The sequence below is a fragment of the Sciurus vulgaris genome, assembly GCF_902686455.1.
Source record: "Sciurus vulgaris genome assembly, chromosome: 1".
Classification (NCBI taxonomy): Eukaryota; Metazoa; Chordata; class Mammalia; order Rodentia; family Sciuridae; genus Sciurus; species Sciurus vulgaris.
In genome coordinates, this window is record NC_136461.1 from 73,988,610 (window position 1) to 74,132,788 (window position 144,179).

Genomic DNA, 144,179 nt, shown 5'->3' on the forward strand with positions numbered 1-144,179 from the left:
TGAAATTTAACCCCTGTCTCTCACCCCATGCAAACTTAACTCTAAGTGAATCAAATACATAGAAATTAGATCAGAAACCCTGCACATACTAGAATAAAATATAGACCCAACACTCTAACATATTGGTTCAGGAAGTGACCTCCTTAACAAGATTCCTAAAGTGCAAGAAGTAAAATCAAGAATCAATAAATGGGATTGTATCAAACAAAAAATCTTTTTCACAGCGAAGAAAACAATCAAGAGTGTAAAGAAAGAGACTATATAATGGGAGAAAATCTTTGCCACCTGCACTGCAGATAGTGTGTTAATTGCCAGGATATATAAAGAACTCAAAAAAATTAGCACCAAAAAAAAAAAAAAAAAAAAAAAAAAGCTACAAACAAATAACCCAATCAATATATGGCCAAAGGAACTGAACAGACAATTCTTAGAGGAAAAAATACGAATGGTCAACAAATATATGAAAAAAATGTTCAAAATCTCTAGCAATTAGAGAAATGCAAATTAAATCTACACTGAGATTCCATCTCACTCCAGTCAGAATGGCAATGAATGGAATTGCATCAAACTAAAAAACTTCTTCACAGCAAAGGAAACAATCAAGAACATGAAAAGAGAGCCTATAGAATGGGAAAAAATCTTTGCCACCTGCACTTCAGACAGAGCATTAATTTTCAGGATATATAAAGAACTCAAAAAACTTAGCACCAAGAAAACAAATAACCCAATCAATAAATGGGCAAAGGAACTGAATAGACAATTCTCAAAAGAAGAAATAAGAATAGTCAACAATATATGAAAAAATGTTCAAAATCTCTAGTAATTAGAGAAATGCAAATTAAAACTACACTGAGATTCCATCTCACTCCAGCTAGAAAGGCAATTATCAAGAATACAAGTAACAATAAATGTTGGCAAGGATGTGGGGAAAAAGGTACATTCATACCTTGCTGGTGGGACTGCAATTTGGTGCAACCACTCTGGAAAGCAGTATGAAGAAAACTAGGAAAGAAACCACCATTTGGTCCAACTATCCCATTCCCTGGTTTATATCCAAAAGGTGTAAAATCAGCATACTATAGTGACATTGCCAAATCATATTTATAGCAGTATAGCAGTTCAATTCACAATAGCTAAGCTATGGAACCAACCTAGATGCCCATCGACAGATGAATGCATAAAGAAATTGTGATATATATACACAATGGAATATTACTCAGTCACAAAGAAAATAGACTTTATGATATTTGCAAGTAAATGAATGGATCTGGAGACTATCGTGCTAAGTGAAATAAGCCAGTTCCCAAAAACCAAAGGTCAAATGTTTTCACTAACATGTGGATTCTAACCCACAATAAGGGGAAGATATCCAGTATCCAGTACATTAGGCAAAGGGGAATGAAAGGAAGGGAGGGGACATAGGAAAAGGAAAGATAGTGGAATGAATCCAAAATAATTTTCCTATGTACTGAAATTAATACATTATAGAGAATCCCATCATCATGTACATTCAAAAGAATGGAGTTCTAACTAGAGTAAGATATATTGTATGCTTGTACAATTATAGTAAAATGAATTGTAATGTCATGTATAACTAAAAAGAGCCAATAAAGAAAGAGGTCAGTGAGCAAGGAAATAAGCAATTTGAGACACATCTGAATTATTACAGATTTCTATCAGTACCTTTCACAGTGAAATTTATTCAGTCCTTTTATAATTCTGTCTTCACCTAGAGTTGGCAATTTGTTCTTAGGTGCCCCTCAATATCTTCTTCGGGTATGGAAATACTTCCACAACTATGTTGACTTTTCTTTCCCTTTTCACAAAATCATCTACACAACATTATAACTTATCTAGATTTTGTTTGACTTATTAGCATTTTACCAGATGAATATTTAGCTAATTGGGAAATAGTGAATTTGAGATGCCTTTACTCAAGAATGTATTAGTGATTAACAATGGCTTATAGTAGGTATTCTCAAATTTGAGCATGCAAGGGAATTATCTGGAGAGTTTGTCAAAATACAGAATGCTGAGGCATTTCTCAATGTAGTATGAGAGATTTACATTTCAAAAGATCTCTAGATTTTTGGAGATATAGGTACTGCTGGTCCAAGGACCTCATTTTAAGATCCTCTGAACTAGAATGTTAAATTCCTTTGAAAATGTTTTGCAATTTCATGAGTAATTCCAAGAGTTTTTAAGAAGCTCTTTATAAACATAATCACCTCTCCTTGATGGGCTTGAGTGTGCAAGTTTGGGAGGAACATTCAAGAGTTGAAGTATGATTTTGTAGAATAGATAGAAGGTATTTAGAGTTCCAGGAATTTAGCAATCCAAGATGGAAGAAGAGAACTAAGGAAAGAGTGGATAGAGACTAAGAAAACTGAAGGGCCAACAAGGAATCCTTAATGGTGGCATGTCCTAAGAATATATAAAAGTATGTGATGTCTTATTATTCCCTATGTTATTGTATTGGGGTTTTAAACTGGCAAGAACAAAAACATGGCCATTTTCTTTCAGAGTTTGGAACTAATTTGGAAGTTAGACATAGAAGTTAGGCAGATGATGAAAACATTAGTTGTATACACGATGAAATTAAACTACCAAGTGTGGTGTGATCTAAAGCCACAGTTGGGATTTCTAATGCTTCTCCTCATGTCTGGAAATCAGAAATACACTCCCTTTATCACCCCAAAGGCATTGTCTGACAGGAAGACACTTATCTGACTAGGTACAAAGGGAATCATACCTTACATTAATTAGACACTAGTAGGACAAAGAGAAACTGGTTTTCAGATCTGCCTCTCAAAGACAGGAAAGGACCCTGACCATGTGTGCTCAACCCAAGGAATTCAGAGCAGAATGCACACACTGAAGATGGACAGATCCAAAGAGAAGAAGGAAGAAACTAAGCTTAGATTAATTCCAGCCCATTTATGTCTCAGGTTCTGTGGTAATGGTGAATAACATAATAACTGAAATTCAGTATCACCTTCAGAAAACATGTAAAGATGAGTAACTCAGCTTTGCAAAAAGGAACTCTTCCCATTTTTTTAAACTAAAAATCTTATAAGTATGATTCCTTCCAGGAAATGAAAAATGAAATCATAAATCACATGCCTACTTCAATAATAATATAAATCTTCCTGTCGTAATGAAAGTTGCTATTACTCTGCTAGCTGATGACTGACCCATGGTTTTAAAGTTCCATGAGAGAAAATCCCACTGAAACCATGGTAATCAGAAGTTCTGACGCTCTCTGGAGACTTCAAGTTGTTCATCTGAAGCCCCAGAGAAGACTGGTATAGGATGTTAAAAAGAAAAAAAAAAAAAAAGAAGAACAAAAAAAATGTAGCACCTCATTTTCTGTACCTGGTATAATCACTCTCCCTGTGAGGAATATATAAGGAAATTCTTTCAAGGTGAATTTATCATGGAAAATACAAATACGTTTATTTTATGGCTCTTGAAAAAAACTGTTATTGCATCAATAAAATGTCTGTTTGAGCTATAAAAAAGAGTAGAAAAGAGAATTATTAACATAGTAAAGGGAAGTTCTCCTAAGATCTTAAGTGTTCAACCAATCAGTTACTAATATAGCATTGACTCTGTTACCCACTAAAATCAGTTTTCCTTTCTTTTTAAATTAAAACATATCAATTATACCTATTAATGGGATTCACTATAATATTTCCATACATGCATACAGACTGCATTGATCATATTGAAATCAATTATTAATTTAACTTTACAAACGGATTTCCTTTTGGAGTTACAATAATAACTAAATCTAATAAAAACTGTATCTTGAAGTTGAATAAATGGGTTATACATAATAAAGGTTTTTATAGAAATAGTGCAATGTAATTGTGTTTGAAAAAATAAGCATTTGCCAATTTTGTAATATTGTATTATAAACCTAAAGATACTATTAAGGGTGAAATAAAAATGAGGACAATCAAACTTGAATTTGTGTATGATATTCAAGGTGACTGGGAGGATTTTAGCAAAACAGCCTCCACACTAAATGCACCAAATACCCCAAACCTAGGGTAGAATTAGAGAGGAAATCAAAATTGAATTCACCTTATAAACTATGTGGAAACAAATGCTAAGTATATCAGTGAATAAAAGAGATTGTCAACCCTGGAATATGTTATAGTAAAACTCGTGGGCAACACTGTGGCCAAAATAGTACTCAATACATTTGTTTTAACTTTATTTCTAAACAACAATAAAATAAACAAAAATAAATTAGTTAAGTAATTAACTTGGGAAAGCAGTTAGAGGATTATATTAGAAATCAAAAAGTAACAAAAGCAATGACTAATAATATAAGAAGATAAATTAATGAAATGTGAGTACCACCAATAACCACTAAAAGCTGCAAAAATGATTTTAAATTTATAATTCTGGGACTGGTAAAGGCATGAGGGAAAGATTTTCCCAACATTTTATAATCTTCTGAACTGGATACATGAACACAGAGAAAGCTAATCAATAATGGAATCCCTATATTATAGTTAAACGTTATTACAAAATTGTATTTGATGTTTAAAAAGAAGGAAATGATTGTGGATGTACCACCATAGACTACATCATGCATACACATGACAAGCTCAGGCACACGTACATACCCACTGTAGAATTTCCCAAATATTTTCTTTAAATGTATTCAAAGGAAAAAAAAAATGATGTCATTTTACCAGTAGTATCTGGGGAACACCAGTTTGATAGGTTGCATACTTTTTTCTGTCACACACAAAAATGGATCCACAACAAATGACGTTTTCAAAGCTCTTCCTTGACCCAGTCAGAGCAAGGAAACCCGAACCTTTCAAGTGATGCAAGTGAGCCTGTTTACCTAAGTTGGATCTGGTTTAGATCCACTAAGCACAGTAGTTTTCAACTTGTGCAGAGTGGCCTCTGCCTGAAAGCCTTCCTGAGGTAGGTCTGATGGAGACAGTGGGCTTGTAGCTATACCAGTCACTCAGGAATACGTGAGAAGTAGACTAGTCAAGAGCAGGGATGCCTCTGAGTGCTCTGGAGCAGCTCCCCCTTCCCTCTCTACCAGGAGAGTAGAACTCAGCCAGAGAGATGAATAGAAAATAAGTCAAGTCCAATTCCAAGTTTCCTGTGATACAAGGAACTAGCAGAAGGGAACTATTATAAATATTCACCAGGTTTCATATGCTCAGGGTCAGTGCTCAGAGGGAGATTTTTCCGTTGGCTTTGGCAAAGAGAAAGTCTCTCACTTTCAACCTTATTACAAAGACCTTCCCAAATTTATTGACGAGATAATACTACCTCCTCAAATAAACTAGATAATCCACCAGACTTTGGAGAGGATTCAAGTCCTCCTGGTGTCTCCAGTGTTTCAAAGACCTTGGACAAGCTTCCGTTTAGGCATTGTGATATGTTGTTACTTTTGTCTTAAATGATAGTCATTTAGTAATTCAGTCAAAACAATTTCCTATGCACCAACTCCATAGTTTGGTTTGCTATGAACATGCCTGGTTTGCTTGAAGTAAGTTGAGAGAGAGGTGGTGGGTAATAGGAAGGCAGCTCAGAGAGGGACCAGGGCAAGACTGCATAGGATGTATTTGTTAATACTCCATCCTCTACCTACTTCAGAGTTTCCCTGGGGTTGCCACTACAACAGCTCTGACCACAGTCTTCTACAACACAGTAATTCCGTGAATGTAAAGTTATCCTGCAGGATTCCCAGGGATGGAAGGAAGGCACAGGAGCCACGTAAGAAGGCAACATCTGGGCACACATGCCAAAGCCTCTATCTTGGGAATGTAGCCAAGAATTCAACATTGTATCCTTATATCTGAACTACTGAAAGTAGTCTATTTTCAGTCCTCTGTTGGGTACTGATATGTTTGGCTCCTTCTACTTTAGGACAAGACTTCTGAATTTTGTCATCATAACTCCTAACCTGACCTCTTTTCTCCTTTAAAAAATAATTACTGTATTATTTGCCTTATAAAACCACATTGCCTCATTATGGAGTGATTAAATCCCTGGCACCTCGTGTAAGAATGCCAGGTTTAGATCCTGATTCTGAAATTCACTGCCTGTGAGATCCTGGCAAGTTTTAAACACTACGTGCCTCAGATTCTCCATACATAAGATAATATGTGTATTTACCTTAGACAGTTGCCATGAGGACTAAGGGAATGAATCTATGCCGTGGTAAACTATGAATAAATGTTAACTATTAATATTATTTATCTGCAAAATAGTAACCAGCAAAGTACTGGGTCTTTTTAATATGTTTGGATCAAAACAAAACAAATTCCATTCTTTAAAGGATTTTTTTAGTTCTTGCTAATAACTTGACTTTATCAAATCTTTAGTTTACAAAAGTCTTTAAGATCTTTAATTTGGGTTTCAAATCTATTTTACCTAATTTGAGCTTATTTACATTTAACTATCTTATATTTTCTTCCATTTTTTACACCACTATTCCTAAGTGATAAATAACCCAGATAATTCACTCTGTAGCACTGAAGAACCGCATTAGCATTCCAGTGTCTGCTCATTTTATTATGAGTTTTTGTGAATTTTCACACTCCACAGAAAATATTTTCTATGTCTATATTTAGGAAATTAACTAACATAAGGAAGAATAAAAGTGTGTCTAAAGAGGACACTGTGCAGTGCACTTTATAGAAATATTTGATTTCTATTATGATTATTGATCACTTTTACAGTAACATACAATAAAACTGTTACATAAATTGATGTCAAATAGTTTCCCACATATATAATATTGACCTTTAAACAGTCAACATCCCATAAAGCCAACACTGATAACTTGTAGAGGTATATATAGGGGTAGAGAGACAGGGTGAAAAAAGCCTTTTGAAGAACCAGAAAAGAACAATGGGATCAGCAATGCGAAGAAAGAGCCTAGAGAGTGGGAGAATATCTTTGCCAATCATACTTCAGATAGAGCACTAATCTCCAGAATCTATAAAGAACTCAAAAAACTCTACTCCAAGAAGTCAAATAATCCAGTCGACAAATGGGCTAAGGAAATGAATAGACACTTCACAGAAGAAGATCTACAAGCAATCAACAAACATATGGAAAAATGTTCAACATCTCTAGTAATAAGAGAAATGCAAATCAAAACCACCCTAAGATTCCATCTCACCCCAATTAGAATGGCGATTATCAAGAATCCAAGCAACAACAGGTGTTGGCGAGGATGTGGGGAGAAAGGTACACTCATACATTGCTGGTGGGGCTGCAAATTAGTGCAGCCACTCTGGAAAGCAGTGTGGAGATTCCTTAGAAAACTTGGAATGGACCCTCCATTTGACCCAGCTATCCCACTCCTTGGCCTATACCCAAAGGACTTAAAATCAGCATACTACAGAGATACAGCCACATCAATGTTCATAGCTGCTCAATTCACAATAGCCAGACTGTGGAACCAACCTAGATGCCCTTCAGTTGATGAGTGGATAAAGAAACTGTGGTATATATATACAATGGAATATTACTCAGCCATAAAGAATGATAAAATTATGGCATTTGCAGGCAAATGGATGAAATTGGAGAATATCATGCTAAGTGAGATAAGCCAATCTCAAAAAGCCAAAGGACGAATGATATCGCTAATAAGTGGAGGATGACACATAATGGGGGGGAGGGAAGGGTTAGTGTTAGGGTTAGAGTTAGGGTTAGGGAGGGGGGCAAGTATGGAGGAAGGAAGTACTGTATAGAGGGTAAGGAGGGGTGGGAGTGGTGGGGGGAAGGGAAAAAATAACAGAATGAATCAAACAACATTACTCTATGTAAATTTATGATTACACAAATGGTATGCCTTTACGCCATGAACAAACAGAGAAACAACATGTATCCCATTTGTTTACAATTAAAAAATAAAAATAAAAAAAAAAAAAAGAACAATGGGGTTATTCAGAGGTTTCGTCTCCCTCTTAGTTCTGTTCCTGATAGAGAGGTCAAACATGTCCCTTGTGAGGCTGAATGACAATGGTTATGAAGACCTTGTCATTGCTATAGATCCTGGCGTGCCAGAAGATGGACAATTAATTGAGCAAATAAAGGTAAGATAGATTGAACTTCTTTTTGAATTATGGAAAAGAAAAAAATGTTAACAGTGAATAATTGTTACAGAAACTTGGAATGCTCCATGAAGTTTAAAAGCATCATGGTTCTGTGAGACAATGTTGGAATGAACAGAGAAAGGTAGAGGTTCTAGATGGGGATCTTCCCAATCTTACCATAGCACCAGCAATAAGGCACAGGACCTTCCTGATCCTTGGTTTCCTCTTCCGTAAATTAGTAGTTGGACTTACCTGTTCTTGAATAAGTATTATTGAATGCTTATGGTACACTAGAGGAAAGAGCAATAAATAAAAGAAAAAAAAAGCCTCTGTACTCATGGATGGAGTGTATGTTATTTTCAGAGATCTAATTAATAAAAATGAGTAAATAAGCAGGTCAGGTCTTAGCAGGTGGCTGTGGAATACCCCAAATCAGGAAAGGGAGTACAGAGTGTGGGTAGGACTGGAATAAGGAGAGAATGTTAGTTTCAAGTAGGATAGTCAGGGTAGACCTCACCGAGGAAGTGACATCTCAGCAGAGACCAAGGTGAGTAAGGGAAGAGCCTGCTGACAACCTGTGGAATGGGCACAGCATGGGGGTGACACCATGCTTGCTGTGACCAAGGAAAAGATGTGGATGAACATGAGTCAGGGTGGGGCTAGCTGAAACTGAAGAGGAAGCAGAGCCCAGAACACTAGGAAAGACTTTGGTAACTACTCTGAGATGCGAATCCACAGGGAAGTCTGTGCAGAGGAGTTGTGCACTCTTCTAAATGTTCTGGGATGACTGTGACTGTGTTGTGGAGGAAATTGTAGAGGGTTGGCACTTGTCACTCATCCTGTGTAAATTCTGTTGTATCATAGAGGTATAGAATGACACAGGTAGGAAACTGTGGCAGGTGAGCAGTGATGGTGACAAGGACAGAGATATTATGGTAGAGATATTTAATCTGTGTGATTCTGAACATATTCTGAGGGTATCATGGACAATATTTCCTGATGGTTTACATGGGTGTGGGATAGGGGAATTTAGGAAGGAAAGTAAGAATCAAGGAAGTTTCTAGACTTTTGTCTAAACACTTGGAAGGATGAAACTTTCGTCAATTAGGAAGGGATAGCTGTTAGTGGAGAATGGTTAGCAATGGGAAGATCTGGAGTTAGTTTAGGGTATTTTGAATTAAGAGCTTATTAGATATCCAAGTAGAGGATGCAGGAAACTGAATTTATGGCTAAAATGTGTGTGTAGGTAAAATTTTGAGAGTCCTTAATGTGTAAAGGATATGAGTTCACTAGCTGAGTGCAAACAGAAGAGAAAGACCATGATCTTAAATGAAAGACACTTATTTTCTAAACTTTCTCTCAACCATAAAATCCCACATAATACAGAGTTTGGGTTTATAGTGATGTGAGTTGTTTCTATCTACCTGACTTCTGCATGTACTCATTCTTTGTATGAATTTCCTGGACTGTGTCCTGATGCTCACTTTTGAAGCCTTCTTTGGCGATTCCATGCCACTATTTATTGTTCATTCCCTATAAATTTTGTTGTAGCATAGAGGTGTTTGCTTATTGGTACTTCTGAATTCCAGAAAAGATGAATATTTCTTTTACTTGAAAATATGGTTTGTAAGAGCCGATTGCACAACTAAATCTTAATGGTAAGTTCTTAGTGCACAGAGCTAATCATTCAATTTTAAACATTTCTGAACTAAGAAATCAGTAAGAAGTTTGATGAGGTAAGAAGTTTCTTAATATGATCTTCTTTTGAAAACTAAAAGGTAACTTAAATTTCTTGCAGACATGCCTAGATTTCATAATGTTTCTTGACATTTTCTTAGCTCTCTACAAAGTTCTTACTTTTATATCATCTGGTAACTTAGTTGAATACCATCATCCACATTACACAGAAAAACAAAACTGGGGTTCAGAAAAGATAGATGATTTTTCCCAGGTCACACTAAATACAATCAAAACTGAAATCCTGCTCATGAACTTTGAAGACTTATAAACCTGGGTTTGAGATCTGGCTTCAATAAGATGACAAAAACCCAAACCAAAATATTCTTTTTTTTTAAATTTTATTTTAATTAAAAATCATAAATTTACATAGGGCAATGTTGTTTGATTCATTCTGTTATTTTTTTCCATTCCCCCCACCCCTCCCACCCCTCTTTTCCCTCTATACAGTCCTTCCTTCCTCCATTCTTACCACCCTCCTTATCCCTAACCCCAAACCTAACCCTAACCCTAACGCTAACCCCTCCTACCCCCCTTATATGTCCTCATCCGCTTATCAGCGAGATCATTCGTCCTTTAGTTTTTTGAGATTAGCTTATCTCACTTAGCATGATAACCTTCAGTTTCATCCATTTGCCTGCAAATGCCATAATTTTATCATTCTTCATGGCAAGTAATATTCCATTGTATATATATGCCACAGTTTCTTTATCCATTCATCAACTGAAGGGCATCTAGGTTAGAGCGCTAATATCCCAAATCTATAAAGAACTCAAAAAACTCTACACCAAGAATACAAATAACCCAATCAACAAATGGGCTAAGGAAATGAACAGACACTTCACAGAAGAAGATGTACAAGCAATCAACAGATATATGAAAAATGTTCAACATCTCTAGTAATAATAGAAATGCAAATCAAAACTACCCTAAGATTTCATCTCACCCCAATTAGAATGGCTATTATCAAGAACATAAGCAACAATAGGTGTTGGAGAGAATGTGGGGAAAAAGGTACACTCATACATTGCTGGTGGGGTTGCAAACTAGTGCAGCCACTCTGGAAAGCAGTATGGAGATTCCTCAGAAAGCTTGGAATGGAACCACCATTTGACCCAGCTATCCCACTCCTTGGCCTATACCCAAAGGACTTAAAATCAGCATACTACAGAGATACAACCACATCAATGTTCATAGCTGCTTAATTCACTATAGCCAGATTGTGGAACCAAAATATTCTTTCCTAAAAAACCAATGTGGTCTTAAACCTTTTCTTAGGGATACCTGAGATGTTCAATTTTCAAGTTTCCTTTCTCTATGTTTTAATATTTTTTCTTGGTTTGAGAGTAATTGCTTCAGCAAACCCTGAAACTGTCATCTTCCTCATCCAACTAGGTTATTATAGGAACTGAGATAGAATTTATAAGGAATATTATGGGGATTCTGCTTCCAAATCTTAGGGAACAATGACTAGCTATTCCAGGATACCTCAGGGGGTGGCAATCATCTAATAGGGTCTCTGACACCTCCATGACCTCAGAGCATACCACTATCCAAGACAGTCCACTTGGGCCATTGAGATTCCAAAATAAATGCAATCCCTTGGAGCTATACAACGCCTGACCCACACAATGGTACAGAGCAACCATATTCAGTCCATAACTCAATTTGAACCAACAAATATGCTTCCCATATGAAAAGAGAACCATCAGGGGCTGGAGTTATGGCTCAGTGATAGAGTGCTTGCCTAGCATGCATGAGGCACTGGGTTTGATTCTCAGTACCGCATATAAATAAATAAAATAAGGGCCCATTGACAACAAAATATATATATATATATATATATATATATATATATATATATTCCCCCAATGGAAAAATAAAGAAAGATTAAAAAAAAAAAAAAAGAGAGAGAGAACCATCAGTTGAACAGAAGTTGACAATCTGCTGAGACCTAAATATCACACCCCATCCCCACAAAAGTAAAGGGTGGAAAAAAGGAGAGAAGCATCCTTAGGAAATAGAGAATTCTTTCATCTGAGTTAGATCAGCAAATCAACTCTGCAGCTCTCCAAAACCTGTTTTCCTAAATCTCAGTCAATCCACTGGGCTTCTCTGAACTCTGGCCTTCTGACTGATCACATGGTTCTGAACAAATCAGGTTGCTGATCTTAGGATACATGTGAATCAGCACATTGGACTCTCTTTCCTAAAGAACAATTCTTTTGTAGGCTTTTGTTAAAGCGGGAAGAATCGCAGAGGAGACTGTCTTGAGAAAAGGACACTGAGGATGGGGATGCTTTGAGCTGATGAAGAAGCTGACATCACCACTCATTACCCAGCATTTTGCAGTTATTCAGGGGCTCAGACATGTAAAATAAATCACCTTAAATGAGTTTTACCCATTGATTTCCCCCACTACGGAGTAAGTTCTGTGGAGAGGCAATTTCTCTTATTAATCATTGTAAATTTGGGCTCATGTAAATATTAGGTGATATTATTTTCAAGTTAATGGCAGAGCCACAGCTCCACAATCAAAATTTTACTTCTACTATGGATTTTCCCATAACCCCACCCATTGGCACCCAAACCTCTTGCCTCCCCGCCAGGGACGACTTGGAGAAAGAAAACCCTTCCTAATACCAATGAATGTCCTCAGCTTGCATCAGTTAAAGCTGTTCTTGACTCAGATTTTTAGTAATGATATCAAGTGGTTTTAGGACTGCTTATGGGCAGAGTACTTTCTAATTCATCCCATCTTTATGACAACCATAAAGATAGATGTGCAGCAATGATCCATTAAACAGGTGAGGAAACTGAACTTCCGAGCATTATATAAATCACCAAGATCTGTGAACCAGAAAGTACTAACACCAGTATGGAGACCAATAAAATTACCCCAAAGTCCATATGCATATTCATATTCCTATTAATGAGTTCCTCTAAACACCAAGAATAAGCAGTTACCTTTTGGGGTAAGAAAACAGAAGACTGAGAAGCCTTTCAATGTGCAAGATGAAGCAATAATTTAAATTTGACAATTTGCAGAAACAGAATGATGGGTGGAGATTGTTCATCAGGCAGTTGCTTTTGTGTTGACAGGTATAGGGGAAGATGTCAGAGATGAGCCCTACTCTGTCAGTCCATTCTCACTAAGCCATTCCCTCATATTGTTTTCCTTTGATAAAAGGACATGGTCACTACAGCATCCACCTACTTGTTTGAAGCCACAGAGAAAAGATTTTTTTTCAAAAATGTATCTATATTAATTCCTAAGAATTGGAAGGAAAATCTTAATTACAAAAGGCCAAAACATGAGAGCTACGAATATGTAAGTCAAAATCTTCTCTGACAAAAAAGCAGTATTTTCTGTTGTTTCCCAGTTTTGCCACAAATTGATTGTTTCAGAGTAGTTCTAACTAAATATTATCATTTCTGTTCTTCATGATTTAATGATCTTTTTAAACATCCTCAGGCTGATGTTAGAATTGCAGCACCAGCCCTCCCAGGCAGAGATGAACCATACACCAGGCAGTTCACAGACTGTGGAGAGAAAGCAGAATACATTCATTTTACTCCTGACTATGTACGTGGGAAAAAACAAAATGAATATGGACCATCAGGTAGGAAATTTGGCTAAAACATTTTATTTTAAACAAACATTTCTGTTCCCAGCTTTAGTGAACAGGCCTTGGGGCAGAAGTCTCTAGGTTCAAATCTTAGCTCCCATTTTATTTTTTCTAGGGTGGCCTTAAACAAGTGACCTACCCTCTTTGAGCTTATTCCTGGCAAAATGGTGAAGAGTATAGTTTCTACCTTGTGGAATTTTTGTAAATATCAAACTTGATAATCTATGTAAATGTATACAATACAATGTCAATAATATTTTCAGACATTTGGACAGATAGCAGAATTAATATATGTTTTCTTAAGGTTTACTTTTTAAATTTCAACTTCCCAGTTCTCCACAGTTGGATATAATCAATCACATATACTTTCCATGGAAAACCAGATGCGTAGCAAGCTGGAGAGAGCCATGATGCCAGTTACTGATCAAGAGAAAAATTCATAGGCTATTAGTTGCTGATATTTTTTTTTTTTTTTTTTTTTTTTTGCTTGTACCAGAGGAAATTGTCTATAGTGGATAATTTGGACCCATTGAAATGGAAATTTTATCTAATTCAATGTAAATGTTAAGATCATTTGTTCAGATGAACTAAAGCATGTAAATCACTATTAAAGGCGAGGTTAATTCACATGTCACTATCCAATGAAACCTTCCATGAAATCCCACACCCCAGAATTGCCTCTCCCTCTCTTATTGCCTGTGCAGTGAACATTCATTCATTAATTTTCTGTCTCTGCCAACACAGTCAGCCCTAGTCATCAATACCCACTCCAGCCTTGAAAGTTCCATCATTCCCTCCATCCTGATCTTACCTCTCTCACATGTTATCCTGACCAGAATTGCTCTCCTTGGTTCCTCTAATCCTTTGCACCCTCTTAGCTGTACTCTCTTTCCTGTCATGTTCAGCAAACTCAGTCAGTTCAACCATAAGTACAAATAGTTTGATTCCCTCACTACTCTTATCCTTAGCTTTGATTCAACTTACTAAATCTCCTGTACTGAGTGATTCAGTCTCTCTTTTGGCCTGTTTCTCAGATTTTTCAAGAAAATTACAGAACCAATTGGCATCATTACAAGTGCACATTTTCCAAACTCAGTGATGCCCTCAAAGCTACTCAAAAAAAATTTTTTTTACTTGACATTTCTCAGCTCCTTTTGTCTTTTCCCACAGTAGTTCTTTTAAAGATGCTGTTTTATTTTTGGTCAAGATTTAGCCACTTTTCTCACTCCCATCAATTGACAAATGCCTTGATGGAACAAACGGCAGCCCCTACCTTTTTCCAAATTCAGTTTATCAGCACCTCCTCTGCCTCCGACTATCATAGAAGAGGAAAACTTATAATTTTTAAATCCAATCCCCAAGTCCCATCTCAGCTCTTGCTCCTTCCTCAGACTCCATAACTTAGATCTATTCTATGACACTTTCATCTTTCCTCTTAGGTCTTCATTTATAAAGATACGTGACTTTGTGAAGAAAAAAAAAATCCTCTCATTCTGCAAACTATGCCTTAAAATCAATAAGGAAAAATAAGATGAGAAAGAAAGCCCTCAAATTCTATGTGATTTCATAATAACAATAACAACAACTTGCTTAGAAAGATCATTTGGACCATCTAAGCAGCAACTCAGTGTGCTGAGGTTGCCAACAGATATTAAAAATGCATATGCGCACGCATGCGCATGTACACACACACACACACACACACACAGGCACATACACAGTAGAATGCTATTAGAAATGAGAACAAGGAACCTCTCTGACTTAGGATTCCATTCCCACCTACACTGTCTCATTTCAGACCTCAGGGAGGCTGCTTTTAAGGTGGGGATGGGAGGTAGGGCAACCTGAGGAGGGCACAAGTCTGAGAGTGAACCTAAGAAGACAGTCACAGGTGCAGGCAGTTTTAAATTTTCTTAAAATTCACCAAATTCTTGGTATGATGGCACATACCTGTAATTCTGGGAACTCCAGAGGCCAAGGCAGAAGGATTGCAAGTTCAAGGCCAGTCTCAGCAACTTATAAAGGCCCTAAGCAACTTAGACCCTATCTCAAAATGAAATCTAAAAAGTGCTTGGGATATAGCTCAGGGATTAAGTGATCTTGGGTTCAATCCCTGGTACCAAAAAACAAAAAATCACCTAATTCCTGTAGTAGTACTTGATATGAGAGCTTTTCCCTCCCACACTGCATGTTATAATTCCACTCCCACCAACCAGCTCCCATTTGCCCCAAAAAAATCTTAAACTGACAATTTTAAAGTTTAGTGCATAAACAATAAGTTGGGGATATTGTTAAAATCCAAGCTTTGATTTAGTACATTAATAGGATTAGAGTGAGATTCTGTATTTCCAACAAGTTCCCCAGTGATGTTGATGCTACTGGTTCAGGACCACTTTTTGAGATCTTATACATCTTTATGTTTCTTAATATCTAGTATCACATAAATTATATATATATTATTAAAAATAATAATTGTTCCACAAATTAATGCTCATAAGTATCATAAATGTATCACTTCATCTTGACACCCTCCCCCAAATTCTATATGGTCTATAATACTGTTTCTCAATCTTCTTTTCTTCATCACCCCATCAAGAGCATTTTTGACCATTTTTCCTAATTATGTCTCATGATATCTTAATGCAACAAAACTTCTGTATGTCTGATTATATTGTTGTTAGGGTTTAAGTTTAGAGAGCTAAAACCTTTTGCTTCCAAACTTCCAAATCCTGAATCTTTATCTACTTTGAGCACAGCATATACTCCAAAAATATTTCATTGATTTAATATGTAGTGGAATAAAAAGATGATACACTATTTAACAGTATAGTCATTTAACTTCATAGACTTTTTATAAACAAAGGCAAATGAAATAGGGAAATCCTCAATCTAAATATATTTTGTAATGGGAAGATCTTAAAATTTTTGAGATACAAAATCTGTCACTTGAATTATAATCGTGCATTTGAAATATTTTCCTACAGGTAGATTGTTTGTCCATGAGTGGGCTCATCTCCGCTGGGGAGTGTTTGATGAGTACAATGAAGATCAGCCTTTCTACAGTGCTAAGTCAAAGAAAATTGAAGCAACAAGGCATGGCTATTTACATTCTCTTAGATGACCTCAGGCTTTAACTGGCTTATTTTGCTTACTTCCACTTTCAAATAATAATTATTCACTTTTTTCTCAATGAAAGTAATAGATGCTATGTTACAAAACAGCCTCTGTTTTAGGGAAATTAAAGCAGTTCATTTTCTATTTAAAATACACATAACTTCAACGGCAACCATTTGGTTGGCATTTTAATGTATTTTAGACCTGTCCACCATATCTGTCAGAACTCAGACTGAGATTGAGCACAACATATATGGACTTAACATACATTGGGAGAAAGTCAAAATTATTCCTTATATAAGAATGAACAAAAATATTTAAGTACTGCTAAATGTGGGCTGAGTAATAAACCAAATGTTCCAAGAAGCCAACAAGTAACTACTTGGAGAACAATAGAAGTCATTTTGGAATTCAATCTAGATTCACAGTTAATATAGAGTATCTTCTTGATTCTAAGATCAAGAGCAAAAAGTGGGTAGGGGAAGCCACTTTAAATTGGGTGCCAAAGCAATGGTACATGTCCTTCTAGGACAGGGACTTGTCACACAAATATAAACTATTAATAACCATTAATAAAATGCCTCAAAATTAACTGTCACATTTTTTCAGGTGTTCCACAGGTATATCTGGCATAAATAGAGTTTATAAGTGTCAAGCAGACAGTTGTGTAATTAGATCATGCAGAACTAATTCTACAACAAAATTGTATGAAAAGGATTGTCAATTCTTCCCTGATAAAGTTCAAGCAGAAAAAGCATCCATAATGTTCATGCAAAGCATTGATTCTGTAAGTATGCCAATCACTAGTTCCAGAATTTATAAAGGACATTTCTGATTTTATTCATTTTTATTCTTATTTTTATATTTTTGTGGTGCTGGGAGTCAAATCCCAAGTCCTTAGAAATTCTAGAGGAGCACTCTATCCATTGAACTACATCCTGAGCCCCACAGATCCTATTTTAAAATATCTGTCCAGGTGATGTAAGGATTAAATATATTAACATAGAGTCCTTTCAACATTAGCTGACACCTGGTAAAAACTCAAATAGTGTTAATTATTATTACTATCACTACTGTGGTCAAGATACTTATTCTCATTATATTTTATTCAAAAAAAGCATATTTGCAGGACATATTTTAAATTCTCAGTTTTAAAGTTAGGCTTTTTTAGTGCAGGGTATAGTAAATTTTTTTTTTATTTTATTAATCTTTTAGGTGTTTGAATTCTGTAATGCAGAAAACCATAACCATGAAGCTCCAAGTTTACAAAACATTAAGTGCAATTATAGAAGTACATTCAGAAGGATTCTGAATCCTCGGAATCAGCAGTTCCGAGGATTTTACAAACACCACACCCATGGCAGCACCACCTCCTCCACCTGTCTTCTCATTGTTGAGGATCAGTGAAAGAATTCTGTGCTTAGTTCTTGATAAGTCTGGAAGCATGTCTGTAAGTTCATGGGTCAATTTTTTCTGAATGTGGCAATGGGAATAATTGAATGCTAAGAACAAACTGAATTCTACCTGTACCTGGATTATTCTAAATGACATGATGACATAAAATATTATCATTTTTTATGATAATGACCCCAAAATGTTGCAACAAAATATTATGGCAAAAGAAAGATGTCAGTAAAGAAGACCTAACTTAAAGGTCTCATCTTTTTTTCCAAGAAAATAGATGGCTACTAGGGAAAACTCTGAGTCCTTTAATCAAGATTTAGTTGGAAGAGTAAAAATAGATGTTGAAATACGAAGTTGTTTTTATCCATGGCCCTTGTACTGAAAATGCTTGAGAGACATGAAGATAGAGTAGATTAGTGGATGCAAAACCCTATTCCAGTTCAAGGAACAGAAACAATCAGCAGAATTCCTAACATGGCTTCATCTTATTTGTACCAACTGTGCAAGTGAACCCTCTGTGCTCAAAGACACAAACGAAAAAGCATCATAAGAAAGAATGCAGCCATTCAGTCGTTATATTTGGGTGAATGGAAATCATTGTGTTAGGCTTTGAGAATGTATGCCAATGTACTTGATAAGTTCAGAGTTCAATAGAGAATTTTTTTCTGCCTTTCCTGTTACCTGGATGAATTATATTTATTCTACAAAATTTGAGATAGGTACTCTCTCAGGAGATGGGCTGGGTTTATCAGCTACTGTAGACTCTTCTATTGATTCCCAACACTGCCCTGTGCATACATCCATTACTATATATTATATTGAAACTACACGTGTCTTTCCCAACCAGCTTGGGAGCTCATGTAGAACGTGGAAACTTGTCTGAAGCACCTTTCCCCATGGCCTAGAGTTCATCACATAAGGCGATGAATAATAATTATTGAAGCGAATGGACTACTAACAAGCAGATACAATGGGACAAAACACCCAGAGGATGGCTCATTTGAAGCAGAACAGAGCATGCTGAAGTCCAGGAATAAAAACTTTAGCAAATGGGAGATGGGAGATTATTGAAAAGGGCCAAAAATGATACCAATTAAGAAATGAACCACAATAACACCAAGTTTCAGAGAGGGCAGCAAAGTGCTAAAGGGCAACTCATAAAATGGTCAGGAAATGTCCCTGAAGAGAGAAGAGGCTCCTGATTGCAGATGAGGAGTTTCCCCTGGACAGGGTGCTGGCAAATCCAGGGTTAAAGGTAAAGCGAAGAAGAAAAGTGGTGGAGAGTACTCAAATGTGGGGGTATAGAAGTTTTTCTCTATAATTTGGTCAGGAATTTCAGAGGGAAACTTGGGTATGGTTGTGGGGAGGAACCCCCCAAGTGTGGTGAGGGGGGATAGAAAGGACAAATGTATAAAGAGATTTACATCTTTGGAAATCCAGTACCAGGAAAGAGGGATGTGAGTCCTGAAGGGTTACCAAAGAACCAATTCCAATTAATCCATTGGTGGAGAAGTGGTGGGCAGGTTAGGAGAAGAGGAAAGGAGGGAGGTAGGAATGGGCTCCTCAGCATTTACTGTAGCTCAAGTAAGCTTCACATTTTGGGTAGACTAGTTCCCAGTGAAGGACCATTCAGTTCTGGGTGGAGGTCAAGATAATCTGGTTGGATTTGTGAACTCTGGGGTATGAATTCATCCTAGGAAAACAGGCACAGAGGCTCCCAAGAGTGATTAGAGAGGCTCTAAACTGTGTATCATCACCTGCAACTCAATCTCCATCCTAACTTCCACCTCTAACTTGGGTGTACAGCTTTAGGAATCAGCTCTAGTTGAAAAGTATAAGCTCCTTACTATACTGTATGTGTTCCATAATACGCATAGCCATAGTTTTCATTTTACCAATTGAATAATTTATTTACTCAATAATACCAATTAATGGTCGTAGAAATTTCCCACCAATAAAGTTTATCCACTCATTTTATGTGATTTGCCATTATCTTCCAGCAAACTATACGATTATTGTTTTGTTTTTTTTTTTTAGTCTTTTAATCGACTCAATCGAATGAATCAAGCAGCACAATATTTCCTACTACAGACTGTTGAAAATGGATCCTGGGTAGGGATGGTCCACTTTGACAGTGTAGCCACTATTAAAAGTGAGTTAATACAAATAAAAAGTGACAGTGAACGAAACAAGCTCTTGGAGAGCTTACCTACACAAGCTTATGGAGGAACTTCCATCTGCTCTGGAATTGAAGCTGCATTTCAGGTGAAAAACATACTGCAAATATATATATGTATTTTGTTTTGTTTTGTTTTCAGGATATTTTAATATGAAGTGCTGCTGCACATACTTGCTGCCTAATTTCAACATAATTAATCCTAAAAGGCACAGGACATAGAAAAATTCCTTTTTTTTTTTAAGAATCAGTGAATCGATGAATAAAATGTAGGGGAATAAGTATAAAAATGCAACTACATTATATGTTCAATAAGGTAAATGACTTTGCTTTTATTACAATAGAAGAGTTGGTGCTACTAAATGGCAGTTAAGTAAATAATAGTGTGTGGGCACAAAAGCCTTCAACTTTGGGGCAATGAAGCAACTTACTTGGTATGATTCCACTTTGGGCCAATTCTCTTTTTAGTTTATGTGACATTCAGACAGGGCAAACTGATGCATATCTATTAAAGCAGACATGGGAGGTACTATTGGTTATATTTAGTGTAAGTCATGTGAGTTAGGGCATGAACTTTCACATCAGAGTACTGGTTCTCTTGCTTACTAGACTTGGCAAACTTTTTGGTCTCTATGGATTCTATATGCCTTATCTGTAAAATAGAGGACATTGGAATGCCTACCTCATAGGATTATCATAAGGATGAAGTGAAGTTATACAGTTATACGTGTAGAGTGATCTTTGCTGTATTATAGAGTAAATTCTATCCAAGTGGTCATCTTGAACACATCACTAATATCAATTGTGTCATTTTCCTGCTTAGCAACCCTCTTGATCCCCTCACTGTCTATAAAATTATTCCTCAGTCTGAAGCTACACCAAAGACTCCTAACTCTAATATTGCCCTCCTCTATCTCCAAGTCTCTCAGTTTTACCCTCCTGATACTTTATGCCCTGAGAACTTACTGCGCATATTGTTCTCCAAGCCATTGTTCTCCAACACTGGGGACAGTGTTCTAGCTGTCCCCATACCTATTCACATGCAATTCATCTAAACTAAAATGCTTCATTCTTTCTCATTTTAAAATTCATCCAGTTCTTTAAAATCCTCTCTCCTTCTTTTAACTTTTTCTTTCCCCCATAACCCTATGGAATGTCTCTTTTATGAATTACATGGCATTTTAGTATAGGTTTATAAAATGAAGGACTCCATTCAAATCACAATTGTCACTTATTAGCTTTTGACACTAGGCATGATTCTTGATCTTTCTAGTCCTTGATTTCCTCATCAGTAAAATGGGATAATGAAAATTAGCACCCAGGGTTGTTCATTTATTTTCTGCCTTTTATAGGCCAATCAAAGCTACTTCTCTCTGTGGTGTGTGATGTATGGGGTGGTGTACGGGTATTACCATACAGGTGAATACAAACAGTAACTCACACTATGGAAACAGTGTTGTGAAAGAACTCAACAGGGTGATATGATTCTGAGTAACTGGGAATAAAGGGAATTACCTCACATAAAGTGGTCACAGAGGCCTTCCCTAAAAAGTAACAACTAAACTAAGAATTAAAGGATGAGAAGGAGCCAATGGTTTATGTAGAAAGGAGAGCACAATGTGGAGAAAAAAATGGATTATTCCAAGAAATGATAGTTGCTATTGACACTAGCAATTGGCCAATGAGGGTGTATGAAATGTGGTCATAAAATTAGATACTGATTGAATCGTTCAAATCTTCAAAAAATACAAGAGATTTGTAATTTGTTTTAAGCACAACAGAAAGTTACTGAATGACTTAAAGCATTAGAATTTGATAATCATTTTATGTTTTGGCATGGTGATTCTGGTTACCCCATGTAAAACCAAGTGTAGGGAGCAAGAGTGGTAATAGAAAGATAGTTTGGGATCTTGGGCTTGGATTAAATTACATAATATATAAAACATAGTTAAAACATAGCAAATTTTCAGAAAATGTCATTTTCTTGAACTTTAGAGCATCCTGGGTATGTTTCGTTGTGTTTTGTTGCTCATCTCTATATCTCCTCAGTCTCACACAAAGCTCAGTAAATATTATTGAATTTAATTGAATTCTTTCCATGAATGCTGAAACCATATAGTTTCTACTGAATCCCAGTACAGAGGCTGACCCATTGCAAGTGCACAGGGAATAAACTAATACAAAAAAGGGAGAGATGAAGGAGAGAGAATGCTACTTCATATTTGGATGTTCATTTTGCTTTTATGTGTGGGAGGACTTTGTTGGGAATGCTGTATAAATGTCATAAGTGCATAAAAGTTTTGCTCTATTCTTCAGTTTGATTTCAATCATGTCAGTGCATATTTTTCATGTATTACAATATATCAATATACATGTCACTTTGCTACAAAACATTCAAAAACTTATAATGAGGGTGGTGATAATTTTCCCCTGATAACAGCTTTATTTTGGATTTCTACATTCAAAACTGAAATCTATACATACTGAAAATCTATACATACCTCCACTCCATAAGCAATAAACCATTGATTATCTGCTTTTTTCCCCTTATGGTCTGAACTCAATTTCCCAAAATGGTACTCAAAGGAGCCACTACTAATTAAGGCTATAGGAGAAGATGAAATATAATTGCCATCCTGGGCTAAGTTCTCTTTATCCTAAATTCAGAACTCAGAGGTTCAAACTGTTGGGCTTTGAGGAGAACAATTCAAGCTGCAAATAGAATTCAATAAATATTATTCACGTAGTCTTTGAACATCACTAATATGATTAGTTCTATGCTAGTTGCTATCAAAAGTTATCCAAAAGTTATATAAATCCCTAACCTCAAGATGCTTAGCATTTAACTTACCTGCTTTAGAAGCATTCTGAGGGTTTTCTAATTTGGAATCAATGATTTCTTTATGTGGAGGTAGATTTTTAATGTACTATCTGAATGTACAACAGACATTATACTACAGGTTTGTCACAGGATAGTCCAGTCAAAGAAACCAGAAACATATTTAATGCCATATTCCACAGTTACCTTTTAGGTATCTAGTTGACCTGAGTTTCCCAGGCTGAGATATCACTCTAGTATAGTCTAGGCAGGACTTTCTAAAGTTCTGCTCCCATCCACCTACATTAGAATAAACATTCCCTGTAGGGGAGGGGAAGGAGGAAGGTTACATTTAAATTTCCCCAGAGATTGTTGATTTTGGATTCTATGATTTTAAACATAGACTATCATGTTCTGCACACAATTGCTTATTTTCTCTATATTTTTTTTCTGATTTCACATTGGTCTTTTGGATCTAGGATGGTAATTGTTTTCTGAATTATGCTTGCAGGTGATTGGAAAGTTAACCTCACAAATGGATGGATCTGAAATAGTGCTGCTGACTGATGGGGAGGATGTCACCACAGGGAGGTGTATTGATACTGTGAAACAAAGTGGGGTCATCATTCATTTTATTGCTTTGGGACCATCTGCAGATGAAGGAGTAATACAGATGAGCAATATAAAAGGTGAAACATTATCTATATATTCCAGATATTTAATAGTAATGTAAATACAGAGGTTGACAACTCAACAACTTGAGCTTCTAGCTTGCAGGTACTGTACCAGGAGTTGGAAACCATAGTCACCTTAGACCCAATCTCTGGTCTCATGGCACTGGAAATCCAGTTATTTGAGAGGCAAATAAAACTGCACATCAAATCATATAATCAGATAACATTCCTTTCTAACAGAAGTCATATTGAAGAATAAAATTCTGTGTGAGCAGAGGGAGCCAATAATTCCCTCAAGGTTGTAGGGAGTAGGGAAAAGAAGGTCCAACAGACTAGGTGACTTCTGAGCTGGGCTTTGAACAAGGTGTTAAATTTCCCTGAGAAGGAAAGAGGGTGAGAAAAGACAATCAGGCTGGGAGTCAAAAATATCATGTTTGAGTGACAATGTGAGGCAGTGTGATGGAAGAAATGGTGTCCTGTGAGGTCAGAGCATAGGTGCCCTATCTGTGAAGCAGGCCATGAGGTGGGAGGCTGCAACTGACAGAAACTCAGCCAAAAGATCCAAATAACAATCAAGTTTCTAGATAAACATTAACTATGGTAGTTACTATTTTAGATACTTGGATATGATGAAAATTGATGATTTTGTGTTTCTAATGCCTTCTAACATTGTAGAGAAAATATAATTCATAATGAGTATCAACTATTTTTATCAAATTGGGTGTAATGTCACCAAATATAAACTTGATTTTAATTGTACAAATTTATATAATTTTAAAGTGGTTTTTTTTTTTTTTCTGTACTGAGGATTTGAACCCAGGGCCTAGCACGTGCAAAGACTGCCCTCAAACTTGTAATTACGTGCCTCAGTTGACGTTACAGGCATGTGCCACCATGCACACTCAAAGTACTTTCATGGCCATTGTAAAATTTATTTACATTCAATAGTAGTACATTTTTGGACCTATCCCCACAGTTTACTGTTCACCTATTTCCTGTCAGTTATTTTCAGCATACCTCAATATAGTTTCTCTTTAGTCTTTCTCATTTTCTACTTCTGATATATTCTGTAAAATTTAGAAAACAACTTTATTAGAACTATGCCTTCAGTGAAAGTGAATAATTCTCCTAAAGGGCTATAAAGTCTATGAGCTTTACCATGTTGAACTGTAACATCTTTCATAGTCCATGATTATTTGATGTATTTCAGTTAATGGAGATTTTGATTTAGAAGTATTAAAATAGCTTATGCTTCCTACTTACATTTTTAAATTGACATTTCAGAGTTAAATTTGAACTATCTGACATTGGTCTGTTTTAATAATACATATTGAAACTGATTTTGTTTAAACTATTATCTTATTAGTCACTAAAATGTACTTATTTTCTAGAAAGCAAACTAACTAATACATTTACATTTTAGGAGGAAAACATGTTTATGCTTCAGATATAGCTGAGAACAATGGCCTCATTGATGCTTTTGCGTCCCTTACATCAGAAAATGCTGATCCCACCCAGAAGTCACTTCAGGTCAGAGTTCCCACTCTTGGGATTTTCGTGTTTGCATTTACCATAACTGAGAAGAAGAATTTGGTCATCCTAAATTTTTGAGTTCTATATTTATCCCAAAGTGAATTTTTAATTAAAATCAAAATCTTAACCTGAAATAGAAATTGGTCTTTAACTATAACCAAATTACGTGGTAAAATAAGTGGTAAAATAGCTACAATTTCTTTGTATTGTGATAGAATTTGTTAAGGATAATGTTAAAACCTAATGAAGTCCATTTTCCACTAAAAGATTTCATTTTAAAAAAATGCCCCCATTTTTTGTATTAATGCATTAAAACAAAAACAAACAACAACAAAAACACTCATGCTTCCAAGCTTTCCTCACCCTTCACTGTTATAAAATTAGACAAATAAACTCAAGCACCTAGTTTGGAAATGGAAGAAATGTGTCTTGGAAATAAACAGGGGAAAAAAAATGGGTGAATGATTATTTGTGTATCTACAAGTCTAGGGTTTCTCCCATCTCTTCAACTACATTTTTCACTGGCATTTTATTTTACTCACCTCTCTTCTAAACTCAACTCTTTTTCTCATGTATGTCATAATACCACTACCATTTTCTGTTACTTAAATTCAAGAACTTTGATTAAACATTGGTTCTTTAATTCATGTCCCCACTTTGATGTTGACATAGCCTATTTTCATCAAAATGTTTCTATTTTTAAATTCATTTCTCTTCTTCCCATTCCCAAAAATCTGTCATGCCTCTTTATGTCAAGATTTCTGTGTTCTGTTTTCCAGTTCATCGAGTCATTACCTACATTAAAACTTAGCATGATCACCTAAACAGACCTATTTTCTTGTACTTCCAAACAATAAGGACAGCAGACGCTATGGGTTGTGGGTTTAGGATAGGTACAGATTTGTTTGGAGATTTAACTCAATAATAGTACTTTCTTAATTCAGACATACTCACGGTAAGAGGAGTCAAAGATTTTTATAACAATGTTTTAAAGTAGAATTCACTCACTTCTATCAGCATGAGGGGGCTCTGGATTGGGAACTGGGTTGAAATAGAAATAGAATTTCCTATTGTTCTGAAAAGGATCCTCCTCGGAAGCATATAGTAAGTGAATCAAAGTTGGATCTTCTGGGACTTTATATTAACTGAAACAAGCTGGCCCAGAAAGGCAAATATTCATGATCTTAAAGAGCTGAACTCAGAGAAGCAAAGAATAGAATGATGATTACCAGCAGCTGGCAGGGTGTAGGAGTTGGAGAGATGTTAGATAAGGATACAACATTTCAGTTAGATGGGAGAAACAAGTCCATACAAACATGTTTATCATATAAATATGGTGACAATAGTTAATAAGATGTATTATATCCTTGAAAATGGTCCAGAGAGTGGATTTAAATGTTCTCACCACAAAAAAAAAAAAAAAGACAAGGATATGAGGTAATACTCATGTTAATTAGCTTGTTTTAGTCATTCCATTTCAAAACATCATGTTCTACATGATAAATTTATACCATTTTTATTACTATAAAAAGTAGATTAAGCAAAAGAGTTTGACTCTCCTAGACCAAGTGCTATCCCCAAAGATTTGAAAAACATCTTTAAAGCTCCTCTCCAAGAAGGTCCTATCTTTTACTTTGTCTTTTCTCAGGATTCCATCCTGTACATGTCAGTTTGCACTTTTGTTGAAACTATTTACTGTTCAGGGTTTCACTCTTTATCCTGCATGAAAAATAATTTCAAGATATCCTATCAGGAAAATATTCATGAGAGCTTTTTTCCAATGGTTTACTGGTCCTTATTTCTAAGACCCTGACTCTCTCTATTCAAATATTCTACTCACCCATAAGCATTATCTTTTGGATCATCATAAAGATGTGTAAACTGAGGGTAATACACACACACACACACACACACACACACACACACACACACACATGCACACATACTCACATACTCGCAATAGTCCTTCTCTATCCATAGCACCCTTTAAAACTAAAGACTGGGCTGGGTATTTAACCAGAAAACTGAAGGGAAAAAAAAGGAAAGAAAAGGATCATGCCCCCAACTGTAAATCCATTCTCCTTCTCTAGGCTCCTATGATAACCTGTTCATCTCTCAAACACTCTATTTCCACACTTTCTGACAACTGCTGCATCCCAATGATCTTTCAGAAATATCACAAGTCTAAAGTGACATCCCATATATAAGCTTGTATTCATATGAGAAATTGAAGACAATCTTTAAAATAAAAAGAATAAAATTATTCTATACTGTAGTCATTAATTTTTAAACATGTTTGAACAGCTTGAAAGTAAGGGTTTAACCCTGAACAATGATTCCTGGATGAACGACACTGTAATAATCGATAGCACTGTGGGAAAGGACACATTCTTTCTTGTCACATGGGAAAAACAGCCTCCCAGTATTTCTCTCTGGAATCCCAGTGGGACACTGACAGAAGCTTTCACACAGGACACTCTTTCCAAAATGGCCTATCTCAGTATTCCAGGAACTGCACAGGTAAGTGATTAGCTTTTAGACTTCCTATGAATTTTTTCAAAGTAGAAAATAAATTGTTTAATGTCATAAATGTGAATGCTGATGATTGTATCATCTACAAAATGATTTTATTATGCACTCTCCTTGCCTTTGTGATCCTAAAGACTGTGATGGATGGCAGGGAAAAGGAATAAACAACTCTTGCAGGAGAAAGTCTAACAAGAAGTCTCAGGAAAAACTATGAGAAGACTCTGTGCAGTTACTGTGCAGATTGCTGTTGAGGTCAATGAATAAGGCCAATGGCAAACTTTCCAATGCTTATTTTTTCCAGATGAGATGTCACAAAATACAGACACCATGCATGACAATAATCAGGGTACCTGCCTGAACCTCAACTCACACCCTTTTAAAACCTCAAAAAATTCAAAAGCCTATTGATCATACTTCACACTTCTAAGACTTACTGTAGATTTACATATTGGAAACCAAGATATCCTTTGACTCTTATAAAGATACTTACTATCTTTCCACTGGAAATTTTAGGTGGGCACTTGGACTTACAGCCTTCAGGCCAAAGTAAACCCAGAAACATTAACTATGACAGTAACTTCTCGGGCAGCAAATTCTTCTGTGCCTCCCATCACAGTGAATGCTAAAATGAACAAAGACACAAACAGCTTCCCCAACCCGATGATTGTGTATGCACAAGTTCTCCAAGGGTATCTCCCAATTATTGGAGCCAATGTGACTGCTTTCATTGAATCAAAGAGTGGAAAAACAGAAGTTTTAGAACTTTTGGACAATGGTGCAGGTAAATCACAAGACTTTATGAATTAGCCTATATTTTCATAACTCAGGATATGTTGAGAGTCTCTGTGGCATCATGGGGCAGTAAGACAGGTAGGTACCCAAGGAATGGAGGACCAGCAGGACCAGCAGGAAATTCTGGTATTTTTCAATAAATATCTTTATTAGGTAGAGCCAGATACTCAACAAAACAGAATATATGTGTAGACATAAATAAACAGGAGAGAAATCCACCAAATCTTGGACCCTAGGGACGTCTTCATCATCTTCCTCATCTTCAGTATTCAGAATTCCTGAATACTGTTCTGACTTGGGGCTAGTGCTTTCCATCTCTGTATCAAAGATCATACTTTCATCTTTCTTAGATTTTTCTATGGTTACCTATTCTGGGTTGTTGCAAGACAATGTTATCCAGTTTTCTTTGTTGTTGAGTTTGCTTTATGGCAGACTCTACACTTTTGTCTAAATATTTGTATATGTTCTTCAGAAAGTCTTTGAGATCAGACACAGAAACATACTTTATTTTTTTCTGGAAGGTTAGAATGTTATTCATCATCACCTTGCAGAATCCATAGTGGCTTACTTGAGGCAGATAGGTATGTTCTAGATGGTCCAGTTTTCAGCGCAGGGTAATGCCTTATAGTTTTCATCTGGTCCCTCAGTTTCCTGTAAATATATAGGTCTGGAAGACACAGCATTAATTTATCAACAGTGGCAGAAATATTTCTCTATTGTTGTCAACACTGTTTAAGCTCTTCCTTTGCTATTACCATTTCCTTTCCCTCATGCTGTAGTTTTCTACTGGTATTCATCACTTTATTTTTGAGTTTCTGGGCTTCTCTTCACATGTTCAGCAGTTCAGAAATAGTCCACAAAGTCTTGGTAATGAAAGTTGCACATTTTCTCAATTTTTGGTCATAATTATAGATGATAGTTTCAAGCTTCCCCATACTCTTCCATGTTCCTCACCATCATAAACAGACCTGAGCATGGGCCCAATGCAGACTGTGTTGGTGCTCTCCCCTTGTGTTCTACTGTAGTCTCCAGGCTCTCTGCCTCTGCCATCTTTCTCCACTCCATAGATTGGGGTCCTCTGGCTGTTCCTCCCCTCCATCAGCCTGGCTCACCTTCAGCTCCATCACACTCACTCTATCACCACCTCAGCAGGAAATTGTATCAGATAATTATTATTGTTTGTCACTCGACTGTCAGCCAATGTCTATCACACTTAAGTAGATCTCATTCAGGAGGTTGAGGACATCATCAAGAAAGTCTGCTCATAGAGGGTGAAGTACAAGCAGCCAGATGGGATCTAGTGATAGAACCTGGGCCCCTGGTAGGAAAAGGGAGAGAAGCAAGAGTAACTCCCAACAGCTGGAAAACAAGGGAGAGTCTTGAGAGCCAAACCCTAGAGGAAGCAGGAGCTACCACAGAAGAGGAGGGCTCATAGCTAAGGCATCAGATATCAGTCCTTTGATAGTACAGTCTTCAACCAGAGTTGGAAAATTGTTCATAAGTGCAATTCAATACCTTCTTCAGGCATAACAATATCTATAAAACTGTTCCTTGACTTTTCTTTCCCTCTCCACAAAACCATCTGCAGTATATTAAGCTTATCTGTATCTTGTTTGACTTCTTAGAATTTGACTACATGAAAATTTAGTTAATTGAAAAGTGGCTAGTTTGAAATCCTTTACCTAAAAAGGCACTGGTGATTAACAATGGCTTAGTGCAGGTATTCTCAAACTTTCATGTGCAAGGGAATCATCTGGAGAGTTTGATGAAAGATGGAATACCCTTCCCAAGGTAGTATGAGAAATTTACATGTCTAAACATCTCCAGATTGTTAGAGATACAAATACTGGTGGTCCAAGGACCTCACTTTAATACCATCTGATTTAGAGGAGTTTTTATGTGGGGAGGGAGGGATACTGAGGATTGAATTTATGGACATTTGTCCACTGAGCCACATCCTCAGCCCTATTTTGTATTTTGTGTAGACCCAGAGTCTCACTGACTTGCTTAGCTCCTCAGCTTTTGCTGAGGCTGGTTTGAACTGGAGATCCACCTGCCTCAGCCTCCCCAGCTACTGTGATTACAAACTGCACCACAACCAGCCTGATTTATAATTTTAAACCATGGGAAATGTGTTCAGAAATTTAACAGGTGACACCAATGCCAGTGTTATCTAGTTTACTTATGTTATGATATTCCTAAAATCCTCCAAATTTTTTGGTCTAATAACAGATGGGGTTTTCCTCTGTCAGTTCAGAAAGTTAATGGATCAGGAGAACAAAGGCTGGAGGAAAGAAGTGGAAGAGTTGTTGAAGATAAAGTAAAACAAGAAATTGTAGTTGACTAGAGTGAGAATTAGATCCTATACAAAGTCACTTTTTTCCTAGTGAGGACCTGTTTTGATTTAAACACAGGGATGACATAATATGACTAGATAAATTAAGGTAAAATCAAAGCAAACAGCAAAGATATGATTAGAAGAGTACTATAAATTATATGTAAATTGATGGAGAGAATTATGAGGTATTTAAATATTTATTATACATACATAAATATAAATGTGTGTATATGTGTTATATGAATATGAAGATATCAGAATAACTCAAGTATCAATTCAACAATATATTGAGGTGACAGAGCATAATAACAAGATTCTCCAGAAGGTCAAACCCTAAATATGAAGCCTCGTCTAGAGGACATTATAGAGGACAAAGCTTGATGTTTTAGAAAATGCATGAATTTCCCTTTGTATTTACAATAATCATTTATTTTTTCGTTTCTGTGGTAAGGTGCTGATTCTTTCAAAGATGATGGGGTCTACTCCAGGTATTTTACATCCTACTCAGAAAATGGCAGATATAACTTGAAAGTGCGGGCTCACGGAGGAACCAACTCTGCCAGGCGAAGCTCAAGGCATCCACTGAATAGGGCTGCTGCATATATACCTGGCTGGGTAGTAGATGGTGAGTTGCTAATGGTGTCTGAAATCCATGCACAGATTGAATAATATTTGGGATTTGATATAAGTAAGGCTTCAAATATCTTACAACTCAAAATATAACTTTTTTTCCCATTTCTGGAATGAAGTTCTTGGCTAATTGCCTCCAAATTAATCTTATCTTTGGAATAATGCCTGGCACCTAGTAAGTACTCAATAACTGTTAGCTGGTATTATGTTCCTTTGGGAAACCTTCGTGATACCGACAAAAATATGCCAAATTTTTAGCTTAGGACATGAAAACAAATCAATATGGTATAAGCCTAAGTATAAGCAGAATTTATCCTTCCGATTACATGTCCTGTTAAGAATAAACATTTATTTGTAATGGTGTTTTCTGTTTGTTTGCCCTAAAATAGTTTTTATATTTTAAAACTTAATATGCACATTATAGGAAAAAAAAAAAAAAAACATTATCCAGTCACAAGGAACTTAGGTGGACATGTCCTTCCAGGACCTACATGACATATCAGCATCCCCTTGTGTGCAATTGAGATAGTAGTGTGAATCATGCTTTTCTACACATCATAAATATTCACCAGTTCAAAATCCCAAAGCTAATGGGTGTTTTGATAACCAAGAATATACTACAGCAATACCTTCTGTTTGAACAAAATTACAATCCTGCCTTTCCTGGGGACAAAACTTTCACTAAAGGCAGAAATGGCAACAGGCCTCTAGATAGATGTCTTGGCATAGTTACAACTAAAATAATGTATTCTCTAAACGCTCAATTTAAAGTGAGACATGAAGCAACAGAATGCACCAAGCATAATGTTTCTCAGAGGGCTCATTGTCAGACTTCTACTAAAATATTAGCAAGAAAGCGTGTTCCCAGGGAATTGAAGTATTTCTATAGTACAGCCAAAAGATGCATACACATCAGTAGCTCCCACTAAAACATAGATCCTTGAGCACTTGCTCCCATCTTTACCTGTGTGCTTCCTTCTGCTCCTCTGCTGTCAGCCTAAGGAAGAAGTCCTGATATGCACTTCCCAAAGGTAAAACAATTGCATGTCCAAGATGCATCTTTCCTATCAATTATACCATAAAGATATTTACAAGTTGATTAATTCACTAGTTCTACTTTTTATGATATACCATCACCTCAGGCATTTAGAAAATTTAGATGTTATGAAATAAATTATGAACTTTGTAAACAATAAGCACAAGTACTTTACTAAACATGTATGTATAGATCTATGATTATGATCTAAAACAGACTTCCAGATGTGGACATACTAGCAAAGAGTCTTTTCCCTTCCCCTTCCTCTTCTCCCTCTTTACCATTCCAGCAACTAAGTTCAGGACTAACCCTAGGTCCAAGAGGTAGACTGACTAACGAAGGTCACTCCCAGAAAACAGTTCTTCCTAAAAACTAACAAAGGGATAATTATATAGAAATTATTTTGCTACTTCTAATGTAACTTTGGACATTAGGACATATCCTTTAACACCCAGCAATGTTGACTAAATTATACACCTAACAGTGTATAGACAATCTGAACTAATCTAAGGGGTATGGAAGGCTTCTTGCTCCATACTTTCCTCTCTCTACCCACCACCCAGTGAACAGTCAACACACTCTCCAAAATGTCAAGTTTAACAATTCCATTCTCCTAAATGGCAACATTCCTATGCAGTAACAAAAAATACGTAAAGAGCATTACTTCAGTTCTCTACTTTTACCATTTGTTGTATACTTTTAAATATTCAGGAAGACTAGAAGTTTCCAACAAAGTACTTAAGTTTCCCACTGTCCATACAGTGGAACTGAATAAACCATGCACACTTACTTAACACAGGCTAGACTTTGAAGCAAAGAAACCAAAAAAAAGAAAGAAAAACAAAAACAAAACACTGGTTTTTTGTTTTGTTTTGTTTTGTTTTGTTTTGTTTTTAAAGCATAATTTGAGAGGGACTTCCAAACAGTAACATTCTGGCCAACAACCCCTTTTCTTCTCATCTCTTATCATTCCAATGAATCAGATATACACATTGTAATGTTTAGAGAAAATATTAATGATTTCACTTCATAAGGGGTTTTAAGAACAATCCTTCCTAACACAAAGTGTACTCAGAGTGTTAGTTAACTAATTGTACTTTTGTCATACACTGGAATATTTTGGTTAAGTCAAAAGAAAAAAAAATGTGTAAAGCAAGGCAATGATAAGCAGGAAGAGTGCTATCTTTGCTAGTTTTCCTTTGATAGTGGCCTCTCTTGTGACTTTTAAGGGATTTTTCCAAGCAAGTAGAGTACAAATTAATAACAAGTATTTTTCCCTAGCACTTGCAGAATGGAGTGGTTGGAAAGAACTGTTGTTTCCCCACCAATATTTCAGCCTGTAAGATAATTTGAAAAGTAAAGCAATACGTTTTTAAGGCATATAGTGATTTCTTAAATAATATTATTCTCATTTACTACAGTCTTCATTCCAAAGTAATTTGTTAACCAGTTTTATCCTAAAGGATACTAAAAGATGGATTCTTCTACCAATTGGCACTTATGATTGTGTCATAGTAAAAGGCCTTAGTAAAAATTTGACTATACATATGAAAAAAATAAGGGGAGGAAACTAGTGCAATGAAGAAGGTGTTTTGCTTTCCCATGTGAAACTAGAGAATTTTTAATACAGGGGTAATTGAAGGGAACCCACCAAGACCTGAAAATGATGAGGATACTCAGACAATATTGGAGAATTTCAGCAGAACAGCATCTGGAGGTGCATTTGTGGTATCACAAGTCCCAAACACTCCCTTGCCTGATGTATTCCCTCCAAGTCAAATCACAGACCTTGATGCCACATCCGAGAGCGATCAGATCAAACTAACATGGACAGCACCAGGAGATGATTTTGATGTTGGAAAAGGTAAGCCTAAGGAATCATGTGTTTTCGACTTAAGTGAAAAGTGCTCATTGCAAAAGCAAGGGTGTTAAGGGTGGGTTAGGGGAGAATAGTTTTCAATTGAGAGCTCACTGAACTTTTAATTTTATAATCCGGTACCTTTAATCAATCAAACATGAGATATTTTAACTTGGTTTTACTTCTCATGCAAAGATAGTAGTATTTGGCAGAGTTTAAAAGTCAGAATTAAGGTTTATTTAAAAATGAACAGTTACTAAAATGCAGGTGACATTTTTCTTAGTTCAACAGTATATCATAAGAACAAGTGGAAGTCTCATTGATCTAAGAGAAAATTTTGATGACGCACTTCAAGTTAACACTACCGACCTGTTACCAAAAGAGGCCAACTCCAAGGAAACCTTTGTATTTAAACCAGGAAATGTCTCAGAAGAAAATGTAACCCACATATACATTGCCATTCAAAGTGTTGACAAAAGCAATTTGACATCAAAAGTATCCAACATTGCACAAGTGGCTTTGTTTATCCCTCAAGCAGATGCTGGCCCTGATGAAAGCCAACCAAATCCTAATCCTGGTGAAAGTCATCCTAATCAGAATTCTGGCGTAAATATTTCTACTATAGTGTTGTCAGTGGTGGGGTCTGTTGCAGTCGTTAGTATTATTTTAAGTACCACTATTTGTATCTTAACGAAGAGAAGCTCTTCAAGAAGACCTACAACACCACTTTAAAAAACTAAAATCATATAAGTAAAGGATATTTCTGAATTTTAAAATTCATCCTGTGTGATTATAGACTTTTAAAAGATACCTTTAAGAGGTCTGGAAATGATACTCTGATTAAATATAAACATCCATGGATTTGTGAAAAACTACTAATACTAAAGTTTATTAGTTATATTCACTCATTAATTTATTATAAATAGTGATGAATAAAGACCTTTTTCATATTGATACCCAGTTGTGCATAGTGAAGAAAAAAGACCTGTTTCATATTAATATCTGGTTGTTTATTATTTTTCTAATGCAAAACTTTCAGTAATAATATTTACAAATTTCATAAAGATGTTAAAATTGTCAACTTTGGTACTTAAAACACAACTGCCAAAAAGCAAATAAACCATATTTGTGGAAATTGACTGGCTTCGATGCCACTGGTATAAATTGCTGGCATTATATTCACCTAAAAGCACTGCTATTGCTATGATCATAATTGTTGCAATTGATGAAATACGGAAGGTACCTGTAAAAAAAAATCAGATACCCCCTGTTGAACCACAGTTATTCCTCATTTCAGTTCAATATAAACACATTTCTTTTCCCTTAAAAAGTCATACCTTTGCATGCATTTTCTTTCATCATAGGAATTATTGAAGCTACCATCTATTGTCTGTTCTCAGAGATAGAAAATAAAATACATTAAAACTATTTTCATTCATCACTCATAGTCACAACCTAGGAGATGAAATCATAATGCTGAATAAGACCAATGGAGGTGACAATTTGTATTGACAAGAGCAGGTTCACATATTCACAAGCTTATCATGAGTCCAAGTTTATAAGAATAGCTTCCTTTTCTTCCAACTGACGCTTTTCTCACTTTGCACAGTGAGTTATACTGCCATGATTCAGCCAACAGAGGAACTGGAGAGAAACTAAAGCATATGCACTCATTTATATCCTTATCTCATGTACCTTTGGCAGGAATTGTTTGCTGATATGGAAGTAAACTAAAATGAAAGTCATATAAGCTGAGTCCAGGGGTCACTTCTAACAATCTGTCAGCATGGACTAGACTTTTAACCTGGCATGATTTATTTGGTCTGATTAGCAAGGTTGACAAAAAAGGGCCTGTGGTTTAAATTGGAAGTTACAAAAGATCAAGGGAGGAGAAGATAAGCAGAGAGGGTACTGAGAGGATTTGATTTGTTCTAATGGCATTCAGCAGAAATGAGTTGTACAGCAGGGTCTTTAGTCAGCTTTTTCACTGCCGTGAATAAAGGACCGGCCAGAAGAACTGTAGGAGAGCCAAACTTTATTTAAGGGCTCAAGGTTTCAGAATTCTCGGTCCATTGATGCAGGCTCCATTCCTGGGGCTCCAGATGAGATTAAACATTATGGCAGAGCATGTGGCAGAGGGAAGCAGCTCACATGATGATCAGGAACCAGGGAGAGAAGTCTCCACTTGCTAGATACAAATATATACCCTAAAGGCATCCCCCCAATTCCCAGCTTCTTCACCCTCACCCTATCTCTTTAGTTACCACTCAGTTAATCCCTACCAGGGGATTAATTCACTGAGTTAAGACTCTCACAACCCAATCATTTCTCCTCTGAACCTTCTTGCACTGTCTCACATGTGAGCTTTTGGGGGACACCTCACATCCAAACCATAAAGGAACTGTGCTGTTCAGGAAGAAGGGCCATTGCACTGTTAGTTCTTCTAGCAGGTCAGCACCTGTTCAAACAGCACTAATAGCTAGGGAGAGCTAGGTCAAAGTGGAGAAGATGTAGGAAAGGGGTGTTAGACACCTGGACTTTTACCAAGAGGGCAATGAAGGCCTGAGATTCTGTGTTGGCAATAGTGATACTGTGCAATAGTCATACTTTCCCCGTGCTCTTCCCACTCAGCCACCCCATAGCTCTGAAGTCAAAGCCTGTCAGCATGGTTATTTCCCTCTCTGATGCTTCGGTAAAATAACTAGGCTCAGGTTGGTCCCTGTACTGGACTATTCCCTCCAAGATCAGGCTCTGACTGAGTTCTATTACCAGATCTGCAGAAGTAGCTATTTGTGAAGTAGTAAGAATAAGAAAACTAAATGATTGTTTTTATTGTAGTCAGGACAGGCTACATAATTCATGTTTCCCAGTACAAAATGAAAATGAGAGGACTCTGTTTAAAAAATTATTGAGGATTTCAAGACAACAGTGAAATTTCAAGCAATGATAAAAACAATGAAACCAAGTTCAGAGCCTACTGAGCACAGAGCTCTGAGCAACTACATGGATCCCACACCAGCCCTACCTATGCTGCAGGAAAACTAGCAATAGCACCAGTTGTGTAGAATCTCTGCATGGTTCATTAAAGTCACAAAGCACCCTTCATGGTCTCATAGTAGGTCTTGTTAACCAAGAAAATTTATCAGATTTGGGTAGGGACTCATAGGCCCATCAGCTCTGATTAGGAATCTAAAAGTGGAAAATTAATCTAGGTTTCCCAGTAAGGAAGAGAGTTAACCCTATGTGGAAAAGAAGAGCTTCTGTACCAGAGAATCAGTTATCGGAAGGTTCCTGAATAGAAAAATCCTGTAGCAGCAGTCATCCAAGAGGATGATGCTCTGGAGTTGGCCAGTCACAGTGTCACAAGCTAAACACCTGCCCTCAGAAGTCTGCCCAAGCCTCTTGATTTTTTCCATTTGCAATCACTAGAATTCAAGAATTACCAGCAAATGAACCTCCTATTTAAGCCCAGTCAACCAACAGAACATGTAGAAAATATAATTATTGTTTGAAGCTACTAACTTTTGGGATACTTTAGTTCATGACACCTGATTTGCAAAACAACTGATTCCTGTTATCAGTCCAGATTCCACTGGAAAAACAGACCCAGTATGAATGCCACAGAACATGGAACTTCTCATCATTTCTACCCCAGAATCATATAGTTTCTGGCAGAAGCAGTTTCAATATATCCAAGTTGCCTTAGGAATCCTAGCCACTATAATCACAGCAGTATGGGACTGTGCCAAATGATGGAAGAGCAAGGAATATTCTAAAGTGGTAGTGAGTGGTTCTTGTCCTCAGCCTAATAATTTACAAAAGCAGAAAGCTGGCAGCTCAGAGCTCTTACGCGGTGGTGATGCTGACTCCACACTGGTGGCACTGATTGCAGACTTCTGACCCAACCCCTTTTTGAGTTGCAGAGCCCTGGGGCCTAGTCTATGTATTCCCTTTAATCTCAGGTTTGTAAATCTTTTGTAAAGCTTGTTTGTTAGCTCAGTAAGGAGCCCAAGTAAAAACAATTTCAGAAGAAGTGAAGTTGCCATTTTCATGCATCTTGTAACTGATAGATGTATTTTTGAGATTGAATAGGGAGGAAGAGTTGTCCCTTGACTTATCCCCCACCCAATCACAACAATGAGAAAAATCTAGAAAGATCTTTGAAGACAAATGAGGTTTTCCAAGAGTGTGAGGTCACAGGCAGAAAAGGAAGCAACGATGAAGGAGCAAGTGATGGTTCTAATCAATGTTGAGAAATGGTCATTGAATTTATCAACACAAAGTGATTAGTAATCTTAATAAATGTAATTATCATAAAGAAATAATGGAGATAGTAAACAAAGATTCTTTCAGAATCTTGATTGTGAATACAGTATAGAGAATGGAAATTAGAAGAACTAGTACATTTAAAGACAAGAGAAGCTTTATATGTAGAGCAATTTTAAATTCTACTATAAATATTATAAAAGTATTTTATATTTTAAACTCTATACATATAAAACTGACATCATTTTTTTTAAAATTTAAAAGAAGACTGGATTCAGACTTACAGTATTGTGATCTGTGAAACTTGAATAATAGTGTTTACCTCCACGAATTGTGTGGAATCCATTAAAGAATGGGAGGAATTTGGGCCCTATTTCTATATGCAGTTATTGCTCAATTCATAGCAAGTTCTCATGTTAAGAACTTTTGTCTTGCTAACTGTGAAGTTCAGGGATCCTAGCATTAAGGACTATTTGCCCATCAATCACTCAACTGACATATTGATTCCTGCTACTTACTAGAGATTCAGCACTAAGTGCTGTGGTCGAGAAGTGAATGAAAAACAGCCTGAGAATAGAAGAAAAAAATTAAAAATCATGTATCTAATAAGGGCTAATATCAAAATATGTCAGAAGCTTAAACCTCTCAGAGTAATAATAATAACAATTTTAATTTGAATTGGGCAAGTGATCTGATTAGTTATTTCTCAAAAGAACAATGACTGACCATCATGTGAAACAAAACAGAACAAAACAAAACCAAAAAACAAAAACAAAAACAAAAAACAACAACAACAAAAAACCCCACAAGCTGAATACCTACAGGAAAAGGGAGAAGCAATCAAAGACTGAGGCCATACATCCCAACTCCTCTCCTACTTCAGGCCTTTAGAGACATAAGTCTGCCTGATTTACAGAGAGAACTTCAGCTCAAATAAAAGATGGAAGTTTAGAAATGAACAGGCAGGACTGGATCTTACCCATAAACCAAGATAATTTTAATACTACAAAAGGACAATAATAATAAAATTGCCTGATATATCATTAAAAGAAATTACTACCCAATAAGATGGAGAAACTCAACAAAATTGAGCTAATTATAGCTACTAGAAAATGGTTTTTTTCATGTTTATCTTCCTGTGAGTTGAGACAACTCAATAAACTAATTTCACAGCAATAACAATGATATCACCATTTAAATTACAGTGACAAATCCACAGACATACAGACCTACCCTCTCAGAATCAAGGTCCTGCTTGTCTTTCCACATTCTTCCCTCCAATAGGGAATACTTGTATTCTCCAACATCCATTCTCCCTCCTTCAGGCAAAAGTTCAGTCATTTTCCAGGTTAGACTTCTTGACAAGTCCTTTTCTACATCCCCAGTCCTCCCCTCTGTCCTTCACCCCCTATTTCTGATACCCAGAATGACTTCTTCCCTTAGGTTGGACCTTTTTACCTCTCTTTCCACTTGTGTTTCCATATAATCATAACCTTTGTCAAAGACTACCACATCATACAACTGTATAGGGTTCAATAACCCCTTAGGTGAATCACATCCTTAGAGTTTTACAGTTCACAGTTTCTGCATTGTCATGTGGTAACCCTCCCCTTAGAACTTACATATGAAAAAATACATATTTTTAGCTAAATACTGATCTATGAAGCATGAAGTTGTTCTAAATCAAGAGCATTTTAGTTAACTGCATCTATTTAAGTAATATGAGTTATTTGGTCCATTTTTCAGTGCCCTATTTTCTTTAATAATCTATGTGATAATCATTACAGTAGTTCCTGGTATATTTGTCCCTGTTAGGAACATAAGTCAAGTCCTAAACATTGTGTGTCCAGCTATCTATTGTCGACTAACTTCAAGAAATAAGGGTGTGCCTTTTTACAAGAAGATGTTTTAAGGACCTATGGAAAAGGCTGAACAGTAGAAGTTTGTGGCATGAATGCAGATCCATAACTTACTCCATAATTTGAAATTGTAGTTGTACTTGTAAATAGCATCTATCAAAACATTATAGTTTTCTTCAGACATTCATCCATGCACAGTCTGTCAAATGTAGACCCACAAACCCTTGACTAAGCATCCTTCCTAGGAGCAGAACCAGGCTTTCCAGATTCCGGAGAATCTTATGTCAGGAATAATGCTCACAAAGAAAAGCCCACTATTGAATGTCTGTTTCTATACTCAACATCTTCACCACAACTGTGATGAACATTACATACATAAATATGTGTAGTTTTAACCAAACCTAGATATGTGGGTATAGAAATATGATTTAGCAAGCTATTTGAATGGAAGTTTATCAATTTTGTGAGAAAAGAGTACAATTCTAAAAATTTATTCTCTGCATCCATACTTTCTTCTGGATTTCCTTCTGAACAGTAAAAGAAATGCATCTCACCCCACAGTCACTCAAACCAGATTTGAGGACTCTATCTATTGACCCTTCAATTTCCTCACCCTTTACAGAACAAGTCCAGTCTGACATGTCTCCTTAACTCTTATCTCTTGATCCCACTTCAGTGACACTGCCACAATTTCCCTATAATACTGGAAAATATGGTCCCTACCTGGTCTCTGTCTTCAGCCATGTCCCAAGTTCAACCCACACTAATGTGAGGAAAACTACCAAGCTCCTGCATAGACTTCTTGATAATATCTAATTACATTGATATGTCTTTGTGGCAGAGACATTGTCTGTTTTATTTATCACATTTTGCACAGTAAGCATTCAAATATTTGTCAAACAAATGAGCAGTGTACTCATCATCATTAGGGATTTGCTTCTACTTCTTCATTCCTCACTGGAATAGTCCCACTGGTACCACACCTGCAATTAATCAAAGACTTTCAATTCCTCCAAAAGTCCACACTGTTTTACATCTCTGGATCTTTTTCAGGAACATCACATTCTCCTCTTCCATCTGGAATTCTAACCATCTTCTGTCTCCTTTTCTATTATTTGACCAAATGCCCTTTTAAAATGTCAGTCCTGGCCTACCCACACAGAGGAGAGGAGAGCACCTGTGCTGTGGTCCCTGTGGCTCCCCAGGCCAGCCTCCATCTTGGAACACTGCAGCAGCCACTGCCATAGCTCCCCACACCACATGGTAGCCTCTACCTGAGGACAACAGACTGGGCCTGGAGGCAACTGCTGCCACAACACCACCCACCACATTGTTGCAGGTTGTCCAACACCACTGCATGACCTTTCCTCACAGTCCATCTCTGAAAGCAGTCGCCTCCATCCAAGGTCACTTCTGCCACCATCTTGGGTTACCTCTGCTGTCACCACTGCCATCTTTAGTTGGGGCAGTTTCCATTATGGGACACCAGCCAGAGACTAGAAACCCAATATCAAGGTACCTACAGGTTAGCTTCCACCTCCACCAACTCCGCCAACTAGAGACATGGCCACTTCCACCTAGGGACACCAGCTAGGACCTGGAAGACTATTCCAAGGTCCCTACAGGCTTGGTTACACTTGAGCATCCCTTTCTCTCTTCTCTCCTGCTAATAGTCAACTTCTACTGATTCCTCTTTTACTCTTGCTGTGATCTAATACTTCCATATTCTCACCTCCTATCTCATAAACATCACACACTACTCTCCCCATTCTCTTTTTGTCCATCATTAGAAACTGTAAACACTATTGCAAACCTACTGTTTATACTATAGATAATAATCAAAACATCAATTCTGTTTATTGTGACAAAACTCTAAATGTATTAATAGGAACTAATTGATTTAAAGCTGCTTATAGTTTGCATTGGGTGCTGTTAATACTGACCTCCCTTAAAAGTGAAGTAATAGAAACCTGCAGGGACAGTATAACTCTATGGGGTAGAAACCTTAATATCTCAGATCTACACCTCTAGAGGGGAAGAAATGTGAGCAACAAGAAGAAACAACAGAAAAGTGCCCCAAATAAACAAGATTCCACAATAAAATAATTCATTGATAGCACAGTAGAAGGAACATCAGAGAAGGAGTTCAGAATGTACATAATTAAAATGATCTGGAAAGTAAAGGATGATATAAGAGAGCAAATGCAGGCAACAAAAGATTACTTCAATAAAAAGTTACAAGAGCAAATGCAAGAAGCAGAAGATTATTTTAATAAAGAGATAGAGATACTGGGAAAAATCCAGAAATACTTGAAATGAAGGAATAGACCAAATTAAAAACTCAATAGAAAGTATCATCAACAGACTAGATCACTTGGAAGACAGAACCCCAGACAATAAAGACAAAAAATATAAACTTGAAAATAAAGTTGACCACACAGTGAAGATGGTAAGGAACCATGAACAGAACCTCCAAGAAATACGGGATGACATGAAAAGAACAAGTTTAAGCATTATCAGGACAGAGGAAGGCCCAGAGACACAAACCAAAGGAATGCACAATCTTTTCAGTGAAATACTATCAGAAAATTTCCCAAACCTGAAGAATGAAATAGAAAATCAAATACAAGAGGATTATAGGACACCAAATGTACAAAATTACAACAGATTCACACCAAGGCGCATTACAATGAAAATGCCTAACATACAAAATATATAATCTTAAAGACCGCAAGAGAGAATTATCAGATTACATATAGGGGGAAACCAATTTGGATCTTAGTGGATTTCTCAACCCAGACCCTCAAAGCTAGGATGTCTTGGAACAACATATATCAAGCTCTGAAAGATAATGGATGCCAACCAAGAATCTTACATCCAGCAAAATTAAGCCTCAGATTTGATGATGAGATTAAAACCCTTCTATGAAAAACAAGTTAAAAGAATTTACCACTAGAAAGCCTGCATTACAGAACATTCTCAGCAAAATATTCCATGAGGAAGAAATAAAAAAAAAAAAAAAAAGAAAGAAAGAAAAAGAAAAACCAATGAAAGACAGCAAATGGAGGAACTACACTAAAGGAAAAGCCAATCAAAGGACATGCCAAGCCAAGCTAAAAACCAAACATAAACCAAAATGACTGGGAATACAAATAATATCTCAATAATAATAATTAACAGTCTAAACTGATTAATCAAAAGAAGTACATGAAGGAAGTCATCCATGTCTCATATGAGACCTTAGTGTATTTCAATCCATTAACCAAAAATATCTGATCTCAGGAACTCATAGTTTCTGATGAGTATTTGAGAATGCCTGAGTCACATGGTTATCCTGCTTTAGCTCACCACTCAAGTTCCCCATCCATCAACCAGCAAATACACTTTTTTCTCAGCAGAACATGGATCCTTCTCTAAAATATGTTATGCCACAAAGTAACTCTTAGCAAATGCAAAAAAAGGAGACACTACCTTGCATTCTATCAGATTATAATGTAATGAAATTAGAAATCAATAATAAAATAAAAAATAGAAACTACTCCAATACCTGGAGACTAAATAATATGCTATTGAATGATGCATGGATAACACAAGACATCAAGGAGGAGATTAAAAATTTTCTTAGAGGTAAATGAGAATGGCAATATGTTACACCACCTACAATTCCCCTCAGTGCTTAACAAGGATTCCACTGAGTAATAAAGGTGTTTTCAAAGTCTCATCATACTGGTAATTCGGTTGCGGACTTTCCTTCCTTGCTTGCTTAATATGTGTAGGTTTACTATTAATATTTTATGTGTTTTCCCTGAAAACAGGGGTCTTAACAGAATCAGGGTTAAAACATAAAAACCAGTCTTCTAATGGAACAGTGATTTCAGATTTAGTCATTTGTAATGAAACTTTGAGTAACCAAGAATGTCATGAGAAAATATAAAAATAGATTCTAGCTGCCAATACCCTGTTGACTATTCTCAGATGACCTGAAGTATGTAGGCAAATAACTCCAACCCCATCAGGAATGATTAACAGGAACAGAAGAAATAAAGAATATAGAGTTCCTACAGTTAAAACACCTTATGACTATGCTTATTTAATTAATGGAAAGCCATGACATCCTTACAGAGGGATGCCTCTTAAGCCTCTGGATTTAGACCCTCCTTTATCTCCCATGGGATATTTAGATGTAAAATCAGGACATCTTATAATCTGGTTTGAAAGTATACATACAAGACTGCAAGATATTCCATTTCTTAAAGATTAGGATTTACTAACTGCTGTAAATATTATTGGCCACCTATCCCCCGGAGAAAAAGTTCCTCAATATTAAGTTCACACAGTAGAAGATGATGTCATATTATTGTTAGCTTAAACTGTCTAGCAGTTATTAACCACAGCAGTAGCTACACAACTGACATTTACTCAACCCTGCTGAACTTGCTTTAACCTTTAAGATTAGTTAAGCAATATTAATATGTCTTATTGTTTAGTTATAGGTTATCACATGTAAGCAATTACTAAAAATAATTAGAATACTTCATTGCCTGGTCTAGTATTGATTATACAAGATATTTTTGTTATTTTTCCTTGTAATCTTTTTTCTGTTCTGGATAAACATGTGTAACTGTCAACATTTTAATGTATAAAAAGCTGGCTGGGAAAAATAAAATTTAGAACTTAACATCCATTCCTTGAGTTTGTGTTGCTTTGTTCTCCGCCTCGCCGATGCCTACTCCATCACCTGTGAACACTATGACCCCTGCTAGGGCTGGACCCCGGCAGCAATACAACGTATCAAAATCTCTGGGACACTAAGAAAGCAATGCTAAACAGAAAGTTCATTGCATTGAGCTCATTCACTAAAAGAATGAAAAGTCGGAGCTGAAGAAATGGCTCATTTTGGAGAGTGCTCACCTAGTATGCGCAAGGGTGGCAGTTTCTCAGAGGGGGGAAAAAAGGAATGAAAAATCAACAAATAAATGACTTTACATTACATCTCAAAATTCTACAAAAAGAAGAACAAACCAATGCCAAAAGTAGTGGAAGACAGAAAATAATTAAAATCAAAGCTGAAATTAATGAAATTGAAGCAAAAGAAACCATTGAAAAAATTGACCAAACAAAAAGTTAGTTCTTTAAAAAAAAATACACAAAATCACTAAGCCCCTAGCCACACTAGTGAAGAGAAGGAGAGAGAAACCTCAAATTATTAAAATGTGTGATGAAAAGGGAAATATCACAATGGACACTATTGAAATACAGAAGATAATTAGAAACTACTTTGAAAATGGAAAATCTTGAAGACATTGACAAATTTCTAGAGACATATGAACTATCCAAACTGAATCAGGAGGACATACACAATTTAAACAGAAGCAATGAAATAGAAGGCCCCATCAAATGCATACCAACCAAGAAAAGTCGAGGATCAGATGGATTCTTAGCTGATTTCTACAAGACCTTCAAAGAAGAACTTATACCAATACTCCCCAAAGTAGTCTATGAAATAGAATAAGGAGGGAACCCTCCCAAACTCATTCTATGAAGCTAGTGTCACCCTGATACCAAAACCAAAGACACATCAAGGAAAGAAAATTTCAGACCAATATTCCTGATGAACATAGATGCAAAAATTCTTAATAAAATTCTGGCAAACTGTATACAAAAACATATTAAAAAGATAGTGCACCATGATCAAGTGGAGTTCAGCGCAGGGATGCAAGGTTGGTTCAACATATGGACATCAACAAATGTAATTCATCACATCAGTAGACTTAAAGTTAAGAATTACATGATTATCTCAATAGATGCAGACAATGCATTTGAGAAAATTCAGCATCCATAAATAAATATGGAAATCAATAAATATAATGCATCAATCACATCAATATACTTAAAGAATCATACGATCATCTCAATAGATTCAGAAAAGGAATTTGAAAAAATACAGCACCTCTTCACTCACAAAACACTAGAAAATGGGAATAGTATGAACATACCTCAAGATTGTAAAAGCTGTCTATACTAAGCCCATGGCCTAGTGTATACTAAGAACATCATTCTACATGGAGAAAGATTGAAAGCATTTCCTCTAAAAACTGAACCAAGATAGGCATGCCCTCTTTCACCACTTCTATTCAACATTGTCCTTGAAAGTCTAGCCAGAGCAATTAGACAGACAAAAGAAATTAAAGGGACACGAATAGGAAAAGAAGAACTCAAACTATCACTATTTGCCAAGGACATGATTCTGTATTTAGAGGATCCAAAAAATTTCGCCAGAAAACTTCTAGAACTAATAAATGAATTCAGCAAAGTAGCAGGATATAAAATCAACAACCATAAATCTAATGCATTTCTATACATCAGTGATGAATTCTCTGAAAGAGAAATTAGGAAAACTACCCCATTCACAATAGTCTCAAAAAAATATAAAATAAAATACTTGGGAATCAATCTAAGAATATAGATGAAAGATCTCTCCAATGAAAACTACAGAACACTAAAGATAGAAATTAAGAAGACCTTAGGAGATGGAAAGATCTCCCATGCAGAATTAATATTGTCAAAATGGCCACACTACCAAAAGCATCATACAGATTCAATGCAATTTTAATTAAAATCCCAACATTTTTCCTCATGGAAATAGAGAAAACAATTATGAAATTCATTTGAGAAAATAAGAGACCCAGAATAGCCAAAGAAATCCTTAGCAAGAAGTGTGAAGCAGGAAGCATATATATTTATTAATATGTTCAAGTGTTCTATGTCCAAAATTATTCTTTTAAAATATTATTATTTGCTATAAAATGTTGAATTTCTAAAAGTGTTACAGTTAAAAACTGTATTTTTGGTGTAGTAACATAAAATTACATTTTAAAATAAGGATTATCTAATACACTGTTGCCTCTAAAAAACAGAAAAGGGACAATAAATTATATCCCATAGCAAGGGCAGTGCATTTTATTTTAAAAATCTCATTTCTGTTATGTTTTTTATTGGTTTTACAATAACACAATAAAATAACCATGTAAACTGAAGTCAAATATTTATCACATATTTAACATTGACCTTTACACAGTCAGCATCCCATAATCAGTCCATGCCTATACAGATATTTCTGAGTAGATGTGTGTGTGTGTGTAGAGAGAGAGACAGGGTGAGAGAGAGGTATGTGAAAGAAAAGGTTCTTGACAAACCAACATTCAGGGTAAGAGGAACAATGGAGTTATTCAGAGGTTTGGTCTCCCTCTTACACTTATACCTGTTGCTGGGGTCCAAGGCTGAATAACAATGGTTATGAAGACATTATTATTGCTATAAATCCCGGTGTGCCAAAGATGGAAAATTAATTGAATAAATAAAGGTAAGATAGATGGGATTTCTTGAATTGTAGAGGGAAAAAGTGAATAATTATCATAGAAACTCTGTCTGTCTGAAATATCTAGGAAGTTTAAACGCAGCATGGTGCAGTGGGAACAATGTTGGAATAGGCAGAGAGAGATGAAGGTTCTAAATGGGGTTTTTCCCCATCTAGAACACTACAATAAGGCACAGGGCCTCCCTGATCCTCAGTTTCCTCATCTGAGAATTAGTAGTTGTACCCATTTGTTTTTCTTTCTTTCTTTCTTTCTTTTTTTTTTTTTAACAGACTGCATTTTGGTTCATTGTACACAAATGGTGTACATCATTTCATTTCTATGGGTGTGCATGATGTAGATTCATACCATACATGTACACAGGGTAATGATGTCTGTCCTCATTCCACCATTTTTCATACACCTCTCCCTCTCATTTTCCTCCATTCTTCTCTCACCCCCGTCACTCCTCCCCCATTATATATCATCATCCACTTATCATGGAATACATTCAGACTTTGGTTTTTTGGGATTGGCTTATTTCACATAGCATGATATTCTCCAATTCCATTATTTCTCTGCAAATGCCATAGTATTATTCTTCTTTATGACTGAATAATATTCCATTGTGTATATATACCACAGTTTCTTTATCCATTCATCTGTTGAAGGGCATCTAGGTTGGTTCCATAATATAGGTATTGTGAATAGAGCTGCTTATTATAAACATTGATTTGGCTGCTTTACTGCAGTATGCTAATTTTAAGTCCTTTGGGTATAAACTGAGGAGTGGGATAACTGGGTCAAAGAGTGGATCCATCCCAAGTTTTCCGAGGATTTTCCACACTGCTTTCCAGAGTGGCTGCACCAATTTGCAACTCCACCAGCAATGTTAAAGTGTGCCTTTTTCCCCACATCCACGCCAAAATCTATTATTGTTTGTGTTCTTGATAACAGCCATTCTAATAAGTAAGATGAAATCTGTTGGGGGCTGTGCCATGTTGATCACATCAGCAGCGAGGAGGTTAATTGACATAAGCACACTCAGGTGATTTTATCATCCATGCACACAGTGTATGCGCATGTGTTCTCAAGCACTCCTAATCGTGCCTGCTTGGAGCGTCTGGCCTAATCTTTGCGTAAGAGGTGTGGCCCTGCTCTCCACCTCCTGGAGATGATATAAGCGTAGGCGGAGCAAGACAGCGTGACAGGTGCGGCAGCAGCGAGTAGGGGCAGCCGCCGAAGGCAGATTGCAGAGCAGAGAACTGAGACGCATCACTGAAGCACCTTAGGTAGACATACACTTAGTTCACAGGATGCTGGATGCACCAGTAAGAAGCAGTAGACCTTAAGCAAGGCGTAGCAAGTCTCTTCCTCTAAGCTTTAAGCAAACCCTGTCCTCTCAAAGTCTCTCTTAAGCAAAGTCTCTCTTTCTCTCTGATAATCAAAGTCTCTCTCTCTCTCTCCTCTCAAAGCAAGTAAACCTCATTTCCTCTATCCTCTATAAACAAGCAAGAAAGCAGTGCACTAAAGAGAAAGATAGAAGTAGCTCAGATTCCAGTCCACCACCCATAAGACCCGTGCAAGTTGTTGCTGCAAGCGGTGACAAATATCCACGGATTTTGTACCGCAAAGAGCCAGCAACAGAAATCTTAGAGTTGTTTTAATTTGCATCTCTAATTACTAGAGATGTTGAACACTTTTTCATATATTTATTATTGCCTATATGTCTTCTGTAAAGTTTATGCAATGAAATGAAATTAAACTTCTATCTCTCACCCTGCACAAAACTCAACTCAAAACGGATCAAGGACATAGGAATTAGACCAGAGACTCTGCACCTAATAGAAGACAAAGTAGGCCCAAATCTTCATCATGTTGGCTTAAGACCAGACTCCCTTAACAAGACTCCCAAAGCACAAGAAATCAAAGCAAGAATCAATAAATGGGATGGACTCAAACTAAAAAGCTTTTTCTCATCAAAGGATACAATCAACAATGTGAAAAGAGAGCCTACAGAGTGAGAGAAAATCTTTTCCACACACACTTCAGATAGAGCACTTATTTACAAAATTTATGAAGAACTTACAAAACTTTACACCAAAAATACAAAGAACCCATTTGCTTTTAATAATTATGTGCAGAATGCTTATAGCATGCTAGAGGAGAGAGAAGTAAATTTTTTAAAATAAAAAGGTCCCTGCCCTCATGCAGTATGTATTAATTTCAAATGTTGCAGGAACAAAATTACAATAAATATAATTTGTTATGTAATATTACTTGACTTTTATTTACAATTCTAAAATCAGGCAACACCATTCTACAAAATCGAATGAGTATTCCAATGAACAGAGCAAAGGAAGTTAAGATAGATACTGGAGGAAATTAGAATAATTCAGGATCCAGTCCAGTCTACCAGTAGATAATACAAATTCAAAACAATAAAGAGGTCTGCAATCTAATAATAGATATCCTCTAAACATTTTAAAAAACACAATTTTTCTCTTCATAGTCACTCTCATTTTTAATGATAATAAAAGATTAATTCATTTGAAAAAGGAGTTTATTCTCCTCAAACAGAACCTGATAATTTACATAGTTGCAGCAAAAATAGCAATTGACCATGTGAGCTCTATAAGGTTTGCTTTTCCAGAACTTTAAATAGGAATATCAAATTAGGCTTTATAAAACTTTTTGAGACTACAAAGCCATGCCAAGACAGACATTGGGCTGTGCCTGCAATACCTATAGAATCATTCAAATATTTACTCAAAAATGGCATTCCATTTCTTTTTATTTTTTAGTGATGAGCATGAATTTACTTAAATAGCATTTGTTAAATAAATCTGTTTTCAGTTTATGAAAGAATCACTTTATACATATTATCTTGCTTGATCTTACCTATAACCAGATAAGGAAGGAAAGACAGGTATTTATCATCTTCTTTGACTTTTGAGAACTGGAAACTGATGAAATGTCAACAGTCACTGAGCAGTTAGGTAGGGCTGAAGGCTAGATCTTTTGATTCCATATCTGGTTCTCATTATTTATTATGCTTATATAATTTGCCACAAACTTAGTCCTCTAAATGTGGCTCCAGTTTTCTTAATATATATATTATATTATTATTTTTTTAAATTAAAAATCATAAATTTACATAGGGCAATGTTGTTTGATTCATTCTGTTATTTTTTTCCCTTCCCCCCTCCCCTCCCACCCCTCTTTTCCTTCTATACATTCCTTTCTTCCTCCATTCTTACCACCCTCCTTATCCCTAACCCTAAACCTAACCCTAATCCTAACACTAACAACTCCTACCCCCCCCCCCCCATATGTCCTCATCCGCTTATCAGCGAGATCATTCGTTCTTTAGTTTTTTGAGATTGGCTTATCTCACTTAGCATGATATCCTCCAATTTCATCCATTTGCCTGCAAATGCCATAATTTTGTCATTCCTCATGGCGGAGTAATATTCCAATGTATATATGTGCCACAGTTTTTTATCCATTCATCAACTGCAGGGCATCTGGATTGGTTCCACAATTTGGCTATAGTGAATTGAGCAGCTATGAACATTGATGTGGCTGTATCTCTGTAGTATGCTGATTTTAAGTCCTTTGGGTATAGGCCAAGGAGTGGGATAGCTGGGTCAAATGGTGGTTCCATTCCAAGCTTTCTGAGGAATCTCCATACTGCTTTCCAGAGCAGCTGCACTAGTTTGCAACCCCACCAGCAATGTATGAGTGTACCTTTTTCCCCATATCCTCGGCAACACCTGTTGTTGATTGTATTCTTGATAATTGCCATTTTAATTGGGGTGAGATGAAATCTTAGGGTAGTTTTGATTTGCATTTCTCTTATTACTAGAGATGTTGAACATTTTTTCACATATCTGTTGATTGCTTACATATCTTCTTCTGTGAAGTGTCTGTTCATTTCCTTAGCCCATTTGTTGATTGGATTATTTGTATTCTTGGTGTAGAGTTTTTTGAGTTCTTTATAGATTCGGGATATTAGCGCTCTATCTGAAGTATGAGTGGCAAAGATATTCTTCCACTCTGTAGGCTCTCTCTTCACATTACTGATAGTTTCCTTTGCTGAGAGAAAGCCTTTTAGTTTGAATCAATCCCAGTTGTTGATTCTTGCTTTTATTTCTTGTGCTATGGGAGTCCTGCTAAGGAAGTCTGCTCCTAAGCCAACAAGTTGAAGGTTTGGACTTACTTTTTCTTCTATGAGATGCAGGGTCTCTGGTCTGATTCCGAGGTCCTTGATCCATTTTGAGTTGAGTTTTGTGCAGGGTGAGAGGGGTTTAATTTCATTCTGTTGCATATGGATTTCCAGTTTTCCCAGCACCATTTGTTGAAGAAGCTATCTATTCTCCATTGCATATTTTTGGCACCTTTGTCTAGTATGAGAAAATTGTATTTATTTGGGTTTGTGTCCGTGTCCTCTATTCTGTACCATTGATCTACCTATCTATTTTGGTACCAATACCATGCCATTTTTGTTATTATTGCTTTGTAGTAGAGTTGAAGATCTGGTATTGCGATACCCCCTGCTTTGCTCTTTCTATTGAGGATTGCTTTAGCTATTCTGGGTTTCTTATTCTTCCAGATGAATTTCATAATTGCTTGCTCTATTTCTGTAAGGTACATCATTGGGATTTTAATTGGAATTACATTGAATCTATATAGCGCTTTTGGTAGTATGTCCATTTTGACAATATTAATTCTTCCTATCCAAGAACATGGGAGATCTTTCCATCTTCTAAGGTTTTCTTTAATTTCTTTCTTTAGTGTTCTGTAGTTCTCATTGGAGAGGTCTTTCACCTCTTCTGTGAGATTGATTCCCAAGTATTTTATTTTTTTTGATGCTGTTGTGAATGGGGTAGTTTTCCTAATTTCTCTTTCTGAAGATTCATCACTTACATATAGAAATGCATTGGATTTATGAGCATTGATCTTGTAACCTGCTACTTTACTGAATTCACTTATGAGTTCTAAAAGTTTTCTGGTGGAATTTCCAGGTTCCTCCAAATATATAATCATGTCATCAGCGAACAGGGATAGTTTGAGTTCCTCTTTTCCAATTCGTATCCCTTTAATTTCTTTGGTTTGTCTAATTGCTCTGGCTAGAGTCTCAAGAACAATGTTGAATAGAAGTGGTGAAAGAGGGCATCCCTCCCTTGTTCCAGTTTTTAGGGGGAATGTTTTCAGTTTTTCACCATTTAGAATGATATTGGCCATGGGCTTAGTGTAGATGGCCTTCACAATGTTAAGGAATGTTCCCACTACCCCAATTTTTTCTAGTGTTTTGAGCATGAAGGGATGCTGTATTTTATCGAATGCTTTTTCTGCATCTATTGAAATAATCATGTGATTCTTAACTTTTAGTCTGTTGATATGGTGAATGACATTTATTGATTTCTGGATGTTGAACCAACCTTGCATCCCTGGGATAAAACCCACTTGATAATGGTGGACTATCTTTTTAATATATTTTTGTATGCAATTTGCTAAAATTTTGTTGAGAATTTTTGCATCGATGTTCATTAAGGATATTGGTCTGAAATTTTCTTTCCTCGATGTATATCTGTCTGGTTTAGATATCAGGGTGATATTGGCTTCATAGAATGAGTTTGGGAGGCTTCCCTCCTCTTCTATTTTATGGAATACTTTGAGGAGTATTGGAATGAGCTCTTCTTTAAAGGTTTTGTAGAACTCGGCTGAGAACCCATCTGGTCCCAGACTTTTCTTTGTTGGTAGGCTTTTGATGACCTCTTCTATTTCATTGCTTGAAATTGATTTATTTAAGTTTTTTATGTCCTCCTGGTTCAGTTTAGGTAATTCATATGTCTCTAGAAAATTGTTGATGTCTTCGAGGTTTTCTGTTTTGTTGGAGTATAGATTTTCAAAATAGCTTCTAATTATGTTTTGTATTTCACTCGTATCTGTTGTGATATTGCCTTGTTCATTCCGAATTTTAGTAATTTGAGTTTTCTCCCTCTTTCTCTTTGTTAGCGTGGCTAAGGGTTTATCAATTTTGTTTATTTTTTAAAGGAACCAACTCTTTATTTTGTTAATTTTTCCGATTGTTTCTTTTGTTTCAATTTCGTTGATTTCGGCTCTGATTTTAACTATTTCCTGTCTTCTACTACTTTTGATGTTGGTCTGCTTTTCTTTTTCTAGGGCTTTGAGCTGTAATGTTACGTCATTTATTTGTTGATTTCTACTTCTTTTGTTGAATGCGCCCCATGAAATAAATCTTCCTCTCAGTACTGCTTTCATAGTGTCCCAGAGATTTTGATATGATGTCTTTGTTCTCATTTACTTCTAAGAATTTTTTAATTTCCCTCCTGATGTCTTCTGTTATCCATTCATCATATAATAGTGTATTATTTAATCTCCAAGTATTGGAGAAGTTTCTGTTTTTTATTCTTTCATTTATTCCTAATTTCAGTCCATTATGATCTGATAGAGTACAAGGTAGTATCTCTATCTTCTTGTATTTGCTAACAGTAGCTTTGTGGCATAAAACATGGTCTATTTTAGAGAAGGATCCATGTGCTGCTGAGAAGAAAGTGTATTCGTTCTTTGTTGGATGGTATATTCTATATAAGTCGGTTAAGTCTAAATTGTTGATTGTGTTATTGAGATCTATGGTTTCTTTGTTCAATTTTTGTTTGGACGATCTATCCAGCGGTGAGAGAGGTGTGTTAAAATTGCCTAGTAGTATTGTGTTGTGGTCTATTTGATTCCTGGAATTGAGAAGGATTTGTTTGATGTACATGGATGAGCCAATGTTCAGGACATAGATATTTATGATTGTTATGTCTTGCTGATTTATGCTTCCCTTAAGCAGTATGTAATGTCCTTCTTTATCCCTTCTGACTAGTTTTGGCTTGAAGTCCACATTATCTGAAATGAGGATGGTACTCCAGCTTTTTTGCTGTGTCCATGTGCATGGTATGTTTTTTCCCATCCTTTCACCTTTAGTCTATGGGTATCTCTTTCTATGAGATGGGTCTCTTGCAGGCAGAATATTGTTGTATTTTTCTTTTTAGTCCAATCTGCCAGTCTATGTCTTTTGATTGATGAGTTCAGGCCATTAACATTCACGATTATTATTGTGATATGATTTGTATTCCTAGTCATTGGACTCATTTTTGTTTTTTGACATGATTTGGTTTCTCCTTTATTTGGCTATTCCTTTAGGCTAGTTCCTCCTGTCGCTGATTTACATCATTGTTTTTCATCTCTTTCTCATGGAATATTTTGCTGAGAATGCTTTGTAATGCTGGCTTTCTTTTTGTAAATTCCTTTAGCTTTTGTTTATCATGGAAAGATCTTATCTCATCGTCAAATCTGAAAGTAAGTTTTGCTGGGTATAAAATTCTTGGTTGGCATCCATTTTCTTTCAGGGCTTGGTAAATGTTGTTCCAGGCCCTTCTAGCTTTTAGGGTCTGGATTGAAAAATCTGCTGATATCCTTATTGGTTTCCCCCTCAATGTAATCTGATTCTTTTCTCTCGTAGCCTTTAAAATTCTGTCTTTATTTTGAATGTTAGGTATTTTCATAATAATGTGCCTTGGTGTAGGTCTGTTGAAATTTTGTATATTTGGAGTCGTATAAGTCTCTTGTACTTGGTTTTCCATTTCATTCTTCAGATTTAGAAAATTTTCTGATATTATTTCATTGAATAGATTGTTCATTCCTTTGGTTTGTTTCTCTAAGCCTTCCTCAATCCCAATAATTCTTAAATTCGGCCTCTTCATGATATCCCATAATTCTTGTAGATTCTGTTCCTGATTTCTTTCTTACCATCTTTTCTGTTTGGTCAACCTTGTTTTCAAGATTAAATATTTTGTCTTCAATATCTGAGGTTCTGTCTTCCAGGTGATCTATCCTATTGGTTATGCTTTCTATGGCATTTTTAACTTGGTTTATTTTTTCCTTCATTTCAAGGATTTCTGTTTGTTTGTTTTTTTTTTTTTTCAGTATCTCTAACTCTTTATTGAAATGCTCTTTTGCTTCCCTTATTTGCTCTTTTAACTGTTGATTGGTGCGTTCATTTAATGCCTGCATTTGTTCTTTCATCTCCTCATTTGCTTCCCTGATTGTTTTAATTATGTACATTCTGAACTCCCTTTCGGACATTTCTTCTGCTGTGCTCTCATTGGGTTTTATTGATATAGTATCTAGGTTTGTTTCGGACATTTTCTTCCCTTGTTTTCTCATATTGGTCAGACGTCAGTGGGACTCTGTGATATTGTAGATTTCCTCTATTGGCTTATAGTGTCTCTGTAGATTTCCAGTGTATCACCTACCAGCCTTCAGTAGCCAGAAGTCTTGGATTAATTTGATAATGCAGTGCTTCCGAAGAACGCTGCCCCTAGGCCGCTACTGGTTCCAGGGAGAGAGACCTGCAGAGGTCTCTTGCTGCCCAGCCCTGGTTCCAGAGGCTGGTTGCAGGTTGGAGGTCTCCACTGGCTTGGGGACTTGTGGCTGGCTCTGTGTAGACAGGCTCTCACTGGGCGGTTTGCCCCGAGAAGCTAGCCTAGAGAGGCACTTCCCGCCGGAGGGGGCTGGGCTGCTTGGGGAAGTCCCTGGCGCCCTGTGCTGGTCACTGAAGCAACCTGTGGGCGGGCCACAGCTGGCAGCGGGACGGGCCGGAGCTGGCCGCGCTGCTTCTGTGCAGAAGGGCCCTCACTGGGGGGCCTGCTCCGCGAGGCTGGAGGATCTGTCCCTGTGGGAGGAGCCCACCGCCAGACTGCACAGAGCTGCCTGGGGGAGACTCTATCTGCCCTGTCCTACTCTAATAAGCCACTCGAATCCAGGCCTGCCACCCAGCTGAGCTGACCTGGGTGGGGGAGATTTACCCCGTGGTTCTATTTTAGTCCGAGTCTCTCAGTGCCTCCCCTTCTCGAATCCTGGTTTCTGGAGCGACTGGAGATGCAGTCACCCTCTAGTCCGCCATCTTGGATCACCAGTATTTCTAATTACATCCTATTATGAACAGAGCAAATTCTTTGCAAATAACTAAGATAAGAACATCTGTGATTAGTCTCCAAAATCTGGAGAAAGAATAAATTTATAATATTTATTCATAAAAGTATACTTTACTAAACTGCTGCAAACTATAGACAGATGAAAAGAATGTGTTTCCTTCAATGTGGAAATCAACATTAAAAGAATCAAAATGTTATAAAATTTTTTAAAAACATAAAATTCCATAATTCCTCACCAGTTCTTTCAATGTCATGTAATTAATTCTTTTTCTGCTTGTTCTTGCCTAGCAGTTTTATCAACACATAAGTTTCTTCAATGGACTCATGGGAATTCTTACCTGGTCTAATGGTATGCTCTTGAACTGATCAGAAACCTGAAATTATCATAATCCTTTCCATTAAATCCTTGAAGACACAACACTTTAAGATTATAGTTGCTTACAAAAGGCTTTCATAAAAGCATCAGAATAATGTAATTAACTGTGGACAATAAGACTTAAAATGATTATGGGCTAATGACAATCCTTAGAAAAGCCACAGAACTATAGTAACAAAAACAGTACGGCCTTGGCACCAAAACAGACATGAATACCAATGGAACAGAATAGAAGACACAAAGACAAACCCACATAAATACAGTTATCTCATTCTAGACAAAGGTGCCATAAACATACACTGGAGAAAACACAGCCTCTTCAACAAATGGTTTTGGGAAAACTGGAAATCCATATGCAGCAGAATGAAATGGAACCCCTATTTCTCACCTGCACAAAACTCAACTCAAAGTGTATCAAGGACCTAGGCATTAGACCAGAGACCCTGCACCTACTAGAAGAAAGTGTAAGCCAACTCTCCATCATGCTGAGTTAGGAACTGACTTCCTTAACAAGACTCCTGAAGTGCAAGAAGTAAAATTGAGAATCAATAAGTGGAATGATATCAAACTAAAAAACTTCTTTACAGCAAAGGAAACACAATCAAGAGTGTGAAAAGAGAGCCTACAGAATGGGAGAAAATCTTTGCCACCTATACTTCATATAAAGCATTAATCTCCAGGATATAGAAAGAGCTCAAAAACTTAACAGTAAAATACCAAATAGCCCAATCAATAAATGGGCAAAGGAACTGTATAGGTACTTCATAGAAGAAGAAATACAATTGGTTAACAAATAAATGAAATATTGTTCAACATCTCTAGCAATTAGAGAAATGCAAATTAAAACTATACTGGAATTCCATCTCACTCCAGTCAGATTGGCAACAATTAAGAATACAACTATCAATAAATATTGGTGAGACTGTGGGGAAGAGGGTACAGTCATAAACATTGCTGGTGGGACTGCAAGTTAGTACAACCACTCTGGAAAGCAGTCTGGAGAGTCATCAGAAAACTGTCATGTATATCTAAAAAGATCAAAAAAAGAAATTAAAGAAAAACAACTCACAACCTTTCCCATGCTTCCCCCACCCCCCACACCTTCTCTCTCTTTCTTACTCTCTTAGTACATAGTCCAAGAAGAAACATGACACTTAGGCATTGGCAGTGACAATCCATTCTCATTGAAATTTTTTACTACCTCAGTGGAGACAATTTTTTTTTCAGTGTGTATGTGTGTGTGCTGATTGACTTATGGACATCTATACACATACCTATTTGTTTCTTTTTTTCCCCTCATTATTAAAAGTAGTATTTTTCCTTCCCTTGTCTTTCAAAGGTTAGGATTTGGGGTTTGTTTATTTTGTTTTTGTTTGTTTCTGTCTTTCCCTTCTCCTCCCAATAACAACTAAATTCTCTTGTCCTCTCATTCTCTATCCATTTACTTTATTTTTCCTGTTTTGCTCCTCTTTAAAACAGTCACTTGCTACATCTATACTCTCTCCAGTCACATATTGAACATTCTGAACTCTCTTCTACCTTCCTATCCCTTTTTCTCCTCCTAATGTGCTGTATTTTACCATTTTTTAGAATGACTTGGTTTACATAACTCCTACTGCCACCATTCATGTTGTTACAATTATTACTGCTGTCAATGACATAGTTAACATGCCAGATACAGTTCATGGTTATTTATTGTCTAAATAACAACTGCCAACCCCACCATTAGTGTTGTAGATGTAATAGTGGACATTAGGCATTTATTTTGTTTTATACTAAATATTACTTGCATTAGTTGTTGATATTGCTTGAAACTCACTTTTTGTGCTGAGAATCTACAGGAATACTACAAGTTCAAAGGTAAAGACTCTTTTGCTAAACTATACTCAGCCAGAAAACAAAGCATCTTTCTCCACACACAAATTACCAATACTCAAACATTAGTTATAATTTAACACAAAGAATAGAAGAGACAAAAACCCAAACTAATGACCAGGTTCCAAGTAGGAATTTCTAAGGGTGGGCCCTCAGGTCCCACTCATCAATATCTACTCCCATGGCAACAATGGGAAATGAACACAAAGGTTGTGGATATCACATTAATGAGGGGGGTCTCAGTGTAGATCACTCTAGACATTTTGGCAAGAGAAGGCTTATGTGTGCCCTAAAAGGCCACACATTAAAAGTGGAAGACAAATTCATTCCAATTCATTCATAAAAACCAACAGAGATATACAAGAAATATGGAAAAAACAAGGTAAGATGACACCTCCCAAAGTTCATAATTCACTAGTAACTGACTCCAAAGATGTTGAAATGAAAGGAATATCAGATAAAGAATTCAAAAGAATGATTATAAAAATGATCAATGAATTCTAAAAAAAACACAGAAAAACAACTGAGTGAATTAAGAAAGACAGTATAGGGAATGAAGGAAAATTTCAGTAAGAAGATAGAAATACTGAAAAAAAAAAAAAAAAACCAGAAATCTTAGAAATGAAAGATCCAATAAATCAAATAAAATGTTCAGTTGAAAGTCTCTCTACTAAAGTAGAATACAATGAAGATAGAATCTCAGCTGGAAGCAAAATGAACCTTCAGACAGTATTAAAAAAAGAAAATAAGTAACCATGATCAAAATATATAAGAACTCTGGGACAACATTAAGAGATCAAATTATGGCATTTGCAGGCAAATGGATGAAATTGGAGGATATCATGCGAAGTGAGATAAGCCAATCTCAAAAAACTAAAGGACGAATGATCTCGCTGATAAGCGGATGAGGACATATAATGGGAGGTAGGAGGGGTTAGCGTTAGGGATAAGGAGGGTGGTAAGAATGGAGGAAGGAAGGACTGTATAGAGGGAAAACGGGTGGGAGGGGTGGGGGGAGGGAAAAAATAACAGAATGAATCAAACAACATTGCCCTATGTAAATTTATGATTTTTAATTTAAAAAAAAAAGAGACCAACTATAAGAATCAGGGGAATTGAAGAGGGTAGTGATATACAGGTTAATGAAATGGATAATCTCTGCAGGAAAATAACAGAAAACTTTCCAGGCTTGAGCACGAGCTGGACATCCAGATACAGGATGCATTTGTAACCCCAAATAGACTAGAAAAAACAAAGGGACCTGTCCAAGACACATTATTATTAAAATATCTAACATACAGAACAAGGACAGAATTTTAAAAAGCCTCAAGAAAAAAATATAAGGGGACATTTAAATGCAAGTCAATGAGAATTACTTCTGATTTCTCTGTACAAACTCCATAACCAGGAAAACTTGGAAGGTGTGTTTCATGTCCTGAAAGAAAATAACTATCAACCAAGATTGCTATCCTGCAAAGATATTCTTCAAAATCAAAGAAGAAATAAAAATCTTCCAAGAGCAGAAACTAAAGTCACATGAACTAAACTGACACTATAGAACTAACTTAAAGAAATACATCACACAGAAGAAATCAAAACAAACTCCAGAACTCACAAATGAACAAATATTATTTGAAGATTAGCTAAGTAAGTGAGAAAAAGACCAAATTAATATTTAGGAATAAATCAAAATGACAGGAATTAATAAACCTCCCTCCATAGAATAACACTGAATGTAAATGGTATCAACTCTCCAATTAAGACATAGGCTGGCAGAATGGATTTTAAATACAAGACCTAACTATATGTTGTTTGTAAGACACTCATTTTAAAAGGCAATCATAGCTGCTCAATTCACAATAGCCAGACTGTGGAACCAACCTAGATGCCCTTCAATTGATGAGTGGATAAAGAAACTGTGGTATATATATACTATGGAATATTACTCAGCCATAAAGAATGATAAAATTATGACATTTGCAGGCAAATGGATGAAATTGGAGAATATCATGCTAAGTGAGATAAGCCAATCTCAAAAAGCCAAAGGACGAATGATATCGCTAATAAGTGGAGGTTGACACATAATGGGGGGGAGGGAAGGGTTAGAGTTAGGGTTAGGGAGGGGGGCAAGTATGGAGGAAGGAACTACTGTATAGAGGGTAAAGAGGGGTGGGAGGGGTGGGGGGAAGGGAAAAAATAACAGAATGAATTAAACAACATTGCTCTATGTAAATTTATGATTACACAAATGGTATGCCTTTACGCCATGTACAAACAGAGAAACAACATGTATCCCATTTGTTTACAATAAAAAAAATAAATAAATAAAGGCAATGATAGCCACAAAGTAAAAGTGAAAGGATGGAAATTGATACGTCATGTGACTGAAGCCACAGAACAAGCAGGAGTAGCTACTTTCATACTTAATGAAGCAGAATTCAAGTCAAAATTAACCACAAGAGACAAAGAAGGCCATTTCATAGTAGTAAAGGGAATAAGCCCACATAAAAATATAATGATAGTAAATATTTATGCCCCAAATGTTGGTGTACATTACATAAAACAAACACTACTCAAATTAACACCTCACATAGGCCCCAGTAAAATAATACTGGGTGATTTCATCACACCTCTCTCCCTAACAGATGGGACATCTAGACATAAACTTAGTAAATTCTCTTTAGACCTAAACAATTTTATGAATCAAATGGAATTAACAGATGTCTATGTAATATTTCATCCAACAAAACTGAATATACTTTCTTCTTAGTTGCTTATGGAACTTTCCCCAAAATAGACCATATTTTAGGCTACAAGGCAACTCTTAGCAAATACAAAAAAAAAATGATATGATTCCTTGCATTTTATCATATCATAATGAAATGAAACTGGAAATCAACACAAAAAACACTACAGGAACTATATAAACAGATGGAGATTGAACAATACACATTTGATGGTTCCAGGGAGACTGAATATGTGTAATGAAATTAGACCCATATCTCTCATCCTGCATAAAACTTAAATCAAAATGGATCAAAGACTTAGGAATGAGACCAGAAACTTTATAACTTCTAAAAGAAAACATGGTCAATACTCCATCATATAGGTGCTGGCACCAACTTCCTCAGAAAGACCCCCCACCCAAGGCACAAGAAATAAATGAAGAATCAATAAGTTGGGTGCTATCAAGCTAAAAATCTTCTGCAGAACAAAAGGAATGATTAAGAGCAAGAAGAGAGAGCCTAAAAAATTGAGGAAAACTGTGACCAGCTACTTCTCCATTAGGGAATTAACATCCAGAATATATAAAGAACTCAAGAAATTTAAGACCAAAAAAAAATCAATTAATTGGCAAAAGAACTAAGAAGAAACTTCTCAAAAGAAAAAACACAAATGACCAATAAATATATTTTAAAAAGGTCAACATCTCTAGCAATTAGGGATATGAAAATCAAAATTGCACTAATATTTCATCTCACCAAGTCAGAAAGGCAATGATCAAGAATATGAACAAATATAAGTGATGGCAAGATTGTGGGGGAAAAGGTACACTTACACATTGTTGGTGGGACTGCAGACTAGCACAACCAGTCTGGAAAGCAGTATGGAGATTTCTCATAAAACTAGTGATAGAACTACCATATGACCCAGCTATCCCACTCCTTGGTATTTTCCCAGAGACCTAAAAGTGGAATACTATAGCAACACAGTCACATCAATGTTTAGAGCAGCACAATTCACAATAGCTAAATCATGGAATCAACCCAGATACCTGTCAATAGATGGATCAAGAAATTGTGGTATATATATAAAATGGAGTTCTACTCAGTCATAAAAATGAATGAAATTATGACATTTTCTGTCATATAGATAGAAATGGAGAATATCATGCTGAGTAAATTTAACCAAACTCAGAAACTCAAAAGTCAAATGTTTTCTATGTGGAAGCTAGAGTACAATAAAGACAAGGGGGAAGGTCATGATAACATAAAAATCAATCCAATACAAATTAATAAACAAAAGGAAGTCTAGAGGAGTAGAGAAAAGAGACAAGGGAGAAGGGAGAGAGGACAGGAATAAAAAAGGGGAAGGAAAAGGGGGAGGGAAAAGGGAGAGGATCATGAAATGAAAAAGATACATATATGAGTTCGACAGGATGAAATCAACTACTATGTATAACTCTAAAGCAATAATAATAATGCAGTAAAAAGTACACATTTTGAATGGTGGATGGGTGAGAGAAGACATTAGGCAAGAAGTTAAATAACTCTTAGACTCAAAGGAAAATAGTGATACAACAACCACAACCTTTGGGACATTATGAAGGCAGTTCTAAGAAGAAAGTATGTGGCTATGAGTGCCTACATAAGAAAATCAGGAAGACTTCAAATAAACAAACTAGAGATGCATCTCAAAGCCCTTGAAAAATGAAGACCAAATCAATTTCAAAATAGGTGGAAGGAAGAAAATAATATCATAGTTAAAATCAATGAAATTGAGAATTAAAAATAATACAAAGGATTGATAAAACCAAGAGTTGATTCTTTGACAATCTAAACAATATTGATAAGTGTTTAGCCATACCAACCAAAAGAAAAAGACAGAAAGCACAAATTAATAAAATTAGAGATGAAAAAGGAGAAATCACCATGGAAATCCAGATGATTATAGGGACTATTTTGAAAACTTGTATTCCAATAAATTGGTAAATGTAGAAGAAATGGATACATATGATCTACCAAAATTGAATCAAGCAAGAGGACATGGAAAATCTAAAAACACCAATAACTAGCAATGGGTAGAAGCAATAATAAAAAGTCATCCAACAAAGAAAAACCCAGGACCAGATATATTCTTTGTGGCATAACATATGGTCTATTTTCGAGAAGGTTCCATGTGCTGCTGAGAAGAAAATGTATCCACTCGTTGATGGATGGAATACTCTATATATGTCTATTAAGTCTAGGTTATTGATTGTGTTAATGAGTTCTATGGTTTCTTTGGTTGGATTTTGTTTGGAGGATCTATCTAGTGGTGACAGTGGTGCGTTAAAGTCGCCCAGAATTATTGTGTTGTGGTCTATGTGATTCTTGAAATTGAGAAGGATTTGTTTGATGTACAGGGATGCACCATTGTTTGGGGCATAAATATTTACTATCGTTATGTCTTCCTGATTTATGGTTCCCTTAAGCAGTATGAAATGTCCTTCTTTATCCCTTCTGACTAACTTTGGCTTGAAGTCCACTTTATCTGATATAAGGATGGAAACCCCTGCTTTTTTACTGAGTCCATGTGCGTGGTTCCCATCCTTTCACCTTTAGTCTGTGGATGTCTTTTTCTATGAGATGAGTCTCTTGCAGGCAGCATATTGTTGGGTCTTTCTTTTTAATCCATTCTGTCAATCTATGTCTTTTGATTGATGAGTTTAGGCCATTAACGTTCAGGGTTATTATTGAGAAATGATTTGTATTCCCAGTCATTTGGCTTATTTTTGGTTTTTAAGTCGGCTTGGTTTCTCCTTTGAGTGCTTTTTCTCTAAGGTAGTTCCTCCCTTTGCTGACCTCCATTGTTGTTTTTCATTTCCTCCTCATGGAATATTTTGCTGAGAACATTCTGAGGTGCAGGCTTTCTATTTGTAAATTCTTTTAACTTTTGTTTATCATGGAAGGATTTTATTTCATCTTCAAATCTGAAGGTTAGTTTTGCTGGGTATAGGATTCTTGGTTGGCAACCATGTTCTTTCAGAGCTTGAAATATGTTGGTCCAGGCCCTTCTAGCTTTTAGAAGTCAGCTGCTATCTGTATTGGTCTCCCCCTATATGTAATCTGATGCTTTTCTCTCGTGGCCTTCAAAATCCTATCTTTATTTTGAATGTTAGGCATTTTCATTATAATGTGTCTTGGTGTGGATCTGTTGTGATTCTGTACATTTGGTGTTCTGTAAGCCTCTTGTATTTGATTTTCCATTTCATTCTTCAGGTTTGGGAAATTTTCTGATATTATTTCATTGAATAGATTGTTCATTCCTTTGGTTTGTTCCTCTGTGCCTTCCTCAATCCCAATAATTCTTAAATTTGGTCTTTTCATGATGTCCCATAGTTCTTGGAGATTCTGTTCATGATTTCTTACTATCTTCTCTGTTTGGGCAACTTTATTTTCAAGATTAAATATTTTGTCTTCATTGTCTGAGGTTCTGTCTTCCAAGTGGTCTAGTCTATTGGTGATGCTTTCCATTGAGTTTTTTTATTTGGTTTATTGTCTCCTTCATTTCAAGGATTTCCATTTGGGTTTTTTTGAGAATCTCTATCTCTTTGTTGAAATGATCTTTTGCTTCCTGCAGGTGCTCTTTCAGCTTATTGGTATTATCATTCATTGCCTGCATTTGCTCTCTTATCTCATCCTTTGTTTTGCAAATCATCTTAATCATGTATAATCTGAATCCTTTTCTGACGTTTCTTCTAACATACTGTCATTGGATTCTATTACTATAGAATCTAGATTTGTTTGGATCATTTTCTTTCCTTGTTTTTTCATGTTGTTCATGTATCTTTCCCTCTAGCAGTGCAGACCTGGGGTATTGCAGATTTCCCCCTATAAGCTTATAGTGGCCCTATAGATTTCCAAAACCCTTTCTTTAAGGGGAGATCAATATTAGCAGTGCCCAAATCAGACACTATGCAATCCTAGACCAAATAGCCACTATGGGGACAATAACAAAATTGTCATAATAAACAAAGTGAGTTCAAATATTATCTTCAGTAAAACAAACAAGTTTGCAATAAGGTCTGCAGTTTCTAATGGAGGACAAAGAGGATGCAGAAGGATGTAGAATGTGGCTGTTAATGGGATAAGAAAAGAATATACAGAAGTTCTAGAAAATAGAAAGTGTGAGAGTGTAATCAAAAGAAATCAGATGTTAGCGTGCAAAAAAGGGAGAAAGAGACTCTGAGGGAACAGGTAAACAAAAGGAAAAGAGAGCAATAAAAGTAAAGAAATAAAAACAAATTTTTTTAAAAAGGAGAAAAAAGAAAATCTACTGTATAGCAGTCATATACTAATGAAACCTCCTATTGATCAGTAGCCTGATGCATGAGAAGTACCTGACAATGAGCTTCAAGCCTCCAGCAGGTGTCTCAGGATTGGATTTGCCCCACCCAAAGATCGGAGCTACGGCTTCCAGGATTATCCAAGATGGCTGCTCTGGCTTCAAAATGTGTTGGCAAATGGGGAGCTGCAGCTCAGGGGTGTACGTAGTCAGCTAGAGGTCACATAAAGGAAAGAAAATTACAGACCAATATCTCTGATAAACTTAGATTCAAAAAATCCTTAATAAAATATTAGCAAATTATGTCAACAACCTATTAAGAAGATTATGTATCATGACTAAGTTGGTTCTATCCCAGGGATTCAAGGATAATTTAACATATATAAACAAATAAATGTAATCTATCACATAAATAGAATTAAGGATATCAATAGATGCAAAGAATACCTTCAGCAAAATTCAGTACCCATTTAAAATAAAAACACTGAAGAAGCTAAGGATGGAAGGAACCTGCCTCAATATCAAAAAGCCTATATATGAAAAACAGAGTCAACATCATAGTGAATGGGGAATACTAAAAGTATTTTCTTTAAAATCTGTAACAAGACAAGGATGTTTACTCTTACCACTCCTATTTAATATAGTGCTAAAAATTCTAGCCAGAGCAATTAGGCAAGATAAGGAAATAAAAGGGATAAAGATAGAAAAGGAAGAAGTCAAAGTATGACTGTTTGTAAATGACATGATCCTATACCTAGAAGATCCAAAAACTCCACCAAAATATTATGAGAGTTAATAAGCAAATTCATCAGAGTAACAAATTACAAAATCAGTAAACAAAAATCAATAACTTTCTAATACACCAATAATAATTCTTCTGAAGAAATCAAGAAAACAGTCCCATTCATGATAGCTTCAAAAAATAAAATAAACTACCCAGGAATAAATCTAACCAATGAGGTGAAACATCTCTACACTGAAAACTATAGAATATTGAAGAAAAACAATTGAAGAAGACAAGAAGATGGAAAGACTATTCATGTTCATAGATAGGCAGAATTAATATTGTTAAAATGACCATACTATCAAAAGCAAAATACCAATTCAATAGAATCCTTATCAAAATGTCAATGATATTCTTCACAGAACTAGAAAAAACAGTCCTCAAATTCCTTTAAAAGAATAAAGAACCCAGAATAGCCAAAGCAATACTAAGCCAAAAAAATAATGCTGGAGGCATTATAATACCTCAATACTTCAAACTGTACTACACAGATATGTTAACAAAAACTGCATGGTACTGGCATAAAAATAGACATATAGACCAAGGGTACAGAATAGAAGACACAGAGACAACCTACTTGGGTACAGTCATCTGATACTCAACAAAGGTGGCAAAAACATACACTGGAGAAAAGGACAACCTTTTTAACAAGTGATCCTAGGAAATAAAGTTAGAAGAATGAAACTAGACCCTATCTTTTACCCTGCACAAAAATCAATTCAAAATGGAACAAAGATGTAGGAATTATACTAGAAACTATGCAACTTACGAAAACATAGAGTTGACATTTCAACACATAGGCACAGGCAACAACTTTCTCAATTAGGACCCACAAACCTCAAAAAATAATGCCACGCTAATAAATGAATGGCATCAAATTCAAAAGCTTCTGAACAGCAAAGGAAATAATTAAGAATATGAAGAGAGAACCTAGAGAATAAGAGAAAATCTTTGCTAAACATTCATTTAACAGAGCATCAATATCCAAAATATATGAAGAACTCAAAAAACTTAATATCAAAAAAACCCAAATAATTCAAATGGGCAAGTGAACTAAATAGATACTTCTCAAAAGAATGAATACAAATGACTAATAAATATATTTTAAAATGTTTAAAATATCATTAGCAATTAAGGAAATGAAAATCAAAACTATTCTGAGATTTTATCTCGATCTAGTCAGAATGGCGGTTATCAAGAATACAAATAAATACTGGAGAGTATGTGAAGAAACTTTTACACTGTTGGTGGGATCATAAATTAGTATAACTACTATGGAAATCAGTATGGAGATTCCTCAAAATACTAGGAATGAAACTATGATATGAATCAGTTATACCACTCTTCAATATTTATCCTAAAGAATAAAAGTTCTCATACTATAGTGATACATGCATACCCATGTTTAAAGCAGCACAATTCACAATAGCCAAATTATGGAACCAGCCTAGGTATGCATTAACAGATGAGTAGATAAAGAAAATGTGGTGTATATATACACAATAGAGTTTTATTGAGCCATAAAGAAAAATGAAAATATGTCATTTGCAGGAAAATGGATGGAACTTAAAAGAATTGTGCTAACCAAAGTAAGCAAAATCCAGAAGGTCAAGTGTTGCCTGTTTTCTCTCATATGTGGAAGCTACAGAGGAAAAAGTAAAAGAAAGGTAGAGGGAGTCTCATGAAAATCGAAGGGAGATCAGAAAAGTAAAGGGAAAGAATGGGGGCAGGGAAGGAGGAGGAAGGGAAAGGAGAAACATTGGGAAATGATATTGGCCAAATTATATTATTATATTGAATGCATGTACAAATACGTAACAACCATTATCTACAACTACAATGCACCAATTAAAAACATGGAAAATAAAAAGAATTTGTTAAATGACCTGCTGTCCAAAGGAAACAAATAAGAGCATGAAGAGAGATCCAACAGAATGGGAGAAAATGTCTCCCAGTTACAGTTCTAATAGGGGATTAATATCCAGAATACATAACATCCTGAGCAAAAGAATTAAAGACATTTCTCAAAAAAAAAAAAATACAAATGACCAACAAATATGTGAAAAAAATGTTCAATATTCCTAGTAATAAGGGAAATTCAAATCAAAACTACACTAAGATTTCATCTCTCCAGTCAGAATGCAATTATCAAGAATACAAATAATAAATGCTAGTGAGGATGTGGGGGAAAGGTACACACTCATACATTGTTGGTGGGACTGCAAGTTGGAATAACCACTCTAGAAAGCAGTATAGAATTCCTCAAAACACTAAAATGGAACCACCATACAACTCAGCTATCCTACTGCTTGGCATTTATCTAATTGAACTAATATAGTGTACTTTAGGGATACAGTTCTGTCAAGGTTTACAACAGTGCAACTCACAATAGTCAAGAATGGAACCAGCCCACCTTTCAACAGAAGAACGGATTAAGAAAAGAAGCATGTATACACAATGGAGGTTTACTTTGCCATAAAGAAGAATGAAATTATGACATTTGCCAATAAATCAATGAAACTGAAAAATATTGTACTAAGTGAAATAAGCTGGACTCACAGAGTCAAAGGTCAAATATTTTTTCTCCTATTCAGAACTAGAGAAAAGTAAGGAAAAATTGTGTGTGTGTGTGTGTGTGTGTGTGTGTGTGTGTGTGTGTGTGTGTGTGTTGGGGGGTTGGGTCAGATAGTCTAAAGATAAAGGGAAGACCAGCAATGTATAAGAAGGAAATTGAGGGGTAGGGAGGAGGGATGGGAAAGGGGAGGAAATGGGTAATGAGTTTGACAAAATTATGCTATGTTCATGTTTCAGTCAGCTTTGTCACCACTGTGATGAAAAGACATGTCCAGAACAATTCTGGAGAGGATAGTTTATTTGGTGCTCAGGGTTTCATAGGTCTCAGTCCACAAATGGCCAATGCCATTGCTTTGGGCCCAAGTGAGACCTCTGCAGAAAGGTGTGGAAGAAAAAATCAGCTTAGTACGTAGAACCAGGAAGAAAAGAGAGACTTCTTTGCTCAACAAAGACAAAACATAAGTCCCAAAGATACACCCTTAGTAACCCACATCTTCAGCTATACCCTACCTGTCTATAGTTACCACTCAGTTAATCCCTGTCAGAGAATTAATGCACTGATTAGACTAAAGCTCTCATAACCCAATCATTCCATCTCTAAACTTTTTGCATTGTCCCATGTATTAGCTTTTCAGGAAAACTTTTGACTCCTCACCCCAAAACTCATGTCCATCTCACAATGCAAAATACATTTAGTCCATTTTCAAGCAACCCTACAGTCTTAACAGCTCTACCCTTATCAAGGCAAACTCTCAGTGTGATCCCCTTATAAAAATCAAAAGCAAGTTATATATGTTCTCTACGTAAAGGCTCAGAGTAAACATATCTATTCCAAAAGGAAGAAATAGAGGCATAGAAAAAGGTATGGAACCAAAGCAAAACTGAAATCCCGCTGGGCAAACAAGTCCTGTAGCACCCTGTCCAGTGTCTGGAGCACATGGCATCATGATATTCTTTTCAAAGGCCTGTATAGCTCTACCCCTATGGCCTTGCTTATTGTAGCCCAAATGGCCTCTCTCTTAGCTTATCTGTACTCTATTTTTCCAGCTTTCCTCAGCAGATGTTTCACACTACTGGCATTTCTTAATTCAGGGATCTCCACAGCAGTTTCAGCTTCCTTCTCACATCTTCGCATATTGCCCTCTCATGGGCTGCCTGCAGGGACTCCAACCCTGCTGCACTTTCCCTGGCTTCCTAGACCTTCTGAATCTCAGTGGAAGCCTCCATTACCTCCTAACTCCAGCATCCTGCAATCCTGCAGAACCAGCACCACATGGTTGAGGTCGAAGTCTGCTGCCACCTCTAGCAGTTGCCCAGCCTCTTGGGACCAGGGCTGCAGTAGATTCTGAGTATCTGGGTGGCTGAACTGATGAGAGCACTTGCTGACCCCCCAACACCATGCAAATAGGGTACCCTGATGGTATTGTCTCAAAGGAATTTGTACTTTTACATGGTTAGATGGGTGTGATCTTGTCAGTTCCTGAGATGCCCTCAAGCCATCTGTCCTATTATTTTGGGGTAAAGAATTTAGCCATAACCTTAGTGGTTGTAAAGTCTTCAACAACCACAATTTACTTAGCCCTAGTTTTACCCACACTTCTCTGGCTGAACTCCACATTATTCAAATCTTTCTGCTCTGCTTTCTGCTTATCACAGTAAATTTTGCTAAAAGCTGTTAGTTAAATCCATGCAATCACCTGAATGCTGTGCTGTCTAGAAATTTTAATGCAACATTAATTAGTCCATCAATAACCCTAATTTTTCTAGTGTTTTAAACATGAATGGATGCTGAATTTTGTCAAATGCTTTTTCTGCATCACATGAGACAATCATGTGATTCTTGTCTTTAAGCCTATTAATGTAATGAATTCCATTTGTTGATTTCCATATGTTGAACCAACCTTGCATCCTGGGATGAAAGCGACTTGATCATGGTACATTATCTTTTTAATATGTTTTTGTAGGCAATTTGCCATTATTTTATTGAGAAAATTTTGCAACTATGTTCATCAGGGATATTGGTCTGAAGTATTCTTTCCTTGATGTGTCTTTGTTTGGTTTTGGTATCAGGGTGATACTAGCTTCATAGAATGAGATTGGAAGGGTTCCCTCCTTTTCTATTCCATGAACTAATTTGAAGAGTATTGGTGTAAGTTCATTGAAGGTCTGGTAGAACTCAGTGGAGAACCCATCTGGTCAGGGGTTTTCTTTGTTGGTAGGCTTTTGATGGCTTCTCAATTTTATTTCCTGTCATTTATCTGTTTAAATTTTCTATATCATCTGGTTCACTTTGGGTAGGTCATATATTTCTAGGAATTTTGTTGATGTCATCAAGATTTTCTAGCTTATTGGAGTATAATTTTCAAGTTTCTGATAATTTCTGGATTTCAGTAGTATGTGTGGTGATATTTCCTTTTTCACAGAGATTTTAATAACTTGATTTTCCCTCTTTTGGTTATATTGGCTAAAGGTATATCAATTTTGTTAATTTTCTCAAAAAGAAACCTTTTGTTCCATTGATTTTTTGAATTTTTTTATTTGTTCTTTTTAGTTATACATGATAGTAGAATGAATTTTGATATATCATACATACATGGAGTATAACTTCACATTTTTGTGGTTGTACATGATATGGAGTTAACCTGATCGTTTATTCATATATAAACAAAGAAAAGTTATTCCCATCCCCTTCTCCTTCTGCCCAATCATCCCTGTCCAATCTTGTGAACCTTCCCTGTTAGGGGAAAAAATGCAGCTCAACTTGGGCCACCGTGGCGATAGCCACCGCTGCACACTCCCAAGATGTAAGGTAGCCACTGCTGCGGGATGCCGCTGAACTGCCACTCGCTCACTTGGCTCAGTTGTGGCTCGCCAATAGCATCCAGAAAAAATGCTCTGCAGACACGAGGTCTCACGCAAGAGACTTTATTTATGGGGACAATTGGCATGTCCACTCAGGGCAAAAAGAAGGAGCAAAAGAGAGAAAGATGGCATGTGGCTTCTCCCAGATATTGGAATCTCCCAGGCTGGAAGGAACCAATAGCAGAGGAGAATTCTTGCAAGCTGACTGATGAACCAATAGCATTTTAGGACGTAACATGGAAAGCAGGAAAATGGCGACAGCATAAGCCAGAAATTACTGTAATGTAAGAGTCGGGCAGAGCACAGATTGACAAGTGGTTGGGAGGCCGGAAATTCCTGTGACAGGAGAGTGGGTGGCTACATTACATCCCCCCATTTCCTTTTTTATAAAAAAAAAATATATATTTTGGGGGGTACATGGATGAAGGTCAGTCTTCTGTAATTACTTCCTGCTGAGTGTGGAAGTAGAGCTGATTCAAGGGAGAGATATCATTGTGGCAGGAAGAGTTGGGGACTTGATAGTTCCTCTGGGGGCACACCTGTAGCCGGGCTCTGATTTCTGTAAGATCCTGATATTTTCTGTAATACAAGCTGGTTAGTTGACATGGAAGTAAAAGACAGGGGGCTCCCCTTTTTGGCTGGCATTCTATTGGAAAAAAAATTCAGTGGTTAGGAAAATTACAAACAGGAATCCAGTCCTCATGGCTGGGCGTGGTTGTCTAGTGTTTCAGTCATCTGGCTCCCAATTTACACAATGAGAAAATGGGGACCACTGCTGAGTTAATGATGCAGAGGTCTTGCACTAGATGGTAAGATCCATTAGGCTTCCTAACAGCCAGGATAGTAGTGTTATAAGGTGAGTTGGCAGAGTGCAGGAAGCCTTTCTGCCTTAAATCCTGGATGATTGGTTGAAGTCCTATTAGGCTCCTTCGGGGAAGGGGATATTGGGCCTGGGCTAGGTAGGATGTTGGGTCCTTTTGATGAATGAGTACAGGTGAGCATTTAGCTACAGAGGGTGTATGAGTGTCCCAGACCTTGGGGTCAACTAGGGAGGGAGGAAGGGGATATGAGGACTCTGTTTGAGCTGTATATTCCTGTAGATTCATAAGGAGAGGAATAGCAGAGTAGTCTTGGCTAAGGTGCATGGTGGGTGAGAAGGAAATAGAGGCACCCAATTTGGTTAGGATGTCCCTTCCAAGAAGGGGAGTGGGACATGAAGGAATTATTAAAAAGGAATGAGTAAAGCCAATTTGTCCTATATGGCAGCTTATTGGAGGGGTTTGTAAGGGGTTATATGGTTTTCCCTCTACCCCGACAATTGAGGATTTGGCAGGGGAAGTGGGTCCCCAAAACTCCTGCAGCACTGAGAAGGTGGCTCCAGTATCTATAAGGAAAGGGATCTGCCTGCCTACCACCATAAGTGTCACCCGGGGCTCCTGAGTAGTGATGGTCGTCGAGTGCAGAAGTCCCAGGCCCCTTCATTCATCCATTGCCAATCCCAGCAAGTCACCAGAGGGAGGGGCCAAGAATGACCTGGCACTTCTCTGAGCACCAGGGCAATCCATTGCCCAATGTCCCAGTTGGTGGCATCTTGGACAAGGACTTGGGGGCTGCCAGGGGTTGGGGCAGGCTCATGCCCAGTGGCCCTCCTCTTGCCCACACTTGAGGCATGAGCTTGGAGGTCTTCTGGGAGCTTGGGTGCCCCTAGCGGTGGACAGTTGGGCAGGTCTAGCTGGTTGAAAGGCTTTGGCCAGCATTTGGTAATTTTTTTTCTTCCCTTCCATTATAAACCTTGAATGCCACTGCTCCTGTGGCTGTGGGGTAAGGGGCCCCCTATCCAACTGCCTCAATTTAACCTTTATGTCAGGGTAACTTTGGGAAAAGTAAGAAGTCATAAGTAGCTGCCGTCCCTCTGGAGTCTCAGGATCCTGGTTAGTGTACCTGAGCATGGCCTCTGTAAGGCGGCTTAGAAATGCTGACAGGTTTTCATCTCTGTCCTGTATTACTTCCTGAAGTTTATCATAGCTAATGGGTTTAATAGCAGCCTTTCGTAGACCTGCGAGGATGCAAGTTTGAAACCTACCCCGCTGTAGACACCCAGCCACAGTATTATAGTTCCATAGGGGCTCCCTATCCGGTACCGCTTCAGCCCCAATGAGGTAGATTGGTGTTGATTGATGAATCTCATCTGCATAATTGTGCACCTGTTCCCAGATTCTCCTGTGCTCCTCAGGGGTTAGGGTGTTGGACTTGATCATGTAAATGTCATGCCAGGTAAGGTTATAAGACTGGGTAAGGTACTGAAATTCCTTAATGAAGGTTGCAGGGTTGGAGGTGAAGGAACCTAGTCACTTCTCTATTTGAGACAGATCAGACAGTGAAAAGGGGACATGGACTCTGATTACTCCCTCTGCTCCAGCCACCTCCCGTAAAGGAGCTAGGACATGTGCACAAGACCGCGTGGTGGGAGGACTTGGTGGATGAGTGGAGGAGTGGAAGGAGAAACAGAATGAGGCAAAGGAGAGGAATGAACAGGGGCTTCTGCAGTAGGAGGCCTGTAAGGAGATGATTCATCAGCTGGATCAAACTGAGAAGAGAAAGAAGGGTTAAAAGGGGGAGGAGAAGCCAAGAGAACGTGTTCAGGTTTTTGAGGAGAGCAGAGATTAGGTTTAGCCCAAAAGAAAGGAAAAACACGAAGGGGCAAAGTCTCTTTCCATTCACCAGGTCACCCACATATGTACTTAATTATAACTAGTATAATTATGCATATAATTATAACTAGTATAAAGCTAGAATTTAGGGTGTCATAAATAGACCATTCTGACTTACTATCTAAAGGACAGTTTAGCTCTAATTCAGGAAACAGGTGAAGGTGTTTGAGATTGTTTAATAAACATCTCAGGGATGAATTTGCGGGGGTGGAAGTCCTAGATCCCATGGCAAAGACTGAGAAACACGTAAATTAGTGATCAATGACATCCCACGACCACGTGTTAGGCGATGAGAAGGTACTACAATGGTCTGGTCGTCACACAGTACCAATGTCTACTGGGCATTAGCCGAGAGAGTTTGAGGACCCGGCCAGGATATCGAGCAAGACGAAAATAATATAAGATGAGCCTCAAACCCTGAGAAAGAATCTCAGCACCATGAAATCAGGAATCTACTAGCAAATAGGACAAACTATAGGGACCAACCGTAACTTTGAAAGTCGTGGCTGGAAGTATCCCCACACCTCAGCAGTCTTGAGAGCCCCGGATATTCAATGGCTGCTTCTCAGATCAGCCGAGATGTGTTTAAGTGGTCTAGGGGACCTGCCTAAGGGGAACTCACCAATATGGAGTCCGGTGTTGCATGCAGAAAACTGGGCATCCAGGTAAATGGAAGGTAAGCCTCTATCCGCGAGTGCTGGGGCTATTGGATGAGATTCCACTTGCTTAGTTAGTGGAAGGACCCATCCCGGGTTTTGGCACCAGATGTTAGGGGAAAAAATGCAGCTCAACTTGGGCCGCCGTGGCAGGAGCCACCACCACATGCTCCCGAGATGTAAGGCAGCCACCGCTGCGGGATCCCACTGAACTGCCGCTCGCTCGCTTGGCTCAGTTGTGGCTCACCAATAGCATCCAGAAAAAATGCTCTGCAGACACGAGGTCTCACGCAAGAGACTTTATTTATGTGGACAATTGGCACGTCCACTCAGGGTGAAAAGAAGGGGCAAAAGAGAGAAAGATGGCATGTGGCTTCTCCCAGATATTGGAATCTCCCAGGCTGGAAGGAACCAATAGCAGAGGAGTATTCTTGCAAGCTGACTGATGAATCAATAGCATGTTAGGACAAAACGTGGGAGCAGAAAAATGGTGACAGCGTAAGCCGTAAATTCCTATAATGTAAGAGGCGGGCAGAGCGCAGATTGACATGTGATGGGGAGGCTGGAAATTCCTGTAACGGGAGAGGCGGGCAGCTTTATACATTACATTCCCCTTCTCCCCAGCCCCGCCCATTGTCAGTCAGCATCTACATATCAGAGATAACATTTGGCCTTTGTTTTTTGGGGATTGGCTTATTTCACTTAGCATGACAGTCTCCAGTTCCATTTATTTTCCAGCAAATGCCATAACTTTATTCTTTTTTATGGCTGAGTATTATTCCATTGTGTATATGTACCACATTTTTTTTTTATCCATTTATTTATGAAGGGCACCTAGGTTGTTTCCATAGCTTATCTTCTGTGACTTGAGCTACTATAAACATTGATGTGACTACATCACTGGAGTATCCTGATTTTAAGTCCTTTGGGTATATGCCAAGGAATGGGATAACTAGGTCAAATGGTGGTTCCATTCCAAGTTTTGAATTTTTTAAAATCTCAGTTTTATTGATTTTGGTTCTCATCTTAATTATTTCCTGTCTTCTATTGACTTTCATATTGGTTTGTTCTTATTTTTCTGGGGTCTTGAGATGTAATGTTAGCTTATTTACTTGGTATCTTTCTATTCTTTTAGTGTATGAGTTTAATACTATGAACTTTCTTCTTAGAATAGCCTTCATAGTGTCCCAGAGATTTTGATATGTCTTATCACTATTCTCACCTCTAAGAATTGTTTTATTTTACTTCTGATTTCTTCTGCTATCCATCCCATTTGAAAGTATATTATTTAGTCTACAGGTATTAGAGTGGTTTCTATTCTTTATCTTATCACTAATTTCTGACTTTATTCAATTATGATCTGTTACAATGCAAGATATTATCTCATATCTCTTTTTTTTTTTTTTTTTGTATTTGCTCAGATTTTCTTTGTGGCCTAAAATACGGTCTATTTTAGGAAATATTCCACGTGCTACTGAGAAGAAAGAGAAGAAAATGTATTCAGGCATTTATGGACAACATATTCTATATATGCCTGTTAAGTCTAAATTATTAATTGTATATTTTAGTTCTGTAGCATCTCTATTTAGTTTTTGTTTGTATGACCCATTCATCAATGAGTGAGGCACGTTAAAGTTACGCAGTATTACTATGTTGTAGCCTATTTGATTTTTAATATTGAGAAGGCTTTGTTTGATGTATATGCTCCATTGTTTGGGGCATTAATATTTATCATCATTATTTCTTGTTTTTGTATGATTCCCTTAAGTAGTATGAAATTACCTTATTTGTCTCTTCTGATTAATTTTGTCTTGAAGTTCAGTTTATCTGGTATGAGTCTAGTAACCTGTGCTTGTTTACAAGATCTATGTAAATGGTATACTTTTTTCTATTCTTGTACCTTCAGTCTGTGATCCAACTAAGAATTTTGAGAAGAAATCCAGAAGGAATAGTGTAAGAAATCTGCGTAGAACTCCTGAGTGAACCCTCACTCACAACCTACATATGCCCCAGGGGATAAGTAATCTGATTAAAGGGTCAGCAAAATGCTTTTATGACATGAGAACATATCACTTCAGTGATTTCAAAGTAAATGGCATCCCTTGCACTTGTACGATACACAACCCAAACAACCATGTACATCAACTGTTCCCTTCCAATCTGTACCTCAGTTCAAACCACCAAACACATCTTTATTGCACAACACACAGAGAGCATTACTTCAAGAGAAAGTGATAAGCTATTGAGTCATACGCATCCCCAAATTTCTAAAAATATTGAGGGAACCTTAGGAACAGAATTCTTTCATCTGCATTAAGCCAACAGTGAAGTGACCTTCAAACTACTTTTGGAGTTCCTGATGTGATTTTCTCAGCTCAACTCTGGCTTCTGACTGATCCCATGACCATGAACTCAAACTCACTTCATCAGTATAAGAGTCAGCATACTGATTAAACAAGTGCTTTGTGGACCCAAGATGGTGGACTAGAAGGTGACTGCATCTCCCATCACTCCAGAACTCAGGATTCAAGAAGGGGAGGTATTGAGAGATTCTGACCAACACAGAGCTGCTGGGCGAGTCTCTCCCACTGGGTGAAGCTTGGCCTGGGTGGCAGGCCAGGACAGTGGGCAGCTTCTTGGAGCAGGGCAGGGCACTGAGTGACTTCCCCAAGCAGTCTGGTTCCCTCCAGCGGCGGGCTGGGTTCACAGCAAGCTTCTTGGAGCAGGCCCACCTAGTGACAGGTTTTCCGCACATGGCCAGCCCCCAGCCCTGGACCAAGCAGCAGGCCCCGGCCCACAATCAGCTTCTCGAACCAGGGAAGGACAGAGAGAGGCTTTCTCAAGCAGCCTGCCTCCCACCGACGGCAGGACAGGTCTAGAGCCAGCTTCTCAGAGCAGGCCTGCCCAGTGAGAGGATTTCCATGCAGACCCAGCCCCCAGCCCTGGACCCAGCAGCAGGCTAGGGGCAACGTTCTTTGGAAGCACTACATTATCAAGTTCCTCCAAGACTTCAGGCCACTGAAGGCTGGGAAGTGATATACTGAAAATCCACAGGGACACTATAAGCCAATAGAGGAAATCTGCAATATCTCAGAATCCCACTGATATCTGGCCAATATGAGAAAACAAGGGAAGAAAATGTCCCAAACAAACCTAGATGCTATATCAATAAAACCCAATACAGCAGGGCAGAAAAAATGTCAGAAAGAGTTCAGAATGTACATAATTAAACAATCAGGGAAGGAAACGAGGAGAAGAAAGAGCAAATGCAGGCACTGAATGATGAGATGAAAGAGCAAATGCAGGCATTAAATGATCGCACCAATCAACAGTTAAAAGAGCAAATACGGGAAGCAAAAGATCATTTCAATAAAGAGTTAGAGATATTGAAAAAAAAACCAGAAATCCTTGAAATGAAGGAAACAATAAACCAAATTAAAAATTCCATAGAAAGCATAACCAATAGGATAGAACACCTGGAAGACAGAACCTCAGATATTGAAAAAAAAAAAAAATTTAATCTTGAAAACAAAGTTGACCAAACAAAGACAATGGTAAGAAATCATGAACAGAATCTACAAGAATTATGGGAAATCATGAAAAGGCCAAATTTAAGAATTATTGGGATTGAAGAAGGCACAGAGAAACAAACCAAAGGAATGAACAATCTGTTCAATGAAATAATATCAGATTATTTCTCAAACCTGAAGAATAAAATGGAAAATCAACTACAAGAGGCTTATAGGACTCCAAATACACAAAATTACAACAGACCCACACCAAGGCACATTATTATGAAAATACCTAACATACAAAATAAAGACAGAATTTTAAAGGCTACGAGAGAAAAAAATCAAATTACATTCAGGGAAAAACCAATAAGAATATCAGCAGAATTGTTAATCAAGACCCGAACAGCTAGAAGGGCCTAGAACAACATTTTTCAAGCCCTGAAAGAAAATGGATGCCAACCAAGAATATTATACCCAGCAAAACTTACCTTCAGACTTGGTGATGAAATAAAATCCTTCCATGATAAACAAAAGCTAAAAGAATTTACAAATAGAAAGCCAGCATTACAGAACAATCTCAGCAAAATATTCCATGAGGAAGAGATGAAAAACAATGAAGCAAATCAGCAAAGGGAGGAAATATCCTAAAGTAATAGCCAAATAAAGGAGTAACCAAGTAGTGTCAAAATAAAAAAAAAAAAAAAATGAGCCAAATGACCGGGAATACAAATCATATCACAATAATAATCCTAAATGTTAATGGCCTGAACTCACCAATTAAAAGACATAGACTGGCAGATTGGATTAAAAAGAAAGATCCAACAATATGTTGCCTGCAAGAGACTCATCTCATAGAAAGAGATACTCACAAACTAAAGGTGAAAGGATGGGAAAAAATATACCATGCACATGGACTCACTGAAAGAGCTGCAGTATCCATCCTCATTTCAGATAATGTGGACTTCAAGCCAAAACTAGTCAGAAGGGATAAAGAAGGACATTTCATACTGCTTAAGGGAAGCATAAATCAGCAAGACATAACAATCATAAATATCTATGCCCCAAACAGTGGCTCATCCATGTATGTCAAACAAATCCTTCTCAATTCCAGGAATCAAATAGACCACAACACAACAATACTAGGTGATTTTAACACATCTCTCTCACCACTGGACAGATCTTCCAAACAAAAATTGAACAAAGAAACAATAGATCTCAATAACACAATCAATAATTTAGACATAACAGACATATATAGAATATACAATCCAACAAAGAATGAATACACTTTCTACTCAGCAGCACATGTACCCTTCTCTAAAATAGACCATATTTTATGCCATGAAGCTAATGATAGCAAATACAAGAAGATAGAGATACTACCTTATATTCTATCACATCATAATACATTGAAATTAGAAATAAATGACACAATAAAAAACAGAAACTTCTCCAACAACTGGAGATATAAAAAATACACTATTATATGATGAATGAACAACAGAAGACATTAGGAGGGAAATAAAAAAATTCTTAGAAGTAAATGAGAACAAAGACACATCATATCAAAATCTCTGGGACACTATGAAAGCAGTACTTAGACCAAGATTTATTTCATGGAGCACATTCAACAAAAGAAGTAAAAATCAACAAATAAACAACTTAATACTACAGCTCAAAGCCCTAGAAAAAGAAGAGCAGATCAACACGAAAAGTAGTAGAAGACAGGAAATAGTTAAAATCAGAGCTGAAATCAAGGAAATTGAAACAAAAGAAACAACAGAAAAAATTAACAAAATAAATAGTTGGTTCCTTTAAAAAAAAAAAAAACAAAATTGATAAACCCTTAGCCATACTAACAAAGAGAAGGAGAGAGAAAACTCAAATTACTAAATTTCAGAATGAACAAGAAAATATCAAGACAGGAGTGAAATACAAAACATAATTAGAAGCTATTTTGAAAATCTAAACTCCAACAAAACAAAAATCTTGAAGACATCAACAGGTTTCTAGAGACATATGAATTACCTAAACAGAATGAGGAGGACATACACAACGTAAATAAATCAATTTCAAGTAATGAAATAGAAGAGGTCATCAAAAACCTACCAACAAAGAAAAGTCTTGAACCAGATGGGTTCTCCGCTGAGTTCTACAAAACCTTTAAAGAAGAGCTCATTCCAATACTCCTCAAAGTATTCCATGAAATAGAAGAGGAGGGAACCCTCCCATACTTGTTCTATGAAGCCAAATATCACCCTGATACCTAAACCAGACAGAGACTCATCAAGGAAAGACAATTTCAGACCAATATTCCTAGTGAACATCAACGCAAAAATTCTCAACAAAATTTTAGCAAATTGCATACAAAAATATATTAAAAAGATAGTCCACCACAATCAAGTGGATTTTATCCCAGGGATGCAAGGTTGGTTCAACATCCAGAAATCAATAAATGTCATTCACCATATCAACAGACTTAAAGTCAAGAATCACATGATTATTTTGATAGATGCAGAAAAAGCATTTGATAAAATACAGCATCCCTTCATGCTCAAAACACTAGAAAAAAAAGGGATAGTGGGAACATTCCTTAACATTGTAAAGGCCATCTACGCTAAGCCCATGGCCAATATCATTCTAAATGGTGAAAAACTGAAAATATTCCTCCTAAAAACTGGAAGAAGGCAGGGATGCCCTCTTTCACCACTTCTATTCAACATTGTCCTTGAAACTCTAGCCAGAGCAACTAGACAGACCAAGAAAATTAAAGGGATACAAATAGGATAAGAAGAACTCAAACTATCCCTATCCCTATTTGCTGATGACATGATTGTATATTTAGAGGAACCAGGAAATTCCATCAGAAAACTTTTAGAACTCATAAGTGAATTCAGTAAAGTAGCAGGTTACAAGATCAATGTTCATAAATCTAATGCATTTTTATGCATAAGTGATGAATCTTTGGAAAGAGATGTTAGGAAAACTACCCCATTCACAATAGCCTGGAAAAAAATAAAATACTTGGGAATCAATCTAACAAAAGTGGTGAAAGACCTCTACAATGAGAACTACAGAACACTAAAGAAAGAAATTAAAGAAAACCTTAGAGGATGGAAAGATCTCCCATGTTCTTGGATAGGCAGAATTAATATTGTCAAAAAGGTCATACTACCAAAAGTGCTATACAGATTCAATGCAATTCCAATTAAAATCCCAATGACGTACCTCACAGAAATAGAGCAAGCAATCATGAAATTCATCTGGAAGAATAAGAAACCTAGAATAGCTAAAACAATCCTTAGCAGAAAGAGTGAAGCAGGAGGTATCGCAATACCAGCATTTCAACTATACTACAAAGCAATAGTAACAAAAACGGCATGGTATTGGTACCAAAATAGACAAGTGGATCAATGGTACAGAATAGAGGACATGGACAAAAACCCAAATAAATACAATTTTCTCATACTAGACAAAGGGGCCAAAAATATGCAATGGAGCAAAGATAGCCTCTTCAACAAATGGTGCTGGGAAAACTGGAAATCCATATGCAACAGAATGAAACTAAACCCCTATCTCTCACCCTGCACAAAAATCAATTCAAAATGGATCAAGAACCTCAGAATCGGTTTCAAGATGGCGGCCTAGAGGGTGGCGGCATTTCATGTTGCTCCAGGACTCAGGATTCAAAAGAGGAGATATTGAGACACATGGGACCAACTCAAAGCAGCCGGGTGACTCTCTCCCGTTGGGGAGGCATCCCGGATGGGACAGTAGTCCCGGAACGCAGGGAACTTTGTGAAGTAGAGCTGCCGGTGAGACGCCCCTCCCCCCGCTGGAGCAGTGAACTCAGACAACTGGGAGCGTTGTAAAGGAGGCCACTGCTCCAGCGGGGGGAGGGGCGTCTCACCGGCAGCTCTACTGAAAGAAAATGGATGCCAACCAAGAATCTTATACCCAGCAAAACTTACCTTCAAATTTGACAATGAAATAAAATCCTTCCATGATAAACAAAAGCTAAAAGAATTTACAAAAAGAAAGCCAGCATTACAGAATATTCTCAGCAAAATATTCCATGAGGAAGAGATGAAAAACAAAGAAGCAAATCAGCAAAGGGAGGAATTATCCTAAAGGAATTGTCAAATAAAGGAGGAAACAAGTTGTGTCAAACAAATAAATAAATAAAATTTTAAAAATGAACCAAATGACCGGGAAACCAAATCATATCTCTATATTAACCCTGAATGTTAATGGCCTGAATTCATCAATCAAAAGACATAGACTGGCAGATTGGATTAAAAAGAAAGATCCAACAATATGTTGCCTGCAAGAGACTCACCTCATAGAAAAAGATACCCATAGACTAAAGGTGAAAGGATGGGAAAAAACATACCATGCACATGGACACAGCAAAAACCTGGAGTATCCATCCTCATTTCCAATAATGTGGACTTCAAGCCAAAGTTAGTCAGAAGGGATAAAGAAGGTCATTTCATACTGCTTAAGGGAAGCAGAAATCAGCAAGATATAACAATCATAAACATCTATGCCCCAAACAGTGGCTCATCCATGTATGTCAAACAAATCCTTCTCAATTTCAGAAACCAAATAGACCATAACACAATAATACTAGGTGATTTTAACATGCCTCTCTCACCACTGGACAGATCTTCCAAAAATTGAACAAAGAAACCATAGATCTCAATAACACAGTCAATAATTTAGACTTAACGGACATTTATAGAATATACCATCCAACCAAGAGCGAATACACTTTCTTCTCAGCAGCACATGGATCCTTCTTTAAAATAGACCATATATTATGCCACAAAGCTAATGTTAGCAAATACAAGAAGATAGAGACACTACCTTGTATTCTATCAGATCATAATGGATTGAAGTTAGAAATAAATGAAAGAGTAAAACACAGAAACTATTCCAACATCTGGAGATTAAACAATATGCTATTATATGATGAATGGATAACAGAAGATATTAGGAAGGAAATTAAAAAATTCTTAGAGGTAAATGAGAACAAAGAAACATCATATCAAAATCTCTGGACACTATGAAAGCAGTACTTAGAGGGAAATTTATTTCATGGAGCGCATTTAATAAAAGAAGTAAAACTCAACAAATAAACGACCTAACACTACAGCTCAAAGCCCTAGAAAAAGAAGAACAGAACAGCACCAAAAGTAGTAGAAGACAGGAAATAGTTACACTCAGAGCTGAAATCAATGAAATTGAAACAAAAGAAACAATACAAATAATTGACAAAATAAATACTTGGTTCTTCGAGAAAATAAACAAAATTGATAAACCTTTAGCCACACTAACAAAGAGAAGACGAGAGAAAACCCAAATCACTAAAATTCGGAATGAACAAGGAAATATCACAACAGACAGGATTGAAATACAAAACATAATGAGAAGCTATTTTGAAAATCTATACTCCAACAAAATAGAAAATTTCGAAGACATCAACAGGTTTCTAGAGACATATGAATTGCCTAACCTGAACGAGGAGGACATAAACAATTTAAATAGACCAATTTCAAGTACTGAAATAGAAGAGGTCATCAAAAGCCTACCAACAAAGAAAAGTCCGGGACCAGATGGGTTCTCAGCCAAGTTCTACAAAACCTTTAAAGAAGAGCTCATTCCAATACTTCTCAAAGTATTCCATAAAATAGAAGAGGAGGGAACCCTCCCAAACTAATTCTATGAAGCCAATATCACACTGATACCTAAACCAGACAGAGACTCATCAAGGAAAGAAAATTTCAGACCAATATCCTTAATGAATATCGACGCAAAAATTCTCAACAAAATTTTAGCAAATCGCATACAAAAACATATTAAAAAGATAGTGCACCATGATCAAGTGGGTTTCATCCCAGGGATGCAAGGTTGGTTCAACATCAGGAAATCAATAAACGTAATTCACCATATTAATAGACTTAAAGTCAAGAATCACATGATTATTTCAATAGATGCAGAAAAAGCATTTGATAAAATACAGCACCCCTTCATGCTCAAAACACTAGAAAAAATAGGGATAGTGGGAACATTCCTTAACATTGTAAAGGCCATTTATGCTAAGCCCATGGCTAATATCATTCTAAATGGTGAAAAACTGAAAGCATTCCCCCTAAAAACTGGAACAAGGCAGGGATGCCCTCTTTCACCACTTCTATTCAACATCGTTCTTGAGACTCTGGCCAGAGCAATTAGACAAACCAAAGAAATTAAACGGATACGAATTGGAAAAGAAGAACTCAAACTATCCCTGTTCGCTGATGACATGATTATATATTTAGAGGAACCTGGAAATTCCACCAGAAAACTCTTAGAACTCATAAGTGAATTCAGTAATGTAGCAGGTTACAAGATCAATGCCCATAAATCCAACGCATTTTTATACATAAGTGATGAATCTTCAGAAAGAGAAATTAGGAAAACTACCCCATTCACAATAGCCTCGAAAAAAAAAAAAAATACTTGGGAAGCAATCTCATAAAAGAGGTGAAAGACCTCTACAATGAGAACTATACAACACTAAAGAAAGAAATCAAAGAACACCTTAGAAGATGGAAAGATCTTCCATGTTCTTGGATAGGAAGAATTAATATTGTCAAAATGGCCATACTACCTAAAGTGCTATACAAATTCAATGCAATTCCAATTAAAATCCTAATGACGTACCTTACAGAAATAGAGCAAGCAATTATGAAATTCATCTGGAAGAATAAGAAACCCAGAATAGCTAAAGCAATCCCTAGCAGGAAGAGTGAAACACGGGGCATTGCAATACCAGATCTTCAACTGTACTACAAAGCAATAGTAACAAAAACGGCCTGGTATTGGTACCAAAATAGAAAGGTAGATCAATGGTACAGAATAGAGGACATGGACACAAACCCAAATAAATACAATTTTCTCATACTAGACAAAGGGGCCAAAAATATGCAATGGAGAAAAGATATCCTCTTCAACAAATGGTGCTGGGAGAATTGGAAATCCATATGCAACAGAATGAAACTAAATCCATATCTCTCACCATGCACGAAACTCAAAATGGATTAAGGACCTCGGAATCAGACCAGAGACCCTGCAGATTATAGAAGAAAAAGTAGGTCCAGATCTTCAACATGTCGGCTTAGGACCAGACTTCCTTAACAGGACTCCCATAGCACAAGAAATAAAAGCAAGAATCAATAACTGGGATAGATTCAAACTAAAAAGCTTTCTCTCAGCAAAGGAAACTATCAGCAATGTGAAGAAAGAACCTACAGAGTGGGAGAATATCTTTGCCAATCATACTTCAGATAGAGCACTAATCTCCAGAATCTATAAAGAACTCAAAAAACTCTACTCCAAGAATTCAAATAATCCAGTCGACAAATGGGCTAAGGAAATGAATAGACACTTCACAGAAGAAGATCTACAAGCAATCAACAAACATATGGAAAAATGTTCAACATCTCTAGTAATAAGAGAAATGCAAATCAAAATCACCCTAAGATTCCATCTCACCCCAATTAGAATGGCGATTATCAAGAATACAAGCAACAACAGGTGTTGGCGAGGATGTGGGGAGAAAGGTACACTCATACATTGCTGGTGGGGCTGCAAATTAGTGCAGCCACTCTGGAAAGCAGTGTGGAGATTCCTTAGAAAACTCGGAATGGACCCTCCATTTGACCCAGCTATCCCACTCCTTGGCCTGTACCCAAAGGACTTAAAATCAGCATACTACAGAGATACAGCCACATCAATGTTCATAGCTGCTCAATTCACAATAGCCAGACTGTGGAACCAACCTAGATGCCCTTCAGTTGATGAGTGGATAAAGAAACTGTGGTATATATATACAATGGAATATTACTCAGCCATAAAGAATGATAAAATTATGGCATTTGCAGGCAAATGGATGAAATTGGAGAATATCATGCTAAGTGAGATAAGCCAATCTCTAAAAGCCAAAGGATGAATGATATCGCTAATAAGTGGAGGATGACACATAATGGGGGGGAGGGAAGGGTTAGTGTTAGGGTTAGAGTTAGGGTTAGGGAGGGGGGCAAGTATGGAGGAAGGAAGTACTGTATAGAGGGTAAAGAGGGGTGGGAGGGGTGAGGGGAAGGGAAAAAATAACAGAATGAATCAAACAACATTACTCTATGTAAATTTATGATTACACAAATGGTATGCCTTTACGCCATGTACAAACAGAGAAACAACATATATCCCATTTGTTTACAATAAAAAAAAAAATTAAAAAAAAAAAAGAACCTCAGAATCAGACCAGAGACCCTTCATGTTATAGAATAAAAAGTAGGTCCAAATCTTCAACATGTCCGCCTAGAATCAGATTTCCTTTAACAGGACTCCCATAGCACAAGAAATAAAAGCAAAAATCAACAACTGGGATAGATTCAAACTAAAAAGCTTTCTCTCAGCAAAGGAAACTATCAGCAATGAGAAGGGAGAACCTATAGAGTGGGAGAAAATCTTTGCCACTCATACTACAGATAGAGCACTAATTTCCAGAATGTATAAAAAACTCAAAAAACTCTACACAAAGAAAACAAATAACCCAATCAACAAATGGGCTAAGGAAATGAATAGACACTTCACAGAAGAAGATCTACAAGCAATCAACAAACATATGGAAAAATGTTCAACATCTCTAGTAATAAGAGAAATGCAAATCAAAACTACCCTAAGATTTCATCTCACCCCAATTAGAATGGCGATTATCAAGAACACAAGCAACAATAGGTGTTGGCGAGGATGTGGGGAAACAGGTACACTCACACATTGCCGGTGGGGTTGCAAATTAGTGCAACCACTCTGAAAAGCAATGTGGAGATTCCTTAGAAAACTTGGAATGGACCCTCCATTTGACCCAGCTATCCCACTCCTTGGCCTATACCCAAAGGACTTAAAATCAGCATATTACAGAGATGCAGCCACGTCAATATTCATAGCTGCTCATTTCACAATAACCAGATATGGAACCAACCTAAATGTCCTTCAATTGATGAATGGATAAAGAAATTGTGAGATATATATATATATATATATATATATATAGTGAGATATATATATGTATATGTATATATGTATACATATATATGTGTATACACACACACACACACACATACATATATACACAATGGAATATTACCCTGCCATAAAGAATGATAAAATTATGGCATTTGCAGGCAAATGGATGAAATTGGAGAATATCATGCTAAGTAAGATAAGCCAATCTCAAAAAACCAAAGGACAAATGATCTCGCTGATAAGCGGATGATGACACATAATGGGGGGTGGGAGGGGCACAAGAATGGAGGAAGGAAGGACTGTATAGATGGAAAAGAGGGCTGGGAGGGGTTGGGGGAAGGGAAAAAGTAACAGAATGAATCAAACAACATTACCCTATGTAAATTTAGGATTACACAAATGGTATGCCTTTGCTCCATGTACAAACAGAGAAACAACATGTATCCCATTTGTTTCCAATTAAAAAAAAAGAAAAAAGAAACAGAAAAAAAAAATTCCAAAAAAAAAAAAAGAGCATACTGAACCCTCTTCAAAAAAATACAGAAATGTCTTAAAATTCCTGAAGAACTGTTATGCAATGGGCTTCATTAGGTCAGACAGCATCATGGGAGAGGAGGACTACAGTGAAAAAAATTGCACTAGACACAGATTGCTAGCAAGTTGGAGAGGTTAACTGCATTATCCAGCACCCAGAATTTCTCAGCAGTTCAGCGAGTTTGACTATGTAGAACACATTGACATAAGAATTTTTCATCACTAGATAGTAAGCTCTATTGTGGGACTATTCAACTTATTCATTTTATCCTTAGGTTCCTAAATACTAAAATACAAAGTTGTTTAGCAGAACAACAAGGCTACCACTCATGTAAATGTTTCAATCACCCACCCACCCTCCAGCTCCAGACTCCAAATCCAGCTACCTCTCTGTTGTCATAACTCAGAGACTTCCTTGTCCAAATTCTACAGACTGTCCTCTTAGCTTACATTGACTAATGATTTTCTTTTTTAAGACTTTCTACAAATGATAATGATACTGACCAATTTTATTGACTGTGTGCACAGTACTTTATAACTTATTGCATGATTTAATTAAACAAATTAAAATGGGCAGTAATAGTTCATTTATGTAACAAGGGAATGGAATCTCAGAGCAGTTATATAAGTCAGCCAAAATTTAATAGACAGAAAATATCAAGTCAGGGTTAGAACCAACTCTAGATGACTCTAAAATCTGTATACTTTATCTTATTAAACAATTGCCTTTTGGCTGGTGTTGTAGCTCAGTGGTAGAGTGCTTGCCTGGCATGTGTGAGGCACTGGGTTCCAACCTCAGCACCACATATAAATAAGTAAACAAGATAAAAATCCATCCACAACCAAAAAGAAGTTAAAAAGAAATTGCCAGACACTTGTCTTTGATATTAGGATGTAGAAGATTGGGAAGTTTTTCAACATGCAGCATGAAGTGGTAGATTGGGACTGACAGGTGAAAGAGTTGGAATGGTTGCTTTTGTAATGACATGAAAAATTAGGAAATTCCTGAGATAAGCCCTGCTCCATCAGTCCATTCTCAGTCATCCTCACATATATTTTTCCTTTGATAATACAACATGGTCACTATAGCATCTACTTACTTGTCTGAAGTGCCTGAAAAAAGAGTTTCTTCCAAAAATGTTTCTATATGAATTCATGAGAATTGGGAAGGAAGTTCTGAATACAGGGGACCAAAACATGATAGCTACAAACATGTATCAAAACCTTCTCTAAAAAAAGAATACTTTCTGTTGTTTCTCAGTTTTGCCACAAATCGATTGTATCAGAGTCTTTTTAACTAAATATTAACTTTTTTGTTCTAATGTTTTAATTATCTTTTTAAACATTCTCAGGTTGATTTTAGAGTTATACCACCAGCCCTCCCAGGCAGAGATGAACCATACACCAGGTAGTTCACAGTCTGTGAAGAGAAATCAGAACACATTCATTTCACCTCCAACTATGTGCTTGGAAAAAATCAAAATGAGCATGGACCATCAGGTAGGAAATGTGGTTAAAACATCTCATTTTAACAAGCATCTCTGTTCACAGTTTAAGGGCATACACTTTTCAAAACATGTTGTACATGATAAATTGATAAACATTTTTGTCACTTTAAAAAATAGACTAATTAAGCAAAAGAGTTGGCTCTTCAAGACCAAGTGATACCCACAAAGATTTGAATACCTTTTTTAAAGTTCTCCTCCAGGAAGGCCCTATCTTTTACTTTGTTTTTTCTCAGGATTCCACCCTGCACATATCAGTTTGCACTTTGGTTGAATCTGTTTACTGTCCAGAGCTTCACTCTCTATCCTGTGTGAAAAACTATTTCAAGATTCCAGAATAGGAAAATATCCTTGAGAGCATTTTTCTAATGATTTACTGGTCCTTATATATAAAGCCCTCACTCTCTGTGTTCAAATTCTCTAATGTTTATGACACATAAACATTATATTTTGGATCATCATGAAGATTGGTAAACTGAGGGTAACACACACACACACACACACACACACACACACACACACACACACATACTCACAATAGTCTTCTCTATCCATAGCACCCTTTAATACTAAAGACTAGCATGAGTATTTACCCAGAAAACTGAAAAAAAGAAAAAAAAATGGATCATGCCCTCAACTACAAATCCATTCTCCTGACTTAAGGCTCCTATCATAGGCTGTTTTCCTCTCAGACTCTTTATTTCCACACTTTCTGGCAATTACTGCATCCCAGTGAACTTTCAGAAAGATCCCAAGTCTAAGATGTTATGCCATATATTGTTTTCAGATCAGAATTGAAAATGATCTTTAAAAGAAAAAGAATAGAATTATTCTATTCTACAGTCATTAGTATTTAAAAATATATTTAAACAGCTAAAAAGTAAGAGATTAGCCCTGGGCAATGTCTAGATGAATGACACTATAATGATTGATAGCGCTGTGGGAAAGGACACATTCTTTCTTATTGCATGGGACAAACGGACCCCCAATATTTCTCTATGGAATCCCAACAGAACACTAAGAGAAACTTTAACACAGGATACTGTTTCCAAAATGGCCTAAGTATTCCAAGAAAGGAATGAGTAAGAAATCAATTTATAAACTTTTAAAAAATGTTGTCAGAACATAAAAATAAATGGTTTAATGTCATACGTGTAATATTTAAATGTCTGTGTTGCAATAATTGTATCATATCCAAAATTATTATTCATGTGTGATCCTAAGAATTTTGGGGGAGTAAAAAACAGAACTTAAGTAGGAGAAATAAGAAAAAAAAAAAAAAAAGGGTAAAATGCAAGTTACCCAAAAAGAGTTTTGAAGAGTAAATGTGGAGAGAATCTTTTGAACATGGTATACACTTTGCTAAAATTTCCTTCCTAATTAACCCCAATTAGCACCATGAAATGCTATTCTGAAGCCAAAGAGTAAAGGCTTAAACATATGCACCTTTCAAAACACATTTTCAACCAGAAATTTCACCAAGCATAGACACTATGCATGAAATTAGTCAAGGGTATGTAACTAAATTGCCTTAGTTCTCATTATGGGACATTATGAAATCCCTCAAAATTCTGTTTGGTCTCTCTTACTAGATTTTTTTTAATTGCATAATGGAAACATAGAAAATAGCTTTGGGACAGAAAATATTAGGTAGGCATTTGGACTTATAGTTTTCAGGTCAAAGCAAACCCAAAAATGTTAACTGTGATAGTAACTTCTCAGGCAACAAATTCTTCTGTGCCTCCAATTACAGTGAATGCTAAAATGAACAAAGACACAGTTTCCCCAGCCAAATGATCGCCAACATCAAAAAAGTCTGACCAGAGAGGGTGAAGCCCAAGCAGTCAGATGGGATTAACCCAGGCCCCTGGAAGGAAAAGGGGAGAAGCAAGAGAAACTCCCAACAGCTGGAACAAAGAGTCTTGAGAGCCAAGGCCAATCAGAGATGCCACAAAGAGAAGGCTCATGACTGGGGCATCAAATCCCATCTTAGTGGCAGGAAACAAGGAACTATACTGGCCATCTCTGTTTCTCCTCTCTGTATGGGTTGTAGTGCGTAAAGACCTTTTTCCAGAGTCTGGATTGTTCTCTGAACTGAACCTTCAGGTAAGAGGTCACTGAGCAAGAAAATAAGCAATTATACACAACTGAATTATAACAGATTTCTATCAGTACCTTTCACGATGCAATTTACTCAATCATTTGATAATACTGTCTAAAACTAGAGTTGGCAAATTATTCTTAAGTGCACCTCAATATCTTCTTTAGGCATAACAATATTTCCACAGTTGTCCTTTGCTTTATTCCTCTTTCCACAAAACTATCTATACCATATTAACTTATCTCTATCTTACTTCATTCCTTAGCATTTTACCAGATGAATATTTAGCTAATTGGGAAATAGCTGGTTTCAAGTACCTTTACCTAAGAAGGTATTTGTGATTAACAATGGCTTAGAGTAGGCATTCTCAAACTTTAATGTTCAAGGGAATCATTGATAATGTTCAAGTGCCTGATACTGAGGCACTTCCCAAGGTAATATGAGAGATTTACATGTCTAAATATCTCTAGATTTTTAGAGAAACAGGTACTACTTGTCCAAGAACCTCATTTTAATTCTCTCTGAGTTAAATGTTAAACCTCCTTGAAAATATGTTTTGCAATTTCAAAGGTTACTCCAAAACCAGTGTTATCAAAAAGCTCTTTATAAACATAATCACTTCCCTTTGACCTTTTGAATGTGTAAGTTGGGGGTGAACTTGAAAGAGTTGAAGTATGATTTTGATGAATAAAGAGAAGTTATCTGGAGTTCCAAGAATTTAGCAATCCAAGAAGGAAAAAGAAGAGAATAAAGGAAAGAGGGTAATGGACACTAAGAAAAAAGGGCCAACAAGCCATCCTTAATGGTGGGGTATACCAAGAATGTAAAGAAGTATGTGATTTCACATTGTTCCCCATGTTAGTGTATTGGGGCTTTAAACTGGCAAGAACAAAGCACAGGAATTTTCTTTCAGAGTCAGGAACTAATTTGGAAATAGACATAGGAGTCACGTAGATGATCAAAACATTAGTTGTATGTGTGGTTCAGTTCAAGTAACAAGTGTGGTTTGATCTAAAGCCACAGTTGGGATTTCTAATACTTTTTCTTACGTCTGGACATCATATCACCCCAAAAGCATTTTCTGAAAGGCGAATGCTCACCTCACTAGGTACAAAGGGAATCATAGCTCACATTAACCAGAATCTGGTGGTAGGTAGAGAAACTGGTTTGCAGATCTGCCTCTCCAAGGTAGGACAGGACCCTGACCATGTATGCTCAGCCCAAGGAATCTAGAGCAGAATGCATACACTGAGGATGGGCAGTTCAAAGAGAAGGAAGAAGAAACTAAGCTTCCTAGATAAATTCCAGCCCATATATATCACAGATTCTGTGTTAATTGTGAATAACTTATAATAACTGAAATCCAGTATCACCTTCAGAAATGTGTAAGGGTGAGTAACTAGGCTTTGCAAAAAGAAGCTCTTCCTATTTTTTTTAAACTAACAGTCTTATAAAATGATTCCTTTAGGGAAAAAAGTGAAATCTAGACCACATACTTACCTCAATAATAATATAAATCTTCCTGTTATAATGAAAGGAAGTGGCTATTACTCTTCTAACATGTGACTGATCCACGATTTTAAAGTACCATGACAAAAGATCTCTCTGTTACCATGTTAGTCAGTTCTGACTCTACCTGGAGAATTCAGAGTTGTTCATCTGAAACCCCAGAGGACCTGGAATAAAATGATAAAAAGAAAAAAAAAAAAAAAAACAGAAAAGTTAGCACCCCATTTTATGTACTTGGCATTTTCTTTCTCCCTCTAAGGAATAAGATATAAGGAAATATATATAAGGAAAATATATAAGGAAATTCTCTCATGATAAATTTAACATGGGAAAGTACAAATACGTTTATTTTATGACTCAAAAATTATCAAGTCAATAAAATATCTGTCAGAACTACAAAGAGAATAGAAAAAAGAATTATTAACACAATAAAGATAAGTTCTCCTAAGATCTTAAATGTTCACCCAAAATGTCAATACTATATCACAGAACCAAAATCAGTTTTCCTTTCTTTTAAAATTAACACACATTAATTATCCATATTAATGGAATTCACTGTGATATATCCATACACACACACAGATTGCATTGATCATTTTGAAATCAATTATTAATTTAACTTTATATGATTTCCATTTTGAGTTATAACCTGATAACTAAGTCTAATAAAAAATATATTTATAAGTTGAATAGAGTATGCATAATAAAGATTTTATATAGAAATAATGCATAGTAATTATATTTGAAAAAATGAAATAAATTTTGTATTATTGCATTTATAAACTTAAGATACTATTAAAGGTGAAATAAAAATTAGTACAATCTGAAATTTGTGTATGATACTCAAGGACACTGGAATCATTTTAGCAAATAGCCTCAGCATTAAATGCACCAAATACCCCCAATATGGTGTAGAATTAGAGAGGAAATCGAAACTGAAATTCACCTTAAAAACTATGTGGAAACAAATGTTAAGTATATACGTTGAATAAAGAGACTGTTGACACCAGAATACACTATATTAAAACTTGTGGATGTGGCCAAAATAGTACTCAAAGGACTTGTTTTTACCTTATTTCTAAACAACAATAAAACAAACAAAAATAAATTAGCTAAGCAATTAACTTGGGAAAGCAGATAATTATATTAGAAATCAAAAAGTAATAAAAGTGATTTCTAATAATAAAAGAAAAAAAATAATGAAACACGAGTGATACAATAACAACCAAAGCTTCAAAAATAATTTTAAATGTACCAAATACCCCCAAATATGGTGTAGTAGAATTCTAGAACTAGTAAAGGCATGGGGAAAGATTTCCTTACATTTTATAATCCCCTGAACTGGAAACCTGAGAATATTCATCAATAATGGAATTCTGAAAGTATAGTTAATCTATATTACAAAATTGTAATCAACATTTAAATAGAAGGAGATGATTGCATTTGTCACCATGGACTACATCATGCATGTGAGTGCCAACCTCAGGCATAGTCCTGTACCCACTGTACAATTTCCCTAATATTCTCTTTAAATCAACTCATTTAAAAGGAAAAAAAAAACAAATTTGATGTCATTCTGTCAGTACTATCTGTGGAAAACACAAGTTTGATATGTTGGATAATTTTTTCTGTCACACAAAAATGAATCCACAACAAATGACATTTTCAAAGCTCTTCCTTGACCCAGTCACTCTCCACTGTTGCGTACAATCCTGTTTGCCTAAGATGGATTTGGTTTAGACCCATTAAGCACAGTCTTTTCTCACCTTGAGGAGCTGGTCTCTGAATGCCTTCCTGAGGTAGGTCTAATGGAGACAGTGAGCTTGTAGCTCAACCAGTCACTTGGGAGTATGTGAGAAGTGAATTAGTTATGAAAAGGATGCCTCTGAGGGTACTGGAGCAGCTCCCCACTTCCCTCTCTAACAAGAGAATAGAAACTCAGCCAGGGAGATGGATGGAAAATAAGTCAAGAATATACACTTGTCTCCAATTTCAAGTTTCCCCATCATTTGGGAACAAATGGAAGGGACTGTTATAAACATTCAGCAGGCTGAATATGTTCAGAGCCAGTGTTTGGAGGGAGGTTTTTCCCAACAGCTTTGGCAAAGAGGAAGTCTCTCACTTCCAACCTTATTACAAAGACCTTTCCAAATTTATTGAGGGGGTAATAGCACCTCCTCAAATGAACTAGATAATCCACTAAACACTGGAGAGGATCCAAGCCCCCAAGGTGTCTCCAGTGTTTCAAAGACCTTGAACAAACTTCTGTTCAAGCATTATGATGTGTTGTTATTTTGACTGAAGTGATAACCATTACTAAATTGGTCAATCCACTGGTCAAAACAATTTCCTAAGTAACAACACACAGGTTCAGAACAAGCCTGGTTGCTTGAAGCAAGTTGAGAGAGAGGTGGTGGGTAATAGGAAGGCAGTTCAGGTAGGGACCAGGGCAAGACTGCATAGGATGCATTTCTTAATACTCCATCCTCTACCTACATCACAGTTTCCCTGAGGTTGCCACTGCAACAGGTTCATTGAGAATATTCTACAACACAGTATTTCTATGAATGTAGAATTATCCTACCAAATTCCCAAGGGCATGAAAGAGGGCACAAGAGCCACCTGAAAAGATAAAGTCTGGGTACACATGACAAAACCTCTATCCTGGGAATGTAGCCCACAATCCAACATTATATCCTTGTATCTGAGCTATTGAAGGTAGTCTATTTTTAGTCCTTTTTGGGGTGCTGATATGTACTGGCTCCTTCTACTTTAGGACAAGACTTCTGGATTTATCATTATAACTGCTAACCTGACCTCTTTTCTCCTTTTAAAAACAAAAACTTACCATATTATTTGCCTTATAAAACCACATTACCTCATTATGGGCCTGTTCATAAAGTTGGTGTTTTTGGATTGACAGGTACAAGAGGGAAATGTCTGAGATTAGCTCTGCTCCATAGGTCCATTCTCACTCAGCTGTACTCACATGTATTTTTTTCATTTGATAACCAGATTTGTCACTACAGCATCTACTTACGTATTTGAAGCCATGAAAAAAATATTTTTTTTCAAAAATGTATCTATATTAATCCTGAGAATTGGAAGGAAAATCTTCAGTATAGAAGGCTGAAACATGAAATCTACAAACATGTAATTGTCCAAAGTCCTCTCTTAAATGCTTTCTGCTGCTTTCTAATCTTAACCTCAATTCACTGTTTCATAGTTTCCAGATTAAATAATATAATTTCTATTTATGATGTTTTTACAATCTTTTTTTAAATTATTTATATTGTATACAAATGGGATACATATTGTTTCTCTGTTTGTACATGAAGTAAATCAATACCATTTGTGTAATCATATATTTACCTAGGGTAATAGTGTTTTGATTCTGTTATTTTTTCCCTTCCCCTCACCCCTCCCACCCCTCTTTACCCTCTATACAATCCCTCCTTCCTCCATTCTTGCCCCATCCCACCCACACTATGAATCATCCTCTGCTTATCAGTGAGGTCATTCGTCCTTTGGTTTTTTGAGATTGGCTTATCTCACTTGGCATGATATTCCCCAATTTCACCCATTTGCCTGCAAATGCCATAATTTAATTATTCTTTATGGCTGAGTAATATTCCATTATATATATATATTATATAATATATATATATATATATATCACAATTTCTTTACCCATTCATTAATTGAAGGGCATCAAGGCTGGTTCCACAATCTGGTTATTGTGAATTGAGCAGCTATGAACATTGATGTGGCTGCATCTCTATAGTATGCTGATTTTAAGTCCTTGGATATAGGCCAAGGAGTGGGATAGCTGGGTCAATGGTGGTTCCATTCCAAGTTTTCTAAGGAATTTCCACACTGCTTTCCAGAGTTGCTGCACTAATTTGCAACCCCACCGGCAATGTGTGAGTGTACCTGTTTCCCCACATCCTCGCCAACACCTATTGTTGCTTGTATTCTTGATAATCACCATTCTAATTGGGGTAAGATGGAATCTTAGGGTAGTTTTGATTTGCATTTCTCTTATTACTAGAGATGTTGAACATTTTTTCATATCTGTTGATTTTTTATAGATCTTCTGTGAAGAGTCTGTTCATTTTTCTTAGCCTATTTGTTGATTGGGTTCTTTGTATTCTTGGTGTAGAGTTTTTTGAGTTTTTTATACATTCTGGAAATTAGTGCTCTATTTGAAGTATGACTGGCAAGGATTTTCTCCCACTCTGTAGGCTCTCTCTTCACTTTGCTGATAGTTTCCTTTGCTGAAAGCTTTTTAGTTTGAATCTGTCCCAGTTGTTGATTCTTGCTTTTATTTCTTGGGCTATGGGAGTCCTGTTAAGGAAGTCTGATCCTAAGCCGACATGTTGAAGATTTGGACCTACTATTTCTTCTATCAGATGCAGCATCTCTGGTCTGATTCTGAGGTTCTTGATCCATTTTGAGTTGGGTTTTGTGCAGGGTGAGAGATAGGGGTTTAATTTCATTCTGTTGCATATGGATTTCCAGTTTTCCCAGCACCATTTGTTGAAGAGGCTATCTTTTCTCCATTGCATATTTTTGGCCCCTTTGTCTAGTATGAGAAAATTGTATTTATTTGGGTTTGTGTCCATGTCCTCTATTCTGTACCATTGATCTACCTGTCTATTTTGGTGCCAATACCATGCCGTTTTTTGTTACTATTGCTTGTAGTATAGTCGAAGTTCTGGTATTTGCAAAGCCCCGTGCTTCACTCTTCCTGCTAAGGACTGCTTTAGCTATTCTGGGTTTCTTATTCTTCTAGGTGAATTCATGATTGCCGCTTGCCGCCGACCAGCGGGACAAATGACACATACTTCAGAAGTTCATGAAGCTTCCGCTTTATTCGGATAACACCCTCAATATATAAGCAGTCTCATGCATAAGCAATTGTAATCAGATATGTCCATCCAATCCTATTAAAGATCAAGCGATCACAAGCTCAAGCATACATGTAAGATATATCTGTCCATGCGCTAAGCAGCTGAACTAATTATCATAAACCAATGGTAAACACTTCCTGTTTTTCTCAAGGCACATTCAGCACGCCCTTTGGCTGTCTGCCAGTCGCCATCTTGGATGCATGTGGCATAACCCTGGGCCCCAGGTCTCGCCTGTGACAATAATTGCTTGCTCTATTTCTGTAAGGTATGTCATTGGGATTTTAATTGGAATTGCATTGAATCTGTATAGCATTTTTGGTAATAGGCCATTTTGACAATATTAATTCTTCCTATCCAAGAACATGGGAGATATTTCCATCTTCTAAGATTTTCTTTAATTTCTTTCTTTAGTGTTCTGTAGTTCTCATTGTAGAGGTCTTTCACCTCTTTCGTTAGATGATTCCCAAGTATTTTATTTTTTTCAAGGTTATTGTGAATGGGGGTGGTTTTCCTAACTTCTTTCTGAAGATTCATCACTTATGTATAAAATGCATTAGATTTATGAGCATTGATCTTATATCCTGCTACTTTACTGAATTCACTTATGAGTTCTAAAAGTTTTCTGGAGGAATTTCCTGGTTCCTCTCAATATAATCATGTCATCAGCGAATAGGGATAGGGATAGTTTGAGTTCTTCTTTTCCTATTTGTATCCCTTTAATTTTCTTGGTCTGTCTAGTTGCTCTGGCTAGAGTTTCAAGGACAATGTTGAATAGAAGTGGTGAAAGAGGGCATCCCTGCCTTGTTCAGTTTTTAGGGGGAATGCTTTCAGTTTTTCTCCATTTAGAATGATATTGGCCATGGGTTTAGCATAGATGGCCTTTACAATGTTAAGGAATGTTCCCACTATCCCTATTTTTTCCAGTGTTTTGAGCATGAAGGGATGCTGTATTTTATCAAATGCTTTTTCTGCATCTATTGAAATAATCATGTGATTCTTGACTTTAAGTCTGTTGATATGGTGTGAATGACATTTATTGATTTCTGGATGTTGAACCAACCTTGCATCCCTGGAATGAAACCCACTTGATCGTGCTACACTATCTTTTTAATATATTTTTGTATGCGATTTGCTAAAATTTTGTTGAGCTTGTTTGCATCGATGTTCATTAAGGATATTGGTCTGAAATTTTCTTTCCTCGATGTGTCTCTGTCTGGTTTAGGTATCAGGGTGATATTTGACTTCATAGAACAAGTTTGGGAGGGTTCCCTCCTCTTCTAATTCATGGAATACTTTGAGAAGTATTGGAATGAGCTTTTCTTTGAAGGTTTTATAAAACTCAGCTGAGAACCCATCTGGTCCTGAACTGATGACTTCTTCTATTTCATTACTTGAAATTGATCTATTTCAATTGCATATGTCCTCCTGGTTCAGTTTAGGTAATTCATATGACTCTAGAAACCTGTTGATGTCTTCAAGATTTTCTATTTTGTTGAAGTATAGATTTTCAAAATAGCTTCTAATTATGTTTTGTATTTCACTCGTTTTCTGTTGTGATATTTCCTTGTTCATTCTGAATTTTAGTAATTTGAGTTTTCTCTCTCCTTCTCTTTGTTAGTGTGGCTAAGGGTTTATCAATCTTCTTTATTGTTTCAAAGAACCAACTATTTTGTTAATTTTTTCAATTGTTTCTTTTGTTTCAATTTCATTGATTTCAGCTCTGATTTTAACTATTTCCTGTCTTCTACTACTTTTGGTGTTGATCTGCTCTTCTTTTTCTAAGGCTTTGAGCTATAGTGTTAATTCGTTTAGTTGTTGATTTTTTTCTTTCTTTTATTGAATGCACTCCATGAAATAAATCTTCCTCTAAGTACTGCTTTCATAGTGTTCCAGAGATTTTGATATGATATATCTTTGTTCTCATTTATCTCTAAGAATTTTTTTATTTCCTCCCTGATGTCTTCTATTATCCATTCATCATACAATAGTGTTTTATTTAATCTCCAGGTGTTGGAGAAGTTTCTGTTTTTTATTCTGTCATTTATTTCTAATTTCAATCCATTATGATCTGATGGATTACAAAGGTAATCTATCTTCTTGTACTTGCTAACATTAGCTTTGTGGCATGAAATCTGGTCTATTTTAGAGAAGGATCCATGTGCTGCTGAGAAGAAAGTGTATTCGTTCTTTGTTGGATGGAATATTCTACATATGTCATTAAGTCTAAATTATTGATTGTGTTATTGTGATCTATGGTTTCCTTGTTCAATTTTTGTTTGGAGGATCTGTCCAGTGGTGAGAGAGGCATGTTAAATCACCTAGTATATTGTATTATGGTCTATTTGGTTTCTGAAATTGAGAAGGATTTGTGTTGACATACATGGATGAGCCACTGTTTGGGGCATAGATGTTTATGATTGTTATATCTTGCTGATTTCTGCTTCCCTTAAGCAGTATGAAATGACCTTCTTTATCCCTTCTGACTAACTTTGGCTTAAAGTCCACATTATCGGAAATGAGGATGGATACTCCAGCTTTTTTTGCTGTGTCCATGTCCATGTGTTTTTTCCCATTCTTTCACCTTTAGTCTGTGGGTATCTTTCTATAAGATGAGTCTCTTGCAGGCGGCATATGGTTGGATCTTTCTTTTTAATCCAATCTGCCAGTCTATGTCTTTTGATTGATAAGTTCACACCGTTAACATTCAGGTTTATTATTGAAATATGATTTGTATTCCTGGTCATTTGGCTTTTCTTTTTTTTTTTTTTTTTTTTTTTTTTTTTTTTTTTTTTTTTTGACACTACTTGGTTTCTCCTTTATTTGGCTATTTCTTTAGGATAGTCCTCCCTTTGCTGATTTGCATCATTGTTTTTCATCTCTTCCTCGTGGAATATTTTGCTGAGAATGTTCTGTAATGCTGGCTCTCTTTTTGTAAATTATTTTAGCTTTTGTTTATCATGGAAGGATTTTATTTCGTGGTCAAATCTGAAAGTATGTTTTGCTGAATATAAGATTCTTGATTGGCATCTGTTTTCTTCAGGGCTTGGTAAATGTTGTTCTAGGCCCTTCTAGCTTTTAGGTTCTTCTAGCTTTTAGGATTGAAAAATCTGCTGATATTCTTATTGGTTTCCCCCTGAATGTAATTTAATTCTTTTCCTCTCGTGGCCTTTAAAGTTCTGTCTTTATTTTGTATGTTAGGCATTTTCATTATAATATGCCTTGGTGTGGGTCTGTTGTAATTTTGTGTATTTGGAGTCCTATAAGCCTCTTGTACTTGATTTTGCATTTCATTCTCAGGTTTGGGACATTTTCTGATATTATTTCATTGAATAGATTGTTCATTTCTTTGGTTTGTTTCTCTAGGCCTTCCTCAATCCCAATAGTTCTAAAATGGCCTTTTCATGATATTCCATAATTCTTATAGATCCTGTTCATGATTTCTTACTGTCTTCTCTGTTTGGTCAACTTTGTTTTCAAGATTAAATATTTTTTCTTCAATGTCTGAGGTTCTGTCTTCTAGGTGTTCTATCCTATTGGTTGTGCTTTGTATCAAGTTTTAAATTTGGATTATTGTTTCCTTCATTTTCAAGGATTTCTATTTGTGTTTTTTTTTTTCAGTATCTCTAACTCTTATTGAAATGATCTTTTGCTTCCCATATTTTGCTCTTTTAACTGTCAATTGGTGCGATCATTCAATGCCTGCATTTGCTCTTCATCTCATCATTTGCTTCCCTGATCATTTTTAATTATGTACATTCTGAACTCCCTTTCTGTCATTCTTCTGCCATGCTGTCATTGGATTTTATTGATGTAGCATCTAGGTTGGGACATTTTCTTGCCTTGTTTTCTCATATTGGTCAGGTATCAGTGGAACGCTGAGATATTGCGGATTTCCTCTATTGACTTATAGTGTCCCTGTAGATTTCCAATGTATCTCCTCCTAGTCTTCAGTAGCCTGAAGTCTTGGAGGAACTTGATAATCCAGTTCCCCACAAGAAAGCTGCACCTCTAAGGCTGGTGGCCTTCAGATGGGGTATATTCCCTGCTGGTGGGCAGAGGTGCCTCCACTTGTTGACCGATGGTCAGCCAAAGGGAACTAAACTGTGGGCTGAGGCATGGCTGGTCTGGGCCTGTGTCTCTGGTTCTACTGCCCTTGTGGGAAAGCCTTGCCCAGCAGGGAAGACTCACCTGGTGAGGATGTCTCGCTGGTCAGCTCCCCTCCTAGAAGTTCCCCTCGATCTAGAACTACTGCCTGGGCTGGGCAGCCCTCTTCTGCAACGTTCCTAGGGGCCTGGACCTGCCTCCTGGGCCAGGGAGCCTCGCCCTGTGCCAAAGCATCTCACTGGGCAGCCCTCCTCTGCAATTGCTCCCGGTTGTCCAAGTCCACCACTCCAGTGGATGGGGGATCTCGTTGGGCAACTCTATTTCACAAAGTTCCCTGCTTTCTGGGACCACAGCCCTGTTCGGGGCATCTCCCCAGTGGGAGAGACTTACCTGGCAGCTCTGAGTTGGTTCTAAGTCTCTCAATATCTCCTCTTCTTGAATCTTGAGTCCTGGAGCAACATGAAATGCAGTCACCCTCTAGTCCACCATCTTGAAAACCCCCTTACAATCTTTTCATACATTCTCAGGCTGATGTTAGAATTGCAGCACCAGCCCTCCCTGGCAGAGATGAACCATATGCCAGGCAGTTCACAGACTGTGGGGAAAAAGAGAATACATTCATTTCACCCTAACTTCATGCTGGAAGGAAACAAAACGAGTATGGACCACCAGGTAGGAAATGTGGATAAAACATCTCTCTTAAACAAACATCTCTGTTCCCAGGTCTAGTAACAGGCCTTGGAGCAGAAGTCTCAAGGCTCAAATCCTGACTCCTCTGTTTATTAGCTATGTGTGAAATTAAACAAGTGACACACCCTTCTGTGCTTATCCTGGTAAATGGTGAAGAGTGCAGTCTCTACCTTGTAGAAATTTTATGAATATTAAAATAGAGACTCCATGCAAATGTACGTTACACAGTGCTGAAAATATCTTCAGAAATTTGACAGAGAGCAGAATTAATAAATATTTTCTAAGGCATAATTTTTAGATTCCAATTTTTTCTTTCTCTACATGTGGTTATTAATCAATCATATGGAAGTTCCATGGACATCAGATGCATAGGAAGCTGGAGACAGTCATCATGCCACTTATTGATCAAGAGGAAAATTCGTAGGCTCTTAGTTGTTTGATATTATATTTAAACTATTTGCTTATATCAGTTGAAATTGTCAATAGTTGATCATTTGGACCCATTGAAATGGAAATTTCATCTAGTTCAATCTAAATGTTAAGATTATTTGTTCAGATGAATGAAAGAAACTATTTACAGACAAAAATGCAAATCACTGTTAGAAGAAAATCCAATTCATATATCACTATTCATGAAAACTTTCAGGCAACCCCATACTCCAGAATTGTCTCTCATTCTCCTATTGCCTGTTCAGTGAATGTTCATTAATCTCTGTCCCTGTCCAACACTGCCAGCGCTAGTCATCAATATCTCGATCAGTTCCCCTCTCCTACCTTGAAAGCTCCATCATTCCCTCCATCCTGATCTTACCTCTCTCACATGTTGTCCTGACCAGAATTGCTCTCCTTGGTCCCTCTAATCCTTTGCAACTTCATAGCTGTACCCTCTTTCCTGTCATGTCCAGCAAGCTCAGTCACTTCAATCATAAGTACTAATAGTTTGATTCCCCCACTACTCTTATCCTTCACTTTGATTCAACTTACTAAATCTCCTGTACTAAATCTCCTGAGTGATTCAGTCTCTCTTTTTGCTTCTATGTTTCTCAGATTGTTCAAGAAAATTACAAAACCAATTGGCATCATTATAAGTACACATTTTCCAAACTCAGCGATGCCCTCAAAGCTATGCAAAAAACTTTTACTTGACTTTTCTCAGCTCCCTTCCTCATTTCCCATAGCAGCTCTTTGAAAGATTTTTCCCATTTTTCTCAAGATCACTAGCCACTCTTCTCACTCCCACAAATCAACAGATGCCTTTATGAAACAAACTGAAGTCCCTCCCTTTTTCCTTCCTATATTACAACTCATGACCCCCAGCATCTCTCCTCTTAGAAATTGCTGCATATATACGATATGTGTTTTTCTAAACAAATTCACATTCTTTAAAACTATGCCCTAAAAATAAACAGCTTTGAGAAAAAATAGGCTTATAAAACAATTCCTAGAAACCTTTTTGCAATTTTGTAAAAATAAAAATTACAAAAACAATAATAGGTACCTAGAGAGATGACTTGAGCCACCTATGCAATTACTCAGTATTGTTGCCACAGCACTTAGTAAGCACACAAATGCGTACACACACGCAACACACAGAGAAATGCTATTTAAAGAGTGAAAATGGTCAGGCAGCTACTCAAGACTGAAGTAGTGAGGATTGCTTGAGCCTAGGAGTTCAAGGTCATTCTAAGCAACACAATGAAATCTGTTGAAAAAAAAAAAAAAGAAGAAGCAGAGAAAGAGAGAGGGAGAAGGAACAAGTGGTGCAAGGTAGAGGAATCTGCCTCAGTTGAAAATGAAATAAGCCTAAGCTAAGAACACACCTTGATAAAAAAAAAAGCCACAGGTGCAGGAAGTTTTAAAATTTCTTATAATTCCTATTGTAGTAGTTTTTCCTCTGTACAAGGTTATAATTCTACTCCCAATAATCTTTGCTTAAGAAATATTTAACTGGTATTTCTAAATTTTAAACCTGTAAGATAATTTAAGGTATGTAGATATTATGATAACAAGCAGATTCCAATCCACTAGATCTAAGGTGAGCTGAGAGTTTCATTTCTAATAAGTTCCCAAAAGATGTTCAGTCTGAAGATCTAAGATGACATTTTGAGCAGTAAGGACAAAAATGAAAAAAACATGAACTCTGTATAATGCTGATATTCCCACCTATTTTCAGATCTCATGTTAGTAAATTATAATATAGAAGCATACTTCATAACAGAACAGACTGTATTTCAGACCTCTCTTTTTTAAATCTCCATTTCCTCAGAAATTTGTTTTGATTTGTTTGTTGTTTGTTTGTTTTGAGGGAGTGTTAATTTGTTTTGGTTTTGTTTTCTTTTTCTTTGGTACTGGGTATTTAATCCAGGGGTGCTTCACCACTGAGCTACATCTCCAGCCCCTTTTTATTTTATTTTGAGACAGGGTCTCACAAAGTTACTAAGAGTCTTCCTAAGTTGCTGAGGCTGGCTTTGAACTTGTGATCCTCCTATCTCAGCTTCCCAAGTCACGGGGGTTGTAGACATTGGCCACTGCACCTGGCTCCTCAGAAGTTTTTGCTTTCATTGATAATGCAGAATTCCCCTCAGTTTTTTCCTTTCTTCAACTCACACTGTTGATTTATGTATATCCTTCCATTTACTGAGTTCTTTTAAAAAAGTTCTAATTTGAGGTTTTCAAGATGGCGGCCTAGAGGGTGGCTGCATTTCATGTTGCTCCAGGACTCAGAATTCAAAAGAGGAGATATTGAGACGCTTGGGACCAACTCAAAGCAGCCGGGTGACTCTCACCCCCTGGGGAGGCATCCCGGATGGGACGGTGGTCCCGGAACGCAGGAAACTTTGTGAAGTAGAACTGCCGGCGAGACGCCCCTCCCCCCGCTGGAGCAGTGAACTCGGACAGCTGGGAGCACCGTAAAGGAGGCCGCTCGGCACAGCGCTGGGACTCGGAGCAACCACTGGGGCTCAGGCGGCTGCCCAGGGGAGGAGCGGCGAGGAGAGCTGTGTGGACTCAGGACACCGGGGCCTGCCCTGAGGAGGAGGAGAAGGAGCGTGGCCACTTGGATTCGGAGTGACTGCACCAGAGCTACACGCGGTTGCCAGAGAAGAAGCCGCGCGGCGAGCTGTTTGGACTCAGAACGACGCTTCTGAACCCTGGGGCCTGCCCTGAGGACGAGGAGGAGGAAGAGGAGCGCAGCCGCTTGGATTCGGGTGACTACACCAGAGCTACAGGCAGTTGCCAGAGAAGGGGCTGCGTGGCGAGCTGTTTGAACTCTGACCACTTCTGAACCCCGGGGCCTGCCCGGAGGAGTAGGAGAAGGAGGAGGAGGAGCGCGGCGGGTCCTTTGGACTTGCAGTGACTGCATTAGCGCTCCAGGCGGCTGCTCAGAGGAGAAGGCGAGTGGTGAGTTGTTTGGTCTTAAAGTGACAGCTCCTGAACACAGGGGGGCTGCCTGGAGGAGAAGCGTGGTGGGATGCTTGGTCTTGAGTGGCCGCACCAGAGCTCCGGGCGGTTGCCCAGAGGACCCGTGCAGCGGGTCACGTGGATTCAGAGCCACTCAGAGGGACTGCTCCTGAACACCCGGGGGGTTATCTGGAGAAGGAGGAGGAACGGGGAGGGTCACTTCGACTCGGAGTGATTGATTGCCCCGGGCTACGGGTGGTTGGTGGGAGGAGGAGGCACGCAGTGAGTTTCTTGGACTCCTAGTGACCGCACCGGAATACTGGGCGGCTGTCTGGAGGAAGAGGCCTGTGGCGGGGTCTCTGGGACTCAGAGCGATTGTTCGGGGGCCACAGGTGGCTGCTCAGAGGAGGGGCCACACAGCCAGGCGATTAGGTGCAGAGCAGGGTCCCAGGATCTAGGAGGCTTCTGGGTGGAAGAGCCGCACAGAGACAGGCTTAGGGCGGAGCGAAGGTTCCAGGCCTGTGGGCAAATTCTCTGAGGAGGGGCAGCCTAAGGAGATTCATCTGCCAAGGGTGAGGCTCCCAGGCCCAGGAGGTAGGGCCGGGCCCCTGGGAACTTTGCAGAGGAAGGCAGCCCAGCCCAGGCGGTAGCTGTAAATTGAGGGGAACCTCTAGGAGGGAACTGACCAGTGAGACCTCCCCACCGGGTGAGTCTTCCCTGCCGGGTGAGGTTTCCCCACAAGGATGGTAAAACCAGAGACTCAGGCCCAAACAGGCCTTGTCTCAGCCCGCAGCCTAGGTCCCCTTTGGAGGACCATTGGTTAACAAGTGGAGGCACCTCTGCCCACTAGCAGGGATTATACCCCACCTGAAGGCCACCACTCCTAGAGAGGCAGCTTCCTTGTGGAGCACCGCATTATCAACTTCCTCCATGACTTCAACCTACTGAAGGCTAAGGGGGGATATATAGAGAAATCTTCAGGGACATTGTAAGTCAATAGAGGAAATCTGCAATATCTCAGCGGTCCACTGATACCTGAACAATATGAGAAAACAAGGAAAGAAAATGCTGCAAACAAATCTAGATGTTACATCAATAAAACCCAATGACAGCATGGCAGAAGAAATGACAGAAAAGGAGTTCAGAATGTACATAATTAAAATGATCAGAGAAGCAAACGATGAGATGAAAGAGCAAATGCAAGCATTGAATGATCGCACCAATCGACAGTTAAAAGAGCAAATACAGGAAGCAAAAGATCATTTCAATAAAGAGTTAGAGATATTGAAAAAAAACCAAACAGAAATCCTTGACATGAAGGAAACAATAAACCAAATTAAGAACTCCATAGAAAGCATATCCAATAGGATAGAACACCTGGAAGACAGAACCTCAGACATTGAAGACAAAATATTTAACATTGAAAACAAAGTTGAACAAACAGAGAAGATGGTAAGAAATCATGAACAGAATCTACAAGAACTATGGGATATCATGAAAAGGCCAAATTTAAGAATTATTGGGATTGAGGAAGGCCTAGAGAAACAAGCCAAAGGAATGAACAATTTATTCAATGAAATAATATCAGAAAATTTCCCAAATCTGAAGAATGAAATGGAAAATCAAGTTCAAGAGGCTTATAGGACTCCAAATACACAAAATTACAACAGACCCACACCAAGGCACATTATAATGAAAATACCTAACATACAAAATAAAGACAGAATTTTAAAGGCTGTGAGAGAAAAGAACCAAATTACATTCAGGGGGAAACCAATACGCATATCAGCAGATTTTTCAATCCAGACCCTAAAAGCTAGAAGGGCCTGGAACAACATTTTTCAAGCCCTGAAAGAAAATGGATGCCAACCAAGAATCTTATACCCAGCAAAACTTACCTTCAAATTTGACGATGAAATAAAATCCTTCCATGATAAACAAAAGCTAAAAGAATTTACAAAAAGAAAGCCAGCATTACAGAACATTCTCAACAAAACATTCCATGAGGAAGAGATGAAAAACAAAGAAGCAAATCAGCAAAGGGAGGAATTATCCTAAAGGAATTGTCAAATAAAGGAGGAAACAAGTTGTGTCAAACAAATAAATAAACAAAATTTTAAAAATGAACCAAATGACCGGGAAACCAAATCATTTCTCTATAATAACCCTGAATGTTAATGGCCTGAATTCATCAATCAAAAGACATAGACTGGCAGATTGGATTAAAAAGAAAGATCCAACAATATGTTGCCTGCAAGAGACTCACCTCATAGAAAAAGATACCCATAGACTAAAGGTGAAAGGATGGGGAAAAATATACCATGCACATGGACTCAGCAAAAAAGCTGGAGTATCCATCCTCATTTCCGATAATGTGGACTTCAAGCCAAAGTTAGTCAGAAGGGATAAAGAAGGTCATTTCATACTGCTTAAGGGAAGCAGAAATCAGCAAGATATAACAATTATAAACATCTATGCCCCAAACAGTGGCTCATCTATGTATGTCAAACAAATCCTTCTCAGTTTCAGAAACCAAATAGACCACAACACAATAATACTAGGTGATTTTAACACGCCTCTCTCACCACTGGACAGATCTTCCAGACAAAAATTGAACAAAGAAACCATAGATCTTAATAACACAATCAATAATTTAGACTTAACGGACATTTATAGAATATACCATCCAACCAAGAGTGAATGCACTTTCTTCTCAGCAGCACATGGATCCTTCTCTAAAATAGACCATATATTATGCCACAAAGCTAATGTTAGCAAATACAAGAAGATAGAGACACTAGCATGTATTCTATCAGATCATAATGGATTGAAGTTAGAAATAAATGAAAGAGTAAAACACAGAAACTATTCCAACATCTGGAGATTAAACAATATGCTATTATATGATGAATGGATAACAGAAGATATTAGGAAGGAAATTAAAAAGTTCTTAGAGGTAAATGAGAACAAAGAAACATCATATCAAAATCTCTGGGACACGATGAAAGCAGTACTTAGAGGGAAATTTATTTCATGGAGCGCATTTAATAAAAGAAGTAAAACTCAACAAATAAACAACCTAACACTACAGCTCAAAGCCCTAGAAAAAGAAGAACAGAACAGCACCAAAAGTAGTAGAAGACAGGAAATAGTTAAACTCAGAGCTGAAATCAATGAAATTGAAACAGAAGAAACAATACAAAAAATTGACAAAATAAATAGTTGGTTCTTTGAAAAAATAAACAAAATTGATAAACCTTTAGCCACACTAACAAAGAGAAGACGAGAGAAAACCCAAATCACTAAAATTCGGAATGAACAAGGAAATATCACAACAGACAGGATTGAAATACAAAACATAATTAGAAGCTATTTTGAAAATCTATACTCCAACAAAATAGAAAATTTCGAAGACATCAACAGGTTTCTAGAGACATATGAATTGCCTAAACTGAACGAGGAGGACATAAACAATTTAAATAGACCAATTTCAAGTACTGAAATAGAAGAAGTCATCAAAAGCCTACCAACAAAGAAAAGTCCGGGACCAGATGGGTTCTCAGCCAAGTTCTACAAAACCTTTAAAGAAGAGCTCATTCCAATACTTCTCAAAGTATTCCATAAAATAGAAGAGGAGGGAACCCTCCCAAACTAATTCTATGAAGCCAATATCACACTGATACCTAAACCAGACAGAGACTCATCAAGGAAAGAAAATTTCAGACCAATATCCTTAATGAATATCGACGCAAAAATTCTCAACAAAATTTTAGCAAATCGCATACAAAAACATATTAAAAAGATAGTGCACCATGATCAAGTGGGTTTCATCCCAGGGATGCAAGGTTGGTTCAACATCAGGAAATCAATAAACGTAATTCACCATATTAATAGACTTAAAGTCAAGAATCACATGATTATTTCAATAGATGCAGAAAAAGCATTTGATAAAATACAGCACCCCTTCATGCTCAAAACACTAGAAAAAATAGGGATAGTGGGAACATTCCTTAACATTGTAAAGGCCATTTATGCTAAGCCCATGGCTAATATCATTCTAAATGGTGAAAAACTGAAAGCATTCCCCCTAAAAACTGGAAGAAGGCAGGGATGCCCTCTTTCACCACTTCTATTCAACATCGTTCTTGAGACTCTGGCCAGAGCAATTAGACAAACCAAAGAAATTAAACGGATACGAATTGGAAAAGAAGAACTCAAACTATCCCTGTTCGCTGATGACATGATTATATATTTAGAGGAACCTGGAAATTCCACCAGAAAACTCTTAGAACTCATAAGTGAATTCAGTAAAGTAGCAGGTTACAAGATCAATGCCCATAAATCCAACGCATTTTTATACATAAGTGATGAATCTTCAGAAAGAGAAATTAGGAAAACTACCCCATTCACAATAGCCTCGAAAAAAAAAAATACTTGGGAATCAATCTCACAAAAGAGGTGAAAGACCTCTACAATGAGAACTATACAACACTAAAGAAAGAAATTAAAGAACACCTTAGAAGATGGAAAGATCTTCCATGTTCTTGGATAGGAAGAATTAATATTGTCAAAAATGGCCATACTACCTAAAGTGCTATACAAATTCAATGCAATTCCATTAAAATCCTAATGACGTACCTTACAGAAAATAGAGCAGCAATTATGAAATTCAATCTGGAAGAATAATACCCAGAATAGCTAAGCAATCCTTAGCAGGAAGAGTGAAATAGGTGGTATTGCAATACCAATCTTCAACTCTACTACAAAGCAATAGTAACAAAAACGGCATGGTATTGGTACCAAATAGAAAGGTAGATCAATGGTACAGAATAGAGGACACGGACACAAACCCAAATAAATACAATTTTCCTCATACTAGACAAAGGGGCCAAAAATATGCAATGGAGAAAAGATATCCTCTTCAACAAATGGTGCTGGGAGAATTGGAAATCCATATGTAACAGAATGAAACTAAACCCATATCTCTCACCTTGCACGAAACTAAACTCAAAATGGATTAAGGACCTCGGAATCAGACCAGAGACCCTGCAGATTATAGAGAAAAAGTAGGTCCAAATCTTCACCTTGTTGGTCTAGGACCAGACTTCCTTAACAGGACTCCCATAGCACAAGAAATAAAAGCTAGAATCAACCACTGGGATAGATTCAAACTAAAAAGCTTTCTCTCAGCAAAGGAAACTTATCAGCAATGTGAAGAAAGAGCCTACAGAGTGGGAGAAATATCTTGCCAATCATACTTCAGATAGAGCACTAATCTCCAGAATCTATAAAGAACTCAAAACTCTACTCCAAGAATTCAAATAATCCAGTCAACAAATGGGCTAAGGAATGAATAGACACTTCACAGAAAGATCTACAAGCAATCAACAAACATATGGAAAAATGTTCAACATCTCTAGTAATAAGAGAAATGCAAATCAAAACCACCCTAAGATTCCACCTCACCCCAATTAGAATGGCGATTATCAGAATACGAGCAACAACAGGTGTTGGCGAGGATGTGGGGAGAAGGTACACTCATACACTGCTGGTGGGGCTGCAAATTAGTGCAGCCACTCTGGAAAGCATTGGTGGAGATTCCTTAGAAAACTTGGAATGGACCCTCCATTTGACCCAACCTTCCACTCCTTGGCCATACCCAAAGGACTTAAAATCTGCATACTACAGAGATACAGCCACATCAATGTTCATAGCTGCTCAATTCACAATAGCCAGACTGTGGAACCAACCTAGATGCCCTTCAATTGATGAGTGGATAAAGAAACTGTGGCATATATATACAATGGAATATTACTCAGCTATAAAGAATGATAAAATTATGGCATTTGCAGGCAAATGGATGAAATTGGAGAATATCATGCTAAGTGAGATAAGCCAATCTCAAAAAGCCAAAGGACGAATGATATCACTAATAAGTGGAGGATGACACATAATGGGGAGTGGGAGGGGTTAGTGTCAGGGTTAGAGCTAGGGTTAGGGAGGGGGGCAAGTATGGAGGAAGGAAGTACTGTATAGAGGGTAAAGAGGGGTGGGAGGGGTGGGGGGAAGGGAAAAAATAACAGAATGAATCAAACAACATTACTCTATGTAAATTTATGATTACACAAATGGTATGCCTTTACGCCATGTACAAACAGAGAAACAACATGTATCCCATTTGTTTACAATTAAAAAAAAAAAAAAAAGTTCTAATTTTCTCATCTCTAAGCAGCTCCAAGCCAAGGACTATGGTACCTAGTGCCATACTAAATATAAAACTAATATAATGATAATAATTATTACATAATGAATGTTAATTATGTACTAAGCACTTTGAATGAATCACTTTATTTCCACATCACTACAATTACATGTGATCTAAAGTAGTGTTTATCAATCTTTTTTCATCTTTACCCACCTATGGAGCCTTCTTAAGCAATTTTTCCTAATGTTCCCTCTGACACTTTACCATCCCAGACACACTATATAACAACTGTTTACACTGTTAGTTTTGGACTTAGGATCCTGATACACACATAATTGTAATATCTGACTTACTACCCCAAGAACCAATTTTCACCCCCTTAAAGACATTACTATTTCCTTGAGAATGCATTCTAGGATGAGAAATTGTGGCATAGAAAAGTAATTTGTTCAAGACCACACAATTAAAAGTGAGCAATAAAATTTTGATAAATAAAATAATAAATGAGTAATTGGGTGGATAAATGTAAGGATGAATGATGCAAAAAGAATGTTGCCTTTCCTGACCTGAATAACCTTAAAAACTATGTTGCACATGTTAGTCTCTCCTAACATATAGCAACTACCAATGCCCGAAGACTGGTCTTTTGAGGCCCATGAAAATACTCAAGAAATGTTTTCTTTATCAAATGTGTAATTAAAAAATAGTGATATGCTGTATTTTGTAATAAATTATAATGTCATGTGATATACTATGAAAAAAACATAAAATGTTGGTAGTTAAATATTTAACAGAAAAATTTTGTCACTTGATATCCCCATACAACCTGTGTGGGCAAGGGAAAGGGTTCCAGTAGAAGAGATGGGCTGGCTACAAAATGAAAGCTAATAAAATTTATTTATTTATCAGAAATAATGACAGAAGACAGAATTATCTTTGACGCAGTGGCATGATCAATTGAACCCTCCATAAGGGTCTGGTTCTAACAAAGGGCTTGGTTTATTTATAGTGGTACAGATAAAAAGGGGGCCTGTAAGAGCTTCTTCCATGAAAAACAGGATAAGGGAGTGGAATTAAGCAAGCCATTTGGTTCTAGCAGGTCACTCCCACAACCAGGGCCTACATTTGAACTTGTGCAGTGAACCAATGCAAGAAAACCATGTGACTCAGGCCATTTCTGAGCCCATATTTTGCCATCTAATAGCTCAACCAAGCTTGGTTCATACACAGGCCATGGGTGGTTTCCCACAACTTGAATTATAACTGCATACTTGAAATGTTTTCCCACAGGTAAAGTGTTTCTCCATGAATGGGCCCATCTCCACTGTGGAGTGTTTGATGTGTACAATGAAGATCAGCCTTACTACTTCTCCAAGTCAAAGAAATTGAAGCAACAAGGCATGACCACTCAAATTCTTTAATGACTGGAGACTTTTAACTGGTCTTATTTTCCTTTCTTTGACTTCTTTCAAATGATATTTGTGTTTGCCCCAATATATAATAATAGATGCTTTTATGTCTTTAAAAAAAATTATATATATGTGTGTGTGTGTGTGTGTGTGTGTGTGTGTGTGTGTGTGTGTAAACTATATATATATATAGTTTAAAGCAGCTGGTTGTCTAATTAAAGTGCATGTAACTTTCAGAGCATTTGGTAGACAATTTGACATATTTTACACCTGTCCATCATAGCTGCCAGAACTCACATTGAAGTTGTACACTATGCAAATGGGAGCTCAAGTTATTCTTATTATAACTGTATGTTGGGAGATCAAAGTTATTCCTATTGTATAAGACTAAATAAAAATGTTTAAGTATTGCTATATGTGGCTGAGTTAGAAATCAAAGAGATTCAAGGAGCCACATAGGAACTTCTTAGGGATTTATAAAGGTCATTTAATAACTTCAACATAGCATCATAGGTAATAATAGACTAACTACTTGATTCTGATATTGAAAGAGCAAAATGGTTGGGGGAATCCACTTAAAATTGGGTGCCATCCACTTCATGGATGCTATCTGTCTTCCTTGGGTTAGGGACTTATCAAAATGAACACTCCAAAAGGTACATGATTTCAACAAAGACCTCTTCTCTGCCCCATTGAATCAGTTTTCAGGGGCATTTTTTTAGAAGTATTACATTGATTACATTTGTTTATGTCATATTTTTTCCTAAATATCTAGTTCCTACTGCAGAATATTCATCATGATTGTTCATATAGATCCACCAAGTTTTTAAGCAATGGAAGCATACATATTTAGGATACTCAATGACAATGAAATCCAGTCTCATTTCTGATTTGAACTGGGAGTCTATGAAAAAGATGAGATACAGTCACATCCCATTTATTTGCTATAATCACTGCAACTTGTGGCCGATTCCATGCAATAATACATGTGTCTAAAATGCCTCCATAATTCTTTATTCTATAGTCCTTCTTGACAGCACCTCACTCTCTGGTCACAGTCACATTTCCCTTTGGATAAAAATTCTCTTTGAATAATCAAAATACTTGTAGCTATGCCATGACACATTCTTTTGGGGAAGTCTCCTTTAAAAAGAAATCTACAAAGAACTTAAAGTTAAGGTGGTATCCAGAGTAATTTTTTCAAAATTCCCTCATCCAGGTGCCTGCATTTACCAACACAAGGCCAACAGGAGAGAGATGTGGGAGAGGAAATCCTCCAAACATTAGTGCAACAAGATAGCAGCAACTAATCCCAGCAAAGAATTCAGCCATTGTATCTATCAGGAAGTCCTACCAAAAATTTCCCTCTGCAATATCTTGAAATAGATAAATGCTCTCAAAGGAACTTTTAATCCTTGATAACAGAATAGAATGTGTACGATACATAATAAAAAGAAAAACTTTGATATTAGGATCATCATGAATAGAACCTCTAAAGATTTTTTTAAGCTAATGACTAAGTTGCCTCAAAGATTAACTGTCAAATATTTTCAGGTATTCCATAGGTATCTCTGGTGTGAACAGAGTTTACAAATGTCAAGGAAATAGCTGTATACTTAGATTGTGCAGAACAAATTCTACAACAAAACTATATGAAAAAGATTGTCAATTCTTACCTGGTAAAGTTCAAACAGAAAAGACAGTGGAATGAGATAGATGTCATTACCCTATGTACATTTATGATTACACAAATGGTGTGGATCTACATCACGTACAACCATAGAAATGAAAAGTTGTACCCTATATGTGTACAATAAATCAAAATGCAGTTTGTAAAAATATTTTTTTAAAAAGGCATCCATAATGTTTATGCAAAGTATTGATTCTGTAAGTACACCAATAATTATTATAAGAATTTATAATCAAAGAACATACTATATGTTTTCAAAATATCCCTACAGGTGAGTTAAGGAATTAAATATATTATCATTAATAAAAAATCATTTTAACATTGACTGGCACATACTAAGCACTTGGTGTTAGTTATTATCATTATAATCATAATTATTGAAAATGTACCCTATAATTTTGATTGAATGAGTTATATTGTATTCAAAAAACAAAACTGCATAACACATTGATATTTTATATTTTGATATTTTAAATTTTCAAATGCATATAGTATTTTTTCATTGTATTAACCTCCCAGGGTGTTGACTTCTGTAATGCAAGAAACCATAACCAAACTCCAATTCTACAAAATATAAAGTGTAATATCAGAAATATATGGAAAGTAATCAGAAATTCAGAGGATTTTAAAAACATCATGCCTATGGTGGCACTGCCCCCTCCACCTGCCTTCTCATTGCTGAGGATGAGTGAAAGAATTGTGTGTTTAGACTAAAAACATGAAGGTAAGTTTCATGGAATTAAATAGATAAGAACCCTGTGATAATAACCCCGTACCTGGGTTATTCTAAATTGCATGATGACAGAAAGCCACACTACTTTCTGTAGTAAGTACCTCAAGAAGGACAGTGAAACATTTTATTGAAGGAAAGTTGCCAATAGAGTTAAACAGACCAAACTGAAGTACCCTCTTTATCCCAGAAAAGGGAGAGGTCTTACTATTAAGACTTTTAGGCCCTTAGTAATGCTTTAATTAGAGACTCAGAATTATAGATTGAAATATGGAAATATTTTATTTGCTTTTTTATCTACTGGAAATTATTGAAAGACATGAGGATAGAGTGGATTAGGGCTGCTGGACTCCATAATTTCAGATTAAGGAACAAAAATCAATAAGAATTTTTAATGCAGTTTTTATCTTTTGTGTACCATCTATATAAAATGATTTATTTATGTTCAGAGAACCAGTAAAAGTCATCACCATGAAGAAATGGCAATATCCAACCAGTAATTCTTCTACTAAATTTAGTGAGTAGTAGGCATTCGTGCTAGACTTTAGAATAGAGATCCATGTACTTAAGGAGTGTCTGAATATATAAACATTTTCTCACTGTTTTCTCCATTAGCAGGTTAACTCAGACGCATCCTTCAAAATTTGGTAAAGGCTCCTATGTTCTCCAGAGTAGATGGACTAAGGGTCCTTCTGATGGTCTCCTACAATGCCCTGTTACAACTTCTATTACCCTATATAACATTGATATCACTGATAACATCTCTTATTAGACTATGTTTTAGTTCCTTTTTTTTTTTTTTTTTTTCATGGCTTTGACTAAAAGACCTGACAAGAACAATTGGCTGAGGAAAAGTTTATTTGGGCTCATGCTGCAGACGTACAGTCTACAGATAGCCGATTCCATGGCTCTGGGCCTGAAGTGAGGCAGAACACCCCTGGCAGAAGGGCAAGCAGAGGAGAGCAGCTCAAGACATGGTAACAGGAAACAGAAAGGGAGCTCTGGGACAAAATAAAAACCCAAAGTCACACACCAGATGACCCATCTTTTCTAGCCATACCCTACCTAGCTACAGTTACTGCTCAATTAATCCATACCTGTGGATTAATGTACTGATTAAGTTAAGACTCTCATAAACCAATCATTTCACCTCCGAAAATTCTTACGCTGTCTCACACATGAGCTTTTGAGGGATACTTCATATCTAGACCATAACAGAGTGGGAGCTTCTCTAGGACTTGGATCCATGTCTTATTCATCTTTTTATCCTCACTCCCCAGAACAGATTACAGGTCTTTCCCTAATAGATTAGGAGCTTCACTAGGAATCAAAACTTTTTCTGATACATCCTTGCATCCCTGTGACCTAGAATACACTTCATCACATATGGATAATCAATAAGTAACTGTTGAAATTGATGGATTACAAACAAGCAGATGCAATGTGATAAAGTACCCAGAATGATGGAACATTTGAGGCAGAACAGACCATGCTAAAGATCAAAAATGCATTCTTCACCAAATGGGGAGGAGGTGTTAGAAGTAAAAAGAATTATTCAGAGGCAAGAATTGAGTCTCTCAGGATTCATCTGAGGCTCTGTAAATTTTGCCTTTTGAGTAATCTAATCCCCAGCTGATGGAGACTCCAGTCTCTGACTGGGTTCTGTCCACCACAGTATGAATTGATTCTGTGGTCTCTGGGGCAGTTTTATCTTGAACAAAGATAAAAAAGGCCAACTGGCACAAAGACTTTAAGGGGTAATAATAGAGTATCTACAATATGCATTATCAGTTCCCAATTTCAATTCACTCCTCATTCTCTCCCCATAACTAATTTGCTTGCATAGTGACCAAGAATCATCTCTAGTTAAAGAGATGAGTTCCTTGATAATTACACATGTTCTGCAATATATATAACAGTATTTTTCTATTTTATCAACTGAAAAAGTTATAATTGCTTCCTTTAATAAGACCAATTACCATTTATAGAAAAGTCTTATCAACATATTTTGTGTGATCTATTATTATACTTCAGTCAAAACTATTTGGTTCTTTTTCCTGTGGTTATTATTTAGGATTTTAACTGGCTAAATCAAATGAATCAAGCAGCCAAATATTTCCTGCTTCAAACCATTGAAAATGGATCCTGAGTAGGAATAAATTGAGTATGATATTACTGTCCAAATCAAAAGTAAGCTAGTTCAAATAAGAGCCACAATGAAAGAAGAAAGCTCTCAGAGAGCGTACCTGCAGAAACTTCAGGAGGAATTTCCATCTACTCTGGAATTGAAGCTGCATTTCAGGTGAAAATTCTCTCTCAAAAATAGAGACTTCTATGAAACTATACGTGAATAGTTTTATTTGGAAGTGGATAAACTTAACCACATTTTCCTTTTTTATTATGATTTTAGAAGCTCCCAGGCATAAGAAACAGTCAACTGTTTTATTTATCACTTTGAGATTATTATTTAGTAATATATGTTACCAAAAATGGATTTGATAGATAAAAGCAAACAATCCATTAATGTCCTTGGCACTGGTTATAGAGAATAAAATAAAATATTACCAAGTATAAAAAAAATAGAGACTTCTTTAATTTGGAAGGAAATTTCTATGAATTGCTACTGCACACACTCTCTGCTGTTTTTAACATAATTAAAAGCACAACACTAAGCCCATAGAAAGAAATTTAAATAATTTTTAAATGAATCGGTTACTCAATTGTTAGGTGAATAACTGTGTAAAAATCACTTTGTGAACTTTGTCTATCTTGTTATCATGCAAAAATCAGTGCTAAATAAATGTTTGTTAAATGAATGTTCTAAGGCAACAAAAGTCACCAATTTTTTAGGGCAGAACAAACAAATTATCTTGTATAATTATACATTTGGCCAAGAATGCCCACATTGTAGGATTAGTATGAGGATTAAATGAAATGATACATTTACATATTTAAAACCACATGCTATATATACTCTCGAATAATATATAATGTATAATATGAGTGATATATAATGTATAATGGTTGCTATTATGAATCTTTTATCCAAATGGTCATCTTGAGCTTATAATCAATATCAGTGTCATTTTCCTTCATAGAAATCCTCTCTGTCCCCCCTCAGTTGTAGATGTTTAGAGGTGGGGGTCTGCTGAGAATGAGCAACAACGATGTCTACCATAGTTCAGACATCGGAGACCAGGCTCGGAAGGCACAGATCTAATTTTACTTACAATCGTACAAGACATATATAGGCACATTATCCAATCAGGTTATCACGCTTGTTAAAACATAACAGAACCAACCTATAGGTGAGCTATATGTCATACTTAATGTAAACAAACCAAGCATGCCTAAGTGATTCTGCGCAGCAACAAGTCTGAGACAAAGGACTGGGGGAAAGGTAAGCTTCAGCACACAGCATGAGGTGAGGCAGCGCAGGTGAGCTCACATCACAGCTTGCTGGGATGCTAGATGAGCATGGCCTTCCTTCAGCTCATAGTTCAGCCTCAGCAACTGCAAAGGCCTTCAGTCCATGGAGAGTCTTTATTATTTACTCAGTTTCTCTGTCCAGACTGTTTGGCTTATTTAGACCATGGTGTCAGCGACTGCTATCAGATAAGCTGGAGGAATGTTCCCTACACTCAGTCTATAAAATTAAATCTGAATTTGTCTGTCTGATGTTATTAGGAGCTTTCCAGCTTCTTCTATCTTCCCAGCCTTCTCAGTTCTTCCTTCCTGATGCTCTATGCTCCAAAAGTTTACTGCACATGTTGTTCTCCAAGCCCACCATGTGCTAGCTGCCCCCCTACTTTCACTCATGAAATTTCTCTGCTAAAATGTTTTCTTCTTTCCCAATTTTGCATAATTCTACCAGTTCTTTAAAATCTTCTTGCCTTTTTGTAGCTTTGCCTGCTACTCTCACCCCTATGGAATCTCACACCCTTTTCTGAATTTCATGACATTCTAATGTATGTTTCCAACATGAAATGCTGGGTTTAAATTCTAATTGTACTAAGTGCAATTCTTCACCTCTGTGGTCCTAATTTTCTCATAATAAAAAGGGAAAATAAAAGCTTGCATATAATACTGCTCATGTTTTAATTTATTCAACTTGTTATCTACCAGTTACGTGCCACATTAAGCACTATATAAGACACTAGGATACAAGTTCTGTGCTCTGACACACCATGCTATTTCAGTGAGGACAAATCATGAATAGATAAGCAAATTGGAAAAAAATAATTATAGATTACAGTGTTGTGAAGGAATAAAACAGGATGGTATAATAAATATCAGGGAAAGGAGTAGCAGTGCCACTTTAATAGACCACTGAATCCCTTTTTGAAGAGTTACATTTACACTAAGACTTGAAGGATAGGAAGGAGCCAATAGTTCAGGCAGAAAGGAGAGTGCAAGATCCTATGGGAAAGATGTGGCAAAAAGCTGAATTATTTACAGAAATGATAGAAAATAGTGAAGCTAAAGTTTGTAAATAAGGGGATATTAAATGTCATTGGAGAGATAAACAAGGGCTACAAATTTCAAAAAAATTTTAAAGCACAACAGAAAGTTGTTGGAAGGTTTTAAGCAGTAGTTTAAAGAGTTGTGATCAATTTGTGTTCTAGGAAGATGATTCCAAATACCCTAGTTTAGGAAGATTACTCTGGAGGATCATAGGAAGTAAGAATGGTAGTTGGAAAATATCTTAGATTTTATTAAATTACATAATATAAAAAACACATTTAATACATAGCAAATGTTCAGAAATATTTTATTTCTCTTGAACTATAGAATATTCTACCGTACATATTTGTTGTGCTTTTGATACTCATTTCTATATGTTCTCAGTCTCTGACACAAAACTTGGTAAATTAAATTCTCTTCATGAATTCAGGAACCATGTAGCTCCAACTGTATCCCCAGCACAGTGACTGACACATTGTAAGAGTTCAGTGAATAAACTAAAACAAAGACAGGTGAAGAACAGAGGACTTTACTTCATCTCTGGATCTTCACTTTGCACTGAAACCCATAGTAGGAGTGTGATGAAAATGTTATATAAATGCTGTAAATGTGTGAAAACACCCCTATTTCAAAGTCTGGTTTTAGCACATGTCAGCATATTTTCCATGTATTGCCATTTATGCAAGCCATTTCTTGTCTTAATATAAGCAAAAAAAAAAAAAAAATGTAATGAAGGTATTCACATTGTTCCCCCAACTCCAGCTACATGAAGAATTCCAACATTTTAAACACTCTTCTGCAATTTTATACATACCTCCATTCTTCCCTTCAAAACCTAATAAGTCTCTATTAATTCACCATGGCATTTTTTCCCCTAAGGTCTTGCTTTCTTAAAATGGTACTCCTAGAAACTACTCTCAAAGCCCTCACAGAACAAGAAACATACTTGCTATCTTGAGCTCAGTTGTTTATCCTCTCTTTTAAGTGCGTGGTATTCAAAACTTTGAGTCGTCAATCTATTTGGATTTGTAGTTTGATGTAGAAAAGGCCATGAATAGAATATAGAACTCAAAAAGTATATCTTGTATATTATTAGAGCACCACCTCTGCACATAGCTCTGCGCTAATAACTTTGGAGGCAAAACAAAAATTCTATAACAAGTACCTAACCTCAAGATGCTCAGAACTTTATGTATCATGTATTTATAAGCATAATAATGGCTTTAAAATTCGGAATTAGTGAATTACTTATAATTTTTGTCTAAAATGTTACACATTGACTTTTTGAAGTAAATTCTTTGTCTATGTAATTGTGTATGTGACTGACTTTATACAGTAAAATCTTTTTTCCAGTGTAATCTAGTCAAAAAAGCAGTCAGTGCCACTAATTATGTTTTTGGTGTCTGGTTGACTTGAGTTCCACAGTCTGAGCTATCATTGTCATTTAACACAGGAAGATTTCCACAGGCCTGCTTCTCATAACTTTACTTAAGTGAATATTCCCTGCAGCAGGCAAATAAGAATAAAAAGTTGTATTTAAAGTTCCCCAAGGTTTATTGATTATAGATTCTGTTATTTCAAAATAAAGTCTGCCTCATTCTACAGTTTCATTTTTTCTAAATTTTTTTTCTAATTCCTCATCAGTACATGTGAACTGGGACAACTGACAATGATCTAAATTACATTTGCAGGTATGAGAGAAAAATACCATCAACTAGATGAATTGAAATAATAACTGGTGACAGCTGGAGAGGACAAAAACACAAGAAACTGCATGGACAAAGGGAAACAAGTGGGGCCATCATTCATTCTATTGCATTGGGACCATCTGCTGATTATATATTAATAGAGATGAGCATTATAACAGGTAAATTATGACCTATATAGTCTAGTCTTTTGATTAAAAGTCATAAATATAGTCTGACAACTCAACAACTTCTCTTGAGCTTCTGCTCTACAGGTCCTTTCTGTTCTCATGGTTTGCATAATAAACAGAATCTTTAGTTTTTAATCACACAGATAACATGAGAAAACATTCTGTGGTTATTTGATACATGTTAGCTAGCTAAAGTTTCCAGATAAGTGAGGTACTAAAGTAGCTTAACTTCCTTGGTCATGATATTTCTGAAATAACACTGAGTTAATCTTTGTACCTATCTCAGTCTATTTTAACAATACTTACCAAAACTATAGTTTTGTTTATATCATTACCTTAGTTATCATTCAAATGCAATAAATACTTATTTTTGAGAAAGTGGCTTTGTTAATGGCTTTAAATTTTAGGAGAAGGTCATCATTATCTTTAGATCAAGTCCAAAGCAAAAGTCATTATCTTTAGATCAAGTCCAAGAGCAAAAGCCTCATTGAGTCTTTCAGGACCTCGGGGTTAGGAAACTCAGACATCTCCCAGCAATCTCTTCAGGTCAGAGTTTCCACTCCTTGGTTTCATCCTTATGCTTAGACATAAATGAAAAAATAATTTGATAATTATGTTTTGAGTCTTATATTTTTATCATAGTAAGTCTTTATTAAAAATCAAAACTTCAGTATTGAAATTTTCTTTAAATACAACACTTCTAATTATGTGATAAAAAGGGTTTATATGTACAAAGACAATAGTAAATGAATTGAAAGAAGAAATCAAGTTACACAAGAAAAGTATGTCTGAAACTGATTTAATGATATAGATAGATTTACTTATCAGTTAATAAACAATTGCATAAAATTGTTTTACTATATTTTTTCTAAATGTTGACTTTAATTTCCATTTTTCTGGACAGGTAACTAAGGAAGTATCTTCTGTATTTCAGCATTGATGCAAACCCCAGATTTTCAGATAATCAAATTAGTAGCAGTAAGGTATAATATGAATTCAGATACTAGAAAAAAAAATCTCTTAAGCTCTCAGTGTCTCAGTTCCTCATTTGGAATGTAAAACTATATGATGTTTCTATGTAAAATTCCTGGAGATTCATCATAAACTTTTAAACTTTAGGAACAAAATAAATGAGAAGATTGTGAATTTCTAGTCCATTTACTTATGATCAGGAAAGAATATATAAATTTAAAGGACATGTGTGAATAAACAATACTGACAGATTTTTTTTCTTTCTAAGATTGTTTAGTTTAAGACATAACATCAAAACCTAACAATGTCAAATTTTTTTCCTAAAGTTAGAATTAGTCCATTATTCTAAGAATTTGCTAGAAAATCTCCTGCTTCCAAGTCCTCCACCCACCTCACCCCTTGCCAACTGTGAAATAGATTCAGTTATACAACTGAACTCAACAACTTATGTTGGAAATGGAAGGAATATCTTGAAAAATAAATTAAGCAGGAATTAGTCAATAATCATTACTTATCTATTATCATAGTTCTTTCTCTTGACTCTTCAACCATTTTCCAACTAGATTTTTTTGTTTTATATGCTTTTGCATTATAGTTATAATAGTTGAGTTCATTTTGATATAATCATACATGCATGGGATTTAATTTGCTCCATTTCAGTCCCCAGTCTTCCTCTTTCCTTCCGCCTTTTCCTACCCTTATTCCCCTGCCTATACTCTTCTACTTGTCTTCCTTCTATTAATTGGTGCTTTACAGATATGAATAAAGGTGTAATTCACTGTAGTATATTTATACATGCACATAGCATAATTTTGTCAAATTCATTCTACATTTCCTCCCCTTCACCATTCCTCTCCCCCTTCCAGTCTCCTTCTACTCCACTGCTCTTCCCTTGTTCTTCTTTAAAAATTTATTTATTTTAATTCATTGTAAACAAATAGGGTAAAACTTATTTCTCTGGTTGTACATGAAGTAGAGTCATACCATTTATGATACGTGCACATAGGGTAACCCTTTATTCTTATATCTTATCTTCTGATTTATTTCCCCTTACTTTGCTCTAGCTTCTGCATATGAGTGAAAACATTTGACCCTTGATTTTCTGAGTCTGGCTTTTTTAATTAACATGATATTCTCTAGTTCCATAAATTTACTAGCAAATACAATAATTTCATTCTTCTTTATGACTGGGTAAAATGCCATTGTGTGTGTATATGTACATATATCATATTTTTAATCCATTCATCTATTGAAGGACCAAGCTGGCTGCATAACTTGGCTATTGTGAGTTGCACTGCTATAAATATTGATATGATTGTATCACTATAGTATGCTATTTTAGTTCTTTTGGATAAATACCAAGGAATGGGTTAGCTGGGTCATATGGTAGTGCCATTTTTATTTTTTAAGAAATCTTCATATGCTTTCCAGAGAGGTACTAATTTGCAGTCCCACCAACAATGCAAGAGTATGTACCTTTCCCCCAATATCCTTGCTGGCATTTATTAGTATTTGTATTCTTGATAAATTATGATTCTGACTGTAGTGAGAAGAAATCTCACTGAAATTTTGATTTGCATTTCTCTGATTGTTAAGGAAGTTGAACATTTTACACATATGTTTGTTGGTCATTTGTATTTCTTCTTTTGAGAAATGCTTATTTAGTTCTTTTCTCCCTTTATTGATTGGGTTATCTGGTTTTGTGTTATTAAGTTTTTGGAGTTCTTTATGTATTCTGAATATTAATTCCCTGTCAAAGGATTAGCCGTCGAAGATCTTGATCACATTCTGTAGGCTCTCTCTTCATGCTTTTAATCATTCCCTTTGCCATACAGAGCTTTTAAATTTGATGCCATTCCACTAATTACTTGGATTTATTTCTTGAGTTTTAGGAGTCTTCTTAGGGAAGTCAGTGCCCGTGCCAATATGTTGGAGGGTTAACCCTGTTTTCCTCTAGCAGTCCAGCTACCTTCTTATTTTATCCCTTCTTCTGAATTCAACTCCTTTTCTCAACATCTGTGTCTCAATAGTATCATCACTGTCACTTAGATTCAAAATCTTTGTGTAACATTGATTCTTCTTTGTTCACGTACATGATGTGTACAACAGAGATCGTTTCTTCAAAATGTTTTACAAAAATCAATTTCTTGCCATACCCACTCTTATCAAATCCATATCATGTCATTTTATGCCAAAACTAATGTATCCCATCTTCTAGTTCATCAAATCACAGCCTACATTAAAACTTGCCATCGTGGTATTGGTTCCAAATTAGACAGGTTAGACCAATGGTACAGAATAGAGGACACAGAGACAAACCCACATAAGTACAGTTACCTTATGCTAGACAAAGGTGCCAAAAACATACAATGAAGAAAAGATAGCCTCTTCAACAAATGGTGCTGACAAAACTGGAAATTCATATGCAGCAAAATGAAATTAAACCCCTATCTCTCACCCTGCACAAAACTCAACTTGAAATGGATCAGGATCTAGGAATTAAGACCTTAGACCTTTCACCAAATAGAAGAAAAAGTAGCCCTGAATCTTCATCATGTTGGCTTAGGACCAGACTTCCTTAACAAGACTCCCAGAGCACAAGAAATAAAAGCAAGAATCAATAAATAGTATGAATTCAAACTAAAAAGCTTTTTCTCATCAAAGGAAACAATCAATAATGTGAAAAGAGAGCCTACAGAGTGGGAGAAAATCTTTTCCACACACACTTCAGACAGAGCACTAATCTCCCCAAATTTATAAAGAACTTTAAAAACTTTATACCAAAAATATAAAGATCCAATCAATAAATGGGCTAAGGAACTGGGCAAACATTTCGCAGAAGAAGATATACAGGTGATCAACAAATACATGAAAAAGTGCTCATCATCTCTAGTAATTAGAGAAATGCAAATTAAAACAACTCTAAGATTTTATCTTACTCTAATTAGAGTGGCTATTATCAAGAACCCAGGCAATAACAAGTGTTGGCATGGATGTGGGGAAAAAGGCACACTCATACATTGTTGGTGGGATTGCAGATTGGTGCAGCCACTCTGGAAAGCAATGTGGAGAATCCTCAGAAAACATGGAATGGAACCATTTGACCCAGCTATCCCACTTCTCAGTTTATACTCAAAGGACTTAAAATCAGCATACTACAGTAACACAGTCACAACAATATTTATAGCTGCTTAATTCACAGTAGCTAAACTGTGAGGAACCAAACTAGATGTCCTTCAACAGATGAATGGATAAAGAAACAGTGATACATATATACACAATGGAATACTACTCAGTCATAAAGAAGAATAAAATTTTGGCATTTGTAGGTAAATGGATGGAGTTGGAGAATATCATGCTAAGTGAAATAAGTCAATCCCAAAAAACCAAAGCCAAATATTTTCTCCAATAAGTGGATGATAATACATTACAGGAGGGGTAAGAAGAATAGAGGAACTTCGGATGGTATAGTGGGAAATGGGGTGAGAGGGGGTGGGGGAAGGAAAGATAGTGGACAGAGACAGACATTATTATCCTATGTACACGTATGATTACACGAGTGGTGTGAATCTACATTGTGTACAGTCATAGAAATGAAAAGTTGTACACCATTTGTGTACAGTGAATCAAAATAAAGTCTGTAAAAAAAAAAACCTTGCCATGATCACTTAACTAAAACTATTTTCTTCCTCTCAACAATGAAGAGACACATACTCTAGGATACAGACTTTGAACAGGCACAGATTAATTTGGAAATCCGTCTGTAAATTTACCCTGAAATCTGTTCTACAAATTGACTTAGAGATGTACCTGGTTGTCAAGGGAGGTAAAACTGAAGGAAAATACAGGTCATTCTGAGGTTTTCGACTGTTCTAAATAAAGAATGATGATACTGTCTGAATTGAGAAGCAAAGAGGTAGATTTTTATTTTGAAGGTATTATTTTGTGTTCTGTCTTATCTTTGATAACTTTGGCTGGCTAACGGAACATTCAATGAAATCCTTCAGAAGAAATTAAAAGTATAGGAGCAGAATATGAAGAATCAGCTAGAAAGGAGACATTTACAGAGAGAAGGTACTCAAAGGCTTAGGAATGGAGTTCTTAAAGGTAGTGTAAGGGGTGTAAGGGGTAGGAAGAATGTTCTGTTGCCTTCCTTTGGAATGCTTATGACTGTCTCTTAAATCAGGAAATAACAAAATGGATCAAAATTTTGCAAGATAAATCTGAATTCATATATGTGATTAGTAGGGCTTTGGGAAGTGTGGTGGCCAACTACATATCTCTTATAATAGCATATAAGTTGATGAGAATATAAGTTGAATGCTGGCAGGTGGACTATGGAAGGAAAGCTACACTCCACACTTCACTGGGTTATCCTCCCTAAATACTACTATAGAGCCAGAGCCTGCCCTTTATTAGCAACCTGATAGAAGTCTAAAAGTTATTCACATTCATATTTAACTTGATAATATTTTGTCCACTCAAGGACTTTATAGAAGACTGAGATTTTTGTTGAATCATTGATGTTTGAATGGAGAAATTCACTCACTTCCTTCAGAAATGGAGTCAAGGTGGGTTTATGACTAAGTTGAAATAGAAGTGGCGCTTCCCACTGTTCTTTAAATGACACCATTCTAGGAAACACCTTCTTGGTCAGTGGATAAAGTTACTTATCTGACTAAGGATTACCCGCAAAGTTTTTGAAAAACTTTCTTCAAAGCTTCTTTCAGAGAAAGGTTCCATCTCTCATTTTATTTCCTCTCAGGATTCCGACTTTCATAGATATCAGTTTGCCCTATTTGTCCTTTCCCTGAACATACTTATTACCCAGGGACTACTCGCTCTGTCATGTGTGAAAAATTAAGATCTCAAATCAAGAAAAGACCACTGTGAAATTGTCCCAGTTGTATGCTAATATTCCTTTTTTGTGTTGAGATCCCCCTTCACTGTCTCTACTTAAATACTCCATCCAGCTGGATGCTGTGGTGCACACCTGTAGTACCAGCGGCTCAGGAGACTGAGGTAGGAGGATCACAAGTTCAAAGCCAGGCTCAGGAATTTAGTGAGGCCCTTAGAGAGACCCTGACTCAAAATTAAAAAATAACAAAGGACTGGGATGTGACTCAGTGGTTAAGTGCCCTGAGTTCAATCTCCAGCACCAAAAAAAAAAAAAAAAAAAAAAAAAAAAATTACTCTATCCACCAATATGTATTTTCTTTTAGTCATGAAGATGTACAAACAAGGGTTAGTGCAAACACACACAAACACACACCCTAGAGCTAATTATTTTCTATTGTTATAGCATCTTTAATGCAAAAGCCTTGGGGTGGGGTATTTTCCAAGACAACTCTGAAATAATAGGGCTATATTTCCAACTGCAAAACCCATTCTCTGCTATAAGACCTTCAATACACTCTATTCTTTACTCAGACCATTTATTTATGTATTGCTGTGCTTTCTGACAATTCTCCTATTCCAATCAGCTTTAGAAAGATCACAAGTCTAAGGTTGTAGGTAATATGTAAGCTTGCTCTCAGGCTAAAAATTAGAACCATCTTAAAAAGAAAATAGTATTCTCTTCTGTGATCGTTAATTACTAAAATGTATTTTAACAGCTTGAACGTAAGTGATTAACACTGAACAACCACCCCTGGATGAATGGTTCTGTAATAATTGATAGCACAGTGGGAAAGGACTCCTTCTTTCTCATCACAGGATAATCAGTCTCCTAGTATTTCTTTCTGGGATCCCAATGGAACACTGATTAGAAGTTTCACAGTGGACAGTTATTCCAAAATGGCCTATCTCAGTATTCCAGGAAATGCACATGAAAGCAATCAGCTTTTAGATTTCTTTCAAAAATTTTTCAGAACATAAAAATAAATTGTTTAATGCCATAAATGTAATTTTTAAATGTCTGTGTGCCAGTAACAATATCATGTTCAAAATTATAGTAAAATAGAAGGTTCTTTCGATCTATGTGTTATCCTAAGAATTTTATGGGAGGAGAAAAAAAAAAAAGAAAGAACTTAAGTAGGAGTAAGAAGAAAAAAAGGGTAAAATATGTTATCCCAAAAAAGTTGTGAAGAGTAAATGTAAGAGATCTCTTCAACATGGCATAAACATTGCTAAAATTTCCTTCCTAATTAACCCCAACTAAGAATGCAATGTATGGATTCTGCAACCAAAGAATAAAGGCCTATAAGGAACTGAACAGATACCTCACAGAAGAAGAAATACAATCGATCAAAAAACACATGAAAAAATGTTCATCATCTCTTGCAATTAGAAAAATGCAAATCAAATCTAAGATTTCATCTCACTCCAGTCAGAATGGTAATTATCAAGAATATAAGCAATAATAAGTGTTGGCACGGATGTGGGGGAAAAGGTACATTCATACATTGTTGGTGGGACTGCAAATTGGTGCAACCACTCTAGAAAGCAGTATGAAGATTCCTCAGAAAACTTTGACTGGAACCACAATTTGATCCAGCTATCCCACTACTCAGTTTATACCCAAAGGACTTAAAATCAGCATACTACTATGATGCAGCCACATCAATGTTTATAGCAGCTCAATTCATAATAGCTAAACTCTGGAACCAACCTAGATGCCCTTCAACAGATGAATGGATAAAGAAAATGTGGTACATATAGATAATGGAATATTACTCAGTCTTAAAGAAGAATGAAATTATGGCATTTGTAGGAAAATGGATGAAACTAAAGAATATCATGCTAAGTGAAATAAGTCAATTCCGAAAACCAAAGACCAAATGTTTTCTCTAATAAGCAAATGCTGATCCATAGTGGGGGTGGTGGGTAGGGAAGAATGAAGGAACTTTTGATTATGCAGAGGGGAGTGAAAGGAGGGGGGCAGTGGGGATTGGAAGGACAGTGAAATGAGACAGATATTATTACCCTACATACATGTATGGGAAAAAGTTTTAATTTTAAAAAATAAGTTAAAAAAAAGAATAAAGACCTAAATGTATGCCACCTTTCAAAATATGTATTTCCAACCAGAAATTTCACCAGGTATAGACACTATGCATGACATTAGTCAAGTTTCTATAACTGAATTGCCGTAGTTCTCATCATGGAATATGATGAAATTCCTCAAAACTCTTTTTGGTCTTACTTACAAGATTTTTTTTTTTCAAATTGCATAATGGAAACACAGAAAAATAGTTTAACAACAGAAAATTACTATATTTCCATTGAAAATTTTAGGTGGGCATTTGGACTTACAGCCTTTGAACCAAAGCAAACCCAGAAACACTAACAATGACAGTAACTTCTCGGGCAGCAAATTCTTCTGTGCCTCCAATCACAGTGAACGCTGAAAATGAACAAAACCACAAACAGCTTCCCCAGCCCAATGATCATTTATGTACAAATTCTACAAGGATATATCTCCACTATTGGAGCCAGCATGACTGCTTTCATAGAATCAAACAGTGGAAAAACAAGTTTTGGAACTTTGGACAACAGTGTAGGTAATTCACAGACTTTTATGAATAAGTCTATATTTTCATAACCCAGAATATGTTAGGGGTCTCTGGTAGCATGGGTTAGAAAGACAGGAACCTAAAGAATGGAGGAATAGCAGGACCAGCAGGAAATTCTATAAGATAAAACCTACAAAGTGGTTAGCAAGTGTCTTGCAAATGCTAAGCATTCAATAAATGTTACTTATTGTCATCCTTATTGTTTGTCATCTAGACAGCCAATTGCCTGTCACCAGTTAAGAAGGTCTCTTTCAGAAGGGCAAAGATAGAATCAAAAATTCTTCACAGTTGCTTCTTGCAGTGGGGGGTACAGGGATCATCAAAAGAATCTGGCCAGGGAGGGTGAAGCTCAAGCAGTCAGATGGGATTAACCCAGGCCCTGGGAGGAAAAGGGGGAGAAGCAAGAGTAACTCCCATAGCTGGTATAAAGCACAGAATCTTGAGAGCCATGGCCCAGGGTCAGCCAGAGCTACCACAAAAGAGGAGGGCTCATTACCAGACATCAAAGACCAGGTCTTATTGGTAGGAAATAAGGAACTGTGCTGGCCATTCTTTGTCTCTCGGGTCTGTATGGGTGTGTGGTGCTTAAAGACCTTTTTCCAGAGTGTAGATTGTTCTTAAAACTGAACCTTTTGATAAGAGGTCAGTAAGCAAGGAAAAGAGTTATTTGATACACATCTGAATTATAACAGATTTCTGTTGGTACCTTTTGCAATGTAATTTATTCAGTCCTTCTATAATTCTGTCTTCAGCTAGAGTTGGCCCTTGGAAAACTGAGAAGGTAAACTTGGTTTTTGGTGTACTACTGTGCCTTCATTGGATATAACAGTGTTCTCCACAACTGTTCCCTGTTTCTTCTTCCCTTCTTCTCAATCCCTACAGTGCTACATTAAAATTTACCTGCATTTTGTTGTCATTTATCAAGGTTTTACCAGGTGATTACTTAGCTAATTTTGAATAGCTTTACCTTAAAAGGTATTTGTAGTTAACATATATTCTCGAACTTTAATGTGTATAGGAACATAGGAATCCCCAAGAAGGCTTTTAATAGTACAGATTGCTTAGGCCTCCTCCCTACTCCTAGGGTGGAATATAGAAAAATGCATTTCTGAAAACAATGCAGAGAGAAGCAGATGATTGTGGTCTAAGGATCTCACTTTTAGGATCTCTGAGTTTGAATGTAAAACCCCCTGGGGAATGTATTTGGAATTTAACAAAGAACTCCAATGCTGGTAATAATCAAGAAAAATACTTATAATACAGTATTCTTGAGGTCCTCCAGATATTCATTCTAAAAGTAATGGGATTTTCCCACTGACACACCAGAGAGCTAATGGATCAGGAAAGCAAGAGCTGGGGATTAAAAAAAGAAAAAAAACAGTGGAGACTAAGTCTAAATATATACTTTGTAGTTGATGAAGATAAGAATTAAATTCTAAGCAAAGGCATATCTTTAGTAAGGCTTTTTGATTTGAACAGAGATGGCATAATTAATGTTTATATCAAGTAATATATAATGCATGTATACTAATGTATATATAATTATATTAATGTATAATGTATATAAAAAGTAATGACTGAAATTAGGCCATTTGGCTGGGAAAACAGTGAGAAGGATAATATAAAAATCTCCATATAATGTGATAAGAGCCAAAGGTATTTATTTTATATATATATATATATATATATATATATATATATATATACACATACACATATGTATGAGGTACCCATTATATATATGTGAGGTTTTATTATACATATATGAAATAACATGAATATAATCATGATATAAGTAACAGGAAATATATTCACAAATATATTTATATAATTCATCATTCTTCAAAGATATTAACACAAGATAGTATGTTCTGCCAAAGTATAATGAAAATATTCTCTGTTTTTGAGATGGTAGCCCCATATGCCTGCCTGGCTTAGAAAATAACATAAATTTCTTTTTTTTTTTTTCAGTAATAACTTTTTCCTTCTTTCTATAATAAGGTGCTGATTCTTACAAGGATGATGGAGTCTACTCCAGGTACTTTACGGCTTATGAAGAAAATGGAATATATAATTTAAAACCACAGACTTATGGAGCAAACAAATACTGCCATGAGAAGTTTAAAATGCCCATTGAATACAGCTGCACATATATCAGGCTGGGTAGTAGATGATGAGTAATTCATTACCTCAGAAATTCAGTGCTGGTTTGAATATTTATGGGATAATATGATTAAAGCTTCAAAGATTTTATAACTCAAAGTATAGTTATCCCTAAGTACCTATGGAGGATTTGTTCTGTGACCCACCATGGATACCAAACTTCATAGATGTTCAGGTCTCTTGTTAAATGGTATAGTATTTGCATAACCCATACACATATTCCTGAACACTTTAAATCATCTCTAGATTACTTATAAGACTTACTATCATTTAAATACTATGTAAATAGTTGATATTCTATATTATTTAGGGAATAATAAGAAAAAGTCTGTACCTATTTGGGTCAAAATGAAGAATTCAGGCAATATTCCCAAACCAGTTGAAGAAATAAAAATCTGTGATAGAGGAAAATACATGAGAAATCATCAAAGCAATTTTTTTGTATTTTTAGTTTCCATCACATTTTTAAATTTTCAACATGATTTAAGAGACTAATGAATAGAAACAATTATTTGTAAATGTTTTTGGACACACAAGGCATAAAGATACAATTTGTAACACAAGTACTTAAGAGGGGATGTGTACAAGCTATATAAAAGCAGGGGATTTATATCTCTTTGCAGTTAAGCTGGCATAAATTCAAATTACAATGTTATTAATTTAGATATTAAATGTAATCTATGTGACAACAAAAGGCTATAATATAAACATGAAAGAAAATAAGAAGGAAATAAAAATTTTAGTATGAAAAAATCAACTAAACACAAAAGAAGACAGTAATACAGGAAATGAAAGACCAAGAAAGCTACAAGGCATATAGAACACAAATATAAATATAGCAAAATCAGGTCCTACTTATTAGTGATTACCTTAAATAGACTAAAGTCTGTCATCAAAAGACAGATAAGAACTGTGATGTAGCTCAGTTGTAGAGTGCTTGCCTAGCATATGCAAGATCTGGGTTTCAATCCTTAGCAACTCTCACACACACACACACACACACACACACACAAGACAGATCATAGCAGAATGGATTTTTTAAAATTCAACTATATAATGGCTATAAGAGATTTACTTTTGATTCCAAAGCTTGAAGGTGAAAAAGTATAAAAAGATTCTCCCTGAAAATAATAATCAAAAGGGAACTAGATTGCTATATTAATATCAAACAAAATAGATTTTTAAATTTAAAGTTTATGAGATTAAAAAAAGACATTATATACTAATAAAAGGTTCATTTAACACAGCAAATGATATAACCATTATATACATATATCCACCAAGTAATACACCTTCAAACTATGACTATAAACTTGATAGAATTTAACACAAAAATAGAAGGTTTCTCAATGATAGTTTGAGACTTTAATACCCTACTGTAGATATGAGAGAACAGGCAGAGAAAAGATAAATAAGGAAAAAGAGGAATTTAACAACACAATAAATCAACTAAATCTGATATACTTATATAGAACAATCAACTGAACAAGAAAAAAAACAATTCTTAAGTGCACATACATTCAGAACTAAGAGAGAAACTTACAGTTTTAAATGCTTACATTAAGAAAAAGAATAGAATAAATATCTTGAGTCAACAGCCTAACATTTCAGCTTCAGGAATTAGAAAAGGAAAAACAAATTTAACTCAAATCTGGCAAAGACATAAAATAATAAAGATCAGAGTAGACAAAAATAAAATAGAAAAATAGAGAAAGTCAGTGAAACCAAAGTTGAGTTGTTTGAAAATATTAACAAATATGACAAAATTTTATCTTGATTAACTAAAAAAAGAGAGAGAATTCAAATTGATAAAATGAAATACTAGAAATGAAAGGGAGAATATTACTACTGATTCTAGAGGAACAAAAGAATTATTACCTCATGTACATATATGACTGCATGACCAATGTGATCCTACAATATGTATAATCAGAAAAATGAGAAATGTATAAATGCATTGTCATGTACATGTTAGAACAAATTAAAAAATTAAAAATTAAAAAATTAAAAAGAATTATAAGAAAGTATTATGAAAAATTGTACATAATCATATTGAATAATTTAGATGAAATGGAAAAATTCCTAGAATCACAAAATCTACCAAAACAACAATAAAGAGAAATGCAAAATCAGAATAGACCTCTAACTAGTAAGAAGAATGAATCAGAATGAATCCCAACAAAGAAAAGCCCCGAACCTGACAGTTTCACAGGTTAATTCTACCAAACATTTAAAGAACTAACAATCTTCAGCATTTCCCAAAAAAAAATTTAAAAGGAGGGAATACTACCAAATTCATCCTATAAACAGGCACTGATACCAAAGCCAAAAAAACTACAAGAAAAACTTTGCATACCTTATCCCTATCTTAGTCAATTTGAGCTACTATAATAAAATAATCTAAACTGGGTGGTTACACAAAACAGAATTTTTTTTCTCATAGTTATAAGTCTGGGAAGTCCAAGATTACATTACCAGCAATTCAAAGTCTGATGAAGGCCCACTTCCTGGTTTATATCTATCTTCTTGCTATAACCCCACAAGAAAGAAAGGGTAAGTGCTCTCTCAATCTCTTTTATAAGGGTGCTAATTCTATTTATGAAGACTCCAACCCCATTACCTAATCACTTCCCAAAGGCTCCAACTCCTAACACTACCAACGAAGGGACTAGGATGTCAACATATGAATTCTGGAGACGAACAATCATCATTGCAACTCCTTATGAATACTAACAAAAAAGTCCCCAACTAAATACCAGAAAACAAAATTTAGTAGTATATTTAAAATATTATATGCCATGACCATGTGAGATTTATTTTTTGAGGGCAAGGATAGTCCAATAAAAATCAAATAGTATACCACATTATCAGAATGAAAAAAAATGATGTTCTCAATTGATGCAGAAAAAGCATTTAACAAAATTCAAGTCTTTCATGATAAAAATTCAACTAGAAAAAAAGTATCTCAACATAAAAAGTCCATATATGAAAAACCTACAATTAACATTATACTCAATGTTAAAAGGCTGAAAGGTTTTCCCATAAGAGCAGAAAAAATTACAGGGATGCCCACTCTCACCAATTCTATTGAACAGTTCAAAGTTGTAAACAAAGCAATTAGGCAAGAAAAAGAAATTAATAGTGCTGAATGTTCTCACACAATTATAAAAAATGATAAATCTTTAAGGTGATAGATATATAATTACTCTGACTTGACCATTACACAATGTATATATGTATTAAAACATCATATTATATTCAATAAATATGTACAATTATTATGTATCAATAAAAATATTATGTCAATAAAAAGGTAGTTATTGAATTATTTAACATTATTTCCATTCTGTGTACCCTTAATTTCAAAACAATTCATTATTTGATTGTATCCTGTAATATCCTGGTCAGGATGCTAAAGAAAGAATTCTCTTACCAAAGAGTATGAATGTACAAAAACAAAGTCAATGAATCTCAAAACTTTTGAAGAACTGTATCACCTATGCATAGGCAGTGTTTGAATTACCAACAGCTATATAATTTGTGTGACATAGAATGGTAAAGGAGTAATCTGTAGTACTCAACAAAGGAATAGCAAAGTTCTGGTCAATAAGATCTTATATAGTCAAAAGCATCAGGTGTTGGAATACTCTAGAAGTCATCAAAAACAGTACTGAGTAAATGATTTTTATAACCTTTATAATATATTTCTGGGTTACAGTTTAACCACACATTTTTTCTTTCTTGACCTTTGACTTTATCACCAAAATTAGTAAAATGTAGCATGTATAAGAAGAAAAAAAAAGAGCAAATGACCAATGAAGAATTCCATTTTTGAGTTTTAAAAGTAATAGCACTGTACTATTCATTAAAAACCAGGAAATTTTTAACACAAGGGAACTTGAAGAGACTCTACCAAGTCCTGAAAGTGATAAGGATACTCAAACATTTTTGGAGTTTCAGCACAACAGCATCTGGAGTTGCATTTGTGGTATTCCAAGTTTCACATCTTCCCTTGCCTGACCAGTTCCTGCCAAGTCAAATCACAGATGTTGAGGCCACACCTGAGGGAAATCAGATCAATCTAACATGGACAGCACCAGGAGATGATTTTGATATTGGAAAGGGTGAGGATGAGAGTTTTATGATTATAAGTGAAAGATGCTCATTGTAAAATCGAAGGTATAAAGGTGGAGGAGGGGAAGTTTTTAAATGACAGCTTAACAAAGCATTAGTTTTATAATTTATTCTTTGAATTAATCAAATGACACATTAACCTGGTCCAAACTTTTCTTTACAAAAAAAGGTTAGCATTTGGCAAAATTGTAAAGGCAGGATTTAAGTTATCAAAAGGTAAATGATGATTTGGATATGAGTATCACTTTGCATGACTATTCATTTTTAGAAAAATAAAGTAAAAGGATTTTAAAATGGTATACTCTAGATCCTACAACATGATAACTTTTTTCTTAGTTCAACAGTATATCATAAGAATAAGTGGAAATATTGTTGATCTAAGAGACAATATTGATGATGCACTTCAAGTTAACACTACCAACCTGTTACCAAAAGAGCCCAACTCCAAGGAAACCTTTGCTTTTAACCAGGAAACATCTCAGAAGAAAACACAACCCACATATTCATTGCCATTCAAAGTGTAGACAAAATCAAGTTGATATCAAAAGTATCCAACATTGCACAAGTAGCTTTGTTTATCCCTCAAGCAGATTCTAGTCCTAATGAAAGCCAACAAAACCCTGGAGTTAACATTTCTACCTTGATGTTGTCAGTGGTTGGATTGTGGTAGTTTTTAGTATTTTTTTAAGTGCCACCATTTATATTTTAAAGAAAAAAGAATGCAAGTAGACCAAGTACTTGGTTTATATGATCAACAAAATTGAAGGATATCAGTAAATTTTTAAATTCTCTTTTGGGTAATTAACTCATAAAAATAATTTTAAGAGGTCTAGAAAAGATATTTTGATTAAATATAAATACCCAAAGACATTCAAAATACAAACTAAATCAATATTAATAATTAATAATTATATTTACTCATTATTTTATCATATATAGCAATGAATAAAGAGCCTTTATTATTGCTGTCTAGTTGTGTTATTTTATACAAAAAGTTTTCTGGGATTTATTTCAAATTTCATTGAAGCTAAAATTATCAAAACAAATAGAAAAAAAGAACAGTATATTTGGGCAAAAAACAGATTTTGTCTCAGTTTATTAAATATTAATAACATTATCACATCTAATATTGTGCTATAATAATCAAGTTCATGTTTATTGTGGTTTATAGAAATTGAGAGTAAAAACACACAAATCACTCACCATCTGTGATGTCATGTTTTCCTTATTTCATCTGAATATAAACATATAATCTATGCCTTTGTCCTTAAAAAGTCATATATCCCTGGATACTTTCCCTTTCATAGTGGGAAAGAATTAGTGAAGTTACCTTATACTGCCCTTGTTTTCAGGTTAAAAAAATGAAAAATACTTTTAAAACACAACATATCTTTTATCCTTTGAGTCAAAGACTAAAGAAAGAAAAAGAATTCAAAACACAACATCTTCTAAATTTTCAAAGAAAGTGCTTAAGATAGAAGAGTCCAGGTTTCTTTCATTTCAAGGATAGACAAAGTTAATGACAAACTATACTATACATTACATTTCAAAACAATGATTATGTTTGCTGTGTAGCAAAGGAAATCTGAAGACACATGAAGGGAAAAACTACCCAGTGGTAAGACTATGGGAATAGTGTAGAGAAGGAAAGGAATTTAGCTTAGAGGAGAATGATGAGGAAAACTGGATATGTTCACAATAAATTAAGTGGAATAGAGAAGAAATGGTTCTGTATTTTATGGGAGAGATGAAGAAAAGTCAGTCAATGATGAATTACAAGTTTCTAACTGAAAATATAGAAGAATGGAAGTGTCATTTATTGAGAAGTGGAAAGACTCAGGGAAAAAATATTTATAAGAGAACAGACAGTTGAGTTTGGTGATAAGACATTTGAGGAACCTGTGAATAAACATCAATTAGTATTTTTACACTGACAATTGAATCCCAAGGCCTGGTGGTAAACATCAGTTACTAGATGAAGATGCACATTTCACAGTTGTTAGTATGTAGATGGCATTAAACACTGTAATGAATGAGATCAATAACAAGAGTATGGAAGTTGAGAAGACCAGACTATGGTCATGCATGCTGAGGCCCTAATAATGCAAACAAACTGGAACACAGATCATATAACTTTGGCCCATCTTGGTGCTGAAAGAATTTCCCTTTATGTGAGTAGGTAGACTTTAGTGTCTAAGTGTACAAGTATGTGGTTTCTTTGTTCTTTCAACTGGAGGTTTTCCCACTTTACACAGGGAATTTTACCACCAAAATTCAGCTCTCTGAGTAATGAAAGAACAGCATCCTCTCATTTATATCCTTATCTCAAGTAGACTTGGCAGGAGGTATTTGCTGGTTTGGAAATAAACAAAATGGAAACTGTCAGTTGAGTCTAGTATCACCTCTAACAATGTTCAATCACACTTTTTAGCCTGGCATAATTAATTTATTATGAATTAATTTGCCTCCTTCGCTACTTCCCATTTAAATTGTAGACATGGCAAGATGAGTCCTACAATTTAAATGAGAAGAGAAAAAGAGCAAGAGAAAATGAAAGGGGGAAACCTTAGATTACAGGGATGCTCTGATTTACTCTCATGATTCAATGGAACATGAGGTCTGTATTTAGACATTTGGGAACTGGGTTAGTCATACAGAAGGTCTATTGGCAATCTTAGTTCCATTAGTAGCTAGTACTAGATAGGTCAGTGTTAATGCCTACGTCTATAGACGTGAATATGAAGGAAGTCTGGAAAATAAATAAGTATAAGCCACCTGGCCTTTTGATCAGAAGATGAAGACCCAAAATTCTGTGTTGGCAACAGAAATACTATACAGCAGTCAGATCTTCCCTGTGTCCTTCTCACTTCTCTTCCCTGTATCTTTGGAAGCAAAGACTACCAACCTGGTTATTTCCCTCCCCAATACTCCAATAAAATAAGTGGCTCCTCTAGATCCCAGTAGTTTGCTATCCCTTTCCAAGATAGACCCTGAATTAGCAACATGTAACCCCATCTCTCAACTCATCAAGCCCATGGCAAAACTCCTGGCATTTTCATAATATGACCTTCCCTTCATTTTTGGATTGTCCAGGAGTCCACAGAGTTCCTCTAAAAACAAAACCTTTGCTATTGAAATGGAATAGAACTTAGTAGTCATCTGAATTTCATTTTGCCAAAATCAGTTATGATGGTTCAAATCCAAGAACACAAAGTATTATATATACCAGATTTCAAACTTAGAAAATTTCCAACTGCAACTCCTTGTTAATAAATGCTGGATCAGTCAATACTGTAGTCCTACCCACCATTCTCACTGTTCTAAGAGAAGCTCTCAATATATAAGAAAACCAGAAGAGAGCAATTAGTTGGTATTGTAGAAAAGTGACTTGTTCTGCAAGTTCACTGCCAAGTACAGTGTGATTCTTAGGAGACCATTAAAGTCAAGAGATAATAAACCTCTCAGCATTGCTGGAGCACCAGATAGATGCATTTTTATGCTGCTGAAATTAAAGAGATGGGTGTGAAACAGAAGGTGGGAAACACAGGATTGCCTATGGAATCTCTTTCATGTATGTTTGGTACACCAAGGAGTGGAGAGTTTCTTTCTTACAGAGTGGACACTGTAGAAGGCAGCTGGTCTTAATCCACTTGAGATAAGACAGGGGAATTCAAGAGAACATAGGCAATTATAGCTACTAGAAAATACTGAGTTTTTTCATGCTTATATTGCAGTGAGTTGAGATTTCTCAAGTAAACTGGTTTCATAGCAATCATTCAACAATATCACTGCTTAAGTTTATGGTGACAAACCTACTGACATACAGACCTACTTTCTGGACACCAAACTCTTACTTGTCTTTCTACTTCCTTCCAACCTACAGAGAACTCTTGTTATTCCTTTCATTACCCATTCTCTCTCTGACAAGTATTCTACATTCTCCCTTTTTCCAGTTATTTTACATAAAGACTTTTTGGCAAGTCCTTGTCTTCATCTCACACCCTATCCTCCTTACCTTCATACTGTACTCTTCTGCTGCCCAGCATTACTTTTGCTCTGGTGTTTTATATTAACCTGATTTCCCTGTTTCTGTATTTTCCTCTCATGACCCTCACTCTCATCTAGGGCCACCTTATCACAGCCCTCTAAAGGGATTGATTCAAATCACACTCTTTACAAATGACACCACTGGAGTTTCACAACACAATGTCTACATCCTAATGAGATAGTCTTACTCTAACAAATGAGAAAATAAGTGTTCTTTGTGGATGAGTTTATATTTTTCCTTGTGATAGGAAGTTGTCTTAAAGCTTTAGAACCTATGATATCATTTTAATAAATACACCTTTTCAGATTATATTAGTTGCAAATTAATTATTTGATTTATAATCCCAGTACCCTATTGTCTTTAATAATCTATGTGACAATCAGCACATTAGTTCCTGGTACATTTAACCCCACTGGAAACATAAGCAAAGTTCTACACACTGTGTCCTGCTCTTTTGTTATTGCCTGATCTTAGGAAATAAGGGAGTGCCTTTTACAAGAAGTTTTTTTAGAGACCTAAGAGAAATGGACGGTAGGCATTTGGTAGCATAAAAACAGAGCCATCATTTACTTCAGAATTTGAAACTGTAGCTGTACTTGTAACTAGCATCTATCAAAATGTTGTGCTCCAAACCTGCATTTACAGTTTTTCAAATGTGTTTCAATCATGCCTTCTTTATAGAGCAAATGAGAATTCTCCAAACTCCAAAGAGTCCAGTGTCAGATAACACTATCTAAAGAAAATAGGAAAGTCCACGATGACTGCCTGTTGCACCTCTAATCTTCACTCCACCCTCAGGAACATTACATGCATGCAATTTGAGCCAACGAGTGCTTTCAAAACCTATTTAGATCTAGGTTTGTGAGTTTGGGTCAGTAAATAGTATAATTTTTATAAAACTAAGTTCATTCTCTTACCCTTTATCTGCGGAATTTCTACCTTGGTGAAAGAAAAGTATCTCGCCCCCTTGTCATTTATACTTAACAAAGGGAGGCCGTCTCTTCAGCTTCCAATTTCTTTACCCCTTACATCAAATCTGTAAACAAGCCCTGTCTGTGACATCCCCTTTACCCTGACCTCTCCCAGCTTCCACTCCTGCCAGTTCAATAATGTTCCTTCAATTAAGCCTTCATTGCCTTCTGGAAAATACTTTCAGACTTTCCCCAACCCACTATCACCCCAAATTAATCTGAGCAAAACCAAAATAGCTCCCACACTGCTTTCAAGACAAAGTCCTACATCTCCAAAGGCTTTTCAACTCTGGGCCACATGACCTCCCAATCAGGGGGATCAATGGGACTCTAGAGAAAGGAAGCTAACCAGTGCACATTCTGTAAAAAGGAGGGTTATTGGAGAGGAAAATGTCCCTGATGCTTCCAAGAGAAGCCACATGCGGTTAATACCTGGCAGATGGCACTAGAGAAGCTAAAGGGCTTCTCACAAGTTCCCAAGAGTGACCCACTGATGAAACTCAGCTGACTCTTAACAATAGATAAGAATAAGGTCAATTTGATCAGCTTGGTCTTAAACACCTGGTAAAAGAGTTATGGCCAAAGCACCAACATACATGAGCATTTAAATGGAAAGACAATAGTTCTTTTAATGTAATTTAAGATGTACACTTGTGTCAGCCCCACCAAAAGTAAGTAAAGCTGGAGGATATAAAGGAAAGTTTCTTAGCAGTGCCTTATAACTATCAAAAGAGACTAACAGGCCACTGCACCACCCAACACCACCACACCACCCAAAGCTGCTGTCCCATCTTGGAACGTGGCCATCTCCATCTTGGGACACCACCATCATCATTGCCATTGCCATCTCGAGACATGGCAGCCTCCATCTTGGGACCAGGGTCTGAAAGTCCATTATCAAGATGCCTGCAAGTTTGGTTACACCTGAGGTCT

General features: G+C 36.4%; 2 protein-coding genes and 1 pseudogene across 3 annotated transcripts; all 3 read left to right on the forward strand.

Annotated features, from left to right (window-relative positions):
* Nucleotides 1–7,931: 7,931 nt before the first annotated feature.
* On the forward strand, nt 7,932–35,090 carry LOC306654016 (calcium-activated chloride channel regulator 4-like; the record flags this gene model as incomplete). The annotated part of the gene is given in 15 exon segments (XM_079127220.1): nt 7,932–8,090; nt 13,018–13,158; nt 13,303–13,450; nt 16,441–16,549; nt 17,180–17,357; nt 17,786–17,889; nt 17,891–18,020; nt 20,012–20,239; nt 23,480–23,657; nt 25,066–25,172; nt 27,480–27,695; nt 28,218–28,485; nt 31,286–31,459; nt 34,131–34,364; nt 34,642–35,090. Coding segments are annotated over 15 exon segments (2,823 nt in total).
* LOC306654020 (calcium-activated chloride channel regulator 4-like) lies at nt 7,992–119,253 on the forward strand (the record flags this gene model as incomplete). Its single annotated transcript, XM_079127235.1, is given in 22 exon segments — nt 7,992–8,090; nt 13,303–13,450; nt 16,441–16,549; nt 17,180–17,357; nt 20,012–20,239; nt 23,480–23,657; nt 25,066–25,172; nt 27,480–27,695; nt 28,218–28,485; nt 31,286–31,459; nt 34,131–34,364; nt 34,642–34,987; nt 96,980–97,053; nt 97,056–97,117; nt 103,509–103,587; nt 103,590–103,611; nt 103,613–103,653; nt 114,566–114,658; nt 114,661–114,673; nt 116,239–116,383; nt 116,539–116,571; nt 119,179–119,253. Coding segments are annotated over 22 exon segments (2,922 nt in total).
* A 12,601-nt stretch (nt 119,254–131,854) lies between these two features.
* LOC306664814 (calcium-activated chloride channel regulator 4-like) lies at nt 131,855–138,956 on the forward strand (annotated as a pseudogene). The gene is made up of 4 exons: nt 131,855–131,918; nt 133,932–134,107; nt 137,987–138,217; nt 138,564–138,956. The product of its transcript is annotated as a calcium-activated chloride channel regulator 4-like (transcript).
* Nucleotides 138,957–144,179: the final 5,223 nt, after the last annotated feature.